Raw genomic sequence first — 144179 nt, forward strand, 5'->3', positions numbered from 1 at the left:
CTAAGCACGGGAAATAGGACAAAACCACATTCAATTGCTTAATTTTAAATATGAATTTGTACCACTGACAATTTTATATGACCAGACAATGTACTGTCTTTTTAACAAGCGACAGTCTTTCTTTAAACTAATACCAATTAGCATTCCTGATCTGCTCACCAGTTACCAACCTCTCACTCACATCCCTTGTAGATTTCATGATCAAAGCAGAAAATTCTCCCTATTGTAGGAATAACCCTCTCCCTGTTGTCATAGCCCCTACTCTTTGCTATAACCTTTTTGAATGGCATCTCTCTTTACTCAAGTCTGATTTGATTTGTATTTGCATTTGATTTGATTTGATTTGAATTTGGCAGTGAGAAACACAGTGAATCATGTAGTTGTTTATTGCATTCCAAATGGTTTTGAGGTACTAACCCTGCACAGTCTTTCCGCTCCTGGGTTCCTGAAATGAACCTGTGATTTTACCCCGTGACCTGCTTAGGCTAGGGCAGGCACAGCTTCCCTAGCCACGCTTTAACTTCTTGGGCCTCAGTGGAAAAAAAGACTTTAAAGGAATGTTGGACCCTGTTTTAGTTCTAACAGCTGCAGCTGGTGATTTATTGGACTTTTCCAATCAATAACACTAAATTTTGGTATGAATTTGTTACTTTGGCTCCTGGTTCTGCTGCTGTCTGACAGTTCTGTGTGTGCTGTTATGGCCAGATGTGAGTGCATATGAGATATCTGGAGTGTCCATGATGTTCTAGGCCACGCATTTGATTTCTTTCTTCCCGTCTAGGGCTTCAGTTATGTTGATTTGCTTTCTTTGGATTCCTTCCCTGAAAACCATGCACAGTGTTTGCTGATGTGTATATGGTGGTATATATTATTCATAGGGATCTGTAGTGGCTTCTAGAAGATTTCCCAGTGTGCAAAGAGATGCTCTCTTTGGTGTCTGAGTCATTTCTACTTTTTCTTTTTAAGCCCAGTCCTGTGTACTAAGTGTTCAAAGCAAAAGCTTAGGTCATAATATGAAAGTGCCAACCAATTTTTAAATGTAGTTTTTAAAAATTGTCTTTCATTTCAATTATTTTTTAACAAAGGAAAATTCTATCAATGCCATAATCTGTGTCATAATAATCTATCTGAGCCACAGAAGAGAAGGCAGTAGAGATTCTCTGTAGAGGTTTGAAACTCTGCCTATATCTGTCCTCAGATACCTTCTATGGCTCCCGAGATGCAACCATGTATAGGATTACTGATCTGGATTGTCACTTATTTATTGATAGAAACGTTGAGACTCATGCAAATTTCTTGTCTTTGACCATGAAGATGGTTGGAGCATGGACATTGTTTTGTCCATGACCATGAAGCTGGGGTTCTTAGTCTCAGATCCTCCTCATAAGACCTACTCCCTTTCCTCCAGAAAGCAACTCCCTTTGCCCATCTCATTTTCTTTGCTTGTACCCAGTCCTTCACCAGAAAACCACTGCACTTTCCAGGTGCATCTTTTTTGTGAGGGCCTCTAATCCTACTGGCTTTTGGACCAAAATATTCTGGAAGGAAGAGATGAAAAAGAGAAGGAAAAAAAATCAATCAGTTTTTTTTTTAAAGGTACTGAAAGCAGTGGAAATTCAACTGCATGACTCACAGAAATGCAGCTCACAGAAATGTGTGTTTTCTATCTGCTGACTGGCAATACACATTCTTTATTTTAGGGTCAGACCTCAGTCAGTTTTAAAATTTTATTTGCTTTTAAAAAAATCATATTTCAAGCTTATCTGCATCTTACTGAAAAATACCAGAGCATCAATGTGCAAGAATTTAAATGCAAAGTTAAGTTCCAATCTACATCATTAGTAATATACCCCCACAGGCTACCATTACTAGGTAACAAAACATGCATCACTGCCAGGACCTTATGAAGTAAAGACGAGGAACAGACTTTTGTAGACCAGCAGATTAAAGAAATCTATCAGATTGATGTAGTGTTGGGTCCAAGAGAGACTTGAAGCCCTAAATATTTAAACTTACTTAAATCTACCAATTGTATAAGACAGCCACACTCAAATTCACTTTTGCTTCCAAAATGCAATTGCAGTAAAAACATACTATTCACCAGACTATCCATGAGCTCCCCAGAACTTCCCCTTTCCTGTTTGGTTAGTTTGGGATCACGTGAGCAGTTTTGGTCCAGGAGTCCTAAGAGAAAATAGCAAGTGTCACTTCCAATCTAAGGAAATACAGAGCAAGGTAGCACTTCCACATCCTTTTTTCAATAAGTGCTGTGGAAGATGAAAATCAGAAAGGTAAAGTGACTTTCTTTATCTTATAGCTACTTAATACCCACAAAATACAGAAAAGAGGCTAATTTTGCTTCACGGTTACAGTCATTATTCTGTTGACTCTGAGACAAACTGAAGTGGAGGAAGGCCTAGGATAGAGGAAATCTGCCTTATCACAGTGACGAGAAAGCAGAGAGAGAGGAGGCGCATCCTTCCTCCCAGGTCTCCCTCCTGTGTCCTGCCTCGCCTAATGAGGCCCCACCTCCAACAGCAAGTCAGCAATAGCATCTCTGTGGCCCAATTCGGCTACAAAAGCTCCTCATAAGTGCACAAGACCTTTAGCTGACATTCTTGATCTGAACTACAAGAGGCACCAATTATAAACATGCTATCATTATTAATGTTCACGTTGGTTCCCTGGTTAATGAAATATTTGCCAGATTCCTCTACTTTAAAATTACTTCTTTGCTTCCTATACATTTTCAGTGCTTTGAAAGGAAGTCACTGTGTAGAGCCCGCATTTAAGGATTCAGACAAGATGGGAGTAAACACAGAAATTACTTGGAAATCTACATAGATTAGTCTATTCTTCCTTGATTATTTATGCATTAAATCATCAATTTATATCAGTATGGACTCATTGTTATTTTATATATGGGGCTATGATCTAATACCATTTCTTTTTCTTTTTTTCTCAAATTTTTCTAATTGGCTGTTAACTCTTTAATTGGCTCCTATATCCTTTGACATATCTCATCACTGTAAGCTGCTGTAAGCTGTTAGTTAGTTTGTTTGAATTCTTCTTTACATTTCTTAAACGAAGGATGTAATTTATTAAGAACTTAATGGACAAAAAGAATAGAAGCCTGTCTAGGCCAGCAGCAACACAGGACTCTTAAGATTCAGAAACAAAAAGAGGTTGTATGCTATGCTAGACACAAGTATGTTTGTGGGCTTTGTCAAGCTCTATTAGAGTTCTTCACGTTTTGACATTTTAAAATATTCCAGAGCTGAGCATGGTACAGCATGCCTGTATCTTAGCATTAGGGAGGCTGAGGCAGAAAGACTGCTAAGTTTGAGGCGAGCCTAGGCTACTTAGGGAATTCAAGGCCAGCCTTCACTACATAGAGAGATCTTGCCTAAAAAGAAACTATGTTGCAGTATTTTTGATCCTAGACTCAGCATTCCTCTAACAAACTCCAGTTCCTTTTTATGGAGGATGGTATTGGAAGCCAAGCTCTGGTAAGTAAGGTCAGTGTGCTTTTACTGAGGTGTCACTGCTTCTAGGTTCTCTCAACTTAATGAGCATATAAATATATGTGTGTACTTAATTCTTGTCTATACATATCTACATTTATACATGTAATACGTCCTCAGTTTGTTTGTTTTGAAAAATAGCTTTTTTTTGTTTAATTTACTCATTTTCAAACTTTTAAAAATATATTTCTGTTAAGGGCCATAAAATATTCTCTAGGCATGGCATTAGAGTTCATGCAAATTTTATATACATGTTTATATATTATACAATTCAAAATGTTTTATGATTTGATTTATTCTTAACTCCATGGAGTATTTTGTCCATTTAGAAACTTTCAAATCCTTACAGATGTTACAGTCACATAGTTTATAATTGCTTTATAAATTAACTGTATTATAATCAGAGAACAAACTCAATTACTGCAGTCCTTAGAACTTGAGGAATATTTTCTCAATGGCACTGCTTCTCATCAATTTTTTCAAATGCTTCATTTGCATTTTAAAAACAGGACATATTCTGTGGTTGTTTGATGCAGTATTTCACATGCTCCCACTAATCTTGTTTTCTAAAGACATTACTGAAACCTTTTAAATCTTTACTGCTTAACCTTTGGTTAAAAGATATAACCAATAGCGTTACACTGACTTCTTTGTGATTGTGGATTTTTGTCTCTTTGACTGTGCCAGGTTCAGCCTTATATGTAGAACCTCTGCTATTAAGCAGACTGCAATTTGTGCATAGTTATACATTCTTGATGAATTAAAACAGAATTTTGTAAAATGTCTCCATTTATCATTTGTAGTGGTTTTTTGCCTTAAAATATCCCTTATCCAATATGAATATAGTATTCATCTTGTAGTGTTTGAATGGTATATTGTTTATTTTTATCATTTTGAACATATTTTGTGTCAGGCCTCATTGGGCTTTTCTTCACTCCTAATCTTATATCCTCTTTCTTTTAATCATGTTAATTATCTACTAATATTTAATATATTTGTTAAAGTATTTGGCTTTAAATATATCATCTTACTGAAGGCTATTTGTCCCATCGGTTCTACACTGCCGTTTCTCTTCTTTCTTAACTTCTTTCAAATTAAGTGAAAATTTTCAAAAATTTCATCATCCCCCCTTTTACTTGAAAATTATACACTTTTAAACAATTATTTTGTTAGATACCCAAGAGTAGTGCTCTGCAAACTGAAGGTCATAAGGCAAATACAATCCATCATCTATATTTTTTTTAATTTACTTATTTTTTTGGTACTGAGACTTGACCTCAGGACCTCATTCTTGTCAGGTAGGCACTGTGATTCTGAGCTATATCCCTGACCCCATCACTTATTTTTATATGATCTGAAGAAGAATGTGTTTCATAATGGATGAAATGCAAATTAAACTCAAATAATTCAAATATCATTGTAAGTAAAGTTTTCTTAACTGTTTCCAATACTTAATCTGTATGAACCAAGTATTTCCCAAAACCATAAACAAAAAATTTATATGATGATGGTATTATGCAAATCCTAATCTCAGATGTTTTGTGACCTTTTTGCTCTCATTGATCACCTTTATAATACATAGATTAGTTTAAATCTACAAAATTAATACATACTACTAAAATTTCATTTCTGTGTTAGTACTTCATGAGACTAACAATGAAAATCTGATTTCCATGCTCATAAGTTTGAAGATGGTTGAATGAATGCACTGAACAATGGATACCAAAGGAAAAGACATTGATTCCACTTTCTAGTGTACTAAAAAGCCCATGAGGCTTAGCAAGCACAAGGTTGTGAGTTTGATCCCTAGTACCAAAAAATAAAAATTCTATGAGCACTGCATCACGAACCTTCTTAGGTTTTAATCCAAAGTAGTAATGCATAAAAATGTCAAGATAGTAATTTTTTAAATACCTTGAAAAAGATAATTTGGATATATGCAGGAATCCTTAAAGCAGAGGTTTAAGTGATAAGTTGGGAGTTGGATACATTTTCCCTTTATATTGTGTTAGGTATTCTCTTATCAGAATTAAAAATTGGAATACTTTATATGAAATGTTATTCCCTTCCTGGGTATTTTCCCAGAAAAAAAATGAAAAGGTCATCTCACAGTGATATATGTGCACCTGTGTTTATAGCAGCGCAATTTGTAGTAGCTAAATCACGGATACAACCAAGATGCCCATCAACTGCAGAATGGATGAAAAAGATGTGGTATTTTTATACAATGAAATATTGCTAAACTATAAAAAAAGGATGATTGTGAGGCTTTTATAGGTAAGTGGAGGCAACTTGAGACTATCCTCACAAGTGAAATAAATCAAACTCACATTTGTAAATGTCATATTGTCTCTCTAGTGTAAAAAATTAATAATAATAAAAAACTGAAAGAGTAATAAGATCCAAAGTGTACAATACAAATTGTAATAAGAAAAGGAAAGAAAGTGCTTGAGAGGAAAGAACAATTTGTAGGTATACACATATAACTGTATGTATGTTTAAGTGTGCAAGATAGATAACCATGCTACTAATTCTGTTAGCTCATCAGAAACAAGAGTTTGTGCTATCACTGGTTGCTCATTTTTTATCTTTGACTTTGTAACTTGAAAGACTACTTCTAAGACAACAACATGTAATATATTAACTGCTGATTATTTTTTACTATTTTTTGAAATTCTGTATCATTTCTACCCTTTTTTCTGTTTTGCTTTTAAAAAAATTAAACAATAAGAAATTCATATTTTTAACTTCTCTTAGAAAACTGGCAGGAGCACATCAGCTTCCCTTACTTGGCAATGCTAGTTGGGAGCTTAACAGAAGTTATCATCTGTCTTGGTTTCTAAGGCTACAGTGACAAAACATCATATAATGAATAGCATAAGTAACTGAAATTTATTCTCATCTTACAGGCTAAAAGCCCAAGATCAATGTGTTGACAGGGTTGATTAGTTCTGTTGGGCATGAGGGAAGGAGAATCTGTTTCACGACTCCTTCCTTTCCTCTGGTGAGTTGCTGGCTATGGCTTGTTGACAAATGACCCTAATTTCTGCTTTATTAAGCCCTTAGTGTTATTCCTGTGTCTGTACCTAAATTTCTCCCCTTTTTAAGGAATATCAGTCATATTGAATTGGGAATCTACTTTACTCCAATAGAAACTCATGCTACTTGCTTAAATTAGCAGCAGCTTTATGTCCATATAAGTTTACATTTTTTTATTTTAAAGAGGATAAAACAGAATAAAACCAATCAAAACCAACCAGTGTAAAAGGCACAGGATTTCAAAACATTACAAAATCAGCAATAGTTACCACAATGCCTTTTGATGTCTCAAAAATAGCTGCAGATAACTTTGGACATAGTAAAAATCAAACAGGACAGAATAGAATAGAAACAACAAAAACAAGACAATGAACACAATAAAGAACTTAAAAACAAGCCAATAGTAAATCCAAAATTGCTACTGTAACATCTTGCCATCTTTGAAATAGCCGCTCCTGCCATCAGATTTAACATATTCAAACAAAACAAAAGAGAGTAAAACCCAGCCCAACAAAACAACAGAAATGATATAGGATTTCAAAACAAGAATCGACAATGGTTACAACCCTCAGAAAGAGATGGTCCCTAGATGTCACACTGTACGGCTATCCTCTGAACCTATGATCAGACCACTGGCCCTAGATCTGCAATGTTAGAGAAACACCAGAGCACCACAGGCATCCAATTGCATTTCAGCCCTATAGCCACCATCACAACCTATGTTTCTCCAGATAAGCTGGCCACTTATGGTCGGTGGGGTGACTGGTACTTCTTGTTTGCCAGCCCTCAAGCCAGAAGGGCCTGGGGTCTGGCTATTCCCAGTCCGATGGCAGCTGGCACATGATGCTGGTTCCCAAACAGGACTTGTTCACTGATGTGGCCTTTTTCTCTTTCCCCTCAGTCCTTAGATGGCATTGACTCACCAAGGTTACATTTTTGAGTACTAGGAAGCTAAAGACCCACAGAAGAATAGGAAGGGGAAATTGAATTCATAACACATCCTTTACAAGGAGCTTCTAGCTGATCAATGGAATGTTGTATGCATGACACCTTGGGTTTAATCCCCAGGAGCAAACAAAACTAAAAACAGATGAAAAAAGAACATGCATTTCCTTGTTCCCTATATTTGCCACTAAAGTCACATCGTTTCTGTTTTTTACCTGGCCAATTGAGACATTTAAATTCATGGCTATTGTCCTAAACTCCATGTATTTAACATCCTGTACATCTGACAGGTGAACCTAAATAGTGTAGACTCACTGGATCATGGAATGTTGGAATTTGAAAGACCTCAGAAATTAACTATTGTTGTCTTCTTCCCTTACTGTAGAGATGCAAACCTAAAGAATATTCCAAAATTATTTCCACACTGATGATCAAAATTCTTACTATTTTCCTGCAATTTTTAGTTTCATTGCATTGAATTTATTTGAAAAGGGACACAAGTTTGACAGGTATCTCCTTTCTGAGCCACTGTACAAGAAGTAAATCCCTTTTCTCTCAGCTTATCTCAGGGTCTTGGCATTGTGGGATTTTGTTCATACTTCAAGGCCTAAGTATTATTTTTGTTTATTAGAATATTTGCTTGTTTATTAGAATAGGCTTGTTCCTCAGAAAACAAAGAACTCTTCCAAGTAAATAGGGCCACTGTGTACAAATTAGAGTTGAAGAAAAAATGCTTTCAAGTGGTTCAGCTGTCTCCTAGGCCACTTAACATACAGCATATGTAAACATGAGTTCCGATCTACAAACAGTATTTCTAAATTTATAGCTTCTAAACAGCCATTAATTTTGCTACCATCTGGGTAACAAGAGGCAAGCTGATAAATCTTTCATCTGCAATGAAGCATGTTTTCCCATATGCACATTTATTTTCAGAATCTATGTACATTTCAGCCAGAGTGCAACTGATCTCTCACAAAAACTATGCTGGTGCATGAGAAGAAATCAGTAGGTTCCTGTGCCCATTTGCTCCTGATCACTAATGATACGTGACATTTTCAGAGAAAAAGCCAAGAGGTCTTAATTCTGTATAGCATCTCATGTAACAAATTATAAATGTGATACATAATCAAGTTTGGCCTTTAAGCTGACAACGATTGACATACAAGTCAGTGAATACTGATCAGACTTTAATCAAATGCTGTTATAAAACTCCTCACCTGCCCTCAGAATATTTTCATTTTCTTCCTGAACTACAGTGGATTGAATGGTTCTTCATTAGCATCCAATAGTAGCCTAAATCAGCTCCTCATCTTTGATGCTCGTTTAGATCTCTTACACAGTAAGTAGTAAATTACATAGTTTTCTGCCCAACAATTTCATCACTATTATCTGCATAGCATAATGTGAATGTCATTTCAAACATTTGGTAAAACAAATATAATAAGAACCAGATTACACCTGCCTAAAGACAGAAGGATTCATATAATCATTACTATACTAAACCCCTCTAGATATTTGGATATTTCATGTTAGGAGACTCTCATTTTTATTAAGAATAAATTTAAAATGTCTTGCAAAGCAAATGTTGTCGCTTTCCACACTTTCATGTACTTTATTTCACGTTTCAAAATGAATAATGGCTAAGATATATTAAGGCTATTAATACTTTTTTAGGAAAAACTGATGTTCCAGAAAACTAGTGATTTGTCCAGGGAATGAAAGCTGTCAGTGCAGGTCGCGACTCAGATGCAGATTTTCTGCCCTTTTGTGCTGGTTTTTTTTTTTTTTTTTTTTTTTTTTTTAATGCTACACTGTGTTGCTTTTTCCATTTTGTGATGGGGTTTTGCTTTACCTCTTTTTGCAAGTCCCACTCAAGGGCGTTCTGAAAACACTGCCGAGCACTAAACACTGTTGTTGGTATTTCCTGTCCTATCATTTTTTAAAATGTTATTTAAAGAAAGACTAAACAAAACAGAAAACCACTAGAAATAATACATACTTTCAAAGAAAAAAATAAACAGTAAGAAATCACCAGTTGATGATCACAGATTGTTCTTACACATAGTTATTCAAGATACTAAAGTGGAGCATATAAAGTAGGGATACAAACAGTGAGACTGCAACCAGTTCTGTTCGACTATCCAACAAAAACTTAGAAATATGACTATCAATCCTATACATACATACATGCAGTTATCCATATCTTCAATTATGCTGAGATTGAATGAACCCAAACAGGCTAATATCACTCTGAACAAAGAATAATACTATTGCTGGGTTTCACATTATGACACTCCATCTGTCCTATCATTTTAAGACAACTAGTCACATGCTGAGATTTCCCCTGCGATCATGTAGATGATTTCCTGGGACACTACTTCCAAGTGTCACTGGCCCTTGGAGATTTGTGTGCTCTGTCCTATGTCAAGGGGACAAAGAGGTTTTAGTGTTGAGTTCCTATGAAGGAGGAAGCTGCCTTCTCTTTATCAGAAAATAACTTACACTCATAAGTTATCTTGCTCATGTCTGTACCTTTCCTTGGAAAACAAATTAAACTCTTCCTTTCCTCAGCAAAACAAATTAAACTCTTACAGGAACATCTTTAAGTAAACTGTACTTGTGTTGGCTTCCTTGTATTTGCATGGAAATAAAAGACAGTATTTGTAAACTGTACTTGTGTAGGCTTCCTTGTATTTGCATAGAAATAAAAGACAGTATTTTTGTTATAAAAATAACTTCTTAATAACAGCTCAATATGAACTAATTGTTTTCATAGCTTTGCAAATGCTAGCGGGAATTATTATATAAAGTGCACTTAGGCGGCAGGCTTGGGTATACTTGGAGGTGGGGTTCATCCCCCAGGAAACTTCCAGTTTCTATATTTCCAGGTAAATGATCTGATATTCCTTTCTCAATAAGCGTGATAATGGCGTAAATCCTCTCCACAAGCAACTGATCGGGTTGCATTTAATAATAGCATCAAGAGTCATTGTGCTTTTCAGAGCATGACTGTGCCAGACGTCGGACTAAGTGCTTTCTATGCCATCATGTACACACTCTGAAGCCAGCAAAGCCACCTGATGGCTGGTGCCCCATCTTACTCCATGTTTAACTGTGTTTGAGTTACTTACTCATGTTGTGCTTCAGCTTCTACATCCGTAAAATGAAAACTGTGATAGTGCCTACGTTAGTTGTTCTGAGGGTAAAATGACATGTTAAATTTATGTGTGAAGAATGACAAATGGAACAGAATAAAAGACAGTTACTGTTACAGTTGCTGTTACAATGAAGTGGAAAAAGAAGATGGTGAACTCTAACCACCTGAGAGTTAAGAAACATATTTGCTCCAACTAGTTTTCTTCTAAATCTCAACTTCAGAAAACTGAAGGATTGGGCAAAATTTCTGCAGCTTCCTCAGAATCATACTGCCCGTCAATGGCTAAGCCTAGAGAACTGTTGTTTCTGTGCCTGACTCCTTAACAGATGGGATGAGCCAATTCGCTGGCTCATTTTTATTGATAGTTTAAGATCTATTCATTTTTGAGATTTTACATAATGATTTTGACATTTTTAAACATGGTTGGTAACTAATACAACTGAATCACTTGACCATTGTCATAAGATGTGAACCTTTATCCAACAGCTTCTTTGCATACAAGTCAGTCTTATGGAAAAGTCAGGAAAAAGCCTCAGCTAGTTTTTAGGAAACTCTGGCCATTTCCCTGGGTATATTCAGTTTGCTACTCATCCATCAATTAATTCCTCCATTCATTCATCTTTCTCCCTTCTATGTGTCAGGTGTTTTGCTGGGTAACACAATAAATAATGCCCAAGCCTTGCCCTCAGGAAGTGGACCAGCTATGCAGGCAAATTATTGTATCTGCTTTACTAGGTAGGTGCAGTCCACAGTCACTGGACTGTGCTAAGGAAATAGTGATTTTGGAAAGGAAGTCACAGAAGCCTTCTTAGAAAAGACATCCAAGCCAAATCTTTTAAAAACCAAATTTTAAGTAATTAAATATATGATTATTTCTTGTGACTCTGGGGACAGAGCTATACTCGGTTGATGGGCTAACTTCTCTGTAAACTGAAGGCAGGCCTGACATAACTGGAGAAAACTGATAGACTGAGAATGTTCCTCAGTACTCGCCTGTATGCACAGGGCTTCTCTGTTGATAGACTATAAGTGCATGTTTGTAAACTGACCTATTTAATATGTGACGTGTCTACAGCAGACCATTTTTCCTTTGGAGAGGGAATAAGATACTTCACTCTTCTGGAATGACAATAAAGAAGCACTCTCATTTATGTAGTGCAGCTCAGGGCTCAGGATGAATAAGAGTGAACTCAGATGGAACTCTTCAAGGCACTAAAACAGAATGAAGGAAATAAAATATGAGCAGAACTCAGGGATGTGAGTCAAATACACGTTTCTTCTTACAAGAAATTGCTTTGCTATTATTTTAAATGATTTTTGAGTGGAAATACCATAAAAACCATTTAACATGCTATAAAAATAATTGTGCTCTTATCAGTTACATAGTTTAAGTTTCCTCAAAGCAAAGGGCTTGGGGTAGAAATATGGGTAGGATAAAGTGAATGACAGGGTTAGAGGGGACACAGGTGCATCCTGGCTATACCATATATTGCATAGATAGGTGGGCCAGAGCTGGCTCCATTTCCCATCTGCTTGCTTAGACCCCCACAAGGAATATAATCTTTATGTACCACAAACATGTACTAATAAAAAATGGTTTTTAAAATAGGGCTGAACTTTTCACATTTTCAGAATAAGAGTCATCTGCTTCTGTGACTGGATAAATGTACGTCTGAAGCCCAAAGGCAAAGCAGTGGGTTAGACCGAGGGAGGGGTCTTAGCTCCAGGTTCAGAGTTTAGGATTAATCTTGCAGATGCCTCAAGATCCTTGACATTCAATAATGTAAGTGAATTTTTACGCTGAATATTCATAACCTTGATTAGTGTTTGCATTGTAATAGGTGGTGAGTGAACTTCATAACTGTAACCGTTACGAAGAAGTTCTGCTAGTAATGTTACAAGTTTTAAATGCTGTTTGTGTGGTGCACTTACTAGCGCCATCTCGTGGATGGCGGAGACATTTTCAGACTGCTATCCCTGCTGAAATATTTGAGGCTTAACATCAAACAGCCACAGGGAATAAAATAAAAAATAGATAATAGGAAGTAGGGAGATAGATCTTTCTCAAAGGGTAAGTGTATCGAGAGAAGGAGGAAATAGAGGGAAGTAGGGATTTGAAATGAAAAAAGGAATTAAGATGTGTTACGTACATGTATCAACTCCCCACAAGGGAGGTAAACATTATGTACTACAAACACAAACTAATAAATTAAAAACAAAAACAACAAAAAATAATGGCTGTGGGTGTAAGCAATAGAGTGATAAGGTCAGAGGTGAGCTTCAGAAAGGCAGCTTAGTGCTATCCAAGGAGGGGCCACGGCAGGACATCTGTACACTGGACATGATGTTGGTCCAGCCCTGACTGATACATGCTCCTCAATCAGACGCCCCTGAATCAGATGCTGAAGCAGTGATGTGCAGGGACAGAAGCTGCAGTAAGGATTTTGTGATGGAATCTGGAGCCTGAGATGACTGGTGAGATGTAGAATGTGGCTCCCCAGTTTGGTGAGTCCTGTATCCCACACCTTGCCTGCAGCGGTCACATTGACTTGTTGGAAGTGTAAAACAGCCCACAGGAGAACTTTTTGCCTGACTATGTCTGTTTTCTTAGTGGAAAAGGAATCAAGAGAAGGAGGAGTGGCAGGAAAGGAGAGCAACCTGTGGTCTTGGGCTGGGGAGAAAAGGGAGGGAATCTGAGAAGTGAGAGTATCGCCAGTGGTTCTGAAGCTCCGTGCAGACCGGAAGCTATGCATCAACGTGGATGTGTGTTCAGCAGAGCTCCAGGACAAAGCCGGGAAAGAGTGAGTTTTACACAAGGCCTTCAAGGGCAGGACATGTCCCTATCACCACCATCATGTTATCCTCTGATAATCAATCGCTTACTTCAGTCCAGCCCCTTAATAGGTCTATGTCACTAACCAGTCTGCTCCAGCTGCCTGCCAGGCAGTCTTTAACCACTTCAAACCTCAGAGGAGATGAGGACAGACTCCAGCTAACATACAGTGTGTACAGATTCAGTACAGGAATTCACACAAAATGCTGAACAGAGAACCTAGCACATCGTTTGTGCTAATTTAATAGTTGCTATAGCTGTTTCCCAGAAAGAGTACCCTCAAAACATTCCATACATGACTTCTAAAGAACAAAGAGATTCTGAATCTTTCCAGAACGTAACATTTCCTCTGTCACTTGAGCCTCTGGGGCTAGGATGGAGCTCAGGTGATGGTTCTACCACTTTCTTCCTCTTTTTAGTGCTCAATTTGGATGATTACCAGTAGAATATTCTCATTCTGAATATTTAGAAACGCTACATTAAATCTTAGCTACTTTTATTCAGTATTCAGATATTTTTGAAGTGAGACTATCTACAAAATCAAAAAAATAAATAAAGTAAAATCCAATTGTAGCTAATTTTCTAGTTAATTAACAAACTTCTTTAGGCTCTTCATAAAGGAAGAGAACAAGCCACCACTCCATTTTGTCCTGCAAGTGCCTGTAGGGATGATGAGAGGGCATCACTGTAATTAATGCTGGGTTTAAAAATACCAGCATGGGAGTAAGCTAGCATCTTCAAATAGAGATGAGTCAGGGCCTGGGAGACGTTAAGGTGTTCAGATGAATGTGATTTATTAAGTGAGCAGAAGGAAAACATTAGGAAAGGCAATAAATGAGTCAGCAAGGCTGCACATTGACATGAAAAATGCAAGCCACATTCCTGAGCACTCTGTTGGATACAGAGCATCGAAGCTTTGAACTAACTGTGTTTAGGGCTATCAAAAAAAAAAAAAAGAAAAGAAAAAGAAAGAAAACCAAAGTTATGATGTTTCTCAAGCATGAATTTTAGGGTGTCCTTTGGCTTTTCAGTTTTCCGATTCCCTGCAGTTTCCACTGGCTATTCTTTGGGAAAACCTGGGGTACCTTAATTCACTGGATCTCTCCTTGCTTATGCTTACGGCATCCTGGAGAAATAAGAATTGAAGAATCTTCTGAGTGTCATGGAGCTGGGACCACTCCCCAAGCAGAGAACTAAATTATTGTTTTGTTCTTTTTCTAAGATCAGCTTTAAGAGCAATCAAAACAAGTTTCAGAAGGGAAAAAAACTCCCACTGGAAAGGTACAAGCTAAAGAATTTAAGACAAAGAATGTGAGGGAACATGTGGAAATAAATTCTAGGAAAGCCCCAATTCTCAGGTTTGAAGAACATGCTTTTTCTGCTGGTTCATGGGCTAGTGATTCGTGGAACAAGACACAAAGAGAGATACAAAGCCTGGGATCTGACCTAGCAAACTCGCTTCTCTCATGCTGCAGCCTTGTCTACAGGAGTGGGAACAGGATAGGAGCTCTCAATTGAGGACAGAGAAAATGAGAACCACATCAACAGAGAGGCTTTGGTCTAGCATTGTTCAATCTTTTATCCATTGTTCCCTCTTCAGTGAGTATTGCTATCTTAACTACCCCTCCTCATAATTTCACAGATATATAATAGGCTGCCTACATAGCTGGCCTTTTTAAGGGGGATAGAGGGCCACTAAGCACTGTAATTTGTAAGACATTTGCCCTCAAGAACAAAATTTTATCCCCTGGTACTTACTATGACTTGCTTAGCACATCAGTCTTAGGTACTCACTATGCACCTGGCCCTGACCTGCATTACTTCATGGAATGCCTTATTCCCATTTGCTGCGTGAGTCTTAGAAGTGTTGAGGAGGTGGTTTCCAGACAAAGAAGGACTGAACTCACCCTTCAGTCTCGTCTTTACCTTTATGCTCCTGCTTGAATCAGTATCCCTAGCTGCCCTACCATATTTTACTGACTCTCATTCTGGGATGTCAGTCCGTCTTGACTGGGACACAAAATAAGGCATCTTGCTGGTGCCAAGAGACCCCTTCAAGCACCTTTTAGTAGCATAAGAGAAGGAGAAAAGTGGATGTGAAAGACAGATCCAAAAATGTAGCTGCTGGTCACTGAGCACTTAGTTTTAGAGAGATTCTGTATCCTACCCTGGAGAAAATGAAGGCAAGTGAGGCAAAAGAGGTCACATTGGGACAGTCACATAGGAGGGGTGCAAGTCCCCAAGGCTCTCAGCCCTGACATCAAGGGAACGGCATGGTCAGCAGAAAGTACAGGGAGGTGGCAGCTGGAGCACCATGGATGGCCCTGTGAAGCAGAAGACGCATGAAACACGGCTTGTCTCAGGAATTGTTCCTGCATCCAGACAGAAAGATCAACGAAAAGATGCTGGACATAGTTAAAATGGAAAGGTACCCACATGGTACTGAATTAATGTGGATAGTGTAGATCTCAGACACTGATGATACTATTAGTAGTAGTAGAGCTCTGGAGATCAAACCCAGGAGCATGCAAATACTCTACCACTTAATTATGTTCCCAGCCCTGATATTATTATTATCACAATTACTTTAATTTCCAAGGACAATCTAGTTTCAGCTAAAATTAGGATTCTCTAAACTAAACCAAACTTTTCTCCTTCTCAAAACATAGAACATACTCCCATCTGTAAAACAGACTATTTTGGTGATCCTTATGGTAGAAGGGTGAAGACACAGGAAACATTTGAAGGAATGTCTATTCCTCATAAATGTTTTGACCACAATTAACAAAGCCAGAGATATACACGTTCATGATGTTGTTTTTACTGGCTTATGCACATTTTGAAAAATCTATGGATAGACAATGGCTGCCACTTAGTCTAATCCCACCAAAATATCAGCTCCAGGGTGTCTAAAATTCTCTTGACTTTGATTTCACGGTCGCAGAGTAGCTGCTGCAGCTCATCATCATGCTTATACTTCAGCAGAACAAAAGAAAAGTACTTGCAGGCCGACTTCCACTTCTCTCTAGTTGACTACAATTGGGTCGTAGGCTGTCCATGGCAGTGAAAAGGAGTATTAAGATTGCTGACTGACCGTGGCGTCTGGCACAAAAAGTGGGAGGACAGTCCTTGTATCTAAAGCCCTTCTTGTTCACTCAGGTGTGCTTTTCCCAACTGAACCCTAAGAGAGAACAGTCACTGATATTTTAGGTCAACGGGTCTCAACTAAAAGCAGTTTTACACTCCAGCTTTACCCTGGGAGGCAATTGGCAGTGATTTTTGACTCTCATGACTGCAGAGCTGAATATTGACAACTAAAGGGAAGAAGTCAGGGATGCCAACAGTCATCTTGGAATGCCCTGATAGCCCCACACCGCAAAGCGTTCTCTGACCCAAAATAGCAATTGTTCTAAAGTTAAGCCCTGTTCTGGGCATTATGGCAACCTCCAAGTGTTTACCTCACTCTAGAGTCCTGCATTACAAGCATACAATGTGACACCATTCCTCCTTAAGGACTTCCCTAGTCCCCATGACTCACATACATTTCATCAAAGTAAGAGAACCACTGCGCGTCCTTAAATCCTAATGCCAAGAACCCTCTTTGGTACCATTCCTAATGGTGTACCCATACTCTGCCTGCACAGTTCAACTCACTGGAACTCACTCCATTTTTTTTTCTTATTCTCCTCCTTACTTCCTGTCTTTCTCTTTCAATTAAATTGCAACTTACATAAATTAAGTCACACTGTTCTTTGATGTACAATGCAATGACCTATATCACAGGTGCATGAGCCTCTCCACCCATGACCCATCATGGCATTGCACTCCTGTTACTGCCTGGGGCTCCTTGCCAGTCCCCATCACATTTGAGACATCCTGAGTTCTCACGGGGTATGTATATACCATCATACCCATTATCCTGCCAACTCCTTTTTGAACTTTTTCCCAATCTGGGGCTAACATGCATACTGTTGAGCATTGTCTGTTATCATCTGTACTCAATATTCAGTCATATCCCTGGGAGGAAAATACCTAGGTAATATTTTTTCCAAATCTCACTCCCAATACCAATGTTGCAACTGCTTCACATCCTCGTTAACACTTGGTGCTGCCTTTTTCGTTTTAATTATTCTAAGGCATGCGTCATACGGCCTCGTTAAGAAATTAATTTGTTTTTCCTAATAATTGGAGATATTGAGTGCCTTTTGATATGCTGACTTACCATCTGACCTTCTTTTAAGTGAGATACTTGAAGGCTTTTGCTCTGTGTTTGATTGGTGTAATGGTTGACACACTCGATCAAATTGAAAAGTCTTGAAGCTTAGCTAAGTAACTCAGAAGTTCTATATCCTATGGTATAGAGCACATGCCCCTACCACTCTGGGATGGTGTTCACTGTGTCAGTTTGAGCAGTTTGGAAGTTTAACTAAGTGACTCAACAGGAGACCAGGGCCCTCACTTTGTAAATACCCTGAGCCTGGGTAAGAGGAGGGCAAGGAGACAGTGTGACTGTTGCACCTACCTGAGGGCAGGTAGCCTGCGTACATGGGGAGGAAAAGATGCTGTTTCTTGCCCACTTTTGCTCTTGTTGCTTGTGCTGTCTTCCGCTACCGCGAGCTATTGCCCTGTGCCAAGCCACCCTGCTTTGGAGCCAGATGATTATGAACTGAAATCTCCACACACTGTGAGCTAAGTAAATCTTTACTCTTTTAATGTCAGGCATTGGGCATTTTGTCTCACCAATGAGAGAAAAATAACCAAGACAATTTGATTATTTGTACTTTTCTTACTAATCCTTAGGAATACTTTATATATTCTTCAAAATTAGCATTCCCTTAGAAATTTTAAAATTGTAAATTGCCAATCTTTCTTGCTAATTTTATTCCCATTGAAAGTTAGAAACTGTTTATGAATGCAAACTGTCATGTGCAGAAGTAGAATATGACCTCTCATTACCAAATTCCAAGCTCTCACATTGGATTGTGAAGAAGTTTGCCCTTTTGAAGGACTTTGAGTGCATATGGCTCATATTAAGCTTTTGACATAATAAAAGACACTCAGTGTGCTTTATAAGCATCACTTCTTTGTGAGGCTATAGTTTTGATTTTGACAGATAAAAAAACTTGGGACAGGGCATAGGTCAGCAGCACAGTAGCTGCCTGGCAAGTGCAAGGTGGTAAATTCAATCCCCAACACCAAAAAGTAACAAAAAACGAAAGTAAGTAATTTTATAATTACTTCTTCTGGACCAAGAAATCAAGTTACCTATTTTAATATAACTGATTTTTAAGTGACCCATGATGATAATAGCCACTGGTCACCTTCTCTGTACCAAGCACTTGGATAGGCACATTGCATACTTTACTCCCACTTAATTTGCACAAAAGTCCTGCAAGGTAAAGAGGAAACAGATCCATAGGGAAGTTAAAAATGTACTCAGTCTCACAAGCTAATAAAGATAAAGACTGGATTTGAAACTCAGTCTAATTTATAAACCGATAGCCCCAAGGACAAGATTATCATTTTATATGTGATGAAGTTTGTAAATTAACTGTAGCTAAGAGAAAAAAATTTTTTAAATCCCCATCCTGTTGCTGTGTGACCTCTAAACTTCACTTTCTGACACAGTAACCTGGAGTCTGTGGGCTGTGATGTGCATTTGGTACTTTTATGAGTTTCCAAATTAATTCCAAGGGTGACCTGTTTGCAAATGCTTATTTAAGGAGTTCCTACTAGCAACTGCACTAAGATTGCTCAAAAAACAAAATGAAGCAACAAAGACTTGGCCACTTGACCAGGGAGAAGCTCTGTATGGATTTGCATGCCGGTCCCTCCTTCTCCAGCAAACCCTATATACTGATTTTCCTATACCTATGAAGTGTGATCAAAATACATAGTGAATGTTTAATTTTTTACAAAAATTGTTTAGTAAAAGACACATGGCCATTAATCCCTCTCCAGAATACTCCCCCTGACTTCAACATGCTTATCCCATTATTCTTGATATTCTTTGCAGTAGCCTTGAAAGTCTTCTTTTGTGACAGTCTTTACAAGGTATGATAAAAATCCAGTGAATGCTGCTGTCTAATGCCATCCAGTGAAAAGGTAAACTCATAAAAACATCACTGGGCATCTTTACTCTCCTTATTCGCTGCATCTGACTCTTGACTTATGACGCTTCCCCAGGGTCACTTACCATGAAAAGTAAGTGCCTTGAATTGATTCAGGGAATCAAGGCAGCCACCACAGTGCAGCTGAAGACATGAAGGAGGGGTCCAGTGCTGCCTCAGAAACTGGCCATAAGGAAGGGTAGGTGTACCTGAAAAGAGGGGAAGTATTTTGAGGGAAGTATTTTAAGGCAATGTGTTCTTTACTATAAAAATTTTTAACTCAAACATTCACTATATTTTTATTACATCTATTCGTGCATGTGTTCAAATTTAACTTATAAAACAGGCATCATAGATTAACTGCAATAAATATCAATACGGTAGAATAATTCTAACAATATACTATAATGAAATTGCCAGCCTCACTCTTCTTCTTCTCTGAGGTCATTATTAAGTAATGTAAATGTTACCTGGATAAGAATACTCCAGTACTGCAACACTATATCTAGGAACTCAGTTACTATGTGACTCAGCAGAAGGCACTGCGTATGCAGAGTGGACACACTGGACAGAAGGATAATTCATTTTCTGGTTGGGATAGAGAAGGATGGCTCAAGACTTACACGGAACTGTAGGCAATTCAAAACTTATGAAACTTTTTATTTCTAGAATTTCCCAATATATATTCACAGAACTGCAGCTGATCGCAGGTGATTTAAACCATGGGAAATAAAACAACAGATAGAGGAGGGGGAGATTCTGTAGTGCATTTAATAAGAGATATCTTAGGGTTAAACGTATTAGGGATATTTCATACTTCATGTTTCACTGGTGGAAATGAAATGTGTGAAGAGTTAGGTGACATTCAGCATGACATTCAGAGATACGGATACCGTAAGGAGCCAGAGGCAGGGAATGATTACAGAAAGAAACCAGCCACATGTGGAACAGAAGGCCCTGCCAGAGTGCATCTTCTCAGCTGCATTTCTGGTTTCCTTGTGTTCTCCTTCTAACATTAACAAAGTAATTATGAGCGAGAAAGCCAAACAAACAAGAAAGTAAGAACATAATCAGAGTCAGAGCATCATGTAGTCGTACGAGTTGCATGCAGAAGAAAACATGACTGAACACTGAGAAGGACGTGGGTGGAAGTTGGTGCTGGGAGCACATGGGGACAGTGTCACTGCTAATAAAAGGGCCATCCTCAGACCATGCGGGGAGAGTATTTTGGGCAGGGCCTGCCGTCATGTAATGTCCAGAGTAGGCGACACCTCTGTTCGTGGAGACACCTTGTCTTGTCTCCTGCTATCCTTGAAGGGAGGAAGCCCTCTTGGGAAATGAAGGCACTAAGCCTGATGATGATGTCACCCATGTCTCAGATTGAAGGTCAAGTTTATCAAGAGGGAACAAACAAGAGAGGAAACCAAGATTCTGAAAACTATAAAGGGATGTATAGGTGCCAATTATTATTTTTTTCCAGCTGGCTATGTTCTTTTCACTGTGATCCTTTAGGTTCCTTTAGACCATGAAATATTAAAACATGAATGACTTGTAGATATTATCTGTTTTGTTCACTTGCTCAATACACATTTTCGGTATGTCTATTCTGTGTTGGACTTCGATCTCAGCTCAGTCTCATAGGAGAGTATAGCAAGTTCCAAATGGAAGACAGTGGGACATCTGCTCTGATAGAGGTATATATAGATGCTGCAGAAACACAGAAGGCTATTATACTCAGATTCAAATCTCTAGGTAACAGTCAATGAGAGTAACCAGCTTAGTGAGAGTTTAAGCTAGGGAAGAGTTATACAGCCTGAGAAAGGTGACATTCCAGGATGGAAGGACATAGTCTGAGAACTATCTTAAATAAAGGGTGCATGAAAGCAAAGTATCCAAAAGGTTAATCTCGGCAGATTTACAAAATAGAATTAGTTGAAGATACTGTGTCTCAAGCAAATGACTCTGAGTTTGATCATGGAAACGAGCAGGTATATTAATGTGGAAAGAATAAGGATACATTGGTTTTCATAAGAAGTATTCAGCATGCAACATAGACTGCCAGGAACCAACTTGGAAAGAAAGAGTAACTCAGGCAAAAAAAACTCCACATCTCCACAATGGTTAATCATGTTGGTAGGTCTGGAGAAGAACAAGGTCGTGGGCTATTCACTGAAGAGAAAGACTGGACTGATTTGTGTCCTGAGTCTATCAGAGGAAAGATTTTTTCCCTTAAGCACACTTCTGGACTTATACTTTTTTCTTTCTCTTCCTTCATGAGAGACGTAGAATGACATTTAATTTGTGAATTTTTTATTTTAAAAAAGATTAAGATAAAAGAGGGCATAACAACACCGGTCAGAACAGAACAATTTAAGCAACGTAATGTTTCACCACAAGACAATCCGACATTATGTAGCTACCATACTGTCTTTTTCCTTGAAATATTTGAGTATACCTTGATATATTATAGTGTCAAACATAAAAACACAGTGTAAAATCATTCAAGAGAATGAAAGTATTACAGGGTATTCAGAACCAACTAACAGAAAACAAACGATGGTTACTATATTATCTCCTTGTCTATAAAAATTTTTGTTTATACTATTACATATAATAAAATCTAATAAGATACAACATGATAAAACCGATGGAGACAGAAGAACAAAAGCTTTATGGGACTTCAAAACAAGGTGATATTAAATCATCACTAGCTATTATAATGTCTTGTTTTCTTCAAAATAGCTGTTTATACCATCACAGACAATAAAATCAAACAACCCAGAATAAAACCATTCCACTTAATGAATGAAAATATTATAAGGCTTCAAAGCAATATAATGGGGAATCACAATTACCATATACTTTTATATATTCTTACCATTTCTTAGACTAGAAAAACTATTCAGTATTTATATATGTGAGTTTGATTTATTTTGCTTATGAATATGGTCTAGAGTATGTTTATTTATAAATATCTCAATGTGATCATTCTTTATAGATGAGTAGTATTCCATGTATAAAAATACCACAACTTTTTTTATCCATTCCTCAGTTGATGGACACTTAGGTTGTATCCAAGATCTGGCTGTTACAAATTGTGCTGCTTTTCATTTCTATTAATAATTGCTTTATATAACTGGGTAATTCATAAATTTGAGAAGTATAACTGAGCATGCTCAGTTCACCTCAGGTCAGCTGTTCCTCTTGAGAATGATTCTATTCTCCTTTGCTTCACCATGTCCTAAATCCTACCTGGACAGGGAATCCGTGTGAGATTTCTTCCTACTTCTATGACCAAGTAGGTGACCCTAACAAATGAGGCTCATGATTGCAAGTCCAGTTGTCCCACAGATACAAGACCATGTCCTCTACTGACCCTCTTCCTGGAGGAAAGGCTAACGTTGCGGTGCCATCTGTTACTATTATTTCTCGGTTCACTAGCAAAAGAATACTAGTAAATGACAAACTAGTAAGTGCTAGTAAATGGTGGTAAATGTTGGAGTAGCCCAACACTGGCTGTGGGTGAGGGAGGTGCTTAGGGTGATACGAGATCTAAATAGTGCTCCCAGTTATTGCTTGGCTTCTTCCCACTCCTGGGTTCATGTGAGGAAAGCTGGAGATGTGTTGTTCTAGATTGAAAATATAGGAGAAAGAAGGAATTGGGGAAAGACAATGGCAATTTTAGGTTTTGTCACAATGTTTGTGAACCAACCTTGAAGCTATCTATGCCCCTTCTAGTTTCTCCTTTCTTATGTTAGAAATACCTCTACTGAGAGGCCCCGTCCTTTGTCTGGAGGAGGAGGGGTCCCGGGTTCCTGGGGCACCTCGGCCCGTACCCAGCAGCGCCTGGCCTTCGGTGAGCGGAGGAGGAGCTGCGCGGATCCGGAGCACCTGCAGAGGCCCCGTCCTTTGTCTGGAGGAGGAAGGGTCCCGGGTTCCGGGGGCACCTCGGCCCGTACCCAGCAGCGCCTGGCCGTCGGTGAGCGGAGGAGGAGCTGCGCGGACCCGGAGCCGCCTGCAGAGGCCCCGTCCTTTGTCTGGAGGAGGAGGGGTCCCGGGTTCCTGGGGCACCTCGGCCCGTACCCAGCCGCGCCTGGCCTTCGGTGAGCGGAGGAGGAGCTGCGCGGACCCGGAGCCGCCTGCAGAGGCCCCGTCCTTTGTCTGGAGGAGGAGGGGTCCCGGGTTCCTGGGGCACCTCAGCCCGTACCCAGCCGCGCCTGGCCGTCGGTGTGCGGAGGAGGAGCTGCGCGGACCCGGAGCCGCCTGCAGAGGCCCCTTCCTTTGTCTGGAGGAGGAGGGGTCCCGGGTTCCTGAGGCACCTCGGCCTGAGCCCAGCCGCGCATAGCCATCTGCGTGCAGAGGAGGAGCGGGGTAGATCCGGAGTGCCCGCAGGAGGCCCTTCCTTTGTCTGGAGGTTTGTGGATATCTCTGCAAGCAGGGAGGGATCACAGGCTCCTGAGGCACTGCGGTCTGTGGTGAGTACCCTAACCCGGCTGCGATCCAAGAGCTGTGGATCTACCAAGGGGCAGGTGGGTGCACAGTGTCCCTGAGGCCCAGCTTGTCTGGAACCGCGGAGTTCTGATCAAGCAGAGAAGGGCCATTGGTTCTGCAGGCCCAATGGCCTGGGGTAGAGGGGTGCCAGAGTCTCAGTAGCTGCAAACATAGAAGGGGATTTTCAACAGATCCTGAGGAGGCTTTCAAATAACACTTGAAACACAGAAATATAGGAAAATGACAAAACGAAAGACCAAATTACAACCTCAAACCTCCAGCCCAACTCAGGAAACCCTAGGAGAAGTGTATTTAGAAGAAAATATATCCCATCCTCCTCATATATTAGACACAATAGCTACTGAAGTTGACAAGCAACTCCAGGAAGCTTTAAAGAAATTCAAACTCGAAATAATTTCTCAGATAAAAGAAGAAATGATAAAAGAAATGAAAGAGATTCTAAATATATCTAAAGAAAACACAGATAAAAAATTGGAGGAATTAAACAAAAAGATAGAATCCCTAGACGAGCAATATAAGAAACAAACAGAATACATAATGCAGATGCACAGAGATATACAGGAAATAAAAAACTCCACTGAAAGTTGTAAAAACCGCCTTAATGAAAGTGAAGACAGAATTTCAGACCTTGAAGACAGGATTGCAGCAAGTGAACAGGAAAGGAAAGATCTTTTAAAAATAACAAGGAATCAGGAAATAACAATTCAACAACTGCAAGATGATGCAAAGAAGAATAACATAAGAATGATAGGGATTAATGAAAAAGAAGGAGACAACATAAAGGATATCAAGAGGATATTTAGAGAAGCAATAGCTGAAAACTTCCCAAGCATGAGATCAGAAACTGACATCAGGATCAGTGAAGCATATAGAACTCCAAATAGTCATAACCAAAATAAAACTACACCCAGACATATAATAATCACCATCCCAGAAATCCAACACAAGAATAGATTATTAAAAGCTGTCAGAGAGAAAAGACAGATCACTTATAAAGGAAAACCTATCAGAATCACAGCAGACTTCTCAGCACAAACAATAAAGTCAAGAAGAGCATGGAGTGAAGTATTCCAGATCCTAAAGCAAAATGATTTCCAACCTAGACTGATATATCCTGCAACACTATCATTTAAAATAGATGGTGAAATACGAAACTTCCATGACAAAGAACAGCTGAAGAACTTCATGAACACCAAACCAACCCTGCAAAAAATATTGAAAGACAGTTTAGATACACAAAGGAAAAAACCACTAAGCAAAGCAAATAATTAAACAGAACAGAAAGATAAAGATGCAACAGCAGAGAGATAAGAATCCTACAATTAAACAACATTTAACAGTAATAACCATTAATGTAAATGGTCTCAATGCACCAATCAAAAGAAACAGACTAGCAGAATGGATCAAGAAACAAAATCCAACCATATGCTGTTTACAGGAAACCCATCTAACCCAGAAGGATACTCACAGACTGAAAGTCAAAGGATGGAAAACAATTCTTCATGCAGCAGGAATCCAAAAAAAGGCAGGAGTAGCCATTCTGTTTGCAGACAACGTGAACTTTAAACCAACAATGACCATAAAGGACAAAGAAGGTCACTACATACTCGTAAGGGGAAAACTCCAAGAGGAAGAGATAACTATCTTAAATATATACGCACCAAACTCCAGAGCGCCCAGTTATATAAAACAATTATTAACAGAAATGAAAACTCAAATTATCAGTAACACAATTGTAACGGGAGACCTTAATACGCCATTGACACCAAGGGACAGATCGACCAGACAGAAAATGAGTAAAGAAATAACAGAACTGAATCATACCTGTGAACAAATGGGTTTGATAGACATATACAGAATGTTCCACCCAACAACATCAGAATACACATTCTTCTCAGCAGTACATGGATCATTTTCTAAAATAGACCATATATTAGCTCATAAAACATATTTAAACAAGTGCAAAAGAGCTGAAATCATCCCTTGCATGTTATCGGATCACAGCGCTCTGAAATTAGAAATTAATGATAAAAGATACCGCAAAAATCCCACAAACACATGGAAACTGAATAACACACTCTTGAGTAATCAGTGGGTCACAGAAGAAATTAAAGAAGAAATCAAACAATACCTAAAAGAAAATGAAAATGCAGATACAACTTACCGGAATCTGTGGGATACAATGAAAGCCGTTCTGAGAGGAAAATTTATTGCACTGAGTTCCCACATCAGGAAAACAGAACGAATACAAATAAATTACTTGATGCTACACCTCAAACAGCTAGAAAAGGAAGAGCAAGTCAAGCCCAAAGCCAAAAGAAGAGAGGAAATTATAAAAATCAGAGCAGAAATCAATGCAATAGAGACTAAGAAAACAATCCAAAGGATCAACAAATCAAAGAGTTGGTTCTTTGAAAGAATAAATAAAATCGATAAGCCCCTAGCCAACCTTATTAAAAAAAGGGAAGAAAAAGCTCAAATTCATGCAATAAGAAATGAAAAAGGAGAAGTCACTACAGACCCAATAGAAATACAGAAGATCATCAACACCTATTTTGAAAACCTCTACTCTCAAAAGTTTGATAACACAGAAGAAATAGACAGTTTCTTAGAAGCATATGAAGTGCCAAAGCTAGATCAAGAGGATGTAAAACTGTTGAATAACCCAATCTCGGTTACTGAAATTGAAAATGTAATTAAGTCCTTACCCACCAAGAAGAGCCCAGGCCCAGATGGATTCACTGCAGAATTCTACAAGAAATACAAAGAAGACCTAATGCCGACACTCCTCAAACTATTCAATGAAATTGAAAGGGAAGCAATCCTGCCTAAGTCATTCCTGGAAGCAAATATCACTCTAGTACCAAAACCTGAGAAAGACCCAACTAAAAAAGAGAACTATAGACCGATCTCCCTAATGAACACAGATGCAAAAATCCTCAATAAAATATTGGCAAATAGGATCCAGCAAATCATCAAGAAGATTATACACCATGACCAAGTGGGATTCATCCCAGGAATGCAAGGATGGTTCAACATACGCAAATCAATAAATGTAATTCACCATATCAATAAAGCCAAAAATAAGAATCACATGATCATTTCTATAGATGCAGAAAAAGCCTTCGATAAGGTCCAACATTTATTCATGATAAAAACTCTACAGAAAATTGGAATAGATGGTCTTTACCTCAATATAATAAAGGCCATTTATGACAAACCAACAGCCAGCATCATACTAAATGGCCAAAAATTGAAAGCCTTTACTTTAAAATCAGGCACAAGACAAGGATGTCCTTTATCACCACTCCTATTTAATATAGTACTGGAAGTACTAGCCAGAGCAATTAGGCAAGAAAGAGAAATAAAAGGGGTAAAGATAGGAAAAGAAGAAGTTAAGTTGTCATTGTTTGCAGATGACATGATACTCTACATAGAAGACCCCCTAAGCTCCATTGAAAGACTCTTAGATACAATAAATAAATTCAGTAATGTGGCTGGATACAAAATCAATACTCAGAAATCAATAGCATTCCTATACACAAACAACAAAACCACAGAGAGGGAAATAAGGGAAACTGGTCTATTCACATTAGCAAGCAAAAAAATGAAATATTTAGGAATTACTCTTACAAAAGAAGTGAAAGACTTATACAGTGAAAACTATATTACACTGAAAAAGGAAATTGAAGATGATCTCAGAAAATGGAAAGACATCCCTTGCTCATGGATAGGAAGAACAAACATTGTGAAGATGGCCATTCTCCCAAAACTCTTATACAGATTCAATGCAATCCCAATAGAAATACCATCAACATACCTTATAGATCTAGAGAAATCACTCCTAAATTTCATCTGGAACCAGAAGAGACCTAGAATCGCAAAAGCAATTCTAAGCAGCAAAGACAAAGCAGGAGGCATCACAATCCCTGACTTGAAATTATACTACAAAGCAACAGTAGTAAAATCAACATGGTATTGGAATCAAAACAGAGCTGAAGATCAATGGAATAGATTAGAAGATACAACCACAACTACAAACACACTCAACCACCTTATCTTCGATAAAGGAGCCAAGCAGGTTCACTGGAAGAACGACAGTCTCTTTAATAAATGGTGCTGGAAAAACTGGCTCTCCATTTGCCGAAAACTAAAGCTAGACCCATGTCTATCACCATGTACTAAATTAAAATCTAAATGGGTCAAAGATCTGAATATTAAAACAGAAACGCTAAATCTATTGGAAGACAAATTGGGTAGAAACCTTGGAGGCATAGGAGTAGGTAGAGAATTCATGAATAGGACTCAAACTGCACGGGAAATACTTCCCAGAATCAATAACTGGGACCTCTTCTTATTAAAAAGTTTTTGCATGTCAAAAGAAATCTCCAGCATAGTGAAAAGAAAACCCACAAACTGGGAAAAGATTTTAGTGAACTCTCTCTCAGACAAGGGCCTCTTGTCTAAAACATATAAAGAATTAAAAAAACTCAGACCTTCAAAATTCAAAGATCCAATCCAAAAATGGGCATCTGAGATGAATACGCAATTCTCAGATGAAGAAATGCAAATGGCAAATAAATACATGAAAAAATGCTCATCATCATTGGCCATTAGAGAAATGCAAATTAAAACCACACTGAGATACCATCTCACTCCTGAAAGAATGGCCAGGATCAAGAAAACCAACAACAACAAATGCTGGAGAGGCTGTGGGGAAAAAGGAACTCTCCTGCACTGTTGGTGGGAGTGTAGACTGGTACAGCCTTTGTGGAGATCTGTCTGGAGGTTTCTCAAAAAGTTGGGATTGGAAATCCCATTTATTCCAGCTATTCCACTTCTAGGCATATTCCCAGAAGAACTGAAAGCATCATACCACAGGGATATATGTGCACCTATGTTTATAGCAGCACAATTTGTAATCGCCAGATCTTGGAAACAACCCAAGTGTCCATCAACTGAGGAATGGATAAAAAAGTTGTGGTATTTCTATACAATGGAGTATTATTCAGCTATAAAGAAGGATTGCATTGAGATATTTATCAATAAATGGGCGCAGCTTGAGACCATACTCATAAGTGAAATAAATCAATCTCGCATGTATGAATACCGAATAGTTTCCCTAATGTAAGTAATGATTCAAATATATAAAAATATGTGATAATCATGATTCCCCATTATGTGGCCTTGAAGCCTTATAAAATTTTCACTTATTAATTAGAAAGGCTTTACTCTGGGCTTTTTGATATGGAAATATTTGAAGCTATAGTATATGAAGTTTTATCCAAATATTTTAAGGAAAAAGACAGACACTATGGTAACTACTATTCTTTAAAAAAAATTATTTAGCTATTTCTTATGTTTATTTTAATTAAGGGAAAAACTTAAAAAATTAGGATATATAGTAGTAACTCTTTTTGATCTCCTATTAACTTGTTTTGAAGTCCTGTAATACTCCCAAGATCTTGTTTTGACTGATTAGACTCTGTTCCATTCTGTGCGACAGTAGCAAGTTTGAAGGTATAGGCAACTAATTTGAAGGCAATAAGATTCACAAAGATGCCCATTCTGGTTTGACTATTGTCTCCTTTGGAAGTCCTGCAATGTTCACAATGCCTAAGTTTTATTGGTCTTGTTCTCCACTGTTTTGTCCAACTTTATAATATCTAATGAGATAGACAATTCCTTTTAAGGAAACAAGAGACAATGTTGATAACCATTGTTGATGACCTTGTACTCTGTTCTACATCATGTGCTATGTCTATCCTTGGTTTGGACTTACAGCTTTGTTTTGCCATATTTGACTTTATTATCTCCCCCCCAAGAGAGTAATGAGAACTGAGGAGTAATAAAAGCCAAAATGTGTAAATTTTGTTATAAAAAAGAGAGGGAGGGAAAAAAAAAAAGAGCTCTAACGGATATAACAACAAGTGTGTTTAGGGATGTTAAATAGCTGACTATATTAATGTTTTTGGATCATTGAACACAGCTGTTTGCAGTCTCTCCGTTTGAATGTCTACTTTGTATTCTTTGATACTGTGATTTGAGCAACTATTTCCAAGATGATATTATGTAATCTATTAACAGGTGATTTCTTACTGTTATGTTTATTTTTTTTTTGTAGTTCTGTATTATGTGTAACCTTACACTGCTTTGTCTTGTTTTGTGTTTTTCTCTTTTTCCTCTTAAATAAAAAAAAAAAAAAAAAAAAAAGAAATACCTCTACTCTGGGCACTCATTGTTCGGTTACCTGCAGGTCTATTTCACCTTTGAGCTTCCCAAGGATATGATCCGTTTGTTTAAACCTCTTCACCCACATGGCTAGGTCTTTCCTGAGCACCAAAAGTCAGTCAATCATGTTCATTGAATGATGAATGAATTCAATTGACTCAACCTCATAGTATGTTAATTCTGACACATTCCTGCACCCTGGAGCAGCTGACACTGTAAGGGTCAGACAGGTGAGGAAAATGCTTATGAGATGAGATGTTCCTCCTCCGATGACAAGCTTCCTTGCTAGTCCCTCCTCCCTTTCAACCACACTCTACCTCCCTTCCCAGTGTCCCTGTGCTTCACAATTTTGAAATCAGACTCTATAGAGTTTACTGTAAACCTTGCCACCATTTCCAACTCATATTGCCATGGAAGTGCAGCTCAGAGTTTCACTCCAGCCTCTGTCAGCAGCCCTGGGAGCTGCCAGTGGGCTAAAATCTGTGCTAAGAGAGCCACCCCACAACGAGATGCTGATCAGTTAAGCACGGCTGGTGGAGGCTGACACTGAAAAATGATGTGTGTTCCTGACAGCAGAGAGGGCATCATCAGCTAACTGTTCCTATCTTCCAGGGCAAAATAAACGCAGCAACAGATTCTGAGTGACAGTGGGGAGATATCCAGACAACTGTTGTACAGAGAAGCCTGTTTAGAGTGGCCCTGACAGGCGTGGCTCAAATCACTGGAAGATATTTCCAAGATAAGGAGATTACATTTTCCTTTTTTTGAAATACAACAGACTTATAGAAAGTACATAAAACCCAGTTCAATAGTCACAAATGAAATGCCTTTGTAAATATCTCCCAGGCCAATATTACCTGCCCTGCCCCCCCCATAAAAACATTGTCTACTCTCTGCCAATACACATGTATATTCCCCTAGTCACAGTCAGTAGGATACTTTTCATATTAATCACTTTGTGACATTCTTTATAGTTTTAATGCCTCTCTATGGATCTCCAAACAATATGGTTTAGTTTGCTTATCTCAGAACTTGAGATGAACACATTTCTACTATGTTTGTTCTTTTCCAATGTGTATCTTTCATTTAATATAATATTTGTGGAGTTCATTCACAGAGATGTGTATAGCTGTGTTTCTCCTTTGATTGCTATAATGTCCCATTATATAACTGTGATGCTTTATCTATTCTCTATCCATAGGTTCAGGTGGTTTGTGTTTTCTGTTAGAATCATTCTTATTCCTGTGCTCTGGGATACTGATGTTAGAATGTCTCTAGTGTATTTGTTTCTGGATCATTAGGGATGAGCATCTTCAGATTTTATAGAAACACCAAACTTTTCCAAAGCAGATGTGTCTGTTCACAGTCACACCATTAGTGAAACTTTGAAGACACCCAAATACTAACCTCAGGAACTCAAGATAACCCCATTGTGCTCAAACAAGGAGCATGGGAGATTACCTCACACCCAGGTATGGTATTTTGTCTTACTTTTAGATTTTAATGTTTTCCCTTCACAGGATGGAAGAGCCTCACATATTACTTGTTAGTGAATATTATATCACTCATCTAACTTGAAAAAGCAGAAGGGCAATTTAGTATCTATCATGTAGATACTTTTCTTTCTAAAGTCATGATACAGAAGTACATTTGTCACAAAATAATAAATAGAAAATGGAATGACTGAAATAATACCTTGGTTTCTTTCCTGAAGTTGGCTGATTTGCTCCTTGAAACTCTGCTAAGAAAATGAGGGTTCTATACCATATTCTATTCAGGGTCTGAACTGAACATTTGTACTATCCTAGTTATAATACAGTAAGATTAGCAAGAAATACATGCTGAGAAATCCAGCATTATGCTTGTTTAAGAAAAGCGACAGTACAGCTTTGTTCTGATCCTTTTTACAAAGCATGATCAGAACCAAAGATCTTACAGGTTAGAAGAGTGTTAGAGAATTATGATATTATCATTTGTCCCAGTAAGGGAACCAAGTAGTACTTACCTACTAATTGTCTTTCCTTTACTCTGTAGCCGCAAGTTTTACCATAGGCTTTGTATGCAATAAATGAGCCATAAAAATTAGATGGCTAGAAACATAGTTTGTTAAAAACCCTACTCTTTGACACTTAATCCCATCCTCTTACTTCTCCTATTAAAAAATATGTTGCAGGTCTGAAGAAATTTTGCAATTCATTTTTGTAAAGAAATATTAGTCCTAGGGCTAATTTTGATTCTTCTAAACCCCAGTTATTAAATTTGGCTAAGCAAAAATGTACAAGTTTGGAAGTTTCCCTCACCTTTCCCCAGTCTCTTATCATGAGCACTTTCCTGTGTGCTTCCTGACTGATGTGTTTAGATGTTAGTGGTCCCACCGGGCCCCTAAGGATGCAGAATACCTTTCTAAGCACAAGCCCAGATTGGAGGAGGCATCATAACACAAGTTTAACCAGCTCTAATGCAGACTTCAATAACACTGAGGGAACTATTCACTAAGCAGGCAATTGATCTTCTTAACAACTCTCTGACAAAAGGGACATGATATCACAGTGCTGTGAGCATGTAAATTAAATCACAGGTAATATCTTGTGGGTTGATAAGTGCTGCAGATAATCAGATAATTGACTGGGCATGAACTGGTAATGAGATATTATGGCTAATTAGAGGAAAGCGAATGAATTGAATTCAGATAAAAAGCTGCATGTAAAAGTCATTGTGCAGATAAGGGAAGGTAATTGGAGAGTTAGAAAATTGGAAGTGGGGGTTGGAAGTTATGTGTTCTAGGTAATAAATCATCTGCTTATTCAGTGAGCCAGGCTCAAATGTTGAAGGTTGTGGGAACCTCGCTGGGGTAGTTTGTAATCTAAAATCTTTTGTCTAGGAGGTGAGAAGAGGAAGAAGACAAAAAACCATATCTCAAAATGTCCCCTTGTTTGGTATTCAGTGACCCATATATATGAGTGCATAATGTAGTTGGATTTTCTTTGGGAGCCATTGGAAAGTAGATGTTGAACAGGAATTTCAGAACTTATGCCCCAGGGGGACTCATTTGATTCAAAGGGACATACTGTGAATTTCATGTGTTCTGTAGAATAGAGTGGGCCCCTCAAACTATGATTGGCCTTACCTACAGACAACTTGAGTTATGACCAGAATATTAGGTCACAATTATGACCAAAATCTTGACTTACAACCTGAATGCTGGCCACTTGTGTGTTTATAAACAAAGATCCTTGATGCCTGTGTAATCATATGTAAGCACCAGCCTGAGTCCAGATGTGTGTGCTTGTGCTCATGATTTTGGTCAGTGTTTTATATAACTGCTAACATTACTGAAGTCAAAATGCCCCCCAAAATTTAGAGAGTAATCTAAGGAAGGAAAAGTAAGAAAAGAAAGTAATCACAGTCAAAAAGAATAAGGAAATTGTGGTGAAAGATGAGAGCAGCATTTATGTAACTGATCTCACTAATACTTCCAGCACGTAGAAATTCACCATCTCAACCATATTACAGAAAAAAGGTTTGTATAAGAAAGCAAGTGCTGCTAAAGGTGTTATTCAAATTAGTAAATCATGATCAACAGTGTTACACGAGGTAAAAAGCTATTATTTGTATAGCTAAATGAAAACCAGATGACAGGTTATAACCTATCTAATCCATCATTTGTGAAAAAGTAACAACTATAAACACAGATCTCATAAAGGATAATCTATTGACAAGTGATGATGGTGAAACATTTCATTAAAGGGGTGGTTTCACAATTTTAAAGTGAGAACTTGGGTTTATAGTATAACGAGGCATAGTGAAGCAGCCAGTGCTGATAAAAAGGCTACTGAAAATTACATACCGCACTTTGAAATGATGGCACAGAGGAATAGCTTTTGCTCTCACCCAGTTTTCAACTGTGATGAAACAGGCCTTTTCTGGAAGAAAGTACATTGCTCAGGAAGACAAGAAAATGCCAGGTCACAAGCCTATGAAGATACGATGACTTCATTGATCTGTGCCAATGTGAGTGGTGACTTCAAGATAAAGCCTCTCTTGGTTTCTCACTCTGAGTGTTCAGAAAACTTAAAGCCATGAAGAATAAGTTAGGGGTCATGCAGAGATCTTACAAAAAAGCCTGAGCAACAAGAGTACATTTTCTTGAGCAGGTCAGGGAGGATTTCTTTCCTATTGTTAAGAATTATCTAGAGGACAAAGGTTTACCACTGAAGGGTTTCACTGTGGACTGTGTTTCTGCTCACCTATGACTTTTGGAAGAAGAATCAGCGGAAGAATTACCCTGGCTCTCAGTTGAGTTCCTCCCACCTAATACAACTCCTCTACTGAAGCCTATGGGATCAGTAGGTTACAGATAACTTTAAAAATCTGTACACCAATGAACTGTTCCTGAAGTGCTTCCAGATGGTGTCAAATACAGATTTAACCCTTAAAGCATTCTGCAAGAAACATTACAGTAACCTTTCTTGTGGGGGGTTAATTGAGAAATCCTGGGTCAATGTCTCTCTAGGGACCGTATGATCTGCCTGGAGGAAAGTGTAGCATAAAATTATAAAGAGGGAGACTTTGAGGAGCCTGAGCCTTCAATGGACCCTATGGTTGATGACACTGTCAGTACAGCACAGTATCTAGGCTTGCAGGTAGTTAGTGGTGATGCTGAGAAACTGGTGGAGGACCACGCAAAGGAATTGTCTGCAGAGTAACTTTGGCAACTTCTGACTGAGCAACAGAGATGGCAGCTGAGGAGCTTTCTGAAGAGGAGTAGGGGTATCAACAATCAGTGCAGCAAAGGTCTTCTTCTGAAATAAAGGAAATCCTGAAAAAAAATGAATAAGGTTATGAACATTTGTAGAGAAGACCTTCCCAGATGGAGGAAAAGTCACTCATCACATTCACTTGCCTAATGACAATGCCACATCATACATAGTGTTAACGAAAAGGCAGAAGCAGACAACCTTAGACCAGTTTTTATTTCTGAAAATGTTGAAACCCAGTGAGATAAAAGCAGGTTCTAGCGGGTTACCAATTCTTCCAAGGATAAAAAGGAAACCAGAGAGACAGATTCCTGATGTTCTGATGGAAGGGGACTCTCCTACCAAACAATAACTGGCTTCCATTTCATCCTCCTTTCCTGCAAGCCAAAGATGTCAACTTGGACAATATGTACAGGATGAAGTTACTGTTTCTGGTAAAGAAGGTACATTTTATAACTTTTTGGAAAATATATTAGGAAAATTACTGGTGTTTCTGGTAAATAATGTACATTATGCAATCCTTTTTAATATGAAAAGGATAACGAAGGCATGTTTTGGGAGGTTCAAAAGGCATTATAGGTATTCCCATTGTTTCCTATGGGAAAAAATAGTCTTGACTTACAAACAACTTGAGTTACAACCAGCACTCACAAATGAATTAAATCTGTAAGTCAAGGGTCCACTATATATGTATTATAGAATATATTTCTTATTTCAAAGATCAGGAAGGCAACATCCCATTATATCCCTTCTATCACTATCAAAATGTTACAGGTAACTGAGTTACATAAAAATATTATAGGCAGTGAGACAGGGCCAGGTCCATGAAGGAGCCAGTGCAGAAGCCCAGGTACCTTGCAACTGTGGAGAGACAGACACCTCCTGCTGTGGGCCAGGCCTCAAGATAAAATACCAAATAAATGCACCCACATTCTAAGGACTGATATTCCAAATAGGTCTCTATTACCTTGAGAACGTCAGAAGTCATTTCCCAAGGGAGGAGTCACTGCTCATTCAGCATGCTCTCTTGCTATGTAAGTTACTTTCCTATTTGTCTCCAATTTAACTTATTTTACCTGAGCAAGTCATCTTACAGGTTAACCTTAGTTCTGTCCCCCGTAAGCCCACCCTGCAAGTTCCCAGATTTTCCCCAACTTGGACTCATCTCACCTTGTGGTTTTACTCTATAAAAGTCCCTAGAAAAGACAGTCTTTGGCAATCTGCTTCTGTCTCTGTCTGTCTGTCTGTCTGTCTGTCTGTCTCTCTCTCTCTCTCTCTCTCTCACTCTCTCTTTCTCTCTCTCTCTCTCAGACAGAAACTTTCTCTCAATAAATATATTCTGCTCTTAACCTCCATTGTTCCTAAAATTCATTCTTTAGTTTTAGAGATCACAAACTCATTTTGCACATATGTAAGTTGGGAATTTTACTCTCCTATATCAAAAATACACATTTTCCTACTAAAATCCCTCTCTTTATATACTAATAAATCAAAAAAGAAGGAAACAATGAAGACAGTGGCAATGAGGACCCCTGAATATCTGAGTTTCCCTCCCTTTCCCAATGGCCCTTTCTTTGTCCCTTCCTTGTCCTTCTGTCTGTTTTGAACTATAGATTCACCTAAAAATCCCGTGTACATCATAATTTACAATATCTAATCCTAGTAAAGTGATCAAAGTCCTTACTGCATTGAGTTACATTTTACCTTGTTAAACAGCATATTCATGTTGCTTCCCTACATAGTGACTCACGTCCCTGGATTGAATTTGTGTCCTTCAATCCACTTTCTTTTTGTTTAGTTAGATATCTGTATCACCATAAAGCAGAGCATAGGTTTATTACCTGCATTGCAATTTACATTACATATCTGACGTTATAATTCTTATTTCTTCTTCTTTTTTATTCAACACTTTCTAGGGGTTTTTTTTTCAGTTTGTTTTTTAAGTCCTGCACTTATATAAAGCTAGTTCATTATTCCTGTCTCTATGTTTGGTTTATCCTATGACCTCTTATTTGCTAAGCTGCAGAAATATCTGGTATATTCTTAAGAAGTTTAGGAATGTATGATGTCTTCCTCTCGGTCTATCATCACCTCGTATTTTTGCTGTGATGTCCCTTGATGAGCAAAAGTCTTTAAATCTGTCATGCTGACCACCATTGCTCTTATTATGGCCTTTATTCTATGATTCTGTTTAAGAGCAGTTACAAAGATACAACCTTTCCTTCCGTTAACTTTCTGACTTTACCTTTTGCACTCACATTTTCCATCCTTTTGAACGTATTTTTTGTATAGTTAAAGTTAGGGGTAAAACTTGTTTTCTTTACCAAACTGTGAATCATTTCCCAACATTATTTGCTAAATAATTCTCCCAGCCTGCACGGGTTCTTGGATTTCTCTCTAGGTGATTCTGTTGCTATCAGTGTGTTGTTATTCCTGTCTCTGTAACCCTCATATTGCAATGTGTCTTGATAATTGGAAAGAAAATTCTTCCCGCTGCTTTCTTTTTCAGAAAGATCTTGTCTATTTGTGATGTTTCATTTCTCATTTCAAAGTTCGGCATCAATTTATCAAGTTCCATCTGCTTGAAATAGGATAACAGAACAGGTAGAAAGGTAATAAAGGAAATTATAATTTTAGGATTGTACTTTTAAGAAAAACTGCAGTTTCAGGGCACAAAGTTACCTGAGTTCTCTATAAAATTTTCTCTGCCATGAAACTCACTTTAAAACAAACAAACAAACACTTCCCAAACCTTTAAAATGGGCTGGTGATTTTCACCAGTAAAGAGAGCCTGCGCTTTTCCCCTATAGATAGAAAAAATACAATGAAATTCTATTTTATTTCTTACTACAGGAAAAAAATACTTGGCACGAACCCTTCTTAAAATACTCCATCTCACCCTAAACACACTTGTCCTGTTGTTATTGTGACTTTGCAAAAACAGTTCTGGAAGTCCTTTGTCTTGGTTATTTTTCTTGTTACTGAGACAGAATACCTGACATCCAAGATTAAGGAAGAAAGGATTTATCTAGCTTAAAATTCGTAGTGGTTTCAATTCATAGTTGGCTGACTCTAAGGCACGGTGGCATGGCAGAGGGGCAAACATTCATTTCTGTGGAAGACAGCAAAAGCAACAAGACATGACCTGGGGGACAAGCCTCTTTACCTCCCTTACATTGTGTGCTGGCTGGCTCCTTTCCCAGGGTGGGTGTAGGATTCATACCCTTAATGTTTTTACAAGGTAGGTTAAAGAACAGTGAATGTATCTGCTGAGTATCATCCAACAGAAAATCAAGTTCACAAAAAACATTACTATTTATACGCCTCAACTTTATTCACTGAATCCGGCACCACACAAATTCTGGCTCCTTCCCCAAAGTCAAAATAACAATGAAAGATAAACACTTTGAATCAATTCAGGACATCAAGGCAAACATAATGGTGCAACTAAAGACACTCAGAACTGCTTCAGAAAGTGGCAGGAATCCCAGGCTAGATGTATTTGAAGTGAGAGAGAGAGTATCCTGGAAAGAATTAATGGCCACGTGCTTTTACTGAAATGAATACAATAAAAAGCTCCACATATATTTTTCTATCATATCCTGAACATATCCGAGATCACCTACCTTAAGGACTTTCCCAAGACCATATGAAAACCCCTAGCCCCTGATCATAATGCACTTCTCTCTTGAGGACCTGCGTTCTATTCTGAATGTGCACTTCTTTAACTTTGCTTAATGCACACTTCTATGCCTTGCACTGACACTTCCTGCAACTTTTTTGTGATGTGAATCAGCAAATCTATGATCTATGCTTTGAAAGTAGACGAAGTGAGTCCTGAATCTCCTCTTTGTGGGGCCTCTACGGACTCCCAACTAATTATACAGTACCTGCTAACATTTCACTTGAAATTGTACTGAGTTCACAGGTCCTCTTGGAAGGAACTGAAGACTTTACGGTGTGTTTCTCATTCATCAAGGTGACATATGCTCCCACTTAAGATTTTAAGTACACCTCAAGAAAGTTCTATATTTTTCTCAGAAAGACTTTGTATATTCTCTACTAATTACTAGGAATGTTGACATTAAAGCTATGGTAATGCCTCATTTTCTGTTATATTTTCTAATTGGTGACTATTGATTTAGCTGAATGTTATTGATTTATCTGTGTTGATGTTTTTATTTGGAAACTATGGTCAACTCTTTCATTAGTTATCAGGATTTACTCTGTTGATCCAGATAGGATTACTTTGTGGATGAAGAAATCATCTATACATAGTGATATTTTGAGTATTTTTCCTTTTCTTATAGCTGGCCTCTTTCCACATCCTTATTTGCTCCTCATTTTGGAATAGTGCTCTAACTGACTCATGAATTTGGAAAAACTAGGTGTATGTCACTCAGTCCTTTCTGTGTAGCCCCTTTGAGAACCAATCTTCCCCTAAGAAGCAGAACTTCTAACTTTTCAGCTTTCAGTTATAGACGGAGGTCAGCCTGGTACTCTATAATCTATGTAATTCAGAGATAAGTTATCATCAAATGTTGGACTGGCTGTTATAAGCCCATTCTTCCATATTAGCTTCATCAGTGATAAGGCTATCTTTTTATTACCATCTATCTTTTTCTTAATTTGTTTGGAATTCATGTGACACAAAGATGGCATTATCTATTATATCTTTAACAACAACGCACCTCTGATCATTACAATTCTGCTTGATTTGAATTTCTATCTCCAGAATTCATAATTTAAATTTAATTGTCAATACAGTATTACTAAGAGATAGAGCCCTTAAGAAGTGATCAGGCCATAAGGACACCTCCCATAAGAACGGCATTGAGGATATTATAAAAGAAGTTTCATACAGTGCCCTTTTTGCCCTTCTTCCAGTCCCTGTCTTCTCCTGCTTTAGCGTGTCACCTTGGGATCCAATCTCTTTCTATGTTTCAGCAGACTCTTAATTGTTTTAGTGTTAGTGCTGGAATTCATCCACGGGTCTTTTGTTTCTTCCCGAGTTGAACTTGAGTAAGGGACACACTGGTTATGTTGATTTTTAATAAGATCTAGAGCCTAAAATTCCTTCTGAAGATTCTGACTGTTAGCTAGATGTGGCAGCACATGCCTGTAACCCCAGTAATCTGAAAGGCAGAGGCAGTAGGATTACAGTTTGAGCTCAGCATAGGAAATGATCAATTTAGCAAGACTCACTCTATCTCAGAATTAAAAAAAAAATGAAAAAAGACTGTGTATATAGCTCAGGGTGAAGGCTCTACATATGATTCTTAGTACAGAAATAAAAGATGGTAAGTGTTGATGATGGGGAGGGTATGAGGATCAAGTCCCAATTGCATGTACAAAGCTGGTGTATGGTAGGTTTTCACTAAGCACTGATTCTGTTCAAAGATATTTTAGATGATAGGTAAAATCATGCCTTTATTTTTAGCTTTTATCTTCATACTTTGGTGAAAATAATAACGTTGCTTCAGATGGCCTGAAAACTCAGAATAATGGCATTTTTAATAATCTAATCAATTGGGAGGGCTCCCAAACACAGTTACTGCCACACATGAATGCAAGTTTGAGAGAGATTTCTAATGAACTTTACATCTTCTTTCTGATTCTCAGCTACCCTCGCTCTAGGAGCCACATCCAGGCCACATATCATCATGCTAGGACTATAAGGTTTCAACAGCTATGAGAGCTGTTATTTCCATGTGTCCAACTTCCACCTCAGAAGAGCTCATAGTGTTTTACAAGAGTCCACAGAGTAGACATCAACTATTTCAGTCCAAGTGGGTAAAAAACACTGGAGAAGAAATTTAAAATTGTTTCTACTTCATATTACCTTTAGGTAATATGAGGAAAGGAAAAGAGGTAGAGGGAGTGAAGGACAAAAGAATAGGAAAGGGAAGGACATGGCAAAATTTCCTAGCCAATTTTTCCTCCTCCTCTGCTGACTCTCTCCCATGAATTTCCTCTCTTCCCTCACCTGCACACTGGCACTGCACCCTTTTCTTTTTTCTTCAAATGATCACTGATGAACACTTTGCAATTCACTTTTCTGCTCTGTGAAGTCTTAGTCTATAACTTCAGTGGCATTTCTGGACCCTCTCCATCCTGCTTCTACCTCCTTCTATTGCTTCACCGAAAGCCGGGGACCTGGTTGAGGAATTTGGGTATGTCTACCAAATATCCCCTTTTCTCCTTGCATCGGGGAACATCTCTCTTCCCACACATCTATCCGTCCTGTCTCCCTCCATTACATTTCTAGCTTCTTCAGTATCACCTCCTTTTCTTAAACCTTCTGTTGCTATTTTGACTAGTTTATCCTCTTTCTCTTCATATTTCTCTCAGTTAATCAATATTTTGTTTGTTGATCACTTAGTGGATGCCAAGCGCTGAGCATATCATGAATCACCTCATTTAATAGTCAAAACATTCCAGTGAAACACAAAGCATCAATGCCCTGTTTTATAGAAGATTCTTTTAAGGCTGAGAGAAGTCAAGTAACATGTCCAAGGTTACATAGCCTATAATCCAGGAGTCTCAATAGACCTTTCTGTTTGGCCTTGAAACATGGGCATGTTTGACTATGCAACAAAGAAAACAAATGCATCACTTCCTCAGAGGCATTGTTTTATTCCTCTTCCCTTTTCACTGCTAGCACATCTGTCCAGCAGATGTGTTTCTATGCTCTGCTTCCTCAACATCCAAACCTGCCTTAAGTCATTGTATTCTCACTTCTGCTTGTTGCCATTCTACACATTCAAGAGTGACCGCTCCAGTCAGAAGAGGTTTAGGGCCTGACAGGGCTGCACCCGGTGACCTTCTTTCAATCCAGGGACCCTTGCTGCCGGAGGAGGTGGGTTCCTGCACACCATGCAAGCCCTGGGAGAGTTTGAGGGATCCTTGCTTCCAGTGGTCAGGGACCCATCTGACTTGCAGCAACTCTGGACCATGCTCTGCAGGTTTTGGGCCTGCCTGAGCTGTGCCAAGGAACCTTCTTTCAATTCTGGGAGCTTCACTGCCAGAGGAGGGACCTGTGCTGCTAGAGGAGGTTTAGGGCCTGCCTGGGCCATGCTAGGTGACCTTCTTTCAATCCAGGGAGCTGCACTTGCAGAGGAATCTCAGGAGCCCAGGACATAGGAGACGATTTCCAACACACTCAGGGGAAGCTTTGGAACAACACTCAAAACATGGAAATATAGGAAAATGACAAAATGAATGACCAAAATGCAATCTCAAACATCCAGCCCATTCCAAGAAAGTCTAGGAGCCATGTACATAGAAGAAAATATATGCCATATACCTGAAATACCTGAAATAACAGTAACTTAAATAAAGAAGCAACTCTGGGAAGCATTAAAGGAATACAAACTAGAAATAATTTCCCAGGTAAAAGAAGAAACGATAAAAGTAATGAAGGGATGCTGAACATATCTAAAGAAGACACAGTTAAAACATTAAAGGAACAAAACAAAAAGATACAGTCCTTAGATGAACAATATAAGAAACAAACAGAATACATAAAGCAGATTCAAAGGGATCAAAAATTCTATTGAAAGTTATCAAAACCACCTCAACAAAAGTGAAGATAGAATTTCAGACCTCAAAGACAAGATTGCAGCTCGTGAACAGGAAAGGAAAGATCTCTTAAAAATAACAAGGAATCAGGAAATAACAATTCAACAGCTGCAAGATAATGCACAAGAAAACAACATAAGATTGATAGGGATAAATGAGAAAGAAGGGGACAACACAAATGATATCAAGAGATTATTTACAGATGTAATATTTGAAAAGTTCCTAAACATGAGAATGGAAACTGATATATGGATTAGTGAAGCATATAGAACTTCAAATAGCCATAACCAAAATAAAACTACACCCAGACATATAATAATCATCATGCCAGAAATTCAACATAAAAATACAATATTAAAAGTTGTGAGAGAGAAAAGACAGACCACCTGTAAAGGAAAACCTATTAGAATCACAGCAGACTTATCAACATAAACAATGAAGTCAAGAAGAACATGGAGCAAAGTATTTCAGATCTTAAAGGAAAATGATTTCCAACCTAGACTGATATAACCTGAAAAACTGTCTTTCTAAATGGATGGAGAAATAAGATACTTCCATGACAAACAACAGCTGAAGAACTTCATGATCACCAAACAAACCCTGCAAAGAATACTGAAAAACAGTCTAGATACACATAGAGAAAATCCACTAAGCCATGAAGACAATTAAAAAGAATGAAAAGGTAAATATGCAAAAGCATAAAGATAATATGTCAATAATAAATGAATATACAACAGTTACAACCATTAATGTAAATGGTCTCAATTGACCAATTAAAAGAAACAGACTGGCAGAATGGATCAAGAAATACCATCCAACCATTTACTATCAATAAGAAACCCGTCTAACCTAAAAGGAAATTCATAGACTGAAAGTAAAAGGATGGGAAAAAATATTTTAGGCAACTGGAACCCAACAAAAAGTGGGAGTAGCTATTCTGTTTGCAGACAATGTGAGCTTCAAACCAAGAATCATCCTAAGAGATAAAGTAGTTCACTACATACTAGTTGGGAGAAAACTTCAAGAAGAAGAGATAACAATCTTAAATATCTATGCACCAAATTCCAGAACACCCAGTTATACAAAGCAAGTATTAACAGAAATGAAAAATCAAATAGACAATAACACAATTAGAACAGGAGAACTTAACACACCATTGACACCAAGGAACAGATCGACCAGACAGAAGATCAGCAAAGAAATAACAGAAGTGAGTCACACCTGTGAACAAATGGACTTGACAGATGTATACAGAGTGTTCCATCCAACAACATCAGAATGCACATTCTTCTCAGCAGTACATAGGACATTCTCTAAAATAGACCATATACTAGCTCACAGAACATATTTAAATAAATGCAAAAAAAATTGAAATTATCCCATGCATGTCATCAGATTACAGTGCCATGAAATTAGAAATTAATGATAAAAGAAACTGCAAAAATCCCACAAACAAATGGAAATTGGATAACATACTCTTGAGCAATCAGTGGGTCACAGGGGAAATTAAAGAAGAAATTAAACAATACATAGAAGAAAATGAAAATATAAATACAACTTACCAGAATCTGTTGGATCCAATGAAAGCAGTGCTTAGAGGAAAATTTATTGCACTGAGTTCCCACATCAGGAAAACAATGAAAACAAATGAACAATCTGATGCTACACCTCAAACACCTAGAAAAAAAAAGAGCAAGTCAAGCCAAAAGCCAAAAGAAGGGAGGAAATTATAAAGATATGAGCATAAATTAATGCAATAGAAACTAAGAAAACAATCCAAAGAATCAATGGATCAAAGAGTTGGTTCTTTGAAAGAATAAATAAAATTGATAAGCCCATTGCCAACCTTATTTTAAAAAGGAAAGGAAAAGCTCAAATTCATGCAATAAGAAATGAAAAAGGCAAAATCACTGCAGACTTTTTGTGGAAATACAGAAGATCATCCACACCTATTTCAAAAACTACTCTCATAGGTTTGATAACACAGAAGAAATGGACAGATTCCTAGAAACATATGAATTACCAAAGCTGGGTAAAGAAGATGTAAAACTGATGAATAACCCAATTTCTATTAATGAAATTGAAAATGTAATTAAGTTCTTACCTACAAAGAATAGCCCAGGCCCAGATGGATTCACCACGAAATTCTACAAGAAATACAAAGAAGACTTAATGCTGACGCTCCTCAAACTTTTCAATGAAATTGAAAGGGAAGCAATTCTTCCTAAGTCATTCCTGGAAGCAAATATTACTGTAATATCAAAACCTGAGAAAGACTAAAAACTAAAAAGAGAATTACAGGCCAATCTCCCTAATGAACACAGATGCAAAAATCCTCAATAAAATATTGGCAAACAGGATGCAGTAAGTCATCAAGAAGATTATACACCATAACCAAGTGGATTCATCCAAGGCATGCAGGGATGGTTCAACATATATAAATCAATAAATGTAATCCATCATATCAAGAAAGCCAAAAGTAAGAATAACATCATGATTTCTATAGAAGCAGAAAAAACTTTTGATAAGGTCCAAAACTCATTCATGATAAGAACCTTACAGAAAATTGGAAGAGATGGTCTTTACCCTAATATGATAAAGGCCATCTATGACAAACCAACAGCCAGCATCATATTAAATAGCTAACAACTGAAGGCTTTTACCTTAAAATCAGGCACAAGACAAATATGTCCCTTATCACCGCTCCTATTCAACATAGTACTGGAAATACTAGCCAGAGCAATTAGACAAGAGAGAGAAATAAAACTGGTAAAAATATGAAAAGAGGAACTTAAATTATCATTATTTGCAGATGACATGATACTGTACATAGCAGACCACCAAAACTCCACTGAAAGACTTTTAGATATAATAAATTTAGCAATGCAGCTACATACAAAATCAATACTCAAAAATCAATAGTAATTCTATACACTAACAAAATTACTGTGAGAGAAATACGAGAAGCCACACCCTTCACACTAGCATCCAAAAAATGAAATACTTAGGAATTAATCTTACAAAAGAAGTAAAAGATCCATACAGGGAATATTATAATGTCCTGAAAAAAGAAATTGAAGACGATCTCAGAAAATGGAAAGACATCCCTTATTCATGCATAGGAAGAATAAATATTGTAAAAATGGCCATTATTCCAAAACTGTTATACAGATTCAGTGCAATCCCAATAAAAATATCATCAGTATACTTCACAGATCTAGAGAAATACTCCTAAAATTCATCTGGAACCAGAAGAGACCTAAAATAGCAAAGGCAATTCTAAGCAGCAAAGGTAAGGCAGGAGGCATCACAATCCCCGACTTGAAGTTATATTATAAAGCAACTGTAATAAAATCAACATGGTGCTGAAATAAAAACAGATATGAAGATCAATGGAATAGACTAGAAGATACAACCACAACTACCCACACACTCAACCACCTTATCTTTGGGGACAAACATGTTCACTGAAAGAACAACAGTCTCTTTTTTAAATGGTGCTGGAAAAACTGGCTCTTCATACACCAAAAACTAAAACTAGACCTATGCCTATCACCATATACTAAAGTAAAATCTAAATGGATCAAAGATCTGAATATTAAAACAGAAACACTAAATCTGTTGGAAGACAAAGTAGGAAAAAATCTTGAAGACATAGGGGTAGGTAGAGAATTCATGAAAGGGAATCACACCACACAGGATCTACTTCCCAGAATCAGTAACTTGTATCACATTTTATTAAAAAGTTTTTGCATGTCAAAAGAAATCTCCAGCATAGAGAAAAGAAAACCCACAAACTGGGAAAAAAATCTTAGTGAACTATCCCTCAGACAGAGGACTTTGTCTAAAACATAAAAAGAATAAAAAAATCAACCTCCAAAATTCAAAGACCCAATCCTAAAATGGGCATCTGAGATGAATACACAGTTCTCAGATGAAGAAATGCAAATAGCAAATAAATACATGAAAAAATGCTCACCATCACTAGTCATTAAGAAATGCAAATTAAAACAACACTGAGATTCCATCTCACTCCAGAAAGAATGGCCAGGATCAAGAAAACTAACAATAACAAATTCTGGAGAGGTTGTTGGGAAAAATGAACTCTCCTGCACTGTTGATGGGAGGGTAGAATGGTGCAACCACTGTGGAGGTAAGGCTAGAGATTCTTCAAAAAGCTGGGATTGGAAGTCCCATTCAACCCAGCTATTCCACTTCTAGGCATATTCCCAGAATAGCTGAAACATCATACCACAGTGATATATGTGCCCATGTTTATAGCAGCACAATTATAATAGCCAGATCTTGGAAACAACCTAAGTGTCCATCAGCTGAGGAATGGATAAAAAAATGTTGTGGTGTTTTTGTTCAGTGGAGCACTACTCAGCTATAAAGAATGATCACATTGAGATATTTATAAATAAATGGGCGCAGCTTGAGACCATACTCATAAGTGAAATAAATCAAACTCACATGTATAAATACCATATAGTCTCCCTAAAGTAACAAATGGTAAGAGCACATAAGAGTTTATGGCAATCATGATTCCCCATTACATTGCTTTGAAGCCTTATAATGATTGCATTCATTATTTGGAATGGGTTTGTCCTTATTTGTTTGATTTTATTATCTGTTATGTTATGAACAGCTATTTTGAAGAAAACAAGTCATTATAATAGCCAGTGCTGAATTAATATCATCTTACTCTGAAGTCCTACCATGCTTTTGTTCTTCTGTTTCCATCAGTTCTATCATGTTGTATCTTTTTGGATTCTATTATATGTGATAGTATAAACAATTTTCTATGGAAAATGAGATAATAGAGTAGCCATTGTTCATTTTCTGTAATTTGGTTCTGGATGCCCTGTAATACTTTCATTCTCTTGAACAGTTTTATACTATTTTGTTATGTTTGATACTATTGTATATGAAGTTATGCTACACTATTTCAAAGAAAGCGACATTATGGTAGTTACTGTTGATTACGGTTTGTCTTGTGGTGAAATACTGTGTTGCTTACATTGGTCTGTTCTAATCTGCTTTGTTATGTCCTCTTTTGTCTTAATCTCTTTAAAATAAAAAATAAAACAAAAATAGTGACCACTCCAACTTCACTCTAACACCAATGGCCACCTTCTCTCTAAACAAATGGCCTTTGTGTTTCTTCTCCTTGATGCCTTTTAACATTGATGTTTTTGATGATCCTGTCTTTGACATTTCAGCTGCCCGCCAACATAGTTTATTTAACAGCCTTGCACAGCCATTGGAATGGGTGGGTGCTGCCACCATCTTAAGCAGTTGGCTGAAACACTAATGTGTGGCCCCAAGGCCATGGCCATACATTTTCATTTCTTTAAGGGTAAAGAGGCTATCTTCAGAGATCTCCAAAGATCCTTGGAAGGATCTTTTATAGATTTAAAGTGACTTTTCAGCAAACTTTTCCTTAGTATTTATATTACATTGTATAATATTTTTATTACATAAAACAAATATTTGAATTGCATGATGCTTACATTTCTTGTAAAGGATTTGGTACTGTACATAATGCATCTTGATTCTTTTTTAAATTCTCTTTTCCTCTTTCCCTCCCCCTCCATCCATCTTATAGTTCTTTTTTTGTTTTTTTATTGGTACCAGGGATCGAACTCATGACTGCCTGCTTGCAAGGCAGGCGCTTATGCCGCTGAGCTAAATCCCCAGTCCCTCTTAGTTCTTTTTTTTAATATCATTTCTGCAATAAATGTTTATATTCCGTATGTAGCTTTACTTTTTATGTGACACATAATCATTTGCAGTGAACTACTTGTATAATTCTTAAATATTAAACACTTTGATAACTAGATAATATTGACATTTGCAGCAAAATATAAGTAACTCTGATAATACTACAAGTATCTTAGGACTTGAGGGAATAAAGTGGGTGTAAAGGGGAGTTGTTCTCAATTTTATGTAATGGTTCAGTAGAAAGATGAATCTCCTAGGGATACTTTGTGTACAGTTTTGTCTATGAGACTCCTCTAATTACTCTCACAGGAATATATGTGTCACTCCACATTTATTTGATTGGTAGATTTCATAGCACATAAAAGGAAAGAAGTAGTTCAAACAAATTAATTACAGATTTTTGTTCCTTTGCCACATGGCCCGGAGAAAGTGGAGTCTCTGGTTGATTAGAAGTGTGATGCATGTGGTTTAACACACTCAGGAGAATGAGTTGGCAGATTTAAAAATGGAGAATACACATTTATAGAGAACTCTATAGCATCCAAAGTGCATTCACACACATTGTCTTCCACACATTTATCTTCTCCCAAATCATTGGGTACAATGAGCATTCTGATCCCAGTTTACAGAACAAGAAATAAAGAAATAAAAGTTCTGACAATTGATACTATTTCAACAAATTTTCCTTAGCAGTAAATGTAGGCTGAAGGCTCAGGGCTTTGCACCCCTACCATAAATGCATACACAGACACGCAGATACACAGACACACAGACACACACACCCATGAGTAGTCATGTGTTTATAATACGATCCTGCTCTTCCATCTATCAGTGGCTGAAGCAATTGTGACACAAGCTAAACCATTCGGCTCTTCTTTTTCCCCTTTTTGGAACTGAACTCAAGATACAAAACAAGTAGGAAAAGATTTCTGAGTAATGTAAGGAGACTCTGGAAAGAAAGTCTACAAATTTGGACCACAGAAACTTTAACTTTATTCCTCCCTTCCTAGACACATTTGGTGTTTTCTTAGACTTCCTAAGCTACTGCCTCAGAATACTTCCACCAATTTAGAGGGAGCTTCTGATACTCACAACCTAGCAATCTAAACTGTGAGGGAAACCCCAGCAATTAATAAATACTGTCTCTTTTTTTTTGTCGTTTTCATTTTTATTGGTACCGGGCATCGAACTCACAACTGCCTGCTTGCAAGGCAGGTGCTTATGCCACTGAGCTAAATCCCCAGCCCCTAAATACTGTCTCTTAACATAGCCTCTAATATTCCCCATGCAGTCATGGTAGAGTGACTGGTTAATGAAATAAATGATCAATCAATTTGTATAAATTACTATCATAAGTTTAAATATGTATAATGTAATGATCTGTTTTCTTGTTAAGTTTGAGAGCTGTTAAGTAGCAGCTATTAGAAAATACCTAAGCTTTTTTAATTATGTGTGTGATAGTTTGGGTAGTTTTCTACTATTCAGAAAACTGGTGATTAATTGTGGAATGTGGAAAAAATTAATGGTCATTTTTATTTTCATCAATCATAAGATATTGTTTACTCATTACAGAAAAATTGGCATTGCCTAACAGGTGCCAAGCATTATGCTGGAGGGTCTTGCTTATATTTTATTTGCTCCTAACCAAAATTTGTAAGATAAATATTATTCCTGCTTTAAGATGATAAACTGGGTACATATGTGGCTATTCAAACCATTAAACTAAACAGAGGTTTATAGTGTGAATTAACCATGAAACTATATAGAATAGGGGGTACCATAAAGTCACACATAATATCTATAATCATGTGGAACAAAACTATTCTAAATAGAAAAAGAAAGTTTATTTTGGATAATCTATTCAGATTTATCGGTGTAGCTAACATAAATAAGAAAAAGATTCTAAACACTTATGTCATATTTGCCAAAAATGAGTAGGAGTGGGAGATCATTTGGGTCATACCTGCTACTCAGACAGGCAGGAAGTAAGATGGCGCCATGGGATATAAAACCTCGCATATATCTTTGATGTGAAAATTATTATCTGCATTGTTCAAGGAAGTACACTTTTTATTGTCCCTTAGTCCACAGCTTTGTGTCAAAAGGAAAGTCTTTCATAAAAATTTGAGCAAATATTGTTTCATCTGTTTACCTTCATGTGGAGATAAACAGAGGTATTGTAACCCTCTCCCCCAGCTACTAACTTGACATTTGGGAGTCATTCTTTTGTCATTTTTAATTTCATAGGTGACATATATTTACTTGAAAAGCATGGACTTGTAGCTAACAAAAATAACTAAACAAATCTCTCCTAGTTAATGTTCAATACTTTTTCAGTATCTACAAACACAAATTTACAAATTATAAAAATGAGATCATTCTGCTTCATTTCATGTAACATGATGTTACAAGTATTTTTTCTTGATGCAAAACAATTCTGTACGAATCCTCCATGTTCCTGCACATTCTGCAAAGAGGCATTCCTGTCTTGGTCCCAGGCCATCTTTTTACCAATATCTGTATAATAAGCCTTGGAGAACAGACATGATCTTGCCCTTAACCACAAGATGTAGGGTATTCAATGATGCTTACATGGTTCAGTTCTGACTTGCGTTGTTCTATTACAGTGTCCTCTTTCATCTCAATCTCCTCACCTTTTTTTTTTTTTTTTTTTTGTCTTTTTCGTTTTTATCGGTACCAGGGATTGAACTCACGACTGCCTACTTGCAAGGCAGGCGCTTATGCCGCTGAGCTAAATCCCAGCCCCATCCCCCTTTTTTTAAAATTAATCTACTTTTTCTCATTTTTTTAATTAAGGGAAAACAATTAAAAAATAGCAGGATATATTATAGTAACTTTTTTGTTTTCCTATTAACCTGATTTGAACCCCAGTATTGCTCTCCCCATCTTGCTCTGTCTGATTATACTATATTCTATTTTGTTTGATAGTATCAAGTTTGAGGGTATAGGCAACCACTTTGAAGGCAATAAGATATACTATGATGCCCATTATGGTTTGACTATTATCTTTTTTTGAAGTCCTGTAAGTTCTCCAGTGTAGGTTTTATTGGTCTTGTTCTATACTGTTTTGATAAATTCTGTTATACCTGATGATATAGGCAACTCAATTTAAAAATAGCAAGAGGCACAATGGTAACCACTTTTGATCACCTGGTATTCTATTTTTGCATCATGTGCTATGCCCACCCTTCTGTTCTGACTCTGTTTTGCTTAGTCACGTTTGGTTTTATTCTCTTTTAAAAAAGTAATAAGAACTGTGGGAGTAATAAAACCCAAAAAGTGTAATTGTTATTGTAAAAAAGAGAGGAAAGGAAAGTGGACTAAGGGATATAACCGCAAGGTATGTTTGAGTGTGTAGGATGGAAAACCATATTACTGAGCTTTTGTTGGATCATTGAACAGAACTGTCTCCAATATCACTGTATGAATGGCCACTTTATATGCTTTAATTTTATAATTTGGGCAAATGTTTCTAAGAAGACAATATGTAACCTATCAACTAGTGATTTCTTACTGTATATTTTTTCTTGAAATTCTATATTACTTGTAAATTCTGTATTACCCTTTTACTGCTTTGTTTTTTTATGTCCTTTCTTTTTTCTCTTTAAATTAAAAAGAGTAGGTGTATTAATTACCTGCCCTATTACTGAAACAAAATACCAGCACACACAATTTATAAGTTGAGAAGTTTATTTTGATTCTCAACTTCAATCCATACTTACCAGACTATAAGGCAGAAACAGCATGGTGGAGGGACCTGACTGAGGAAAACTGCTTACTTCATGCTTTCCAGAAACAAGAGAAAGAGTAGGAGGCACTGGATACAAGAATACAACTTTCAGGTCTCACCCTATGACCCACATCTTCTGATGGGCTCCACCTCTGCACACCATGACAGCAATGACATCCTCAGTGGATTAGTCCTAACAATATAGAGCTCCCATGATGCAGTCACTTCTCAAGAGCTCCACCTCTGAGCATGAGACAACTGAGGAACACTTCAGATATAAACCATAGCAGCAAATTTCTTTCCAGCACTGGAAGAGAGATTGCATTCCTCTCTTGGTTGTTATTTATATATTTAGAAAGTGTGTTTTCTAAAAGCTCAGAGCTCCCTTCCTATTGTGTAAACCACTGTTGATGTTAGGACAAGTGTCACCTGGCCCTTTTGTTCACCCTGTGGGAAATGGGGCTTGGGAAACTGGTGTTCTGGCTGCTGCGATTGATGTAAAATTGTTATTGTCCCTGACCTGAATTTATATCTTCTTCTGGCATCCATTCAACTGTGCCAGACTTGATACTTAAAAATGCAGTAAAACCTGGGACTATTCTTTCTTTCCTTTTTTTTATTTTAAGGAGAATAAAACTAAGCAAAATAAAACAGAATAAAGTCAGTCAAAATAAAACAATGTGAGACAGGATTTCAAAACAAGGTAATAGGAAACCAATGATGGCTATCGTTATGCTTCTTGTTGTCTTCAAAATAGCTGCCCATACCTTCAGACATGTAAAATCAAACAGAACCAATAAAAACAGAACAATAAATACAACATAGGACTTCAAAACAAGATGATAGTAAATTCAAAATGCTACCCTGATATATCTTGTTGTGTTTAAATAGCTGCCCATGCCATCAGATATAATACAATCAAACAAAATAAAACAGAATAAAACCAAACCAAACAAAACAATGAAAATGATACAAGACCTTAAAACAAGTTACTAAGGAATTAGTTACTAAGGTATGGCTACCACCTGGAGATCCCCCATATATGCTACACAGCACATTGTTATTCTCTGAATAGATGATCAGATTATTGGCTTTAGGCCTGCAAAGTCAATAAAACACTAAATACTACAAGCATTAATTTGTATTCTACTTCAATACATATCATCTCAACCTGTATTTCTCTGGATTAGCCACTCACTTATGGAGTAATGGAGGACCTTTGTCTCTTCTTATCTCCCAGCCCATGTGCCAGAAGGGGGCTGGTGCCTTGGCTCTCCTCCCTGTGGCCCACACATGGTGCCGACTTACAGGGGAATGGCTGGCTTCTTGTTCTCCTCCCTGCAACCTGTGAATGGTGCCATCTCGCAGGAAGTGGCTGGCTCCCAGTTCTCCTCTGAGAAGCCCATACATAGTGCTGATTCACAATGGGTGGATGGCTTCTTGTTCTCCACCCCATAACCTGCACATGGCACTGATCAATCTAGGACTCTTCCTAACAATTATTTCACGAAACCATTGCTTAATATTACCATTTTTGATAGCTGCATTTTAACAGGTGCACTATGAGCTCTTTATTCAATTATTTATTTTTGGAATTTTAAAGTTTCCATTTAAATGTCTTAACCTCAAATATAATATTTGTATATAATGTAGTTAACCCTTTTCTGCTTACATGTGACTGATAGCCAAAAATTCAGAAAAAATTTACTTTTGATGATGACAGATACTACAGATTTTCTGGACATTTGGGCAAAATTTTTAGATTTTCTGGACATTTGGACATAAACTTCTACTAACTTCTCATCTCTCATAAACTATGATGGAAATACATGGGAGGGCCACAAGTAAGCTGAGGATGTTGAGTTTCTAGATGCTGATGAGATTTTTAGCCAGAGGAAGAAATTTCTCCACCCACTGTGGCAGAGGTATTACCAACTCCAGCCCCTGTGGTGTAGGCACCTCCCAGTATGCCTGGGGAAACTAATCCTCCATTGATCATGCAGGATCATACTGATGCATCTCAGGACCTATTTTCACTACCTGCTTTTTGTCTCCAGGCCCATAACCAGGCTTAAATCATAGAAGCCTCCTAAGAGTCAAGTATATAGTGTGACTCGTGAAGAGGTCCCTATTCTCCCAAAGAGCTTCTTGAGTTTTCTAACTCTTATAAGCAGAGACCTAATGAGTGAGCTTGGGAATGGATTTTATGAGTGTGAGATAATGGCAGAAAAAATATACATCTGGATCAGACTGAGTTTGTTGGCATAGGCCCATTAAGCAGAGGTTCTGAATTTAATGTTGCAGCCTGTGTAGTAAAGAAAGGTGTTAATAGTTTATGTGACTGGTTGGCTCAAAATATGGCCCATTGTGAGTGACTTAGAGATGCCTGATACTCCACGGCTTACTGTTGATGAGGGAATCCAGAGGCTTAAGGAAATGGGAATACTGGAGTGGATCTCTCAATTTAAACCTAATTCTCCATATTGGGATGATCCAGAAAATGTGCCCTTCACCAACACTCTGAGAAACAGATTTGTGAGGGGAGCACCAGCATCCCTGAAGAGCCCTGTTATTGCCCTTGTCTGTATGCCAGAATTATGGTAGGGACTGTGGCTACTCAATTAGGACATTTAAAAGCAGTGGGCTTGATTCAATTCCAGAGTGGCAGAGGCCAAGTGGTAGCACTCAATTGCCAAAGGCAGGGTCCTTATACTTACTTTAATGGACAGCAGATGTGAAACAATGGCGAGAGTGATCTGACACGTGCAGACCTGGAGCACTGACTGCTTAGCCATGGTGTTTCCAAAAGTGAAATAGACAGGAAACCTGCAAAATTTTTACATTTACAGGGCAAATGAACAGAAGCCTACTTCCTTTCAGGGTAACAGGGAATCCTGACTCCTCAACCAGTTTCTGTATTTGAGCCAGTTTACAGACCCAGAACCTCTTAAATGAAGGGGAGGCCAGGTCCCCTTGGGTAAGGATCTTGATTACCACAAATTTCTACAGTCAATCTTTCTCTCATCCTTCCTCAAAGGGGCCTGAGACCTTTCGCCTGAGTAACTGTACACCAGGGTAATGACCATGATAAGATATTTCAGGGACTGCTGGACACTGGTTCTGAACTAACGTTGATTCCAGGGAATTCAAAACATCATTGTGGCCAGTCAGGATAGGGTCCTATTGAGGTCAGGTGATCAATAAGTTTTAGCAAAGATCTGACTCACAGTAGATCCACAAGGTCCACAAAATTCATCCTGTAGTCATGATATAGATGTGCTTAGTACTTGGCAGAATCCTCACATTGTTTCTCTAATCTGTTGTGTGAGGGTTATTATGGATGACAAGGTCAAATGGAAGCCAGTAGAGTTTCCTTTGTCTGGTAAAACAGTAAACCAAAAGCAATATCACATTCCTGGAGGGATTCCAATTATTTCCACCATCAAGGACTTAAATGATGCAGGGGTAGTGATTCCCACTACAGCTTTTAATTCTCATGTTTGATCTGTGCAAAAGACAGAGGGGTCTTGGAAAATAACAGTAGATTTCCACAAACTGAATCAGGTGGTGACTCCAATTGCAGCTGCAGTGCCAGAAGAGATTTCCTTGCTTGAGTTGATTAACACATCTCCTCTGGTCCTTGGTACGCAGCTCTTGATTTGGCAAATGCCTTCTTTTCCATACCTATCCCTAAGGACCATCAGAAACAATTTGCTTTCAGCTGGCAATGCCATCAATATATATTCACTGACTTTCCTCAGTGTTATATTAATTCACCAGCCCTGTGCCACAATGTAGCTCATAGGGATCTTGATTGCCTTTCTCTACCACAATGTATCACATAAGTCTATTGCATTGTTGATGTTATGCTGATTGGGCCTAGTGAGCATGATGTAGCCACCACTCTGAATTTGTTGGTACAGCATTTGAGAGCCAGAGGATGGGAAATAAATCCAACAAAAATTCAAGATCCTTCTACCTCAGTGAAGTTTCTAGGAGTTCAGTGCTGTGGAGCATGAAGAGATATTTCTTCTAAGACAAAAGATAAGTTTTTGCCTGTGGCTTTCCCCTACAACCAAAAACAAGACACATTGCCTAGTAGAGCTAGTTGAGTTTTGGAGGCAGGACTTATTGCTGGTTCTTTGGAGGAGCTCCAGTCTTTGCCCTCAGCTTACATATCAACTCTTGGGTTCTGGCACTGACTGTTTGCCTTGTTCCTAGGACTCTTCAGCCCTCGTTTTAGACTCTTCAGCCTTCCATCATAGATTCTTCAATGTTCTGTTGCAGACTCATCAGCCTCCTGTTACAGACTTTCATGGGACACTACAGTAAGCTCCAGCCTGCGGGCTGGATCCTTCAGCCTTCAGCATGCAGACACCCTCTGCATGCTCCCTCATCTGACTTTGTGGTTGACTATTATAAGTCATTATAGGCCAACTTTGTAATTTCTTATACATTTGTATATCTTGTGTTCTATCTGTTTCCCTAGTAAACCTTGACTGATACACCAGGGGAAGATAGATCCTCCAAGAGCAGCTTGTGGGATGTGCCCAGATGAGTTGCCAGTCACTTTTGGATTTGCTATGAAAGTAAAAGGAGGCAAAAGTTCAGCCCAGAAGCATAATTATATGATTCAAAAATAAGCTCATCTTAGTATCCCCTCTCTGTCATAGGGCTCCCACCTGCTCTCAAGCTCACACATACACTGAAGAGATCTAGATGATTTATCTGGCAAATACATGAGATGTGAGGGAAAAACTAGTGGGCATGTTTGGATAAAAATGTATTAAAGTAAAAGATTGTACTGCCATAGTATTCCCCCACAATTCTAACACATTAATCCCCCATTCTTGTCAATCTCTGAAGCAGTTAGTGAAGCCCTCTTTTGTGAGTATCTCTGGTTGTCCTGTCAATGTCACTGCCTCAGTATCCTGAATTGATTCAAAATATTTGCCTGTCATGGCTATTTTGACTTTGCAGAAAAAGTGGTTCTCATGGAACCAGATCCCATGGATAAGGTGGATGAAAACATACAATTTTTTAATGAATTAAGTTATCAGTGTATGTTAGATACACAAAATGATCACATTTCATCATAGGAAATTTTACCTGTACATGATATATTTTAATTGTTTTTTCTCATTCCTGACACTTCCTTCAAACCCTATTTTCCAGAAAAATTTCACATACACATAAGTGAGGCATATAGAACTCCAATTATCCATAGCCAAAACTTACACCAAGGCATATCATAATCAAAATTCTAGAAATTCAGGGAAAAGGAGATTACTAAGAGTTATTAGACAAAAAGAAACAAATCAACTAAAAAGGACAGCCCTTCTGAATCACAGCAGACTTCTTATAGAAATCCTGAAGTCAATGAGAGCTTGGATTGAAGACTTTCAATTTCTGAAAGGAAGCAACCTCCAACTCAGAATGACATACCCTGTAAAACTATATTTCAAAATCAATAGATAAATAAGACATTTTGTGGCAGTCAATGTCTTTAAGAGCTTGCCTCTGCATTTAGTGGTAACCAGCAGCATTCAGAATATTTTAATCACAATTGATAAAGACAATCATGAAAGAGGAACTCCAAAACTACTTCACAATGTAGCCAGAACAATGAAATAAATGTGTTGGAAGCAAAGGGGACTGAGGGGGATGTGTGGCAATGTGTCCTTTACTATAATAAAATTTTAAAGTTTATTCATCATGTTTTGATCAATGATAATCATTTAATTTAGAACTTTCCATCATTTATCCCATCACCAAAATGGATGACACCAAAACAAAGGAGTTTGAATGACTGTCTCCTGAGCTACAGGACACTCTCTTACTGGCTTTGGCTCAGTAGTTTTGTATTCTGCAGCTCTGATACAAGCATGAGATAACAAGATAGAAAGTTCTAGACCTCATCTGCATCCAAAGGCCTGAAAAACTGATGTTTAAGGGTGTCCCAGTATGAGGAAGGCAAGAAGGAGATGAGATGTTGCAGCCCTTACAACTCTCCCCATTTAGTCTTGCTGTGGGAGGGTCACAGGTATTCTGAGATTCAGATCAGCTGCAACCATCACAGTGGCTTATATGGATGATGTAAAATTCCCAGGGCCCCATGGTAGAACAACTCCCCATTCCTTTCCATCCTCCCTTGATCTTTACAACCTCTTCCCACACACTGATACCAACTGGACGCAAGTCTCACATGCCAGCAACTGTTTCTGAAAAAATGTGAATTTAGAATTCCCTTTCCTGTCTCAGACCGCTGAAGAAAGGTGCATTACCTGTTCAGGTGTACTTTTTGTCTTAAGTGTTAGTAACCACAACAGACTCAGAATCCAGCATCGTGGGCAGGATTCCAGGTGCTTCTCAACTTATGATAGAATTCCATACTGAAAAACTCATTACAAGTCAAATACAAATTCTGTTTAATCAAACATCCTATACAACTTAGCATGGTTAGTGACAGAGTGAACTGCAGAGTGTTGATTGTTTTTTTTTTTTTTTCATGATCATAAGTCTTCCCAGGATCTGTGGCCATTGCACAATGTCATGAGAAAGAACAGACTACATATCACTAGGCTGGGCAAAAATCCAAATTCAAAATTTGAAATAGAGTTTCTACTGAATGTCCACACTTTTACACCCTTGTAAAAATAGTAGGTCATAGGAAAACAGAGCATGCCCAAATAAATAACCTTATGAGAAATCTTAAAATACTTGAGAAAAAAAAGACCAGGCCCAAAGCACAATTAAGGAGGAATAACATAAACACATGAGAATTCAATAAAAATTATGATTATAAAGTGCAAAAAATTAATCAATAGAAAACCTGGCTCTTTGAAATAATAAATAAAATAGGTAATCCCTCAGCCAGATTTACCAAGAAAATAAGACTCATGTCACTTCAATTGAAAATGAAGCAGTGGAAAATCATGATAATCAAAATCCAGAAAACAGTAACTATTTGAAAAGTTGCATTCTAACAGATTAGCAAATTTTGAAGAAAACAAATTTCTAGGCTCATACAAATTAACAAAACTAATGCAAGGAGACATAAATATGCTTAATAACCTAATAATAAGCAATGAAACTGACACATCTAAAACTAATTAAAAAGTACATGACCTGATTTATTCACTGTAGAATTCTGTGAAACATTCAAGAATGCTAGATCATCAATATTTCTTAAATTCTTCAGGGAAACTGAAATGGATGGAGTGCCTTCAAATTCATTTATGGAAGTCAGTGTCACCTTAATTCCAAAGCTGAGTGAAAGACCCAACATAAAAAAAAAAAAAACTACAGGCCAATATTCTTGATGAACATTGACACAAAAATTCTCAAAAAGATATTTGCAAATAGAATGCAGCACATCATCAAAAAGGTTATATACATCATGACCCAGTAGGTTTAATCCCAGAGTTGAAAGGATAGGTCAACATTAGTAAATCAATAAGTATATTGCACACATAAACAGAAGCAAGGTCAAAAACCATGTGATCATATCAATAAATACAGAAAAGGCTTTATCATCCAATACCACTTCATGATAAAAACTCTGAAGAAAACACATACAGAAGGATTATACCTGAATCTGATAAAAGCTATTTATGACAAATCAATAGACAGCATCATAATAAATGGGGAAAAACTAAAAGCACTACCCTTAAAATCAAGAACAAGTCAAAAATGCCACTATCACCACTTCTTTTTTCTATTTATTTAAAGAGAAAAACAAAACTAAATGAAGCAAGAAAGTAAAAGGCTAGAAGCAACACAGAATTTCAAGAGAAAAAAACATACAGTAAGAGTTCACCAGTTAATAGATCACACATTGTCATCTTACAAACAGCTGTCCAGATTACAAAATTAAAGCATACAAAGTAGAGATTAATACAGTGAGATTGCAGTCAGTTCTGTTCAATGATCCAAGAAAAACGCAGCAATATGGTTCTCTATCCTACACATTTAAATAAACTTGCAGTTATATCCTTTAGATCACTTTCCTTCCTCTCTTTTTTACATTAACAATCACGCATTTTAGTTTCCATTACTTCCACAGATTTTTAACTTTTTCTTTGAAGAGGAAAAGAAAAAAGATTGAAAAAAAGGCCAAAAAACAAAAAACAAAACAAGATGGACCAAAGAAAAACCCAATGTGACAAAGCAAAACAGAGTCATTTAGATCAGGAGGTCTATCACCATTTCTATTCAATCTGAAATATTAGCCAAAATAATCAAGAAGGGAAAGAAATAAAAGAGATACACATAGGAAAGGAGAAACTCAATATTAAAGGCAAAACAATATTATTGTTTGCAGATGATTACATAAAAAATTCAAAGAACTCCACCAAAAATCTCTTAGAAGTATGCTTAGCAAGATACTCAATCAACATACAAAAATCATTAGCATTTGTGTGCACCAATAATGAAGTTGATGAGAAGAAAATTATGAAAACAATACCATTCATAGTGACTTCAAGGAGTGAAATACCTAATAATTAATCCATCCATAAAAGTGAAGGACCACTATGAAGAAATGTTAGGACTCTAAAAATGGATATTTAGGAGGACATCAGAAAATGGAAAAATGTCCCTTGCTCCTGGATGGGCAGAACCAATATTGTCAAAATAGCCACACTACCAAAACTGTTACACAGATGCATTGCAGTCCAAATTACAAAATACCAGTGGCATACTTAACAGAGCTAGAGAAAACGACCCTAAAATTTATACGGAACCAGAAGAGATCCAGAATAGAAAAAAGTGATTTTGGGCAATAAGATCAAAGCAGGAGGCCTTACAATACCAAACTTTAAGATATACTATAAAGCAACAGGGATTAAAACATCTTGGTGTTGGAACAAAAACACATACATGGATCAATGGGACACAGTAGAAGATACAGAAACATCCCTAGACATGTTTAGCTATTTGATTTTTGACAAAGGGATCAAACATCCGTTGGAGTAAAGAGCAAAAAGTGTCACTAGGAAAACTGGTTATTGTTGTAGTCAGGGGTTATACACAGAGAACAATTGGATCAAGACATGGAGTTTATAATATTTTTATAATGGACACCAGGAGTTAACACAGGAAAATGCAGGAAATCTATCCACAACACCAAAGACATAGATTATTTAGTCAAGAGCCTAAACTCCACAGCACATGTCCCACATGAGTCCAGATAAAAACCCAGAGCTCAGGACAATGCCTCCCACGAGTCCAACTGGAGGCCCAGAGCCCTCAAGAAGAACTCATGCCAGTCTCTTTTACAGATCCATGCTGGGAAGATCCAAGGGTCAGTGGTGGAAGCCAGAAAGTCTATGCCAGCAGGATGAAGGAGCTGTGCAAATGGGATGAGGGTTCTACGCTGGAGCTGAGAAGTCACATTCACAACCAAGACCAGGGCTATCCTGAAAAGCACCACAGCCGTCCTCAGCAACACGGAGGCCCCAAGCTCCTCCGACAACAAGCACAGTCAGGTATGTGCCAGGAAACAGCATGACGAGTTCATCCTGGAGACCAAGCAGCACATGTCTTCCCCTCCGGAGCCAGGAAGCAATGCTCAACGTGAGGACCAAAGCTTCTCCAGGAGAACCAATGGCTCAAACAGCAACTCATAGGAGAACCCACAATGTCTCCACACATTGCATTAATGCCTCAACCCTCCCTTCTTCTCCACCCATTTATCCTGGCATCTTTCCTCAGGTGGAGCATCTTCACTCAATGCCATGCTGATGTAATCCAGCTGGCATTAAGTTGACCACCAGTTCTTAATCCATAACAGCTATCTGTAAAATATTGAAACTGGCCCCATATCTCTCTCATTGTGGACTAAATTAAAATAAAAATGGATCAAAGATCTAACATTAAAAGAGAAACATTAAACATGAAGATAAAATATATAAGACACTCAAAAACATAAGTGTAGGAAAATATTTTCTAAATAGAACTGTGGAGGACCGCATGGACATCTGAACGATGAGCAATGGTCTCCATTTTGTCTAAACCTGGCCCTATTTCTTTGTGTTGATCTCTGCAAAGCTGGCTAAGTTTTATCCTCACAGTTGGCTTTAAGCAATGCAAAGGAGTCTGACTGAAGTGCTGATGTGTAGTCATTAAAATAATACAACAGGTCAGGGAAGCCCTGCCTATAGCTCTCAAGTATATGTGAGCTAAGCAGAGTAAAGTCACACTGTTGCCTGAGAATGAGCCTCAAAAAAGAGGCTGTGACATTATTCTTATTATTATTTCTGCATGTCTCTTCCTCGGCATATTGCGCAGGTGATTTCAGGCCTGCTACTTAGCCCAACTCACAGCACTCACATATGCCCTGCCATTCTCACAATCACTCACTTCTGAGTCACTCTCCTCTTCATGAGTTGACACAGAAACTCAGTTGCACAAGAAATAACACCGAGAATCAGTAAATGGGATTGTATCAGACAGAATAATCTGTACACCAAAAGAATCAATTAGTAAAGTGAAGAGATAAATTACATAATGGGAAAAATATTTTTTCAACAACTCTTTAGACAGAAGACTAATATCTAGAATATTCAAGGAACTCAAAAATTTAGACCACCAAAAATTAAAGCCCCAGTCAAGAAACAGTCAGGTGAAATGAACAGACACTATGCAGAGAGAGAAATCCAAATGGTCAATAAATGTGAAAAAAAAGTTCAACATCTCTAGTCATTAGAGAAATGTGAATTAAAACAATACCAAAAATTCATCCTATTCCAGAAATAATGACAATCATAAAGAAATAAAAATTAAAATGCTCCACCTACCTTTGTTGGAAAATGCATGCTTTTACATTATTGGTGAGAGTGTAAACTAGTACATCCATTATGGAAATCATAATGGAGATTTCTCAAAGAACCAAAATTAGAAATTCCATATTACCCAGCTATTCCATTTCTAGACATCTTCCTCAAAGAGTTTAAGACATTATACTGCAGTGATACCTGCATGCCAATATTTATAGCAGCACAATTTATGATAGCTAAGTCCTGGAAACAGGAATCAAACAGATGATTGAATAAGGAAAATGTAGTATCTATTTACAATGGAATTCTACTCAGGACAGATTTGAAACATTTGTAAGGAAATGATGCACCTAGAAAAGATATTGAATAAAGTAAATCAAATGCAGAGTTTAAATACCATCTGGTGTATCTCATCTGAATAAGGCAAAGTACAAACTAAGAAAAAAATAAGGAAAGATATAATGAGTTAAGGATGTAAATCTCTTTCAGATGGGAAGGGATTCAGCAGACCAAGGGCAAAAGGTGACAGGGAAAAAATGGGCAAATGAACACAGTGAAGGTGTGCCAGGTACAATGTCCTAATAACCTCAACAGATATGGACATAAGTATGAACTAAGATTAACAAGTATGAACCAAGATTAACAATGTCTTTAAGAAATTAAAGAGAGAAAGAGAAATTAAAGGAGGAGGGATGGAGGGGGAGGAGAAGACAGCACAAGCAGAAAGAGCAAAGAGGGGGGAGCAAGAGAGCAAGCGTCTTTCCCTCCCTTATATTGTACATAGACTACCAAACCCAGTATGGGTGTAACACTCATCTCATAATCCTAGCATTGGGCTATGAGTCAATCGCAAATTCTAGAAGCCTGCCCCCATGACTACATGAGGTTTTGGGTGGATATCTAGACACAAACCATATACCTTCCAAGGATAAAACCATGATCCCTAGATCTAAGTCATGAGGCCAAATACAGGAGAATTACTATCAGAATATAGCCTTGTGAATCAGCAAGCAAACCCCATCTGGGAGCCAGTGCCATGCAAGGGCTGCCACCAGACCAGGAACAGACAGATCCCAGCCTTTCCCTGTGAGTCAGCAACATTCACAGACTGGGGATAGAGAGAACAAAGATGCATCACCAAGCAGACTCCACCTGGGAATCAGCACTATGCACGGGCCACCACCAGATCAAGAATAGGCAGACCTCAGCCCCTTTTGGTGCACAGGCTGGCAAACAAGAAGTTCCAATCCCCTCACCACCGGCATAAGTGACAAGCTTATCTGGAGAATCACAGGCTATGATGATAGCTATGGAGGTGAAATGCAATTGGATTCCTGTGGTGCTTTGGTGTTTCACTAACATTGCAGGTCTAGGGCTATTGGTCTGATCATAGGTTCAGAGGATAGCAGTACACAGTGTGACATCTAGGGAGCATCTCCTTCTGAGGGTTGCAGCCATTGTTGATTCCCTATGGTCTTTGTTGAAAGTCCTATACCATTTCCATTGTTTTGGGGATGGGTTTTATTCTCTTTTGTTTTGTTTGATTATGTCAAGTCTAATGGCAGGAGCAACTATTTCAAAGATAGTAAGGTGCATTATGGTAGCAATTTTGAATGTACTGTAGGCTTGTTCTGAAGTCCTTTACTGCATTCATTGTTTTGCTTTTATTGTTTCTATTCTATTCTGTTCTATTTGATTTTCACTATACCTGAAGTTATCTGCAGCTATCTTAAAGACATCAAATGGCATTATGTTAACTATTGTTGATTTTGTAATGTTTTAAAGTTCTGTGTCTTTTATACTGGCTTGTTTCAATTGGTCTTATTCTGTTTTATCCTCTTTAAAACAAAACTATCAGCCTTGGGACTTGGAAATATTCCCAAGTGATAATGCTCTGTGACATCATAGCACTGGCATATTAGCCAGTCATTTTAATCTGATTTTAAAGACCGTTGTACTACTTTGCATTCAGAGCCTATGTTCCAAGCATCATATTGATCTTGCTCTCTCCACCCCATCTCAGTGCTCTGAAACTGGAAGATTAATTGAATTGCTCAGATGAATGGTGTTATATACACCAGCTCATTTTCTGGTGGTTAGTATGACCTTTTGTAAAAAGTGTTGGCTCAGCATTTGAAAATGTGTTTCTCAACATTACACAATGAAATGCATACCATAAAGCAGAGCTTTGCAGTGATTTTCTTTTATGCTGACAAATCAAATAGCACGTGGTGCTCATTTGCTCCAGAGTCAGAAAAAGAAATAAGTGATATCTGAGAATATCACAATCGACTTGTAAAAGCAAATAGTCATGACTATAAAGTTCAATTTAACCAATACTCAAATTTTTTTGGAAGGCATTTTTAATCTTGCTACAGAATTTCAAAGGGAACCAGTTTCATTAAACAACTAAACAGTTAAACCTTGGAGTATTATAAATGATTACAGGCAGATGAAAAGTATTGTAAAAATCCATCTGAGATTTTAATCAATGGAAATAAAGATTTGCAATTTTTTTAGGTTGTATTGCTTTCTAATTATTTTTAATTGGTTATTTTCTAGTGTAGGTATTCATTATATAAGTATATTATGCATACATATTACTTTATGTTTATATTATAGATAATCTAAAAGAAGAATGTAATTTATTTCAAGAAATAATCATTGTTAATATCTCACCTTAGAACCAGAGTAATCATATTTATAAACCAGTTTCAACATTTATTGATTTTGTGTCCTGGGGAATTCACTTAAACTTTATTTGATCCAATTTTCCCATCTGAATAATCAGGATTCAAAGCAGCACCTTCCTTACAATGTTTTAGGTAGAACAAATTAGGTAATATGTTTGGAATCCTAAATCAGGTCCTTGTATCTGATAAGTCAATCAAACATTAGCTATTTGATATATCTTATATAATTAAATGATGTTTTATTACATGCACTAATTTATAATCAAGTTTTTATTGACTAGCATTTGTAACATTTTTTTTTGAGTTGGCAGTACCTGAACATCTTCTCCAAGGTCACAGAAGACTATGTGCAGACCAGTGAGTTCTGACTGGAATTTGTCTGGAGGCCAGTGTTCACATGAACTAGGTGGACTTTTATCCATTGATGGGTACTGGCTTCCTTATTTCTCATTCTTCCTCCTCCCTTTCCTCTTCCTCCTCCTCTTCTTTTTCTTCTCCTTCTCTTCTTCCTCTTCTTCCTGTTCTTCCTCCTCCTGCCTCTCTTCCTCCTGCTCCTCCTCCTTCTCCTTCTTTTAATTCCTCTAAGAACTTGGTGTGCTCAGGTCTTCAGAAAGTATGAAACACATTTACAAATAATGTGGAAAGGAAAAGAAAGAAGATGTAGTCCCCTCTCCACAGACTGTTGGTGGCAGCACATTTGACTGCTGCACCTTGGTGACGTGGATGACTGTGTATTAAGTACATAGGTGTGTGGTTTACACATGTGAATCCTGAATTGGATAGTAATTAAATGTACTTCATTTGAAGCAAAAAAATAACTACACATCAATAGTTGTACCTCAAAAAATAGTTGCACATTTCTTCCTTGTTTATGATGCCTGTGTACATAAGGATATTTGGTAAATTTATCAAGTCAGAGGCTAAACAGAGTCATGTTTCAGACCCCTTCCTGCCCTACCCCATCATTATTGTTTTACAGGGGCTCTCTTTCATTTGTTCAGACTCCATGCTGTAACTTCAGCTGTCAGTATCCACAGCCTCACTCACAGTGACACAGTGCCCTCTTGAAAGAGGGCCGAGAGATTTTCACCTCATTATCTTCCATTACACCACTGGATGCTGCCCAGGGAAGACAACCTCTTTCTTTGTTTCTACAAACTAGCCCTCCTGACATTCACATACTTAGGACCTCTGAAAAACTGTCAGCTTGTCTGAGGAGGATGCTTGTGTCTTTCTAGAGTCAGCAGACACTTATGTAACCAAGTAAATCAACTCAAGAAATCAACAAAATATGAGAATTTTTTCTGCCATATTCCTAGCAGGGAGCTTAGCGAGCCAACTGCAGAATCATAGCCTCTCACACTCAGGCTGTGAGAGAAGAGCTGGTTCTCCTTCACAGAGGAGCTGAAAGAAACCAGGTCACAGGTCACATAGATAGAAAGAAGCAGAATAGGTGATCCAGATTACCCTGGGGTCATGCACAGAGCTCTGATGCTACTACAGCCCCTCATACTCATAGTTGTCTGCAAGATCATCCCAGAAAATGTAGATGCACAGAATAGGGCACAGTGCTGGTTCACTTTTTCTCTTGAGGTCCTTAGTGTTTACTGCTTATACCAGCTAATGGACTTGGAGTGCAAATGAAGAAGGTGACTGTGTTAGTTGTCCACTTTGTTGGCTCATCACTGGTATATTAGTTCTCAGTTTAAGACCCTTGTACATTAGCTGGTGAGGAAACCTTCTGGAAAATGTAATGGTGAAACTTTCTGCCTGCCCCTAGTTGGATTTAAATGCCATCTGTTAATATCAGTCTGTACTTAATTCAACTTTTTGCATTTTAATAAGTAATATAAATCAGTAGAAATAAAATTCTAAATGTCTGATATCAATGGTAAGAGTTATTCATTTTTTAAATTGCATCACAACTGCGAAAATGGAAGGTATTAGCATGTTTATTTTATATTTTATTTTGAATATATTTTATTTTGAAGTATATGTACAAAATAGAAGATAATATGCTGGCGGTATTTTTCTATGGCTAAAAGACAAGCTCTGTTGCTTTCTCATTACTGGGATATGACACAATTAAATGAGAACTTTACTTTGGCTTACGGTTTCAAGGAGTTCAGTTCATGGTTGGCTAGCTCCGAGGTAAAAACATCATGGCATAGGAGAAAAATGATTAGTTCATGGCCAGCCACGAAGTACAGCAAGAAAATAGTGCCAAATAAAGGACCAAATATAACCTACCCAGACACACACAGAAGTGTGCTTTATTAGTCACAGCAACTACTCCCAAGTTAATCAAGGTAAACTCTCACATTTCACTTCTTGTCAACTTGAATCTGAACACGGCTCTTTAAGCCTTACTTAATCTTAACAAATAGAAGATCATAACTATGCCTAATATGATACAACCTGTTCCATACAATCAAAACACAATAATTCTTTCCTCCAAAGTCTCTTATGATGTTGCCAAAAAATCCAAGTCAAAGTCTCTTTTGAAACTCTAGGCAAACTTTTAGCTTTGAATCTCTGTAGAAATAAAAAGTAACTTATGTAATCCCAAGATACAGTGGCACAGAGTAAACATCCAACTGAAAAAGGAATAATAGGAGACAGAGAAGAATAGAACCAAAACAAGATCTAAATCCAGTAGGTTAAACATATTTGTCTTTCCATGTCCTGTAACTCAGCATGGTCTTAAGATGTGAGTTCCAGGTGATTTGTACTAGCTTTAGTTTAGATTGTTCTTTTTCTAACATCTTGAATTGCATAATTATATTACTTATTTGGACTTACTCTGTTTTTCTGATGTGGATTCACAAGTATAAACTCCCCCATTAAGACTGCATTTACTGTGTCCCAACATTCTGTACTATTGTTATTGTACTATTGTTGTACTATTGTTATTGTTTGAGTCTGTGTGCTGTTCTTTCTTGATTTCTTCTGCAACCCATTGATTATTTAAGACATTATCATTTAGTTCTCATAATTTATTTAATTTCTTTGACTTCTTTTCCCATTTACTTCTAGTTTCTTTGCACTATGATCTAATAATATGCATGATGTGATTTTGATTCTTTTGCATTTGCATAAATTTGCTTTATTGGCTAGCATGTGGTCTTTTAGGGGGAAAGCCCCAGGTGCTGCTGAGAATAATATGTATTCTATGGTTGTGGTTGAAATACTCTGTAGATATTAGCCGAGCGTGGTGGTTCACGCCTGTAATCCCAGCACTCGGGAGGCTGAGGCAGGAGGATCATTGCAAGTCCAAGACCAGCCTGGGCTACAAAGTGAGCTCAAGGCCAGCCTGAACTGCATAGCGAGACCCTGTCTCAAAGACAAAAAAAAAAAAAAAAAAAAAGAAAGAAAGAAATACTCTGTAGATACCTATCAAGTCCATTTGTTTGAGGTTTTGCTTCAATTCTGATTTTTTGTTGATTTTTTTTGTTTGATTGATCTATATATTGGTAATGGCGGGGTACTAAGTTCCTCCACTATAACTACATTGATGTTCATCTAATCTTTTATGTCCAATAGTGCTTGTTTTGAAGTTGGGTACACCACTGTTTGGTGCATGTAGGATTATAATTATTTCCTTTTTCTGTTGAAATGTTCCATTAACTTATATGCAGTGGCTTTCTCTGCCTCTTCTAGTTAGTTTTGCTTGAAGTCTATGCTGGCCTAACATAGGATAACATTTCTGCTAATTTTCAGGCACCATGCAAGAAATGCTGCTTTCCATCATTTTTTAATCTAAGAATTTCTTTTTAGATGAAATGCATTTTTTTCTATACAAAATACTGTTAAATTTTGTTTTGAGAACATCTATTAATCTGTCCTCTTTTGACAGGGAAGTTAGAACTATTCACATTAAGTTTTACTACTAAAAGTTTTTGACTGACTCTTTTTTTTTTTTTTTTTTAACCAGGGATCGAACTCACAACCGCCTGCTTTCAAGGCAGGTGCTTTTGCCACTGAGCTAAATCCCCAGCCACTTTTGACTTACTCTTGTTTCACTATGGTTTATTCTCTTCCCTTCTGCTTAGTAGCTCAACTTATCTGGTACATTCATTCCATTAAGCTTTTTGTCATTGTTGATCTTACTTTCTTTTTCTTTCTAGGATATCATTTATTATTTTGTGGAGTGGCGGTTTGATGGTCATGAATTTCTTAAGGTGATGTTTGTTATGGAAATAGTTTATTTCTCCATCAATTTTGAAAAATATTTTTACAGTAAATATTAGTCTGGGTTGGAAACTATTTTCTTTATGACTTTGAACATTCTGTGTACTCCTGGTCTTTAAGGTTTATGCTGACAAGTCTTCTATAACACTTTGTAGGTGATTTGTTGCTTTTTTCTAACAGCTTTTACGATCCTATTTTTGTTGGACTTCTGGTATTTGACCATGATATGTTGAGGAGAAGTTCTTTTCTGATTGTGATTATTTGGAGTTTCATATACCTTTCATGTGAATATAAAAATTCTTTTCCCATGCTTGGAAAACTTTTCTGTTTCTTTTCTGTAAAAAAATTTTTGTATGCCATTTATACTGTCTTCTGATATTTCAATTAATCTTAGATTAGTCTTCATTGAATTATATAACAGATTCTGGACCCATTTTTTATCTGTTTCTTCATTGTTTTAAAGATTTCTTGGAGTACATGGTCACCAAAATTAGCCCAGTCTTCTAGTTCTGACATTCTGTCCTCATGCTGGTCACTCCTGCTGCCCATTCTCTCAATAGAATTGTTTTTATTCCAGGGATTTCTGTTTAGTATCTTTTCATTGACTGTAGTCCTTTATCAAATTGGTCATTCATGTTTTGTAAGGTTTTGTTTAGCTCAGCTATATTTCTATAAGTGTCATCAGTAAGCTCACTGGTCATTTTCCTTATTAGGTCTTTATCTGTTTAGTTGTATCAACTTTTAGCTCCCTGAGCACCTTATTAATCTGTTTCTGTTACCTTTTTGTCATTTTATACAGTCTGTTTGCCTTTTGATTTCCTCCTCACTGATGACTCTGGGTCAACTTTGAGTGAGTTGGGCATTATTGGAAGCATTTTATTCCATTGTTTTCTGTTTTCTCATTTTTCCTGTGTGTACATTATATTTTTAGCTCATTTTTCCTTTCCACTGATGCACTGTGGATGTGGTTACCTGTAGACTTTCAACTTTTTCCTAAGATTCAATAACTGCTTGATTTGGGGAGGGGATAATACAGTATAATTGGACTAGCACGTGGTTCTCACAATATTATTGATGCTGCAAAGACAAATTAGATATTGGAATACAATAAAAACCAAATAATAGCAATTCCCATGCCACGGCATCAGCAGTGATGAAATCAACAATAGTAGAATCAGGGATAAAGTAGATATTTGTATACTATAAGAACCAATAAAGTTACCACTCTATCAACCTTAACAATAGAAAAGAGACGTGCAATAAAAACATAGACACAAAGATAAGCCAAATATGGACATAAAGCAATATCCACTAAAAATAGCAACTATACCATCATTAATATTAAAGAATTAATTAATAATAGTATAGAACCAAATATATCTCAGCCAAGCATAATAGTAATACTAAAGATAGAGGATTGCAGAAGAAAAAAGTAAAAACATAAAATTTGAAAAATAAAAGAAAAATGAAATGGAAAAGTCAAAAATGAAATAAAGAATACTACTGAGCAAAAAAATAGAATTAAATAAAAGTAATAGAAAACAACAAACAAGAAAAACAGAGAGCAAAACAAAAAAATAAAAAAGAATGAAAACCCCTTAAGTCCCCCAGAAACAACGAAGAATATGAGAAGTTAACCCAAAAAAACTTCCCCCATGCTTTAAATAAGTGGTTTCTTTTCAGGGTCTAGAGCATTGAAACCCATCAGATACAGAGGAGCGACAGTGAGTCACTAAGACCTATTTATTTTTTATTTATTTATTTTTTTATTTAAAGAAAAGGAAACGAAAAAAGAAAAAAAATACATGGAGATAAAAAAAAAGGGTAGAAATAATACTAAATTACAGACAAACAAAAGGTAAGAAATTGCCGGTTGATAAGTTACAAATTGTCGTCTTCGAAATGGCTGTTCAGGTTATAGAATTAAAGTATTTAGAATGACATTCAAAAAAGTGACCCTACAAACCATTCTGCTCTATGGTCGAACAAAAGCTCCGTAATATGATTATCAGTCCCACCTATTTGTTTTACATCTCTAAGAGGGTAAGGTTAACCATATCAAAACAGAACAGAACATTTAAAAAAAAAATAAAAAATAAAAAACAATTTAAAGAAATACAGATTTCAAAGCAAGTCCACTGGAGATCTACCTTATCTAACTGTCTCTAGCTTCTTACAAATAGTTGTCCCTAACTTCACCCACTTTATATACTTATTGCATATTATAGAACTAATCAAATCATTACAGGATGATGGAGTCTTTTTAGGTCCTCAAGTTCTAAATTAGGGAAGACAATAGCAACTACCATCGCATCTCTCATTCTCTTTGAGATAGCCGTCCCCATCTCTGCATATGCTGAAGTTGAGCTGAAGAAACCAGTCCAATGTCATTCTAATCAGCAAGCAATAGATTGCTAGAATTTATATTATAATGCTATAAAATAAGCCTCGGGTTTTTCAGGTCTCTTCCTCAGAGTACTTGTTCCTATCCTCTCTGTATTATAGGGAAAACCACGTCATAACAAGACAGCGAAACAATTTCCTAGAAAAACATGCAATGGATAAGACTTATAAAACTATAATATAAATGATCTTCCGTAGCTACTATGTTTTCTCTTGTTATTTTCAATAGATTTGTCCACAACACTGGCTTATTATAGTTAAACATACTTACACCTATTTTTATAAAAACTTATCTTTGACTGCATTGTAGTATTTGAGAGCTGTTACTGATTCATACCAGTCACTAAGACCTATTTGTTTCTCCATTGACTTTCTTGCATGAATGTGGAATCCTACTTCATCTTTCTTGCTGGGTTGTCAGTCAATGGCATCAGCTCTAAGGCTGTATTTGGTCTAACCACTCCCAGGTCCTATGTTCCTCTTGTGCTCCAGGTCATGATTTCCTCCACCTAGCTATATGGCCTGGGGGTTCCTGAGGTGCTCCTGCTGCTCCACCAATCCCTCTGTTCATAGACAGTGCACTCCAGGCTATGACCACTGCAGTGTATCCTTGTCCTCACTGAGGAGTAGGGAAAGCACACAGACCACTGCACTCAGTGTTGGGGCAGTGAGGCAGAGGGGTAAAGCAGTCTAGTAGGCAAAAAGTCTGCACTTTCATGCCAAACCCTCTCTGAAAGCTGCAGGCACCCAACGTTGATTCTCATCTCAGAAGGCAGGTCCCTCAAATCCTTCCTGGCCTGGCCTTAAATTTCTCAGGGGGTCTATCTAGACTGTAACTTCTACATGACTGTCTATGGCTGTCCTCCACCCAGTCACTGTGGTCAGGTGACCCCAGAAACTCTAAAGCATAACTGTTCTGTGATTATTGTGTATCTTTATTGTAAACAGTTAAGCCCTTTCCAGAATAGCTCCTGATTTGAACACTCTCAAATACAAGAGGCATCATATTGGATTTCCTTCTGCAGTTTTCATCTGCTAGGCAGAAGAATTGCATCCAGAGAAAAACCCACACTTTTTGCAGTTTATAATTGCCATGGGCTTTTGGGGGTTGGCACTACCAGTCCAGTATGTGTTTCTTTCTTGTGCTGTAGACCATGTCCTTACTTTACTTGTGCTTTCAAGAACAAGTCCTTCTCAATGGGAGCAGGAGTTAGCTTCTAAACTACTTAATCCTTTACCCCGCATTGTGTTCCATTTCTGCAGCTTCTCTATAGTCTCTAGTTTTCCTGTCAGTCCCTTCCCAATTTCCAGAAATCTACATGTTTCCTTTACCAAATTGTTTGTGAAATGTCTTGATTCTGGGTCCTCAAAAGACTGTATTTGCCACCAGTCTTTATTCCACCATGTTTAATCATCTTGAGCTGCTGCTTTCTAGAGAACAATCATAAGAGCTAACTTTGATCACACACCCAAGGCTGCAGGCAGAGCCATGAAACTCTATCTAGAGAATGAAAAAGAGTAGAAGTTAATGAAGGCAGAGGGAACTATCAGCAAGCAGAATGATAACAGAAAAACCACCTGTGAGATACCAGGAAAGAGGAGAAAGGGAGGCTACAATCTGCAGTGGTACCTTACAGAGATTTAGGAACATGGGTTGGCCTTAGAAAGGCTGATCAACTTTGCCTACAGGCTGTCACCAGTGACTCTAGAGGGAAATTTCATCAGAGAAGCAGAAATTAGATATATACCTTCAGAAGTTGAAAAGTTGAGGTGACAAGAATAGGTGCAATTGGCATATACTATTTTCCAAAGTTTGGCCAAACTCCTTAGAATTATGTGGTTTATATCCATTCTCAGTTTCAGTGGACACTTTTGATTAGTCCCTGTATGAAGACATTTTCAGCCTCCTTCATCCCACTGTTCAGGGCTGTTATCAGAAAGACAAGAGGAAGTAATTCAGCTATCATCCTGTTTCTAAATGTTTATCAAGAAGAGAAAATCAACTAGCTTTCTGAATTTATTGCAAGTGCAGCTGCATATGAGGATAGTTGTGAGTTCAAGACCAGCCTGGGCTATAAAGTGAGCTCAAGGCCAGCCTGAAATGCTTAGTGAGACCCTGCCTCAGAAAGACAAAAAAAAGTGCAGCTACATAGACCCCATCCATAGACGAGCTTGGCCAGAATCTGTGGTTGGCAAGGGAGAGATGGAAGGCTCAGCCTTCAGTGCAGAGTCCTCCAGATTTACATGGAGGTGGAGAAACTTTGAGACCCGTATCATGATTACTGGTATCCTGGTAATCATTCTTCTAAGGCATAGAGCTTCTCCTCTGACTTTGGCTAGAATGGTCTCTCTTAGACTTGCAGAAATTTGTTTGGAGCTGCATGGAGACTGACTCTGCCATCAACCTTTCTCCTCACCCTCTCATATCCACCACTGTTAGTACTGAACTGCCAATTTGCTAGCTCTCCTACAAGCCCCCTATACACACACAAAGACACAGGCTGGACAACTTAGCAAGTTTCAAAAGTCTGGAAAAGAGACCTGGGGACACAGCTCAGTGGTAGAATGCACCACGGCTGTTTCTCTGAGAACTGCCACTAAAACCTGGAGGTTGGCTGTATTCAGTGCAATCAGATGGAGAAGGAGCTTTGAACTGAGGCACCGTGCTATCTGCCCTCCCAGGGGAGTACAAATCACTCATGTCTTCCACTCTTTTAACATCCTCTTCCAAAAACACTTAGTTCCTTCTGAATCTGTTCCAGTTGCTCTCTCTTATTTCTTCCTGCAACTTTGAGGAATTCCACAAGGATCTGTAGTTGAGTCACATGTGATTCTGCTTCTGATTGCTTCTTCTCCTGCAGTGAGGTTGTCATTGGCCAAGGTGAGGCTGTCTTGATCAGCTCCCAGGAAATCTTGAAATATTTTCTACCTGTGGCCATTGGTGCTACTCACTGAGTGGTCTGATTTGAATCTCTTTTCCCCAAATGTTTGTTTCTGTTTGAGAATGAGTTCATTCACCAAAGAATTAGGATAGAGATGGTCATGTTGTCCACAACATAGTTACACTTGGGACATCTATTGTTTTTTTTTTATATTTTAAAGAGTAAGAAAAAAACAGGACATAACAAAGAAGATCAGAACAGAACAATGTAAGCAACACAATATTTCACCAGAAGACAACCCACAATTAACAGTAACTACCATGATGTCTCTTTCTTTGAAATAGCTGAGTATAACTTCATATACAATAGTATCAAACATAACAAAATAGTATAAAAACATTCAAGAGAGTGAGAGTATTACAGGGCTTGCAGTACCAAATAACAGAAAACAAACAATGGCTACTATATTATCTCATTTTCCATAGGAAATTTGTTTATACTTTCACACGTAATACAATCCAATAAGGTACAACAAGATACAGCCAATGGAAACAGAAGGGCAATAGCATGATAGGATTTCAGAGTAAGATGATATTATATCAGTACTGACTATTACAATGGCTTGTTTCCCTCAAATTAGCTGTTCATATCATCACAGGTAAAAATCAAAAAACCAGGACAACTGTGATCACGTGAGCCTTCAAAACAATGTAATGGGGAATCATGATTACCCTAAACTCATATTTACTATTATTATTTTTTATACAAGGAAGACTATATGGTATTTATACATGTGAGTTTGATTTATTTCACTTATGAGTATGGTTTCAAGTTGTGCCCATTTATTTATAAATAACTCAAGGTGATCCTTCTTTATAGCTGAGTAGTACTCCATTGTATCAAAATACCACAGCCTTTTTATCCATTCCTCAGTTGATGGACATTTAGGTTGTTTCCAAGATCTGGCTATTACAAATTGTGCTGCTATAAACATAGGTGCACATATATCAGTGTGGTATGATGTTTTCAGTTCTTCTGGGAATATGCCTAGAAGTGGAATGGCGGGGTCAAGTGGGGCTTCCAATTCCAGCTTTTGAGAAATCACTTGATTGACCTCCATAATGGTCGCACCAGTCTGCACTCCCGCCAAAAGTGCAGGAGAGTTCCTTTTTCCCCACACCCTCTCCAGCATTTGTTGTTGATAGTTCTCTTGATCGTGGCCATTCTTTCTGGAGTGAGATAATCTCAGTGTTATTTTAATTTGTATTTCTCTAATGACTAATGATGATGAACATTTTTTCATGTATTTATTTGCCATTTGTATTTCTTTATCTGAGAACTGTGTATTCATCTCAGATACCCATTTTTGGCATGGGTCCTTGAGTTTTGGGGATCTGACTTTTTAATTCTTTATATGTTTTAGACAGAAGTCCTTTGTCTGAGGGACAGTTCACTAAGATTTTTTCCCAGTTTATGGGTTTTCTTTTCACTATGCTGGAGAATTCTTTAACATGCAGAAACTTTTAAGTAAGATGTGATACCAGTTATTGATTCAGGGAAGTAGTTCCCATGCGTTTTGATTCCTATTCATGAATTCTCTACCTAAACCTATGTCTTCAAGATGTTTACATCCTTTGTCCAACAGATTTAGTGTTTTTGTTTTAATATTCAGATCTTTGGGCTGGGGATTTAGCTCAGCGGCATAAGCACCTACCTTGCAAGCAGACAGTCGTGAGTTCGATTCCCGGTAACGATAAAAAAAAAAATTCAGATCTATGATCCATTAAGATTTTAGTTTATTGTATGGTGATAGGCATGGGTCTAGTTTTAATTTTTGGCATATCGACAGCCAGTTTTACCAGCACCATTTATTAAAAAGACTGTTGTTCTTTCAGTGAACATGTTTGTCCCCAAAGATAAGGTGATTGAGTGTGTTGGTAGCTGTGGTCGTATCTTCTAGTCTATTCCATTGATCTTCAGATCTATTTTTATTCCAATACCATGTTGATTTTATTACAGTGGCTTTGTAGTATAACTTCAAGTCAGGGATTGTGATGCCTCCTTCCTTGTCTTTGCTATTTAGAATTGCCTTTGTTATTCTAGGTATCTTCTGGTTCCAGATGAATTTTAAGAATGATTACTCTAGGTCTATGAGGCATACGGATGATATTTTCTTTGAATCTGTATAGCAATTTTGGGAGAATGGTCATTTTCACAATATGTATTCTCCCTATTCATGAACAAGGAATGTCTTTCCACTTTCTGAGATTTTCTTCAATTTCTTTTTTCAGGGTATTTTATATAGTATTATATATTTTTCCTGTACAGATCTTTTGCTTCTTTCCTGAGATTAATTCCTAAATATTTCATTTTTTTGGATGCTAGTGTGAAGGGTGTGGCTTCTCTTATTTCTCTCTCAGTAATTTTGTTGTTAGTGTGTAGAAATACTATTGATTTTTGAGCACTGATTTTGTATCCAGCTATATTGCTGAATTTATTTATTATATCTATGAGTCTTTCAATGGAGTTTTGGGGTTTTCTATGTAGAGTAGCATGTCATCTCAAATAATGATAATTTAACTTCTCTTTTCCTGTCTTTACCCCTTTTATTTCTCTCTCTTGTCTAATTGCTCTGGCTAGTTTTTCCAGTACTGTGTTGAATAGGAGCGGTGATAAGGGACATCCTTGTCTTGTGCCTGATTTTAAGGTAAAGGCTTTCAGTTTTTAGCCATTTAATATGATGCTGGCTATTGGTTTGTCATAGATGCCCTTTATCATATTGAGGTAAATACAATCTAATTGCAATTTTCTGTAAAATTCTTATAATGAATGAGTGTTGGACCTTATCAAAAGCTTTTTCTGCATCTATAGGAATGACCATGTGATTCTTACTTTTGACTTTATTGATATGATGGATTACATTTATTGATTTATGTATGTTGAACCATCCCTGCATGCCTTGGATGAATCCCACTTGGTCATAGTATATAATCTTCTTGATGATTTGCTACATCCTATTTGCCAATATTTTATTGAAGATTTTTGCATCTGTGTTCATTAGGGAGATTGGCCTGTGGTTCTTTTTTTTAGTTGGGTCTTTCTCAGGTGTGGTACTAGAGTTATATTTGTTTCCAGGAATGATTTAAGAAGAATTACTTCCCTTTCGATTTCATTGAAGAGTCTAAGGAGTGTCGGCATTAAGTCTTCTTTGTATTTCTTGTAAAATTCTACAGTTACAAGTCTGGGCCTGGGCTCTTCTTTATAGGTAAGGACTTAATTACATTTTCAATTTGATTAATATAAATTGGGTTATTCAGCAGTTTTACATCTTCTTGACCAAGCTTTGGTACTTCATATTTCAATTTTATTTATTCTTTCAAAGAACCAACTCCTTGATTCATTGATTCTTTGGATTATTTTCTTAGTCTCTGTTGCATTGATTTCTGCTCTGATTTTTATAATTTCCTCTCTTCCTTTGGCTTTGGACTTGACTTGCTCTTCTTTTTCTATGTGTTTGAGAGGTAGTATCAGGTTGTTCAATTGTTTTCATTGTTTTCCTGATATGGGAACTCAGTGCAGTAAAATTTGCTCTAAGCACTGCTTTCATTGCATCCAACAGATTTGGTAAGCTGTATTTGTATTTTCATTTGCTTGTAGGTATTGTTTAATTTCTTCTTAATTTACTCTGTGATCCACTGATTGCTCAAGACTGTGTTATCCAATTTCCATTTGTTTGTGGGATTTTTGTAGTTTCTTTTATCATTAATTTGTAGTTTCATGGCACTATAACATGCATGGGATAATTTCAATTCTTTTGCATTTATTTAAATATGTTCTGTGAGCTAGTATATAGTCTATTTTAGAGAATGTGCCATGTTATGCTGAGAAGAATGTATATTCTGACATTGCTGGATGGAACACTCTGTATATCTCTATCAAGTCCATTTGTTCACAAGTGTGATTCAGTTCTGTTATTTCTTTGCTGATTTTCTGTCTGCTAGACCTGTCCCTTGGTGTCAATAGTGTGTTAAGGTCTCCTATTTAAATTGTGTTATTGTTAATATGATTTTTCATTTCTATTAATACTTGCTTTGTATAATTGAGTGTTCTGGAATTTGGTGCATATATATTTAAGATTGTTATCTCTTCCTCTTGAAGTTTTCCCCCTAACAAGTATGTAGTGACCTTCTTTATCTCTTAGGATCATTCTTGGTTTGAAGTTCACATTATCTGCAAACAGTATAGCTACCCTGCTTTTTTTGGGGGCGGGGAGGTGTTCTGTTGCATGTAGTATTGTTTTCCATCCTTTGATTTTCAGTTTATGAGTTTCCTTTGAGTTAGATGGGTTTCTTATAGACAGCATATTGTTGGATATTGTTTCTTGATCCATTCTTCCAGTCTGTGTCTTTTAATTGGTCAGTTGAGACTTTTTGCATTAATGGTTGTAACTGTTATATATTGGTTTATTGTTGACATATTATATTTTTGCTGTTGCATCTTTATCTTTCCATACTGTTCAGTTGCCTTGTTCATTGGTTTTTTCCTATGTGCATCTAAACTGTCTTTCAATATTCTTTGCAAGGTTGGCTTAGTGATCATGAAGTTCTTTCTGTTCTTGGTCATGGAAGTATTTTATTTTTCCTTCCATTTTGAAGGACAATTTTGCAGGGTACATCACTCTGGGTTGGAAATCATTTTCCTTTAGGATCTGAAATACTTCATTCCATACTCTTCTTGACTTTATTGTTTGTGTTGAGAAGTCTGCTGTGATTCTGATAGGGTTTCCTTTATAGGTGATCTGTCTTTTCTCTCTGACAGCTTTTAATATTCTATTCTTATGAGAATAGAATATTCTGAGATGGTGATCATTATATGTTTTGGTTATGGCTATTTGGAGTTCTATATGCTTCACTAATGCTAATGTCAGTTTCAGTTTTCATGTTTGGGAAATTTTCAGCTATTACTTCTGTCAATAGCCTCTTGATCATTTGTGTTGTCCCTTTCTTTTTCGTTTATCCCTATCAATCTTATGTTGTTTTTCTTTGAGTCATCTTGCAGCTGTTGGATTGTTATTTCCTGATTCCTTGTTATTTTTAAGAGATCTTTCCTTTCCTGTTCACTAGCTGCAATCTTATCTTTGAGATCTGAAATTCTACCTTCACTTTCATTAGGCGGTTTTGACAACTTTCAATGGAATTTTTGATTTCCTGTATATCTCTTTGAATCTGCTTTATGTATTCCATTTGTTTCTTATATTGTTCATCCAGGGATTCTATTTTTTTCTTTCGTTCCTCTGACTTTTTTACTGTGTCTTCTTTAGATGTGTTCGGCATCTCTGTCATTACTTTTGTCATTTCTTCTTTTACGTGGGAGATTATTTCTCATTTGAATTCCTTTAAAGCTTCCTGAAGTTGCTTCTTTATTTCAGTTACTATTATTTCAGGTATTTCAGGTGTATGCCATGTATTTTTTCTATGTATATGGCTCCTAGGGTTTCTTGCTATGGGCTGGATGTTTGAGATTGCATTTTGGTCTTTTGTTTTGTCATTTGCAAATATTTCCGTGTTTCAAATGTTGTTCCAAAGCTTCCCCTGCGTGTGTCGCAAATTGTCTCCTATGTCCTGGGCTCCTGAGACTCTTCTGGTAGCATAGCTCCCCCCTTGGGCAGCAAGGCCCCCGGATTAAAAGAACGTTGCCAAGCACATCTCAGGTAGGCCTAAAACCTCCTCAAGCCACATAGCTCCCCCCTCCAGCAGCAAAGCACCCTGAAATGAAAGAAGGCCACCAGATGTGGTGCAAGCAAGCCCAAATCCCGCTAAGCCCAATCTAGTGTGGCTGCAGGCCGAGCGGGCCCCCAAACACTTAGAGCAAAGATCTCAAACTCTCCGGGGGATCAGATGTTGTGCAGCCATCTACCTCTTTGGGTGGCTGAAAGAAGGTCACCACTATGGCCTAGGTAGACCTAAAACCTCTTCTGCAGGGCTGCTCCCTCTTCCAGGAGGCAGCAGTAGTGCCAGTGCTCTCCGGGCCAAGAGAAGGTCGCTGGCAAGGCCTGAGCAGGTTCCCGTGGCTCGGCTCAGCTGCCTCCTCTAGGACATCTATTATTTTCCTCCAAACTCTGATGAATATTCTGGTAACAAGACCTGTGGCCACATTTTGTCATGTATGCGTCTTCAGTCATATCAAAGCAAATCCTTGCTTTTGTCCAGCTTAGGAGTTTCTGAGCCCCTTGCAGAGGGTGCGAGCAGAAGGTGCTTCCTGCTGCTGAGGCCGAGGTTGGAGCTGCTCCCTCCTATGCCAGATGCAACTGAGCTGAGAGAGGCCCACGGACACCTTCTGCTGCCACTGCCAGACACTGTGATCTCACCATGGCCTTCACCAGCACAGGCCGCCCTGGGCCCCAAAGCTCCAGTGCATCCTTTGAGGACTCAGGCTGGGAGGTGGGATTTCAACTTTAGTGGGTAGGTTTTCCTTGAAACCTCATTCTGAATCAATTCTCTCTGTCTCTCTGTCTGTCTGTCTCTGTCTGTCTGTCTTGCATGCACTCTCTCTCTGTCTCTCTCTCACCTACCTCCATTTTTTCTTCCCTCTATCTTGCTTGTCTCTGAACAGGACACACTGTTCAAGATTGACCACTCTCTAGCTTCTTAGACTCTGGATATTATTCAAGAGCCTCTACTAGATCCTTGTTGGTCTCAGCCTTCTGTATTCTTCCACTAACAGCTGGGGGCCAAGCTGCTCCATGATAGTTTAGGAAAGATTTACCCTGGCAGTGAAAATCCTCTAATCAGTGATGTTCACAGGACACTGTGAGTTCATGAACTAAAGGCCTTGGGTGGTGGGTAGTTTTGTTAAAACAAGGAGCAACTTGCAGGTTTGTTGATGTAGAAGTGGACTGAACTTTCATAGCCCCTTCTTCACTTCTCCACTGGATGTTCTCTGTCAGCCTCTAAAGTCTTCAACCTGACACTTCCCTCTCCCATCCACATGCCACTGGCCAACTCTCACTGTCCTCCTCCTCTGTTTCAACCTTGACTCAAGGTTAAGAAATGGTTAACTCATGTTAGCATTTTTTTTTCAGTGTTAGAGATTGAACCCACGCTATGTAGGTACTGGACCACTAAGCTCTATCCCTTGCTCTATATGCCATTTTCAGATGGGGTCTTACAGATTTCTTTCTTTTTCTTTTTCTTTTTTTTTTTTAACAGTCTCTTGTTAAGTTGCTAGGTTGCCCAGTGTGAGCTAGAATTTGTGATCCTCCTGCCTCAGCTTCCCACAGTGCTGGGATTCGAGGCATGTGTCACCATGATTGGCTAACAATATTTTCAAGTCTAGAAATTATTTATATGCATACCATTTAAGAACATTTCATTAATTCATTAATTTAAAAATAATTCAATGTTTTTAAAGTTGAGTATAAAGTTAGAGATTGTTCATCATTGACAGCAGAAAGGCAAAATTAATACAGAATGATAAAATTTCCTCTGTTGTGTTCTCTTTCCTACCCCTTCTCTGATTCTTTTGTTGTATGTACTTGTCATGTATAGTGATTACAGTTACCTTGGGAAATTGATTATATATGTATCACATCTTGATCATTTTTACTCCCCCTGATTTTGTTGTTTCATTGCTTTAGTACTGAGGATGGAACAAATTGTGCCCTTCTCAACGAAACTTGGAAAACTACAGAAACCACCTAATGAATTGTTCTCAAATTTTTTGGAGTAAAAATATATGAATAAGAGTGGTCACTTATTTTGATATTATTTACTTAGTTTAAATTTTCTAAAAGATTTTATTTTTATATTTTATGGTGCTAGTAATTGAACCCAGGTCCTCATACACCTAGGCAAGTGCTCTAGAGAGAGTAAGTTTAGACTGACCCTATTAAGACATTAGCCATCAACCACATGTGGTTAAGCAGCTGAAATGTGTCCAGTTTGCACTGAGATGTGCTGGGGGTAAAATCCACTCCACCAAACAAAGACCTATCAAGAGCCGAGTGAAAAAGTTCTCATGAATAATTTATATTGACTATAAAGAGATAATAGTTTGGATATGTGAGTTACATAAAAAGTATTGTTAAAACTATTTTCACCAGAAAAGAAATGGTCCAATATTCAAGTTTATCCTTACTTTCTATGCAGTTACTGGCCAGACACGTTCTGCTACCATTGTTACACGATGCTCTTACTCAGTACTCTACACACACACACACACACATTAATATTGATAACCAGACTCGGAGAAATGAACAAGATCAATACATTATCCCAGCTTATCACAGAATTGTTGACTGGTTTTGGAAAAGAAAAAAGAAACACTGGGAATTTATGAATAGATAGATTGCTGAATAGGATTTCAGAGGAAATTCCTGCAGTGAGCCATCTAGGAGAAATCTCGGGAAGTGGGTCCAGAAAATGTGAGTTATTTGTAGGTCATATAATAGTTTCCTAGAGTGCTATCACAAATTAACACAAAGTGGGTGGCTTAAATGATAAAAATTCTTTAATTCACAGTTCAGGACAGCAGAAATCTGACACTGAGATGTCAAGTGGATGCTCTGAGGACTTTGGGGAAGAATCAATCCTTTTTCTTCTAGCTTCTAGTGGCTCCCAGAAATCCTGCGCTTGCATTTCACTAACCTCTGTACTCATCATCACATGATCTTCTGCCCTGTGTGTAACCTCATCTTCAAATTTTTGTCTCTTTAACAAGACCAACCATATTGAATTTAGAGACCATAACAATCCATTGTGGCATCATTTTAACTCGATTACGTCTACAAAGACTTTATTTTAAGCAAAGTCACATTCACAGTTTCCTGAAATTAGGGCATAAGTGTGTCGCTTGAGGTAGACAACACAGACTATACACAGGCTATGCAGCCAGCTAATACCAAGGCTGGCACAGAGTCCTGACTCAATCTGCAGAAACAAAAATGAAGCATCACTGACAAGATGACTTTTAAAATATTAATCCATTCTCCCTGATCCTTTCAAGAGAAATCATTGCACTTCTACTTCAATGCTTGATGTAATAAACATTTATGCAATTGAGCACTTGCAAATTATTTATATTGTATTTAGAGAACTAGACATGGTGCCTTTCCTGTAAAGAAGTTTTACAGTGACTTACTACTCACAGTCCAAAGAATAGTTCAAACATGACAGTTTAGCCCACTTTCCACTGGGTACACCATGGTTAATGACTTTCATTCCACTCTCCTTCCCTGCCCTTACCACCATGATTTCCAGAGCTCCTTTCCCATTCTCAGGTTTCTCGCTGCAAATCAGAAGCATAAATAGGGCTCTGAGCACCACATAAGCTCTATCTGGAAGAGAAAATAACAGGCACTGTGATAAAGGAAGCCATGATCCCTTTGAATTTCTCAGACTTGAAACTTTAGAGGACAAATTAACTCTTCTCTAGCTAAATGTGCTAGCTTTACTCAAGTGTGGTTTATGCCACCCCACCCTCAGTTTTTCCATAATTTTTATTAATCTTACTAAAACTCTCAGAATCTCTTCCTGGAGTGATGAAGGTAGGAAGAAAGGAGGAAAAAAGGAAAACAAACCCATTTTTCCACACAAAAAAAGTTATAGGCATCAGGAAATAATGAACTAAAGTGATAGCATTTATTTAAACTTTTGCTATCTGAGAGAATGTCTAAAACCCCTAAGACTCTGCTCTGAACTTCACAGAGGGGGGTGGTAAGAAAAGATGTTCTGATTTAATTCCCACATCATAATGAAAGCCATTGTCCTGTGTGTGTCATTATTTTTCCATTATCTTAATGCATCACTTAATGAAGATTTTCAGAGCCCATTTATGCAGCTCAAGTAGCTGAGCAAATCCTATCCTCCACCCTGTGGATGCAGAAGCAGTTTCACTGAAGTTATGATTCTTTTTTCTCACATCAAAATCTCAGGCCCAGCCATTGACTGGGATACATCTTCCACCCTATAGAGGCAGGGCCACTTCCACAATATCCAGGTGGATTTCTCTGCCACATTACCTTTCATTTATGAGACTGCCACAAGAGAAACCCATTCAGAAGGAACTCACTGTGTTGATGAAGGCTGATTAATAATTCTGGATAACAAGGACATTTGGGATGCTAGACAGCTCATGCATGACACAGAGCACAGAGCACTCACTCTCTCTGTGAAAGAAAATATTTCTAAAGAATAGGGATTCTCAGACATTATCTTCTGCCTGAAAATAATAATTGCAGAATGGCCAACTTTGATTTTTCTCTCTTCCATACTCTGTCCCTGATTTATGGGTGCAAAAAGAGCAACAGTTATGTATAGCTTCCACAGAAAAGAAATCAGACAGAAGAACATCTCCTCTAAGTAGGTATATGGAAGGAAAGATAGAACTAGTCACATGGGTCATGATGGGGAACAATACACCAAGGTGCCTGGTGCATGACTGTAAAAATGAGGAAGAGAGGGCTTAGATCCTAAGAGAGTAAAAGAGTCCTGAGTACCGAGGTTGGCAGAGAAGAAAAGAAGAGAAGTTTAAAGAATTATAGATTTGGTCCTTGGGGCCTCATGAATGGTTGAGAGAAGTTTGAACAGGAAGTAAACTCTCTACATGGCTTGCAGGTCTTCAAATGTAATACTTTTCTGACCTTGGCATATGGTCCTAGATTTATGAACTAAATATCTAGATAAGCACTCTGTGTCCATCTACCATCCTTGCACAAGGGCTGGTTTGAATGAGACTTTATAATTACTGGCTTTAAGAGGATGAAGTCACACTAGAGTTAATCTGTTCTTATTTCCCGTTTAATTCAGGACTCTTCCACCTACCCCTTAACCTAGACTCTGTTTAATGGGCTCTGATCACATAGACCTCAGGTTCAACATATTGCCTGAGTCAGAAAGGGTGATTTTTGGCATTCTCAATGGCTGAGTTCTTGCTCCCCAAGTCTCAGGTCCCTTATCTGGAAAAGACTGTCAGTGAGGGGACAAAGTAATGCAATGAATGTGGATAGTTGCAGAAAAGCAATGCAGATTCTAATTATGATGCATGTAACTTTGTGGCTCAGTGCCCTGGACTGAGTCTGCACTGAACATGCACCCACTTGTGTCAGGAAAGTCCAGTGTGGACACATACACAAAGTAAGCAATCTGATGGGATTTTAAAGTAACTTCTGGTGACACACTAACAGCCAACTATGGTTAAGATATGTAGGGAGTGTTTTTGAAAGACTGCCTATACCAAGTGGACAGAAATTCTTGGAAAGCCAATACCATTCTGATCATATCCACTTTATATATGGTGTTTTGTGACAGTTATAGTAAATACCCTTCCATTCAAGTGACATCTGTGGACTGGGGTATAGTTCAGCGACATTAGCTCCTGCTTGGCAAGTGCAAGGTCATGAGTCTAATTCCTGGTAAGAAAAAAAGTGTGACATCTAAATAAGAATAAATGAGCGTGATCTACCACTTAGATCTTCATAAATGAGTGACCTCTTCCAGAACAGCCTTATTATTCTAATGTGTAAAACTTTTACTTAAAGTATTAGATTCCATCCATTCAGAAAACCTTTTATCTTAACAGTCAGAAGATTTTCCAACAGAAAATCCACACATTTTAATGACTACATGCATCTTGCCTGAGGAATAATAAATAAAAGAATGACAGGTGTTCTTGGTCTTGGGCATTTTTGGCTAACAGAAGAGCTATCAAATTGTGACTTTGGCCATGAAAATATCAGTGCTATTATGCACTGGTTTACCTAGTGAAAAATGGTACTTTTCAAGTGAGGGAGGGTGTACTGAACCGACCCTTTTCTCCAGCATCAGGCTCACTGCAGTTCATATTGAGTGCTTTTTTGTTTCAAGATGGTTTCAATTGTTGGATCAAGCCACACAAGCCACTGTGCAAACTAAAATGTGTTGCCTTTGTAATCTGAAAACTTCTTAAATAGAAAACTACATCTCACATGCAAAATTAATGAAAAAATATTCGTGAATGGAAATTGTTACCGGGTCTAAAACACATAAAGTATAACCCACAGTATGCATTAAAAAGGAAGAATTCGAAGAAATTTCATAATACTATTTAGAATGTTGATTTTTTGTTGGGTGTCATAGTGAAGAAAACAATTTGAGGAACAAAACAGACTGACTTGATAGCCCAGCTGCTATAGTTATCTTGTCTATAAAATTAACATATAACAGATTTCTTTGTTCTTCCTTCAACAATTTTGGTTGCCTTTAATTCCATAGCATATTTATAGCTTTATGTGTTTGTACTCTATTTTCTTTAAAACAGTGCTACTGGCCATGGTATCAATTTATCTTTATCTTAAACTTGGTTGCTTGTCTATTGATGAAAGGAATTAAGAAGACAGGCTGGAGTTTCTCGCTACTGTAGTTAATAATTTGCTAATGCATTTAAATTGATAGCAGATTCAAAACCCTAATCCTTTTTATCATGAAGAGTTACTGGAAACACACTAGGGTCCTCAGGGGAAGGATTTTGTTCCTAGAGGGATATAGGATGAAGACCTGCCCTACCTCACTTTGGGAAAACTCAAAACCTGGAGGTGACACCACCTCCATAGCTAGACAATTGAGTGTCTACAGCAAACTCAATAAGCCCAAGATGTTCCTTTTGAACTTCTTATTAACTGACATATAGTAGCCCTGATTCCTTAAATTCCTTTGAGTCTGCTTTTAGGTAATCTATTCCTTGTTCCTGCAAACATCCCCTGATAGTCTCTCTCTCATTGTTCAGTCCTTGCTCTGAGCCTTCTTGCCCTTGTCCTGCTGAAATCTCTGTCATGCATATTGCCAGAAACATGATTTTTAAAAAGTGCACCTTTTCTCCAACCCCTTGATGCATTGCTCCCTTGCATCCTAACTGTGCCTCTTTCTTGGGAGGCACAAAGTTTGCCTCTTACCTCTGCAGGAAATAGCTGGGAGCTTCTGGGCCTCCAATTCCAGAAACAACTTCTATGGAGTTAGGCAGATTTTTCAGTTGACTGAACCCTGGGAAGTAGTGGCAAAAAGAAACACTACCAAAGGCTACTGCCAAGTGCTATTCTTGGGCTTTTCAGAGAAATGGCAGAAGAAGCCACAAAGCTCCATCCTGCTGCCTTTGTTTTGATGGATAGTGCTCCAGAGGGCCCCACTCAGACACTGGCCCAAGTTCCATGAAGGACTGAGCTATACACAATTGCTGAGTTGTCACCTGAGAGTCACTACAGTTCAAATGTCCCCACCCTTCTTTACTCTTATCCAGTGCTATCTGCCTAGAGGAGGATGAATTTGTTTCTTTATTTTATTTGTTTATCGCTGTAAAAGGAAGATAACTTTCTTTTTAAATTTTTTTTATTTTAAAGAGAATAAAACAAAACAAAACAAAACAAAACAAAACAGGACAAAGCAAATCAGAACAGAAAAATGCAAGCAACACAGAACTTCAAAACAAAACAGGGAAGTCCATCAGAGGCGTGGAACTCTCCTCTTCACCTGGGGGCCAGACCCAGGCTCCCTGTTGGTCCAGAAAGACCAGCCGAGGCAGGGAACCCGCCCTAGGCCAGCAAACTGTTTTCTTTGCCTGGGGCCCAGGAACCAGCTGCCTGTGGGTCCCGAAAGTCCAGTGGAGGCATGGAACGCTCTTCTTCCTCTGGCAGCCAGGATTTGGATTCCTGTTGGTGGAGTAAGTCCAGCAGAGGCAGGGAACCACACCACAGGCCAGCAAACAGTTTTCTTCACCTGGGGCCAAGGATCCGGTTTCCTGTCAAAATCAGTGAGGAAGGAGGGAGCAGGGAATTCTGTCCCAGCCTGGCTGACCTCTCTACCTCACCTGGAACAAAACTTGAAGCTCAAAAATATAGGAAAATGACAAAACAAAAGACCAAAATGCAGTCTCAAACATCCAGACCATCCCAAGAAAGCCTAGGAGCCATGTGCATAGAAGAAAATATATACCACATTACTGAAATACCTGAAATAATAGTAACTAAAATAAAGAAGCAACTCTGGGAAGCCTTAAAGGAAATCAAACTAGAAATAATCTCTCAGGTAAAAGAAGAAATGATAAAAGAAATGAAGGAGATGCTGAACATATCTAAAGAAGACACAGTTAAAAAACTTGAGGAGATAAAAGAAAAGATAGAATCCTGGATGAACAATATAAGAAACAAACAATATATAAAGCAGAGGCAAAGAGATATTCAGGAAATCAAAAACTCCATCGAAAGTTGTAAAAACTGCCTCAATGAATGTGGAGATAGAATTTCAGACCTTGAAAACAAGATTGCAGCCAGTGAACAGGAAAGGAAAGATCTTTTAAAAATAACAAGAAATCAGGAAATAACAATTCAACACCTGCAAGATGACGCAAAAAGGAACAACATAGGTTAATGGGGATAAATGAAAAAGAAGGGAACAAATAAAGGATGTCAAGAGGATATTCAGAGAAGTAATCACTGAAAATTTCCCAAATATGAGACTGGAAACCGATATCAAGATCAGTGAAGGATATAGAATTCCAAATAGCCATAACCAAAATAAAACTACACCCAGACACATAGTAATGGCCATCCTAGAAATTGAACAAAAGAATAGAATATTAAAAGCTGTCAGAGAGAAAAGACAGATCACCTATAAAGGAAAATCTATCAGAATCACAGCAGATTTCTCAGCACAAACAATAAAGTCAAGAAGAGCATTGGAGTGAAGTATTTCAGATCCTAAAGGAAAATGATTTCCAACCTAGGCAGATGTATCCTGCAGAACTGTCCTTCAAAGTGGATGGAGAAATAAGATACTTCCATGACAAAGAACAGCTGAAAAGCTACACGATCACCAAGCCAACCCTGCAAAGAATACTGAAAGACAGCCTAGATGCATTTAGGACAAAACCACTAAACAAAGCACACAATTAAACAGGATGGAAAGACAAAGATGCAACAGCAGAAAGATAACATGTCAACAATAAACCAATACATAACAGTTATACTCATTAATGTAAATGGTCTCAATGCACCAATTAAAAGAAACAGATTGGCGGAATGGATCAAGAAACAAAATCCAACCATATGTTGTCTACAAGAAACCCATCTAACCCAAAAGGATGCCCACAGACTGAAAGTCAAAGGATGGAAAACAATACTTCATGCCACAGGAACCAAAAAAAAAAAAAAAAAAAAAAAGTGGGGGTGGCTATTCTGTTTGCAGACAATGTTAACTTCAAGCCAATAATGATCAGAAAGGATAAAGAAGGTCACTACATACTGGTTAGGGGAAAACTCCAAGAGGAAGAGATAACTATCTTAAATATATATGCACCAAATTCCAGAGCACCCAGTTATATAAAACAAGTACTAACAGAAATGAAAAACCAAGTTAACAGTGACACAATTCTAGCAGGAGATCTTGACACACCATTGACACCAATGGACAGATCAACCAGACAGAAAATCAGCAAAGAAATAAAAGAACTGAATCGTACCTGCGAACAAACGGACTTAATAGACATATACAGAGTATTCCACCCAACAACAACAGAATACACATTCTTCTCAGCAGTACATGGGTGATTTTCTAAAATAGACGATATATTAATTCATGAAACAAATCTAAATAAATGCAAAAGGGTTGAAATCATCCCTTGCATGCTCTCAGACCATGGAGCTATGAAATTAAAAATTAATGATACAAGATACTACAGAATTCCCACAAATGCATGGAAATTGAATAACACACTTGAGCAATCAGTGGGTCACAGAGGAAATCAAAAAAGAAATTAAACACTACCTACAATAAAATGAAAACACAAATACATCTTACCGGAATCCGTGGAATGCAATGAAAGCTGTCCTCAGAAGAAAATTTATAGCACTGAGTTCACACATCAGGAAAACAGAATGAATACAAATAAATAACCTGATGTTACACCTCAAACATCTAGAAAAAGAAGAGCAAGTCAAGCCCAAAGCCAAAAGAAGAGAAGAAATTATAAAAATCAGAGCAGAAATCAATGCAATAGAGACTAAAAAAATCCAAAAAATCAATGAGTCAAAGAGTTGGTTCTTTGAAAGAATAAATAAAATTGATAAGCCTCTAGTCAACTTTATTTTAAAAAGGGAAGAACAAGCTCAAATTCATGCAATAAGGAATGAAAGAGGAGAAATCGCTACAGACACTATAGAAACACAGAAAATCATCAACACCTATTTCGAAAACCTCTACTCTCAAAGGTTTGATAACACAGAGGAAATGGACAGATTCCTAGAAGCATACAAAGTACCAAAGGTAGGTCAGAAAGATGTAAAACTACTGAATAAACCAATTTCTATTAATGAAATTGAAAACGTAATTAAATCCTTACCTACAAAAAGAGCCCAGGCCCAGATGGATTCACTGCAGAATTCTACAAGAAATACAAAGAAGACCTAATGCCAACACTCCTCAAACTCTTCAGTGAAACTGAAAGGGAAGCAATCCTTCCTAAGTCATTCCTGGAAGCAAATATTACTCTAGTACTAAAACCTGAGAAAGACCAAACTAAAATAGAGAACTACAGACCAATCTCCCTAATGAACACAGATGCAAAAATCCTCAATAAAATATTGGTAATTAGGATGCAGCAAATCATCAAAAAGATCATACACCATGACCAAGTGGGATTCATCCCAGGCATGCAGGGATGGTTCAATATACGTAAATCAATAAATGTAATACACCATATCAATAGAGCCAAAAGTAAGAACTACATGATCATTTCTATAGATGCAGAAAAAGCTTTTGATAAGGTCCAACATTCATTCATGATAAGAACCCTGCAGAAAATTCGAATCGATGGTCTTTACCTCAACATAATAAAGGCCATCTATGACAAACCAACAACCAATATCATACTAAAGGGCCAAAAATGAAGGCCTTTACTTTAAAATCAGGCACAAGACAAGGATGTCCCTTATCACCGCTCCTATTTAATATAGTACTGGAAATACTAGCCAGAGCAATTAGACAAGAGAGAGAAATAAAAGGAATAAAGATAGGAAAAGAAGGAGTTAAGCTATCATTATTTGCAGATGACATGATACTCTATATAGAAGATCCCCAAAACTCCATTGAAAGACTGCTAGATATAATAAATAAATTTAGTAATGTAGCTGGCTACAAAATCAATACTCAAAAATCAATACCATTCCTATACACTAACAGCAAAGTCACAGAAAGAGAAATAAGAGAAACCACACCCTTCACACTAGCAACCAAAAAGTGAAATATTTAGGAATTACTCTCATGAAAGAAGTGAAAGACCTGTACAGGGAATATTATATTACACTGAAAATGAAATTGAAGATGATCTCAGAAAATGGAAAGGCATCCCTTGCTCATGGATAGGAAGAATAAATATAGTGAAAATGGCCATTCTCCCAAAACTTGTATACAGATTCAGTGCAATCCCAATAAAAATATCATCAACATACCTCATAGAACTCAAGAAATCACTCCTAAAATTCATCTGGAGTGAGAAGAGACCTAGAATAGCAACGACAGTTCTAAGCAGTAAAGGCAAGGCAGGAGGCATCAAAATCCCTGACTTGAAATTATACTACAAAGCCACTATAGTAAAATCAACATGGTACTGGAACCAAAACAGAGCTGAAGATCAGTGGAATCGTTTAGAAGATACAACTGCAACTGCAAACACAATCACCTTATCTTCAATAAAGTGGCCAAACATGTTCACTGGGAGAACGACAATCTCTTTAATAAATGGTGCTGGAAAAACTGGCTCTCCATATGTCAAAAACTAAAACTAGACCCATGCCTATCACCATGTGCTAAAATAAAATCTAAATGGATCAAAGATCTAAATATTAAAACAGAAACACTAAATCTATTGGAAGACAAATTGGGTAAAAACCTTGAACATATAGGAGTAGGTAGAGAATTCATGAACAGGACTCAAATTGCATGGGAAATACTTCCCAGAATCAATAACTGGGATCATCTCTTATGAAAAAGTTTCTGCACGTCAAAAGAAGTCTCCAGCGTGGTGAGAAGAAAACCCACAAACTGGGAAAAAATCTTAGTGAACTGCCCCTCAGACAAAGGACTTCTGTCTAAAACATATAAAGAATTAAAAAAAATCAGACCCCCAAAATTCAAAGTCCCAATCCAAAAATGGGCATCTGAGATGAATAAACAATTCTCAGATGAGAAATGGCAAGTAAATATATGAAAAAATGTTCATCATTGGTCATTAGAGGAATGCAAATCAAAACCACACTGAGATTTCATCTCACTCCTGAAAGAATGGCCAGGATCAAGAAAACCAACAACAACAAATGCTGGAGAGGCTGTGGGAAAAAGGAACTCTCCTGCACTGTTGGTGGGAGTGTAGACTAGTGCAACCACTGTGGAGGTCAGTCTGGAGATTTCTCAGAAAACTAGAACTGGAAGCCCCATATGACCCAGCTACACCACTTCTAGGCATATTCCCAGAAGAACTGAAAGCATCATACCACAGTGATATATGTGCACCCATGTTTATAGTAGCACAATTTGTAATTGCCAGATCTTGGAAACAACCTAAGTGTCATTCGACTGAAGAATGGATAAAAAGGTTGTGGTATTTTTATACAATGGAGTACTACTCAGCTATAAAGAATGAACACGTTGAGACATTTATAAATAAATGGACGCAGCTTGAGACCATACTCATAAGTGAAATAAATCAAACTCACATGTATAAATACCGAATAGTTTCCCTAGTGTAAGAATTGATAAGAATACATAGAAGTATGTGGTAATCATGATTCCCAATCATATTGGTTTGAAGCCATATAATGTTTTCACTCATTAACCGCAATGGTTTTCACCTGGGTTGTTCGATTTAAGAATCTATGATAGCACGAATAGCTATTTTGAAGAAAGCAACACAACATAAAAACTAGTGCTGATTTAATATCGTCTTGTTTTAAAGTCCCATCAAGCTGTAGTACATCTGTTTCCACTGGTTTTAACATGTTGTATCTTACTATATTTCACTATATGCTATAGTATAAACAAAACTCTTTATATAGGCAGAGAGATAATATAGAAACCATTGTTTTCTATTAGCAGGTTCTAAATACCCTGTAATTCTTGCATTCTCTTGAAAGGCTTCACACTGTCTAGATATGCTTGATATTATAGCACGCGAAGTTACACTCAAATAATTTAAGGAAGGAGGCACTATGGTGACTACTATTATGTTAGATTATCTGGTGGTGAAACACAACGATGCTTGAATTGCTCGGTTCTGCCCTGCATTGTTCTATTACAATATCCTCTCTTATCTCAATCTTCCCCCTATTTTTAAATTAATCTATTTTCTCTCATTTTTTTAATTAAGGGAAAACTAAATTAAAGAATAATGGGACATATTATAGTAACTTTTTTATTGTCCTATTAATCTGACTTGAACCCCAGTATTGCTCTCCCCATCTTGTTCTGTCTGATTATTATATATCTATTTTGTTTGATAGTATCAAGTTTGAGGGTATAAGCAATCACTTTGAAGGCAATAAGATATACTATGATGCCCAATATGGATTGACTATTATCCTTTTTTTGAAGTCCTGTAAGGTCCTCAGTGTAGGTTTTATTGGTTTTGTTCTGTACTGTTTTGATCTATTCTATTATACCTGATGATATAGACAACTCAATTTAAAAATAGCAAGAGGCACAATGGTAACCACTTTTGATCACCTGGTATTCTATTTTGCATCACGTGCTATGCCCACCCTTCTGTTCTAACTGACTCTGTTTTGCTTAGTCACATTTGTTTTTATTCTCTTCAAAATGTAATAAGAACCATGAGAGTAATAAAACCCTAGAAGTCTAATTGTTACTATAAAAAAGAGAGGAAAGTAAGGTGGACTAAGGGATATAACCGCAGGTATGTTTGAGTGTGTAGGATGGAAAACCATATAACTGAGCTTTTGTTGGATCATTGAATGGAACTGTCTCCAATTTCACTGTATGAATGTTCACTTTATATGATTTAATTTAGTGATATGGACAACTGTTTCTGGGAAGATAATATGTAACCTATTAACTGGTGATTTCGTACTGTATATATTTTTTTCTAGAAATACTGTATTATTTGTACCCTTTTACTGCATTGTTTTCTTTATGTCCTTTTTTTTTTTTTCTTCTCTCTTTAAAAAAAAAGACAACAGGGTACCAACAGTGTTTACCATAATATCTCTTGTTTTCTTGAAAATAGTTGAGTGCACATAATAAATATCAAGCATAACAAAATAGTGTAAAACCAACCAAGAGAATGAAAGCATTATAGGACTTTACAACTAGATAATAAGAATGAACAATGGTAATTATAATATGTCATTGTCTTTTTTTAAAAAAAGTTGCCCATACTATCACACATAATAAAATCAAATAAAACACAACAGATAAAACCAATCAAGACAAAAGAATAAAAGCATAATAGGACTTCAGAACGAAATGATAGAAAATCAGCAATGGCTACCATAATTTCTCATTTTCTTCAAAATATGAGTTCATACTATCACACATAATAAAATCAAATAAAGAAAAGCAGATTGTTTTGTTTGATTTTAAAACCAATTTTGATTGGTTTTAAATGTTTAAATTGTAAAACCAGTTAAACAAATCAATGAAAGCATTGTAAGACTTCAAAACAAGATAATAGGAAACCAGTAATGATTACCATAGTACATCCTATTATGCTCAAAATTGCTGCTCATACCATCACACAAAGTAAAATCTAACAACAAAAAAAGACAGAACAAGAAAGATAACTTTCTTACTCAAAGAGATAAAAGTGAAAACCCAAATCCAGAGTTGGTCTGGCTAAAGAAACCAAGATTCCATTATAGCCTTCCTATGCTACCTGAGTAATGATGTTTCAGTCTTCAGTGATAATCAAGTTGTAACAATTCAGGAAAAATCACTGACTGATTACTTTTGGCAATAAGTGAAACTTTTCTAACACTGGGCTGCACAGTCTATGGCTTATTCATGAATCTTGTCAATCACAAGATTTCTGAAAAGTTGATATGGTTTGCAGTCCTTTAATGAATTATAGTTTTGCCAGTTCTTTGTGCTTAAATGTACTTACACAGCACAAAACAAAGAAACCTAACAAAGAAGAGTCAAGTTTATCACATCCTATTTTTTTTCATTAAGCTGTCTAATAATGTTTACAGATATCGTGACAGTTCAACTTGACCTGAGCAAAAACCACCTAGCAGATTAGCAAAGCTCTGGTTGTGTCTTTGGGTGTTTGACACGTGGACCCCAAATTGTGGGGTAAGATCTACCCTGGATGGGGATGGCACAAACTAATAGGCTTGTAGTCTGGGAAAAATAAAAAGAGAAAGGAAGAATTCTTTTCTTTTTCTTCAGAAGAGCTCTGCTCTTCATCATTGTCTTTAGACTTTTGTTTCCGGTTCCTTCAGGCTTCCAGTGCAGACTCCAGCCTTCCAATGCAGCACTTCTGCCTTCTAATAGACATTCTGGGGCTGCAGGAAGCTCCATTCCTTTGGCCTTCAGCTTGATCCTCCAGCTCTCCAGCACACAGACAGCCACTAGCATTCTTCTACCTCTGACCTGGCACATGACCATTAGAATTCTTCTGCATCTATTTTTATAAGCCTATATGGTGAATACTTTATATAACCATGTATACACTTCATATTAAACCTGCTCCTTTAGTGAAACCCTAATATACTATCACTAATCTCAAAACCCTAACCAAGTGTGCACAGAGTTGTGCCCAAGAGCAATCATTAACGATGGTAATGTGGTTTTATTCCCACACTACAATTATACAAGACATTGTGCTCATGCTTGCTGCATAAATGGTACTTTGCTACCCTGTGCAATAGATACTCAGTACCTGTAAGGCTTTGGACAAGTTGCTCAATTCCTCCAAACTCAAGTGACCAGATTCAGGACTCGAACATGGATATGTCGGACTGTTTTCAGCACCATTTGTGATACCTAAATAACACTTAGGAAACGCTATGTTTTCCTACCTACTCTTACACTTCTTGCTGATAGACTTCATTGTTATTCCGGTGAGTTGATGGATGTGTGAGCAAACACACATCCATTAACATCCAACAAGTTCATGGAAGCTGGAAGCCCTCGAAGGATACGAGCAGTCACACATCAAAGCCTCTGCCCAGCAGTGCTTTGCAGCTTCTAACTCTGGGCTCTCTGCTTCTGCGGTACAAAACAGACTGGAATTATACTTGCTAGTACAAGAAGGAAGTATCTGTGTATGTGTGTTTTGTGATATTATAGAAATATAAATGAGAAGAAAGGGAGAGTCACTACTTTCTGAACACATAATTCTTTATGGTCAACCCACTACTGGAGAGAACTGTGCTCTAAGGTCTAATCTATAGCTCTGAAGTCAATAAAGTTACACAAATTATGCTTATATCTGATATCAATCCTCACAGCTGGATATAAATTACAGAACTGAATTGCAGTTAATGAGACACTTAAAATCCAGGTCAGAGACCTTCCTAGAAAGGAAAATTGGATACAAGAATTAAAAAATCAATAGTTCATACTTCTCATGTCAAGGCACTTGAGATCTAATACACATTGTTGAATTGCTTCAGTCTGCTTTGGAACTGGCTTTTAAAGCTAGACAAAGAACATGAGAGAATCTTCAAAATAATCTTGTGGAAAAAAAAATAAAAATTAAAAATGGCCAGAGATTTAACTCAGGAGCACAAGCACCTGCCTAGAAGGCACAAGATCGGGAGTTCAATCCCCAGTACAAAAAAAAAAAAAAATCTTGTGACCAAACTTAACTTTCCAGGCTTGAACTATATTTATGAAATGTGTGTATGTGTGGGTTAATGTGTGTGTGCACTACATGCATGAGTGTATTTATGAAGCTGAAATAGACACTCCAGTTTATTAATGCCAAAAGGATTTTGAAATAAATTTAAATTTCTTTCATATGTTGCCATAAAAAAAACCATGTAAACATCCTGAAGATCTAAGCAATTATTTTTTAAAAATTTAAAGAATTTATGGAACCACAGCTTAGTAATTCAATAATTTCACTAGGAATTTCTTTTTTATTAGTATATATTTATGGCATATAATAACTATAGTCACCTTGGGGAATGGGTACATATACATACCACATCTCAATCATTTTTACATCCTTTCCACTGCTCCTGTCTCTTCCATCTCCATGTTCCATTCCATCTCTGCAAAGTCTACCTCCCTCTTTCCTATCATCTATCTTTTATTTTGTTCTTTAAATTATTTATATAAAGAACCACACAGTATTAAACACTCTGTGTCTGATTTATTTCACTCAGCATTGTTGTCTCAAATATCATCCTTTTTCCTACAAATGACTCATCCTTTTTATGGCTTAATTATATATACATATATATATATATATATATATATATATATAATATGTATATGATTTTATATGTATATGATTTCCAGGGGCTTTAGGCTGCTTCCAATATTTAGCCATTATAAATTGGGCTGCTATAAACATGGATGTGCATGTATCACTATATTATGATGTCTTTAACTCTTTCACAATGATACTTAGAAATCGTATGCTAGGGCAAATGGAATTCTAGTTTTAGTTTTTTGAGGAATCTCGTGATGCTTTCTATAGTGGTTGTACTAGTTTACATTCCCAACAAAAATGTAGAAGTGTTCCTATTTCTTTACAACCTCACCAGCATTTGTTGCTTTTGAGTCCTTGATGACAGCCATTCATTCTGAAGTAAGATGGAATTTCAGTGTTGTTTGAATTTTCGTGTCTTTAACAGCCAAAGGTACTGAACATTTTTTCATGTAACTATTGGCTAATTGTACTTCTTCTGAGAAGTGTCTATTCATTTCAGTTGCTTTTCACTGAATCTTTTATTTTGGGGATAAATTTTCTGAGTTCTTTATACAGTGTCTACCAAAATGTATAAGTGCTTCAGAATTTCACAGTATTAATAAATGTCTGGGAGTTAATGTCAACTAATTTGAATACTTCTTTTCTTTATAGAGGTCAAACGTAACTTGTATTAATTTCATGTCCTGCTAAATTTAGTATTAAAATATTTATACAAGTTTCCTGATGCATAAATATTTTTGTCCAATTATGATAGATACTAGTCATCTATCAGAGAAGCAGGTGAAAAGTTTCCAAATTCTGAAGGTTGCCTCATTATTCTGTTGGTTATTTCTTTTGCTGTGCAGCTTTTTAATTTGATGTAATTCCATTTGTTCATTCTTGGTGTTATTTTTTTAAAAGATTGGGGTTCTATTCAGAAATTCCTTTTAATTTCTTCCCTGATTTCTTCTGTGAGCCACTGATTATTCGATAATATATTTTTTAATCTCTACGTTTGTGTCATTTTTTGTTGTTACTTGGATTTTGTTATTACTGTGGATTTTTTGTTGTTACTTTTTAATTTCATTCTACCCTAATCCAATAATGTGCAAAAATTTTAAATCTTTTATATGTATTTATGCATGCTTCATGGCCTAACATATGGTATATATTGGGAAAGATCCTGTGTGCTGCTGAGAAAAATGTGTATTCTGCTGTTGGATGAAACATTCAGTAAGTATGTTAAGTTCATTTGTTTAATGGTGTGGTGTAAGTCTGACTTTTTTGTTAATCTTTTTGTTAATTATTTTTTGGTTTGGCTGGCCTGTTTCTTTGGAACAGTGGGGTATTGCAATCCTCTGCTATGGTTGTACTGATGTCTGCCTGTCCTTTTCGCTCTAATAGTTTTTGTTTTATAAACTTCAATACGTCAAAATATATTGGATATATATTTGCAAATATTGTCTCTTCTGGTTAATTTGTTCCCTTAACCAATATATAGTGTGCATCTATGTCTCTTCTGATCAGTTTTAGGTTGAAGTCTTCTGTATCTGTAAATAAGATAGATATTTCTGCTGCTCTTGGGCTTTGGTTATATGCAGTATCACTTTTCATCCTTTTATTTTCTATGTGCTTCTTTATGGATGATATATAAATCTTTCAGGAAACACATAATTGAGCTTTGTTTTCTTGACCCAATCTACCATTGACAAGGAATTTCTATCCCTTCTGCATTTGAACACCACAAGCTAAGAATTTATTGTACACTTTCTAGGTTGTCAGCATTACAATAATGGATAAACCATGCTGAAAATAGGTATGTGTGCCCAAAACCTCAAAATTTAAAAAATACTGTTTTATTTTGCCTTTTCTTCCATTTGAATCTCACTAACATGAATTCATTTTATTTAATTTAAAATAAAAGATGTGAATATGCCATTTACTAAGCAAGAGAGTAATCTTTTTTAAATCACTAGTAACTATAAAGAGCACACATATTTCATTATGAGAGATTGGCCATAAACTCATTTTCTAGCTCATCCATTAGTGAGAAATATTAGCTGCACATATTAGTGGCTGTGTTTAACAAATGATTCATACTTTACAACTAATGTTTTCTTCTCATAAGCACTTTAGGAATGATCATTTTGTTTGTGCTGAAAGCTGTTGATCATTGAACTTCTACATGTTTCAGACAGCACGACCTGGCTGAGCTAACACACTAACTACATGTTGCCTATGTTTGAAGGGCTCCAGGTTTTTTTGCTATGCAGACAATGAAACTATGGAAAATTTCCTCTGCTCTATACTGTCAAAAGTAGAGTGGAAAAGACTCAGCTATTGTGGGCTGAGCTAGAACTCCCCAAAATCATATACCGAAGCCCTGACCTCTAGAATCTCACTGCCTGAAAGTATTTCTAGAGAAGAGCTCTTCTAAAAAGTGGTTAATTAAAATGAAGTTGTTAAGGTAGTCTCTGTTCCAGTCTAACAGATATCTTTATAACATGAGGAAAATTGGGCACAAAAGGGGTCACCAAAATTTGTCTGCCCGAAAGAACAAATGTGGGGACATGGTGAGAAAGTGGCCATCTGAAGGCCAAGGAAAGAGATTTTAGAGGAAATCAAACTTGCCAACACCTTCATCTTGACTTCAGTTTTCAGAAGAATTAGAGAACACATTTCTGTTAAGGTAGCCAGCCTGTAACATTTTATGGTCATAGCAGAAAAACATCAAGTTATTTTTTGATTGGCACAGGAAGATCTAGAGTTAAGGTGGTGATTTTCAAAACCCAACGAGATTTGAAGGTCAGGATCACTTGTAACTCCACCCAAGTGAAAGAGAAGCATTTTCCATACCTGATTTCACCAGGAATTTCCCTTACTAATTAACTGGTTAGGTTACCCATATGATTATGGTAACTTCTCATGCCTTTAATTAGGATGGGAATCAATGATCACTAGAATTTATTGAAAGGCTATTACGTGTCCAGCTCTGTAGCACACGCTGTTAGATTATCTGACCACCATCATACAATTATTTTAGGTAGATGATATTATTGATCCATCTTTACAGAAAAAGATCTATCATGTCCAGTGCTGCATAACGAGAAAGCAATGCATAGGTAGCTCATTTCTGAAGCTGGTGCTCTTAACTTCTAATCTATAATCACTGGATGTATCAGTGATGTTAAAATCTAACACCTGAAAATAAAGTGAATGAACTTTTATTTGAAACAAAGATGATGGTTTTACGTGGCAGGTACTCCAGGAATTCATCTTCTATGACTTTCATTTATTTTAAAAAGGTTACCTTCTAGATGACTATAGAGAAGAAAGCAAGTTTGTCTAAATATAGCTCATGAGTGCCGCAGAAAATGCCCCCCAGGCAGTCTGTTAGTTACCCAGGTAATAATAGTTCCTATTACAGGTTCTGAATACTTCTGTCTCCTAGAAATGACTTGTCACTGTGATGCATATCTGGTCACTATGATGCATATTATAAGAATGAATCAGAGACCACCCAGTACTCTACCTCTGCACTTCCTCTTTGCAATTCCATAAAAACCTCCCTCCCTGAGCTTTCTAGGCCTGATTTTGAGGCCTAACTGAGGAATAACTGATTTTTGGTCAGGGCCCATCTGACATTAAATGAATCTGCCTCTGAGTCTTGGGTGTCTGTTAGGTGTTTCTGCTTGCTGTTGCAATGAGGACCCAGGTGGACCAGGATTTCTCTTTTTGACCTGGAGTAAGAGTTTGAGCATCCTGAAAACACCATGTCAGGTGGAAAATCAGTTTTCTCTTGCATGCTGACAAGACTGGCTGCCTAGAGATTCCCATTGGGAAATTTACTTTGTGTTCCATTGATAAGGGTTATCCAAAATTACTGAGAAGCACTAAAAATAAATAAATAAATAAATAAATAAATAAATAAATAAATAAATAAGAGCACTTAGCCCCTCACCCAGAGACTGCTTGAATCAGTAATTCTTGGAGGACAGGATGTTAGAATCGCTGTATTTTAAAAGCTTCCAAGTTAGTTTTAACACAAAGAGAAACCCCACCACCACCACCCGTGATTGTGAGATCTAAGGAAAGAAGAGAACCGGGTGGTTATGTGAAGGAATGACCACTCAGTGGAACAAATGTCAGTTCCATCCTCTTTTGTACATACAGTACTATATGGTTAACAAGCGAGAGGGATTCAATAGGTACTGCTGATTTACAGGTATGTCAGCTCAAAAAAGAAGGAGGATCTTCATCTGTTGGACTGACAGAAGGTCTTACTTAGAGCAGCAAAATAACCAACATGTCCTGGTTTTAAAATGGGAGGTACCAGGCAAATCATAACAGTTAACCAATTTACGGGGAAATTTTCTGTAGCATCTGTGCCTCCTACCTAGAGCACTTAAAGCAAATTGGGGATCCTCAAACTTCTCACAGGCAGTCAGAGTAAACAAGAAGCTATCCATTTTCCCAGTCAACTCTTCATTTGACCTTGAGCATCTATCTAGATGAGTGATGTCTAGAACAATTGAGAGAAGCTACATATATACATCAGTACCAACTGCAACAGATAACAAGCTCAGGAGAATATCCACCATCCAAGCTTAATATTAAATTTGACTGGTTTTATATCTTCTCTGCAAATTCCACTGTCGAATTGTAAATATGTCAGACAAGACATTCACATTTGATTTTGTTGTGTTTTGGCAATGAGTTTCTATTGTGGGCATCCAATCTTCTTTTGATTATGTGTGTGAGGACATACTGTCAAGTACCATTTTCAGGCAGATTAGCTATTTTCCCCCATGGACAAGAATTTCAAAAGATAATTTGATGAACTATAAATGACTCTTTTGTAACAATTGAAGAAATTTGAATAGAAATAGATGATTAGATTCCGTGAATTTTGTTAGATGTGATGGTGGTATGGTTAGCTAGGGACACATCCTTAGATTTTAGAGGTACATACTGAAATTTTTAGGGATGATATAACATCTGTAATTTACCTTATAATAATTAATAAAAATGGCAATTTAAAGGCAAAAATATTCAAAGTGATAGCAATTAGGATTTTGTACATGGAAGAAAAATTTCTCCCACCCCTGTGTGGTAAAATATATTGATTAATGTCCTAAAGATGACCTCAATCAGGGAGAAATGATTAATGTCCGGCTTGTTTGCTGTCAGAGAAAATGTGTGATTCTTAATTTTCCATTTCATTTATTGAAGAAATGACTTATCTGTTAAAAACTTTTGCAGTCTTTTGAGGCTTGAATGTCTCTAAGGGCTGGTGTACTTCAGGGGATATGTTTAAATAAGTGCAGGCTTTGGAACTAGAGAACAGACAGGACTACAAAACTATTGCTTAACTGATGGGACAGAAACTCATGAAGACTCAGGCTTCTCTTCTTTGAAATGGAGTTAATGTACCCTGAAAAGCTGAAGGAACAGAGAACACATGAAATGCCACAGATACAGACTTGGCCTGTACACATAAAATAATAAATGGAATGGCCTCTAATGGAAGTTAATTTGATTTTTTTCAATGTAAAACAAACAGACCTCCAAAATGAGCTGACTACCAAGTTTGTCTCTTCTATGACTTAGGGACAGATGTACTGAGTATTGACACACTAGATTAATGGTTACTGAAACCCACAGTTTTTCTGGGAACTGTATCACAGAAAGTCTGTGATACTTACCTTATAAAAATATTTTAAAGGAAAATCAATAAAGCATATTTATACTTTTAATTAGTTCAAACTGTATTTGTATGCAAAGAAAATAAACTTGATAGAAGTTGGACTTAAGTACACTCATTTCCTTAAGCCCAAATATAATGAATCCATTTATCAAATAGATAGTGTGGGTCAGGCATCACTAGATGCTATTAATTTTCATCTTCAGCATAACCTAATGAAGTAGGTATTATTGTCTAATTATGCCTCATTTAACAGAACTAACAAATATCAGAAAGCTGTGGTCTCATGCCTGAAGGCAATAGCTGGAAAGGTAACCAAGTCAGTGCATGACAAGAAGCACTTTGACCTTGCTATTATACTAAATCTTCCCTGATCTGCCACAGTCACAGAGATCCAGGTCTCCCTGTCCTATGTATCAATGTGAGAATAATGATAGGACCAAGCCCATTGAGCTAATGAGCTAATACATTATTCCACACAAAGAATTCTGAAGAGCTTTCCGGCATTTGGTCAATGTTCTGTGACATCAGGTGAGTTTATTTAGCAAGTAAATCCTGGCCAGCTGCCTTGCTATCAGGTAAACTAAACTGGTGGTGCACCTAGTGTCATTAACAAGAAATGACTGGAAAAATTATTTCCCTCCACTTCTGATACTGTTTCATGAGGTTACGCCTGGTCTGTCCCTGGGGTTCTGGTGCCAAAGGGAATCTTTCATCCCCAGCATGCCCTTTTGTTGGTTTTGTCATGGACATAGCTCTGTTAACCATGACTGAATGAAATGCTATATCTTTCTAATTTTTTTTTCTTTTGTGGTACCAGGGATCAAACTCATGACTTTGTGCTTGCCAGGCAGGCACTTTCTAATTGCACCTTTTAAATGTCACCTGTGCACTATTAGGTTGTCACATCCATAAAACTGGGCAGGACAGGCATTGCAAACTGTTGCAATGGTGCCTTGTGATTCAGACAACAAGCTTCATCACAATGAAGAGGAAATTTCTGAGGATGAAAGTGTCTTGACAGCCAAAAACATTCTCAAGGATAAGCAATCACTGAATTGTCATGTTGTATGTGCATGAGCCTCATCCCCTTCCACATATCCTCTAGCTGTACTATGGTGGATGTACTTCAATAGCCTTAGTATTTGCATGTTTTAAAAAATGTTTTTATATTTGTGCACAACAGAAGGATTTTAGGCTACACTGGAATATAATACATGAGGACAGTTTTACACTGCATTGTCATACAAAATAAAGGGTGTTATTCAAATAAAGGAAAAGACTGATTCTCAAAGTAAAAAGGAGAATTTCTTCCAACCACAGACATAAGCTGAACAAATAGTTCATTTAGCCAATGCTCATTAATCCATTCAAGAAAAATCCTTGTTTCTTGTGTGACCTCAGGCTATGAGCAAGGCAATGGGTAAGATTCAATTTTCTACTGTGAATCTTCCACTCCAGTGAGTGACAACGTCTATCAGTGACTGTATTTGCCCTTGGCCACCACTTCACTGTCCAGGACCTGCCTTCAGCCTTGGGTAGATGAAACTAGGGTGTAACACTGATCATGCTGGGCTGTTAATTCTATCTCTTAGAGCTGGTGAGATGTTTTAGATCATCCTGACAGTAAAGATGAGACTGTTACCCCACTTACATACCCACTCCAGACACTTTGCCGTGATCCTAGCCAGGTTCGTTTTGCTGGAAATGTTCTGAGAAGTTTCAAGATAGGGCACTCACAGGAATCTTCCTTATGTCTCATTTATATTCTTTTCTTTTTTTTTTTTCTTTTCTCCTCTCACTCTAGAGAAATGAATTATGCAGCCCACAAGAATACATAAAGAATATACAATTAAAGAACAAAAATTAAATCTAAGATATTCCCAACTCATATTCGTGTTTATTCCCCCTCCCCACTGGTTACTAATGCCTATTGATATCAACTTGAAGAAGAGGATAGAAATATTAGTTTCTGTTGATAATAGAAATAAACCGCATTTACTCATTTTGCATTTCAGTCAAGTAATAAGCATGCACTGTGCACCTGTTATGTGACTTACAATGTGTCCTATGTAGGACACATATGAGAGATACCATGTTGTCCTGTTCTGTTAATCAAGTGCCCATCCTGCAACCTCAGGCTCAGCGTAAGCTAGCACTTAATCAGAACAAAGTTCCCGCCCCCAGCACTCATATGGGCTATTTTTCCTAACCCAAGTCAATTCCATTTGCCTGTGCCTCCCTCCACTTTTTGATGAATCCCTAATCTAAACCTGAGTGTTTCATCACAGCTGTATTGACCTGGTTGTTTTGCTTTAGGAGATGATGTATGACAATTGCATTGGTAATCTGTCAAAATGTAAAATAATTGCTATCTGTTACTAAGGCTTGTGCAAACCTTTATCTTTTTTCTCATCCCCATCCCATCATCAGGGGGAGAGCATATCTTTTTATTTTTTTGTATTCTCTAAACTATTTTTGAATTATTGTCTTTTATATAGTTGCATTTCCTTTTACATCTACTACAATGGAATTAGTCTCTATAGGCAATATTCCTTACAGAAAGTTAGTATAAAGTAGGTAAATGATATTAACTATAATTTATGTATGCTCCTGGGCACTGAGAGCATGACCCTGAAACAAGGAGATCTTAATAGAGAATAAATACCAAACTCTTTTAAAACATAATGAGAGATCCTGAAAATAAATAGGACTGAACTTGGCTCAATCTTGCCTGGTTTAATGGCATACAAACTCTGTTAGCAATTGTGGCTGGAAAACTCAGAAATAGCATCTGTGGTACAGAAATACTGCACAGTTCACTCACTGAAGCCAAAGAGCAGTTCACAGCCCTGTGCATGAGGTGGAAAGTTCCTCTATTCCTCATCTGAAGAGTTCAGTTTGAGAATTCAAGACCCAGAGGCAATTTGACAAGAGAAAATCAAAAACTATCTTCATCATTTTGTCAATCCAAAGGGTCCTTGAAGATACCCAGGAATTTCCAGTGGTCAGGGGTACAGAATACCTGGAGAGGAAGGGAGGGAGATTATTTTCTCTAAGTTCCTTCTTTTCTCCAAGCCTTCAGTGAAGGCTATTGCCTGGTTTAACTGAAGAGTCAAATTGTGAGGCAAAATAGGACATGATTTTCCACGATTCTGTTCCAGCTGTGCCTCTCTAGGTCCTCTATCCTTTCTAGAAAATCTCTCATTGTCAGCTACTTCCATTAAAATAAACCTCATCTCAGTAATAGACTTAACCCTGCCCATTTTTTGAAGGTCAGTCTCAGACTTAAGTGAAAACTTTTAGGGTAGATAACCCCAAGGTTTAGGGGAAGTACCAAGGTTACCTATTTATTCCCTCTGAGCTACAGTTAAGGGGATGTGGTGGGGAGAAAGGGCTGAAGAGCAGATGTCTCCTTGTGATGGCCAGGGATTAGGTGCTCACTGCTATTGCATCTCTGCCATTAGAGCACATTTCCTAGACCCCACACGAAGGCCTCAATTCCCAGTGTCTCGCCCAGGTTCTGGTAGTCTCTTATATTGTGTGACCTTATATTCTGGTGACCAACAATTGACAGCTTCACACATACTTTCCTTTGATGTCAAGGGTGGGGCTCAAGTGAGTCTCCAGGGACCAATCATATCCATACCGTGGGAAATAAGATTTCAAGGGGTACCCTCTGCCCCTCTACTGGGCAGCCCATCAACTCATTACCCATCCCCTGAGGGAATTTCTTCCCTACCCACTGCAACAGTAGTGCAAGAGGAGGTCAGAGGATAGTTTACCCCTCTCGTAACCTGCCACCATCTTGCCCACTGATCTCCTTGGAGTTTCTATTTAGAGGAAAGCAAATAGCCCAGAAGTGAGAGGTGTTACCCATCTCCAACAACCCTGGGAAGGACTGTGCCCTCTGCCGAAAAGTCACTGCAGTAAGCCTTGCAGGGACATCCACAGTTGGCTTTTTTTTTTTTTTTTTTTTTTTTTTTTTTTTTTTTTTTTGCTTTTTTGCTTCTTTGTCTTTGTCTTAGTCATTGTCTTCTTCTTCTTCTTCTTCTTCTTCTTCTTCTTCTTCTTCTTCTTCTTCTTCTTCTTCTTCTCCTCCTCCTCCTCCTCCTCCTCCTCCTCCTCCTCCTCCTCCTCCTCCTCCTTCTTCTTCTTCATTACAATTCATATTCAATAAAATTCATGATTTTAAAGTGTATAATTAAGTGAATTGTAGTGTAATTAGATAGTGGTGATATTTGCACCAGAACATTTTTATCACCCACTTCCTAGTCCTCCTAGTCATTAGCAATCACTAATCAGGTTTCTGCCTCAATGAATATTTGCCTTTTTAGCCATTTCCTGTCAATGAATTGAAAAATATGTGGCATTTTGTATCTGGCTTCTTTTACTTAAGTGGTATTTCCAAAGTTCGTCCATGTTGTGTCACGTAGAGTACTTCATTCCTTTTTCCTTTCCATGCTCTACTTTCTTTCCCATTTATCAGCTGATGCATGTTTGAATTGCCTGGCTGTTTTTCAAATTTAAATTGTGGTACACTTTTTGAGACTTTTATTTTAGAAGAGAGGAAAAGCTCAATATGCTCACATGACTATATTATTGAGTAAGATACAGTTGAGGTTCTTTTGCAGTAGGCAGATAAAAGAATCAAGTAGGCAGATACAAGGAGATCAGATTCTCTCTCCCCACTGAGCCTGTATAAGATACCAGTACCTTTAATGAGACAGTTGAGACAAAAGAAAAAATCTGTATAAGTAGTCAGAGTCAAGATGGAGTCACTTATATCAATTCTAAAAACAGCAACCAAAGGCAAGAGGATGTAATGAAAGTGTTCTTGTACATAATTGCCTAATAGAGTCACAAAGGACTCTATTAGAAGTACTGTGACCTTATACAAAAAGTACATCTCCAAGGACATCTGTATAGGAATAATCTGCTTAACTGCAGAAGGATATCAACCATGGTATTAAGCATTGAATGATCATTATTTCACAGTATCTTATGTATGCCTCCTCATTTTTACCTCTAAAAACTCTCCCTTGCTTGAGTCTCTTTGAGTCCAGTGTTGATTGACAATGACATGTGTATTTCCATTTGTGTGGCTTTGCTGTTCCTAAATAAAATTTCATTTTGCCCTGACTATAACCTCTCTGTGTTTCTCTTGGTTAACAGGCCCAAGACAGATTACGGACAGCACAAAGTATCTTGTGCTAACATCTCTGGAATGAATGTTACGGGCTAAGGCAGACCTCAAAGAAAACAAAACAAAACATTGTGTTTTGTAGTATTGAGTGGCTCCATGTTATAAATACTCCCATCAAGAGCAATTTCAAACTACCAACAGGAAAACACTACATTTAGGAAGAGATGGCTCTGAGATTGGCACAAGAAACTCCGAGAGTCATCACTGACTGGATCCCAGGTTTCTAAACATGCATGAAGCAGCAACCCCCTGGGACCTCTGAGAAACAGCTAGGGACTCTCTGAGGGAGCTTGTTTCCATTAATCAGGCACCTGGCACTGTACCTACCATGTAGAGCCTTCTCTGGACAGTACCCCCAAGTACATGTCATCTTTCTGAATTAACAAAAAGCCAGATTATGTTTAGCTACCTACTCATAGCTACCCTAATACTGCCCTATCATGCAGGGCAATATACAATGCCTCTCCTTTTTCTGATTTCCCTGCCAATAGAGGAATGAGAACAAGTGTTTTGTCACAGCTTTGTACTTTGTTACAGCCCAGATGAGAATCTTTTTTGAGAAGAGATAGGAAGAACAATGATAGATCCATGATAAGCAAAACAACACTGTGTAATTCATATCCTTATGATACTAGTTCATTTACAGTAATTGTATGCTGAAACATAGTTTTTAAATATTAAATTGGAATATATTAATAATTTTTGCACCTTTTTATTTTTTAAATTTTATTTTACATTTTAAATTGCACATTCACTTCCATTCCATTATGTTGGACAAAAGATACTATTGTACTGAATCAACTTTTAAAAAAAGAAGGTACTGTTTATTAAGATTCACTATGTGGCCAACAACAGATAAAGCTATTTGTATACATAATTTCATTTATTCCATACAACAGCCTCTTGATAGAATTTGTTACTCTGTGTTATAAAGGAGAAAACAGAATATCAGAGAAGTTAAATAATTTATCAAGGTTCACAGGGAGTCTCAATTCAAATTATTTTTTTACTCAAAACACTATGCTATGATTCTTCCTTTCAAAGAAAAGTAAGAATTTCTCAGTCTCTAGTAAACATGTAACATAATGTAACATAATGTGGAAGTGAATTTGTAGTGCTTTCCTTGTATAACTTTATATTTCAATACCATTTCAAATTTAGAGAAAAACTGTGCAAATAATATAAGGAATTACCATACACTTTACCCAAATTCACTGACTATGTATAGAATAGGGATAGACCGTTAAATAGTTTTTTTAATCCTTAAATCATTTGGGAATAAATTGGAGGTATCGGGTCCATTTACCCTTTTAAATACTTTTATGTGTCTGTTTCCTAAGATGTTCTCTTATTTAACCACAATCCAATGATCAAAATCAGGGAATTGAACTGTGACATAATAGCACTATCAAATGATGGTCCATATTTAGGCATCACCATTTGTCCCAAAAACAAGATTTTAAGATATTTCCCCGCTTGTTTCTGCGTTCAGGCCAGGATCATGCAGCATATTTAGTTGTCACATCCTCTTAATCTTTATCCTCTAACAGCCCCTCAGCATAACATGCCACTTGATTTTAACACTATTAAACCTTCACTAACATGTTGCTCAATGCAGTTTGTTTGAAATCCCTCATGATGAGGTTCAGGTTTTGTATATCAGTAGCAATACCACAGAAGTGCTCTTTGTCTCACCCAGGGAGTATTTGCTTCTTTTAAAACTCGCTTACAGGCCTTTAGCAAAAGAAAAAACTCCACAGACAGGAGTGAGAAACAAGTCATTCAAAAACATTTGTGGACTTAAAATTGACCCAAATAATCACTGTGTACAGGTTTACACAGGTTTACACAAAACAAGTGTAAACCTTACAGATTGAAATACATACAGGATATGTATAATAATCATAATAACAATTACTATTATTTAATTTGCATATTTTTGTTCCTATATTAAAAAAAAGTCTCTTTAACTCATTCTAGCAATCAGAAGGATTAGAAATACAGTTGGTAACAGGAAAAGAGTAGATACATAGGACATATAATTGCTAAAGATTGCTTCAGTTCAGTTCCCTTGGAGTGGAACACTGTTGTTCTTTCTCTTCCCTTTCACCTCAGTGCACATGGTAAGTGTTTCAGTTAGAGTCATCAAATGGCTACTGGCAGATCCCCCAGGATGCTGCAGGATGATGAAGTTTGTTTAGAGTTAGCAGTAAACCCTCACAATCTCGTTTCACTCAAATGATGTTATTATTGCAAAACATAACACCAGCAACCTAAACCGTCTCTGGCAGCCTCATATTTCTCTTATTTAAGAAACAGTTGTCAGAAGGATTTCTGTGAGCCAAGGAACTGACAAATTATGGGGACATTACATTTTTAATCAGTCACTTGCCTAAAGTCATGAGAGATAATATGTCATTTATAGCTACCCAGACATAATGCCGCTCTTTTTTCATTACAAGACGTCTAGTAATTTTTTAGTGGTTTTTCTTCTTCTTCTCTGAGGGGAAAAACTGTCTAAAAATATGCTTTAAAGATAGAGACCCCATTAGGCAGTGGAAAAAAAGGAGAAACAAACCATGAAACGCATAAGATAGCATGGTGTGGCTATATTAATACCACTCAAAATAAGTTGCAAGAAAAGAATTATTAATAGTGATGAGGCAGGTTTCATAGAGACAGAAGAGTCAACTCATCAGGATATGCAACAATACAAAATGCACATGATCTTTAAAATCAATGCAAAATATATAGGTGAATTCAAAATTCACAGAGAAAAATGACAGCATTAAGCCAATAAATAGATATAGTTGGAGATTTTTAATACCTGCTGTCAACAATTGATAGGAAAAATATGCCTAAAAGACCACTAAGGACATAAAAATTTGACTATCAATAAATTTGTTGAACACTAGTAACATGACATTCACTTTTCAAGAACACAAGAACACTTTTCAAGAACATTCACCAAGAAAGACCATATGCTAGGCTATAAAATGTCTCAAATTTTGAAATATGAAATGTTTAAAAGTATATTTCTGAGTCACAAAATTATTAAATAGAAATCAACAACAAGATATCTAGAAAATCTCCAAATGCTTGAAAACTAAACAACACATCTACTCAATGCACAGGTCAAAGAAGAAATCACAGCAATAAGAAAATATCTTGCAGTGGTGAATGATCTTTAAAGTCACACATATCATCCCCAACATTGCAAAGCAAACAAAAAAATACATGTCAAAAATTAAAAGATTCTGCACTGATTTAAAAGAAATTAATTAATTTCAGGTTTTGAAATTTTCCTTCTTTTTGAATATGTTTTGAATGTTTCTATATTATAAACCTATGACTTAACTCAAAAATATTAAGAAGAAGCAAAAAAGATAAGTACAATAATATTGAAGAAATAGAAAGTAAATACAATAAATGATACAGAAATCTAACAAGGACAATAAATAGCTCTTTGAATAAAATAGTACATTGATAAACTGTTATCCAGACTGATTTTGTCACTAAGATGTTGATCACAGAATTCAAAGCAGTACAAGTGATTGAGAACATACTACTTATTACAGTAACTTGACCTCACGCAATGGGAGAGCTGGTTAAACAATCTGTAAGCATTTGCTCTAGGGCCCAAAATCTGCAAGGTCATCAATCCAAGACAAATAAATGGAAGAGTCCAAGATTAAACTTGAACGTTCAAAAGAGGATCAGCCGGAACACAGGGCCACAAATTGGAGACTGTATAGGTTTTCACTGCCTCTAAGCACGCAGTTTCAACACCATAAATGGTGTGCTAATTCAAATATCTTGTGCCTCAGAGCTGCAAAGTGCCTAACCAGGAATGGAAAGAACTGAAGGAGGAACTGCATAGAAGCTGAAGGAGCTGCTGCCTCCACCTACAAGAGAAGCCGACAAAGAAACACAAAGGGCAGGAGCTCAGCAGTGCCAGGCTGCTGCTGGCTACCTCTTCATTGCTTTGCTTTGCAAATCTCACTTAAATTGCTCTTGAGCCAACCTGGACCCAGAACCAGACAAAAAAGGACATTCTGGAAAATATAATCTGGTTTAGCAGGTAGACACAATATCTAGGCACAATGAATGAGGAAACAAAGATAGAAAATACGAAGTATGAATATGAGGAATGCCACTATAGATTTTTATTTTAAAAAATTGTTTATTGCTTACCATGAGCACTTCCTAGTTGTGTGTGCTCCCAGAACAGTTTTACATTGAAAAACAGAAAGATATCAAAGTGTCTACCCTATTCATTGTCTTTCTGAGTTAAATGAATCAGCATATTAAAGCAAAACCTTATGCAATAGATCAGCTAAAGTAACAAGATACACTTTGCTGGAGGATTCTTCAAAGTAGCAGAGGATAGGTTTCAGGGAGGATCATTATCTCACTGATAAGATCAAGGAAACGAACAATGAAAGCTAAACCATTACTACACATTAAAGATCAATAGAGATGGAAATAACATTTCTGAAATGAAAACTTTTGCCCACAGTGCTTTCAATCAGCATTACATACAACCTTTAGACCCATTTTGCCTAAAATGAGCATGCTTTGCACATGCTCTATCTCCTTTGTTCCCTTACAGTACAGTTTCTTTGCTCAGTATGGTCAGCAACACATATGTAACATTCTTCCCCGTTTAGTGCTTTTGACAGGTAGAGATCTTGAGAAAGTGATCCACAAAAATAGGGTCCTTACTTTCTCTGACTACACAGAGAACAGAGGCAGCAAACAGCAGAACTCTCCCTATAATATTCATTATCTGTCATGCACACAGCATGTGCTTCAGGCTGTAATGAGATGGACAAATCTTTGATCAAGGTCCTTATTCAAACCTCACATTTGCCTCTATCTCTCCCTCCAATAAGAGCCAATTAATTCACACAAAGAACTAGAGGCGCTTTCAACAGTCTTTGATTTTCTCAAAAAGATATCTGAAGGAATCAGCCACAGTATGGATTTGTAGCGATCTGATCTCAGATACAGGCAAGTCTGGCTGGAAGAGATTTGGATGTAGGGAGAGACTTCAGACTCTGTTGAATCCCTGATTTCTCCTTTTAGAATTTCCTCCCTCTACTTCTTTCACTGTTCAGTGAGAGTCAATGGAAGGCCAACTGTCTCATAGGCAGTTGGGTTAATGCCAGCCCTGCCTGGGTCCTTGTTATCATTAGCTCCCAGGCTTACGCCTTTTCTTTTGCCCATCATTTCCAACAGAGCCATTGTTCCAGGCCTCAAACAGAACTGAAATGCTAGTTGCCTAATGGTGTTCACTGTCAAATTTCATGTCTGCTGGCAGAATTTATGACACAGTAGTTTTCAAATAGAAAGTGCTAAAGACATATCCCAAGGAATATAATGCTGTGCAGTCACAGTGACATAAAGCCACCACCCAAAAGCTAGGGTTGATTATGGCTCAGAAGAGTCTGGGAAAGTTCTAGAAAGGGGAGGGGGTCACATGAGATATGCAGTTGTTCAGACAGTGGACTGAAGAAGCCACCAGAATGATATAATGAGCCTTCTCTTCTACAAGAGAATCTTAAAGCCTAGCAGCTTGATTTTCTATTACAGCTTTCTTCAATTCAATCTACATTTTGTCAGTCTTCATGTCATCCCACTAATTGGTTTCAGTATCCACTTTTGCCAATTGCTACCACTCTACTATTTAAAGAAAAAATTTTTCACTAAAAGAAAATTAAAAACGTAAATGTATTGTATCTCAAATTGCTTCTTTGTTTTCTGGGGAGATGGGTACTAGAAAGACAAGAAAATAATTGATCAGCGAAATTCAAAGACATCGCATTGGAATTAAAGTTTTGCAGCTTGCTGAAGACCTCTATCAAACCAGGAGTATCTAAGTATCCCAAGTTAATTCTTGCTCAGCTACTGCATACTGAGCATTTATCATGAGCCAGCCTGTGTTTTAGATGCTTCAAAGTCTAAACAACCCATTTGAGTGTCTATGAAAGCAGCCCTCAATTTACCAATGATAAGAACAACAATTCTTTGCACAAAAAACTCAGTGACCTTTTCTGGTGACCTTTTCCCTAAAATTGTAGCAAAGTCATGTGAACCATCATTTCCTGACTTTATTTCAATAAATGCTGGTAGCTACTACTTTACCTTCTCCCCTATTTTGAAAATGTTTGTAACTCAGGGAAAAGTGTAAGGAACAAAGGAAAACTGTTCTGCTTTATTAATAGCATTATAAGAAAAACTATAGGTTTGGAAACAGAATTCTTAGATTCATTTAGGAGGTTTCAGAGACCAAGTCTTCAGAGAAATCCTCCAATTTTATGCTATCTACCAGCACTGGCAGGGTCATTGTATGTAAATTAGGGCAGTCAAAGCGTCATAAAACAAGAAAGAGATTCCAAATGTCATGTCTACTAGTTGTCAGTCTATAAAGTCCAGGACCCCTAGTTTAAAGTGATTCTTCTGGGCCACCAGGAGGAGCTATTCAGAGGGGACTGGGCTCAGACCGAAAAGCTCAAGTAAGTACCACAACCCAAATGTTACTTGTCCAGTATCCCTCACTGCATAAAAGGAAAGGGCTCTGTAGTCTTAAAAACAATTGGAAACCCTAGCCTGTGATCCACTCAACACGGTGGAGAGCAATGCTACTGCTGTGTTCTTTATGGGACCCAAATAACTTGAAATCGCAAACATGAATAATGGAATTGGATTTTGGTTATGGTCAACACTGTTATTTGTGTTTTCTTCTTCTGTTTGGAGCCTCTTCTTTGCCTTCAATATCCTGTACTGAGGGCATGTGCTTGGTGATTAGAGGATGTTCTTTTCTTTCTGTGATTTCTCACACTTTCCCTTTAGCCTCACATGCTCAAGGAAGCCAAGCCAGCATCACACAGCCCTCGATACTCAAGCTCATGTTCCCTTGTGGGTCTGCATAATGTAAGCCAAGTTCAACTTACTGAAAAATAGGTCTTCCCAAAGTTAAGTAACACACTGATTTTTATTGCTGCCATAAGCCAGGATTCAGTGGATGGGCCTGTTGGCCTTTATTCTTGCTTGAACTCTTCCTTATTTCATGAAATAGCAAAAAAAGGTTTCAGGGACAGGTTAAGAAGAATATGTAGCTAATGGACACTGAAAATGTTTGCAGTGATGGATGAAGCTGTATCAATCAGCTGTATCAGGTTACAGAAGCAGATATGACACAAGATACACAAATATATAGTAAATTACAAGACAGGCTTACAATGCCCAGTGACAAAGTCAGATGAGGGAGCGTGCAGAGGGTGTCTGCATGATGGAGGCTGAAAGGCCCAGCCTACGAGCTGGAGCTTACCACAGTGTCCCATGAAAGATGGTATCAGGAGGCTAATGGATCTGCAATGGGCCACTGAAGAATCTATGATGGAAGGCCAAACAGTCTACAATGCAAGGCTGAAGCTGAACGCTCTGTGCTAGAAGCCAGGAGACAACATTCAAGCTGAAGGTGAAGACTGGAGCTCTTCCAGAGAACCAGCAATCAGTTCCTCCTCATTTTCCTTTTATTGTATGCAGATTACCCCTTGGGCGGGTGTAGCACTCACACCATCTGTGTACCCTCCTCTTGCACAAATTGAGAATGTTACAAACTACAGACAGTGGTCCCCTGCTGAATCACTCAGTTAAACTTGTGACCTTCTCAAATTGACACAATGAACAATATCCTAGAAGGCTAAAAGCTTGTCCTCTACCCCAGGATGTAGAGCTGCTGGGTCACTTAGTTAAGTTTCTAGACTTTTCAAGTTGACAAAATGTATAAACCATAACAAAAGCCATTGTGGAGAAATCCTGCAAAACCACCACTTCAGGATGAACTTCAGGGTGGAATGATGCCTGGAGCCTGGAAGTGAAGCAGTCCAACCCTCTGGCAGAATGATAGGTCTACATAAAATTATAAATAATGTTGCCATTTGTTAGATATTTGGCATGAGCCAAGGACTCTGTAAAAAGCATCTCTTATCCTCAAAACAACCTTCTAGTAGTCCCATACTATAAATAAGAAACTGGGGCTCTGGGAAGTTTTGTACTATATCCAAGGTGCTGACCTAGTAAGTCATATACTCCCAATCCAGGATGCTGCACAGCTAAGTGACAGGGAACTCACTGCCTCTCAGGCCACACAGCTGTGTACTGGAATAAGTGCCACCTGTGTACAGAATAATAAGAAGCATTGTATTTTAAATGAAATCATTACCTACTACTGTCATCCTTAGGGCCTGTGTCTGCCTCCTGGAGTCACACAAAGTTAGGTAAGTTAACTTAAAGCAATCTTTCAAGTACCTGGACTGGGAAATCCTACTCCTCTCCTTAAGACCAAGCATCCTGGATTGGGAGTATATGCTTAAGTAAGCGGGTTCTGCAGTCAGTCTGCCAGGGTTCCAGACCTTACTCCTGTGGGACCTGGGGTGAATATTTCAAAATTTGTTATCCTTACTGTCATCTGTCAAATTAATAACACGTGCTTATTTGGATTTATCAGAATTATATTCAGTAATTTGTAGGAAGCACTGGTGTAAGGTCTAGTGACTTATAAACAGCAGGAATTTAATAAATGACATTTATAATCATTGTTCATGATATAACTTATGACCACTTCTTCAGTGGACCGTTTCATATTAACACAGGGGTTTCTTAAAATGTGATGTGGGAACAGCATGGAAGACCCATGGACAAGCATGAGCAGTTTGTGAGAGAATAACATCACCACATTTATTCTGAATGAGATACTTGCAGTACTGTTACAGAAGTATTAGTTTTCAGTGTAACTGATATAGGGAAATGAAACTCCCGACCAACTAGGTCTGGTATGAGCTTGTGTTCTCTAAAATCGAAGAATGAATTTTAGGAACAGCAGAGGTTAAGAGTAGAATATATTTATTGAAAGAAAACTTCTGAGAGACAGGAGTCCCAGCAGGTTGCCAAGGACTCTGTCTGTTCCAGGGACTTTATTATAGAATAAAACCATGGGTTCAAGTTGTGCAGGGAGGGGGGAAGGGGAGACAGGACTGGGAACTCACAAGGCAGACAGGCATAAGATGGGACATACTACAGTTAGCCAATCAAATCAATAGTTCAGGTAAAATTGATTACATTAGGGACAAATGGGAAAGCAAGTCACATCGGAAGTGGGCATTCTTAGAGTTATAACCTTTCTCCTAGGGGGATGGGATAGTGACTCCAGGGTAGTAGGGAACTAATTAGAATATCAGTCTTTAAGATTTGTTTGATCTTTGTCCTGAGGCCTGGCCCACAGCAGGAGGTGTCTATCTCCCCCACAATTGTAAAGTATCTGCACTGGCTCCTTTGAGGACCTAGCCCTGTCTCACTGCCTATATTTCTAACAATATTTCTAACAAACTCAGCTGTCTGCAACATAACCAACCACATCTTACTTACCAGTATAGTAAATTCTAAGATAATTAAACCCCCTGATCTTTTCAATTCTGTCCTCCACAATCTTTGTATTTGAAATCATATATATATATATATATATATATTTTTTTTTTTTTGAAATTATATATATCTTAGTGAGGATCAACTAACATTTGTGGACTAGACAGATGGAAAGATATACTAAGGCATTTTCATGAATCTTATAACCAGCCAGGATTAGGATGGATATCAGTATTGAAACCTGAAGAAGGAAATTTAACATTTATCATTTTATTTAACTTCACCCCATCCTAGAGTCTTCATCATTTCTTTCTCTTAATCTTTATAACCAGCATATGCTGATGAAACCAAGGTCCAGGAGTCACACAGTGCTATAGGGTGGGGCTCAGTTCCAAATCCAGTTGGGATATGCCACACACACTTCTCTTTCCTGCTCTGTGTTAGTGCATATTATAGTTCTAAATGTAAAATTACCTGTTTACCTTAATAATAATGATGATAATAATAATAATGAGCACTTAACAAATAGTATGAGTTGAATCCTCTTCTAAGTGCCATTGCTATTTGTGTGTATCAATTCACCCAATTCTTGCAGCAACACTGAGAGATGAGGAAATCAAGCAAAGGAAAAACTAAGTGCCCTGCTCAGTTTACATGGTAAATAAGTAGAACCGAAATTTGAAGTGATGTAGCCCAGCTCAGAGTCTATATATTTCATAACTGATAGAATTGTGGGGCAGTGGCTGAAAAGAAGTATGAAATATAAGAAGTATGAAATATAAATGACTTTTATTTTAAGAATGCGGGGAGAGACCCCCGAGTCCCTGGGGTGCGGCATCTCCCCCCAGGCTAGGCCGATAGCTCCGTGGAACATGTGGAGTAGGGGCATACATGTAGCTTAGGTTTGGGGTGGAGCTTGAGGGGGCATTAGGGATGCACAGGTATTGGTACGAGTTTGGTGCCAGGGGCAGATTCCTAGGGATGGGGAAGATAGAGTCACAGGTAAATTCCTAGAGGTGGGGAAGATGGATCTCCTTGGTTTTGCCTCTAAGGCTTCACCCGCTACAGTGTCCTGTCTGGGCCAAAACTCTTTCAATAACCACATCCTACATCCCTATATACAAATCTAGAGTCCAGAAATACTTGTTTTGAGTAAGCACCTTCCATGCTTAAGTTTTATTGGTCTTGTTCTCTACTGTTTTGTTCAACTTTATAATACCGAATGAGATAGACAATTCTTTTTAAGGAAACAAGAGACATTATGGTAACCATTGTTGATAACCTTGTACTCTTTTACATCATGTGCTATGTCTATCCTTGGTTTTGACATACTGCTTTGTTTTGCCATATTTGACTTTATTCTCTCCCCCTCAAAAAAGTAATAAGAACTAAGGAGTAATAAAACCCAAAATGTGTAAATTTTGTTGTAAAAGAGAGAAGAAAAAAAAAGTGCTGTAAAAGATACAACAGCAAGTGTGTTTTGGGGTGTTAAATAGCTGACTATATTAATGTTTTTGGTTGGATCATTGACCACAACTGTTTGCAGTCTCACTGTTTGAATGTCCACTTTGTATGCTTTGATACTGTGACTTGAGCAACTATCTCTAAGATGATAATATGTAATCTATTAACTGGTGATTTCTTACTGTTTTTTGTTTTTTGTTTTGTTTTGTTTTTTTTGTAGTTCTGTATTACTTGTACCCTTACACCGCTTTGTTTTGTTTTGTTTTTTCTCTTTTTCCTTTTAAATAAAATTTAAAAAAAAAAGAGTAAGCACCTTCCAAAATTGTTTTGTCTTCCCTTTTCCAGTTGTGCATCTTTTACTTGTAGCCTTATCTCCATTTTTCTATCATAAATTTTTTTTCTATCACAAATTCTTTTCAAATTACATATGGGAAAATTGATGGGACAGTCATCTAGTTTACAGAATAATCATGTTGATGTTGATGTGTGTTAAACACATTTATTATACAAATGAAGATGCTGATCCTGGTTTGTTTTCTCAATTCCCAGTTCAAAGATCTCTAAAAGGAGAAAATCTCAAAGAAAACATGTTCTGCAGTTAAGATGGGTGAAACTGTAGTTTGTATTGATTTTGGTAATTCAGTCAGTTAAGAACATCTCTAATTACCTGGCCTCAGGAGTTATTTTGAATGAACTAGATGATGATCTTTCTGTCCTGGAACCTATTTTCAACTCATTTCTACTGATAACAGGAGGATCAATAGATAAATGTACTTCTAAATAATAAATAATGCTTGTTTAGATAACAGTATCTATTACTTAGATAATAGCATCTAATAATAAATAATGCTTTTTTGGATAATAGTATCTACTATTTTAAGAAAAATAAAACATTTTCATCACTCATATCATCAACAGTAGTAGTATTATCAACGAAGGGCAACTTGTCTGCTTAAGACTATTTCACAACATGATTTGATTGCTTTAACTACTAGAGTGAAGTGTGCTACTGGAACCAAGTGGGCAAGGTCCTCCTTCAATTATCTGGCTAAAATGTCAACAGTGCCAAGGTTTAGAGACCCTAATAACAAAAATACAAAAGAATACAAACAACAGTGTGAAAAAGTTACTGATTTTACAGTAAAGAAAAAATTCGTAATGATAGATTGATGATATACCCACCATAATATCAATTCTTTGAAATTAATTACAGTGAGGGGCTGGAGGTTTAGCTCAGCGGCATAAGTTCCTGCCTTGCAAGCAGGCAGTTGTGAGTTCGATCCCCGGTACCGTTAAAAAAGGAAAAAGACAAAATAATAATAATAATAATAATAATTACAGGGGATCATGATTTAGTTAAACACAACACTGAAGCAGAGTTATAACTATACAATGGAAACTTTCCCAGTTCTTTTTTTTTTCTATACAAGGTGTTACACAATGGTGAAGTTCTGTGGCTCACAAATTCGTGGGTGACATGTAGCAGGTTGCCTTGGCACTAATAAAACAACTATGGAAGATTTACTTTTAAACCTAAAAATGAGGGCAAGTTCCAGTGGAAGTGTCATCTACTACTAACAAGTTTGTGGTTTGGAGCAAATAATTTAATCCTCATGCCTTGTGCTGAAAATAATAGAAAAATGTTTGATATGCTAAGATAAATATATTAAATATAACATACTGACCCTTATTAAGTAAAAAGTGCTATTCTATAAAAGATTTTATCAGATCCATTATTATAAGTGAAAATAGACACCTTACACAGCCATAGGAATTTGCCCAATAATATGTTTAAATGCTTAATAACAAGCCCTAAAATAGTTCTGCTCCAGTCTATTCAATCCAAGACCTAGTCATTGTTTCCTAATCAAACACAATTATGTGAATTAGATGCTGTTAATAAAATCTTGAAATTAGATAATGGTTCTGGCACCTGGAGCTCTCTATTACCAAACAGAACAGCAGCTCTTTGAGAAGTACAAATGGCTCAGGGAATTCTGAAATGAGAACAAGAGTAATAGAAACTTACTAAGAAAAGTGTAAAAACAATCTTTCAATTAAGCAAAACCAAACAAAAGGAAAAAAGTGTTTAGGTCAAAATTTTAGGGAAAGAATAGTCTTCCCTAATGTTTTGTGACATTAGACAGCTTTGTCATGTTTCAAAAGGACAGGAACATAATTTTACTAAAACTAAGGTTGTATTGAACAAAGGCATGGCACTAGAAGAACAAATAATTTTTAAAATAAACGATATCTGAATGACTCAGACAGTTTCTTTGAACAAATTTGATTTCCCTTTCTATACCCCTCTGTCAAGCCAGGTAGAAATACACTACATATAAAGATTTTAGGAGCAGAGGACCCTTTATTTTGCAAAGGAAGACAATTGCATGCATTGTATTTTTAAAATTCTATTTTGAGGAATTGCATGTAATGAAGGACCAAGGCTAATTTTTCATACCAAATGCAATGAAATTCCATGTCAAACGCAATGAAATAATGCCAGATTTATCTTCTCCAAAAGCATATCTGATTCACTCACTTCTTTCCCTGCATGCAAACTCCAAAGCTATCAGTAACTCCTTAAAGAGTTTCTAGACCTCCCCTCATTTGCTTTTACATCTGCTCTTCTACAAAATGTCAAATATGTTATAATTATATAACATGAAGCAGCTAAATAGTTGATGGGGTAGATGGGAGCTGCCAAGGGGTATAACACCAAGAGAGCTATAACACTACAAACTGAGAACCACTGGAAAAGCCCAGAGCCAATAACACCAGAGGAGTTACTCAGCCAACTCAGAATTTTCAGTTGAATGTATCAAAAGAAGTCTTATCTATTGGTGACAATATAATAGTATGATTATAACATTTTATATATTCTATTTACTTTTGTTACAAAACACACACAATATATTGTTACAATTTTGGTTTTAAATAATTAATTTTCTTCCAATAGCTTATTCTTCCTCTTTTTTTTTTTTTTTTTTTTTTTTTTTTGAGATGGGAATTGAAGATAGAACCTTGAGCATGCTAGGCTAATGCTCTATTGCTGAGCTACATCATCAACTCCTAAAAGGTTCTTAAAATAAAAATAAAATAGTCTTTTAAATTTACACACCCATACATAAACCTAGAATCTGACCCCAAGCTGTGATTTCTGAAGCAACTACTTACCTTACTTACTTTACCTTACTTAATTGCTGAGGCAACTACTTACATTACTTAGTCACTCATGCTCTACTTGTGGTGGCTGTCTCCTGAGACAACTTTGGAAATAGTACGCAAAATTGTGAAGGGTTTGGAGTGACTTCTCCTGCTGGACCATACACAACTTCACAGTTTAACTATGCATATTTTAGTGACTGCAAAGGAAGCAGTGAAGGAAATCTTACTGTGTAGTGTTTGTGCTAATCCTTGGCCAAATGCTTCTTCTCCACATCCTTGTCCTTCCAAATGTAGTTGAACAGGGAAAAGAATTGAATTGCCCTGCAAGAGCAATGACTCACAGACACCATGACTTTGGGGGCCTAGCTCTTGGGACTTACTGCTGATGCCAGCATTTTCATCCCGCCCTATGTCCGGCACCCTAAACCTGGCCAAAGGTAAACACAGGTGAAAGAAGCGGTGAGGTACTCCAAAGGCAGTGCAGTGGGGCTCTGTCTCCACCTCTCCAACAATTTCACCCTGAGACAGGATTCCATTCCCTTAAACACCTACCTGTCCATTGTGTGCCTTCCTGGGAAACTCAGAAAAATCACAGATCAGAACTCTTGGGAAGGTAACGCTGTACTTCTTCCTCATCTTTCTTTCTCTTCTCCTCTTCCCCTTCCCTTATTTTCCTTCCTTCCTTCCTTCCTTCCTTCCTTCCTTCCTTCCTTCCTTCCTTCTTTCTTCTCTCTTAATGAGCATACATTGATCACTGTGGTCAGCTGACTAAGAAGGCTATAGAATAAGACAGGTGTGAAGGAAGGCTGGACACTGGGTACAGAAGAAAAATGAAATCTGTAACTAGGGAAGGCAGACTAAGGTATGAGAACTCCTCAGAAGTGAGCAAGGAGTACAAAAGAGTTAGTTTTCCCTGGTATTTTGTCCTCTTCTTGTCTGTTAAAGGATAGGTGGAAATGCAACCTATCAACAGAGTGCTAGAAAGAAAGTACCCAAAACTGTAGAGACAAGGAATAGGTAGGTGGTTTCCAGGAATCAGTGGGGTTGGGGAAATGGAGAATGATTATTGCCAGGGATAGGGTTTCTTAAGAGGTCCATCAGCATGATCTGCAATTAAGTGGCAATGACTGTAGTATTTGATGATACAGTAAAATTCACCGAATTGTATTTCAAAGGGGTAAGTTTTACAAGTAAATTATATCAAAACAAAAAATAAAATAGCTAAAAAAGCCAATGTTCCCCTGCCTTTCGTTGCATGCAGAGTTTCAGAGAAGTACCTAGAGGCACCCAAGCCACATGTGCTCCTTCCCACCAAGTGGCCACCTGGGCTTGCCAGCTTCCTCAGATTTCCTTCAGTGACCTTCATATGAAGGAGAGGCAAGTGACAATGGGCAGTTGAATGAAATACGTCACCTGGAGTACTCTTACAAAGTGAAGGTGCTTCTGCCTCATTGTATGAAACAACATGGCAACAAGAAAAAATACCAGTTAGGCCCTCAGGGTTGATTTCCAAAACCAGATGGTGATTGTTAATTAGAAAGAAAGGCATGCTGTTGTGATTTGAGAATTAAAGAATAAAAACTCAAGTGTTCATTACTAACCACTCATTCAGAAAAAGCATATTGTGCAGAATGAACATCCCAGGGAGGGTAAGCCAATCACTGCAGGTGTTAATATCCAGGTGTTAATATCATATGATGTCAAGTGAGGCGCTCCTTTACACATGGATGGGTAGCTGTGGCTGAGCCCTGGAACTCTAAGGCTGCCTCTTGCTAGTTCCTAATTACATTTCTATGAGGTGCTGAGTTTTTCCATCTGTGAAATATGGATCCTGATCAGTATAGACTAATTCTGATGATATTTTAATTAGAAAGAGGGATCCTACCTTTTAAAATAAGGCTGCTAGCAATATGGAGAGGGGCATAAATTACTGACAATGAAGGAAAGATTTATTCTAGCTATAGTATTTGTAATTCTATATAAATCTTGCTCTATTCCTAGCTGTTGCTTGAGAAATAGTATTGTCAACCAACTGTAAACCAGAAAACATCTCATCTGAGACATGATATATATCTGGCCTCATGAAAGACCACTAAATGTGCCTACTAAGTATATGTAGGGAAGGGAATTGGAAAAAAAGAAGAATCAAGATATATTATGCACAGGTACAAATTCCCTATGATGAATGTGATCATTATATACATATCAAAAGAGTGCCAATAAAATTAATTTTAGAAGAATAGCTTCTATAGCTTACCAAAGTCATATCTTTTCCTAAATTATTTCTCTGCTCACAATTTTTGCATAGCCATAATAGTGTTTTTTTTTTTTTTTTATGAAAGAGGGCTTACTTCGATTACTCTGTTAGCTGGGTTAATAATCAGAAAACTTGCTTTGAAGGGGTTATTCTCAACCAAGTCAAACAATTCAGAGATCTTTTGGGAGGTGTTGTAGTCAGGGTTTGTGAGGAGAACAATTAGAATCCAGACAGTTTATAATATTATTTCATGATGGTCACCCGAGTTAACACAAGAAAATGCAGAAAATCTATCCACAACATTAAAGACATAGAATATTTAGCCAAGGGCCTGAATCCCACAGCAATGTCCCACATAAGTCCACATAAAGACCTAGAGCTCATGACAATGTCTCCAATGAGTCTAACTGGAGGTCTAGGGCCCACAAGAAGGACTCATGCCAGTCTCTTTTACGGATCCGCGCTGGGAAGGCCCAAAGGTCAGCGTTGGAATTTAGAATAGTCTATGCTTGCGGAGTGAAGGAGCTGTGCTGGTAGGGTGAGGGTTCTACACGAGCCGAGAAGTCACATTCACAACAAAGACCAGGGCTGTCCTGAAAAGCACCACAGCCATCCTCAGTGACATGGTCAGGACTTGAGCTCTTCTGACCATAACCACAGTTGAGTACATGCCAGGAAGCCAGAGTGATGAGTTCATCCTGGAGATCAAGCAGCACAGGTCTTCCCCTCTGGAGTCAGGAAGCAATGCTCGGTGAAGACCAGAACTTCTCCAAGAGAACCAATGGCTCAAACAGCAACACATAGGAGAACCCACAATGCCTCAGTGCCTCAACACCTTGCTTCTCCTTCTCCATGACTCTATTTATGCTGGCAACTTTCCTCAGGTGCACCATCTACGCACAGCACCATGGTGATTTAATTCCACTGACATTAAGTTAACCACCAGTTTTTAATTCATAACAGAAGGCATCAGCATAAACTTCCTAAATCTTGTTTCTGGCCAGCAGCAATAGCTGATCACAGCATGGACAGAGACCCTTCCCTTAGCACTGAGGCTCTGCTCTTCCAATTCTTACTCAAAGTTCAATTCTCTGTCTTCACTATTGTCAATCCTGAATGGAGATTTGTGCTCAAATTGCACAAGTGATTTAAAATGAGGTATCTTTATCATCTTCAATTTATGGGGGAATTAAAGAATTGAAACAACACTTCCCTCTTCTAAAGCAATATCAAATTTAAAACATGGCAGAAATCAGAACCACTGAACACTGGCCCCTAGACATAGTGACTCATCCTCAAGGGATTTCCCAGCCATGGAGAAAGAGAGTTCATTGCTTCTTCCTGGTCTCAGCTGACCAGGGATCCTTTAGAGAGAGACATTTCTTCCCATAGGCTCCAGACAGAAGTCCAGAATTGAGGGGATTACAGCTGTGTTCTGAGCATTGGTGAGGGTGTAGGCTGGAGTAGGAGAGAAGATGAAAAGAGACAGAACAGACAACCCAAAAAATAAGATACAGGAGACCAGCATCTGGCTTACAAACCAGCCCTGCAGAGTTCTCTGGAGCCTTCCTAGGACTCCAGACCATCCCCAACTCCACGCTTAGTGTTTCTGCCCCAGTGGTTTCTAACCTTCTCCATTTACAGACCAGGGTGCCTATCTGATGAATTATAGCCCCCATTTCAGAGCACTGTCAAATTTGCCTTCTATAAATAGAAGGAAGTGTATCACAGCAAGGGAGAAAGAGAACTCAGGGTCTGTGGCAAGGAAAAGTGGGATGCAGTGGGGGAGAAAAGGCCATTACAAACTCTCTGAGAGCCAAGATGATTCATTTGCCTCTTCCAGTTGTTAGTGGTCTACTTTCTGGTTACAGGTGCCATCAGCTCTGTAAAGGACATAAAGGGGCATAACACAGTACAGTCGTTTCCCACTTTTAATTGCAGGATTAGAGGAATGGGTGATAGTCCCCTAAATCAACCTTGCAACCTAAGTTTTCACATTATCATGATTATGTCCACTTTATGTGGAAGTAAACCCACTCCATACCCTAAAAGCCTCCACTTTTCAATGTAGTCTCTTTATCATTTATGAGTAACTTCTGTCTCCTGGGACTTCCCTCCATGATTACTTTACACTTGAACAGGTTTAGATCTCTCTACTGTACAAGTAATGTACTGTCATCTTTCCAAAAACTCATAAATTTTAACCATCAGATTTGATTTTGAGTTAAAAAGAGAAATAAAACCTATAAGATCATGTTTTATTCTATTGCTTGCTGTTTGTGTTTATTTTCTCAGAGACAGCACTATGGACAGCACCTTTTCTCAGAGACAGCACCTTTCCCAGGCATGGTGCCCTCACTCTGGTGGGTCACAGTGGATTGTGAGCTAGGTCACAGCCAAATACCGTTCCTAATTAATCTCTTTCCAATCTCTTTCCAATAAAGGAGAGTTTATCCAAGGATATCATTATGATAAAACTGCCTTTACTCATTTTCATTCAGATATGAGTGGAAGAAAAAGAAATAGGGTATAGATAACACACTCACGTTGGCCGCTGAGCAAGTAGGGAACTTAGAAGTGGCTGCAAAAAAGATACTTTTTGGTAATCTTCGAAATCTAGCTTATTGTCAAGGGGGGCATTAGCACGTGATACTACCTGTCTGCTGACTCGACAGAAAGAGAAAAAGTGGTTTCCACGCCTGGAAACTCAGCTCCCAAATTTACTACCTGTTTTGCTGCCAGAGTCTCTTTAAGTCTCAGTTTACAGTTTTAAAAACCAATCAGCACACATGACCACCTTTACTGGGTGTTCTCCAGAATAAGATGAACTCTGGAAGGGCCTCAGCATAACAAAGATCAGCTCTGCCCATCACCAGCAGGTGGCAGCACCACCTCTCGCCTGTGCAGAGGGCAGAGGTATCTAGAGAGATTTTAGAGATGGATTTCTTTGTGGAACCTTTCGAGGAAGACGCATCTTTAGGTTGGAAAGCTTTGAATATTGTCGAGACATTGATACAAAATTTGATTATTTTGTTGCCCTTGCCTCTGACATTAGAACTTTTTTACAGTGAACTCTATGGAGGGATGGAGATGTTTGTACAGGTTTACACCAGTTTTCATAACACAATTGTAAATAACATCTCCCCTTACAGTCTCCTGTTTTGTAATATAGGATATCTGGTCTCTTCCCCAGTGGGACTCTTGAGAAGCCATTCAATTATAAGTCAGCATCTGGTGGCTGGATCCAGGATTTACTTGGCTTCCTTGATAAGCAAGGAAATGCCAGACTGTGTCAAGGAATAAAACAATATAATTGTCCTATTTTTACTTGGGACCATAATGGCAGTTTACACAATATCTGTGGCACTATTGATATTTGGGCCGAATGTTTTTCTCCCTATTGGGATGTCCCTGTGATTGGCAAGATGTCTGGCATTACCTGCCTGGCTTTGATCCAGGAGATGCCCAGAACATTTCTCATTTGCTCCTTCATTTATGACAACAAGAAATATGTTCAGACATTGTTAAGTATCTTTGTGGAGACAAACTTTCCCCTGTGTAACAGCCACCAGTGTAGTTCTTCTTACAAGTAAGGTTTTGTGTATAAATCTGAATCAATACAGTCTCAGTCATGGGACCTGAAATAACCCCTGAAGTCCATGTTGAGAAAGATGCTTTTGAGTTTGGAAGAATACAGTGCTGATTCTGAGCCCAAAATTTATTGAACTCGAATGTGACTCTTCCATTTACTATGTACCTTGTGAAGGTACTCAATATTTTTGAACTTCATTTTCCTCATCTATAAAATGATTTTTTTAAAAGACAGAACTATGAAGAATAAAAGACATGATGCATAAGCATTTAATATGTCCTTGGCACACAATGAACACTCACTAACAGTATAGCAGTGGGATGGTTGATGTTATTATTATTAGACAAACAATACCATGATGATTTAATGGCTGTTAGGTACTAAAAGATACTGTAGATAAGTTCTTTAGGAACAGTCCCTTTATAGGAAAGGTAATCCCACACTGCTTACAAATATTGGGGACCATCCTGCAGTTCTACTGGGGGCCTGCTTCCCTGGTACAGAACTTGCTTTGATATGCAAGAAGGTAGATGTTTGTCAAATTAAAACATTCTTGAGATCCATAATTCCCAGATACTATATATTCTAATCTTTCCAGTACGCCTTACCTCTCTCAAAAATCTACTTAAGTGTCAAAAATTATTGCATGTTCCATAAGCCCAGGACCAAAGGTGCTGTCCTATTATCATGCTCCAGTTGACAGTGCCTTTGTGAAAGTCTGCTCTCTTCAGTATTGGTTGTAATGCTCTGAACTGTCCCAGACTCCACATGCCAACAAGACATAAAGCCCTGTGATATCCCTGAAATCCAAAGCACTACAACCAATTCTGAGATTCACCTCTATTTCTGGCTAAGCTTACTCACTTTTATTTAACTGCTAATAAACATCAATGCCCTGACCTGTAAGGTAGGATCAAAGAAGACCTGCGTATAGATGACTGTGAATATTAAATAAGCTAATCACAGTATTTATTATGTAGCCTGGACACAGGAAGGATCTTACATATATTTAATGAACAGTCACTTCTCAGGCATGAATATAAAATGAAGCAATGTTTGACCAAATCACCAACACATTGCAATAAGCTCATGTATCCCCTTCTGAGATAGGAAATTAGAGCTGGGAACAACTAACTGGGAAGTTTGTGTTAAAGGTCATAAAAACCATGACTAAGGGTTGAGTGAGATGTCTCCTAAATAGAGAGGACTTACACAGAACATGGGCCCCTAAACATTAGGTGTATAGATAAGCAATGGGAACAAATCAGAAAAGTATTACTTTCAATCCTTCATTTGAACCTGGTGCTGTTTGCCTGACCAATTAAAAGAAATTCTTTTCAATTCTTCATTTGCATGTAGGTACTACCAATCAAAAGACACTACTGCTGATCCTTCCTTAATGTCTGTCAGGAAACCAAGTGAGTTTTTCTATAAAACAGCATATAACTGATACAATGCTGAGTGAATTTTTGATAAGACAAGTGTCCACTGTCTCATTTGCATGAAGGAAAAGCCAACCCGGAAATCCCAAATACTGAAGAACTCTTTTCCTCCTTATCCTCAGGGCCACTGTGAGCCTTTTCACTGGCCTGCTCTCACAGTGCAGAGTGTACCTCTGCTCTACCATTAATACATCTTCTCTGCTTTTTTTGTGTTTGCCTTCTCCAATTTTTTGTTTGGGACACCAAGAACCTAGAAGAAGAAGTCCCATGGAATCCTCCATCTGGTAACAGTTCCGCCCCTTCCCTCTCTAGCCTTCACTTGATCCATATTTTTGGATAGCCTGTGAGGAGTTTTCTGGGAAGCCCGGCTTTCCTAAGCTGAACAAGGGCAGGGAGTGTCAAGATAAGATCCACCACAGTGCCAGCCCTAGTGTGCTCAGGCAATGCGCACTGAAAAGGACTATTTGTGAGAGAAGCTTCAGAGTGGGAGACTATTCTCACTGGTTGGAGGACTCATCTCCCCTGGATATAAAGCAGAGTGAGTATGTGTGTCTCCTACAGGACCAGTGTAGTTGATGAGCAGGGCAGGCGCAATGCTCATCATATTTTCAGGGCTTCATAAATAAGTTTTAATTTCATTTAAGATCAGAATAAAAATATAATCTAATCAACATTATATTTGTCATAAATATATTTTTAATTTTTTGGTGGGGGAGGAAGAGGCCCTTGAGGGAAAAATTTTCTAGGCCCTACTGAGGTCATAATGTGGTCCTACCTAACAGTAACAGTTAACCATTGAATTGATCTTAGGGAGTGTATTAGACAACTTTCTCTTACCTAAAATACCTAAAATAAAAATACCTAAAATACCTAAAATAAGCCAGGCATTTTGTCACCGGCCTATAATCTCAGCACTCTGGGAAGGTAAGGCAGGAGAATCCCAAATCTGAGGCCAGCCTGGACAACTTAGTGAGGTCCTCTCTCAAAATAATAATTTTAAAAAGGCTAAGAACACAGGTTAGTGTAAAGGTGCTATGTTCAATCTTCAGTACTAGAAAGAATGAATAGAGATAAATCAATTATAAAAAGAAAAGTTTTTATTTTGGGTCACAATTTTGGAAGTTCCACCTATGGTTGATTAGCTGCATTGTTTTAGATGAGACAGCACATCATAGAAGCAGAACCTTCCAAAGCCATTTATCTCAGGATCAAGATTTATAAGACAAAAGCAGAAAGAGTGGAGTCCCACTATCATCTTTTAGGGCATACCCGCTACGACTACAAGATCTTGTAGTAGGCCTCACCTCTTAAAGTGTCTATCACTTTTCAGTATCACCAGGTTAGAGAACAAGGATTTAACACACTGGCCTATGAGCAACATTCCAAATCCAAACTATATTGTGAAGGAAATGGGGTTTATTAGGTACTGCTCAGGGTAGAATGTGAGACCCTGACGTCAGACGCTTAAAGTGGAAAAACAATAGGTGAACTTTCTTCATGAGGAGCTGCAATTTATCTATTTGGGGAGGATTCATGTATTCAGCTTATGTAGGGAAGCTGGCGATAAGAAAGAAGAGTATGGCAGAGAATAAAAAAACAGATGAAAAATAGAGAAGCCAGATAGAGACAGATCTAGGCCTGAGGAGGTACAGGAAGGATGGCAGGAGAGTTCCTTGGTGGTAGGAAAGCATTTCAAGAGCAAAAAAGATGGGTATCAATTTTGGAACTCTTTGTGGTGCTACAACATCACCTTTATCTCCCCATCAAATAATCACCAATATATAATATATAATCACCAATATATATATATAATCACCAATGTTGATTTTATTAGTAAATTTTTGTGCCACTGTAATTTAAAGGGAAGAGTTTAAAGAAAAACAGAACTAAGTTCCCAGTTAACACAGACATAAGAATCAGCTCCCTAAAGTGGAATAGGAGGAGGGGTGGAACTTGAGGGATCTAGGACCCATCAGTGATTGCAGTAACCATAGGAAAAGCTTGTGATGGGGATCCCATGACAGTCTTGCCTAAACCACAAGGAGTAGCAAGGTCCCACCTACCATCACAGTCACATGCCACCCTATGCCTATTGCAGCCCCTTTCATGATTGATCATCTGGTTCCTAATTATATTTCTATTTAACAAAAACAGACATCACTCAGCCTGAGTCAACCTTAATGGAGAAATGATCTTCATAGACACACTTTCCCAAAGCAAGAATGGAAACCAGGGAGATGATATCCTGGAACCTGAGTGTGAAGGACAATTTTTTTTAAATCTAGAAACAGAAACAGAATGAGAAACAGAATGCTGATGTGGCCATGAACTGTCAAACAATTTTCTAGCCATGGTTTTCTCCACTTTAAAAATGGAGAAGTTGAGATACATGACAGGTTTAGAATCAACTGACTTAATGAGCAACTGACATCTGGTCATATTTTCACATATATTAATTTCTTTAAATAATTCCCAGTATCTTTTCAGTCAACTACCACCTCCACCATATCAATGATAGGTCAACATTTTTCCACATGTTTAGCAAAATAAATCATAATAAGAAATGATAAGAATAAAATCAATATATCTTGCCATAAATAATAAATATCCATGAAAATAATGGGCAGGTACTGCAGCCTGCCATTTGTATCTCTAATCTACTCTCTCCATAAGAACAAGGATATTGACAGAATCAAGAATGTGGCATAACCTTATACTATATAGAAGCTTCCTCTGAGAATCATTTCAAAAATACACAAAAGAAAATTTTAAAAATCACTTCTCACTGAAGGGCAATCTTATCTAACAAAGTATATACAGATTAGAAACTTCTCAGCTAAATTCGTCAGTGATATGCAGTCACTGAAGAAATACCAATTTTTACTAGCCTGAGAAATATTATCTCAAATTTTCAAATGAAAAAGCTCAACTAGATTTTATTGGTCAAACAAAGACTGAGCTAATAGGTGGACTAGCAGGGATTTGAATTGAGATAGCTTGAGGTAAAGTCAGTATCCACTGCATAGCTTCTAGAGAACTAAGGAAGGACAGTGACAGTCACTGATTGTGTTTGCTGGTGACTGACTTTGGTTCAGAGCTCTGATGTCTCTTAATTCAGATCCTCTAAATACTGTAACTATTTGTGCACAGGCATATGAATTTGCTTATTTTACTATGTATTTACTCAGCTGGAGAAGGCAATCATTTATCACATATTAAGTTTAAAGAGGAAAAAATAAAACAAAATTTCAAAACAAGACATGAGGATAACAATGATTAATACATTGCATATAGTTATCTTTAAATTAATTACTCTAAGTACAAGATTTCAGCATTTAATTTTTGAAACAATATTCTCACAAATCTTTCTTTTCAAGGAACTAAGAGAAATTAGTAATGTAACTGTCTTAATTATCATATTATATGTGTTTTTCTTTACTTTCCTTCTTTATGCTTTCCTCCATCCCAATTTCTCTTTCCTTTCAAAGTTTCTTGCCATTTTACAATATCTATTGTACATTTTGGATCCTAGTTACACTTTCAGGTTCTCACACTAGACAGATAATGTGATGTTTACACATATAAGTCAGATTTGTCTCACTTAAGAGTATAGTCTCTACTTGCCTCCATTATATTTAAAAGTCTGAAGTTTATCCTTCTTTATGGTGTAGTACTCCATTGCATAAAAATAGATCTTTGTTACCCATTCTTTGGTTGACGGGCATTTGTATTGTTTCCAAAATCTAGCTATTACATATTGTGCTCCTATAATCAGAGGTATGCATATATCACTGTGGTAGAATATTTTTAATGCAGGGGCTGGGGATTTAGCTCAGCGGCATAAGCTTGCCTGCCTTGCAAGCAGGCAGTCATGAGTTCGATGCCTGGTACCAATAAAAAGGAAAAAGACCCTAGAAAAGAGAATATTTTTAATGCTTCTGGGAAGATATCCAGCAGGTAAATAGCTGAGTCAAATGGGATCTTCAATCCTACTTTTTAAAGGAATCTCCACAATGATTTCCACTGTGGTTGTACCCGTCTACATTCCCAATAATAGTAGAGAAGGGTTCCATTTTCCTCACACCTAATACAACATTTACTATTGGTTGATTTCTTGATAATATTATTACTTTCTATCTAAGAACATGGGATATCTTTCCATATCCTGTTCAATCTCCTTTTTCAAAGTACTGTAGATTTCAATGTAGAGATCATTTACATCTTTCATTACATTGATTCCTCAATATTTCATTTTTTAGATGCTATTGTGAAAGTGAATTAAATGTATTTCTTGCAGGGAGCATATTTTTGGATCTTTCTTCTTGATCCATTTGGCCAGTCTAGGTCTTCTGATTGGTGAATTGAGACCATTAATGCTGATAGTTATAACTGATATGTATTGACTTATCCTTGTTATGTTATTTTCCTGTTGTTGGCTCCCTCTCTTCCTCCCCCAACTTCTGTTTAACTTTTTGCCTTGCCTGGTGGATTCCTTGTGTTGGGGTTCATGGACTTGTAGTGCTTGATATATCTTTCTAGATTATCCTTCAAAACATTTTTGGTGTGCTGGTTTGTTTATATATGCAGTACACAGTCATTACAAAGTTCCTCAAATGTTCTTTGTCATAAAAGTATCTTGTTTCTCCATCACTGTTGAAAGACAATTTTACAGAGTATATCAATCTTGGTTGAAGGTTATTTTCTTTTAGAACTTGAGATACTTAAGCTCTCTTTGACTCCAGTGTTTGTGCTAAGTCAGCTATGGTTGTTATTGACTTTCCTTTATAACCAATTTGTTTCTTTCTCCTTAAAGCTTTTAAGACTATTTTGTGTTTAATTTCTGAAATCTTGACTATGATATACCTGGATGTAGATTTTCTTTTTCATGGCCAATCTGTATGTCAAATCCTTTTTCTCTATCAGGAAAGAGGGAGGGTTTTTTTACTGTGACATCTGTGAACAGTTTATTTTTGTATCATTTGTGTAGTCCCCTGATTTTTCATTGACTCCAATTAACCTTAAGTTATTCTTCTTTGTCTCACCTAAATGCTTACAAGGCTGCATGCCAGGTGAGTCTGCTGTCAGCCAGAAAGTGCAGGCTCAATGAGATTATCCATTACCCTGCAAAAAAGATACTGCTAGAATGCTGGGCTAGATCTGTTCAAATCAGGACTCTGTCTCTTAACACTGTCTTCCACTGACAATAGAGACGAACCTGGAAGTTATAAAGATCAGAGCTGAAAATGATACACTAGAGACTAAAAATAATACAAAGAATCAATGAATCAAAGAGTTGGTTCTTTGAAAGATTAAACAAAACTGGCAAACTCTTAGCCAGCCTTATCAAAAAATGAAAGAACAGACTCAAATCTTTGCAATTAGGAATGAAAGGGGTGAAATCACAATGGACCTTGCAGAAATCCAGAAAATCATCTATTCCTACTTTGAAAACTTGTATTCTAATAAGGTGGAAAATGCAGAAGAAACAGACAGATTCCTAGAAACATGTGAATTACCAAAGCTGAATCAAGAAGATATAAAAATCCTAAATAACCTAATATTAATTAATAAAATCAAAGATGTAATTAGCAAATTATTAGCAAAGAAAAGTCCAGGCCCTGATGCATTCACCACTGAATTCTACAAGAAATATAGAGAAGACCTAATACCACTACTCCAACTCTTTAATGAAGTTCAAAAGGAAACAATACTCCAAAGTTCATTCCTGGAAGCAAGTATTACACTGATACCAAAACAAGAAAGGGACCCAACTGAGAAGGAGAATCACAGGTCCATTTCCCTAATGAACATTGATGAAATTTTTTTTCAATAAAATACTGACAAACAGACTGCAGCAAATCATCAAGAAAACTGTATACCATGATTAAGTGAGATTCAGCCCAGGGATACAGGGATGATTCAACATATGTAAATCCATAAATGTAATACACCATATTAACAGTGCCAAGGACAAAAAATATATGATTATCTCAATAGATGCAGAAAAACTTTTGAAAAACTCCAGCATCCATTCATGATAAAAAAAAAAACTCACAGAAATAGGTGGTCTTTTTCTCAATCTGATAAAAGCCATATATGACAAACCAACAGCTAACATCATACTAAATGGACAAAAACTGAAATCTTTCACTCTAAAATCAGAAACAAGACAAAGATGTTCACTGTCTCCACTTTTATTCAACATAGTTCTGGAAACTTTAGCTAGATCAATTAGACAACAGAAAGAAATAAAAAAGACTAAAGCTAGGAAAGAAGTTAAACTATCATTGTTTGCAGATGACATGCTAGTCTACTAAGAAGACCCCAAAAACTCCACCAAAAGACTACTGATTTAATAATCAAATTCAGTATCATAGTTGGTTACAAAATCAACACTCAAAAATCAATAGCCTGTACACAAATAACAAACTCACTAAAATAAAAATCAATAGTCTGCACACAAATAACAAACTCACTAAAGTAAAAATCAGTGAAAGAACACCTTTTTTACAATAGATCCAAAAAAAATGACAAACTCACTAAAATAAAAAGCAATAGCCTGCACACAAATAACTCACTAAAATAAAAATTAGGGAAACAATACCTTTTTTACAATAGATCCCAAAAAATGAAATACCTAGGAATCAATCTAACAAAGGATGTAAGAGACCCCCACATTGAAAACTACAGTACTCTGAAAAAGGCGATTGAAAAGGATACTAGAAAATGGAGAGATATTTCATGCTCTTAAGTAGGAAGAACTGAATCTGGGGATCTGGGGCTGTGCAAGGTGAGTTCCAGAACACTGGCACGGACCGGGGAGAGTTTAAGATCATCACTCCCAGTGGTTAAGTGCCCGCCCAGCTTCCAGCCACACGATACTGGACTCTGCAGGTTTTGCGGCCTGGCTGGGCCATACCCAGTGACCTTCTTTCAACTCGGGAGCTGAGACCATGCAAGGTGAGTTCCAGCACACTGGCGTGGGCCACAGAAAGCCTAAGATCATCTTTCTCAGCAGTTAACTGCAAGTCCAGCTTCCAAACGCACTGAACTATGCTCAGGATGTTTTGGGGGCTTGACTAGACGATGCTCAACAACATTCGTCCATCCAGAGAGCTGAGGGCACAGGAGGTGTCTTCGAGTGCATCAGTGTTAGCCCAGGGAGAGTGTTGAACCATCACCCACAGCAGTTAGGAGCCTGCTCAGCTTCCTGGAACACTGGATATGACATGGGAGGTCCTGCAGGCCTGACTGGGCCACACTCAGCAACTTCCATTCAGTCCCAGGAGCCGAGGGCAAAGGAGATGATTTACAACATGCACAAGAGAAGCTTTGGAACATCACTCAAAATAAAGAAATATAGGAAAATGACAAGATGAAAGACCAAAATGCAATCTCAAAATCTAGCCAATCCCAAGAAAGCCTAGGAGCCATGTTACATAGAATAAAATATAAGGTATGGGCTGGGGATTTAGCTCAGCGGCATAAGTGCCTGCCTTGCAGGCAGGCAGTCGTGAGTTCGATCCCTGGTACCGATAAAAAGGAAAAAGCCAATAAATAAATAAATAAATAAATAAATAAAATAAATAAAGAATAAAATATAAGCCATACACCTGAAATGCCTGAAATGATAGCAACTGAAAGAAAGAAGCAACTCTGGAAAGCTATAAAGGAACTCAAATTAGAAATAAACTCCAAGGTAAGAGAAGAAATGATAAAAGAAATGAAAGAAATGCTGAATACATCTAAAGACACAGTTAAAAAATTAGAGGAAAAATGTAAAAACATACAATCCCTGGATGATAAGAAACAAACAGAATACATGAAGCTGATTCAAAGAGATATACAGGAAATCAAAAATTCCATTGAAAGTTGTCAAACCACCTCAATGAAGTGAAGATGAAATTTCAAACCTCAAAGACAAGAAGGTTGCAGCTACAGGACAGGAAAGGAAAGATCTTTTAAAAATAACAAGGAATCAGGAAATAATTCAATAGCTGCAAGACAATGCAAAGAAAAACAACATGAGACTGATAGAGATAAATGAAAAAGAAGGGGACAGCACAAATGATACCAAGAGGCTGTTTACAGAAGTAATAGCTGAAAATTTTCCAAACATGAGAATGGAAACTGACATGTAGATTAGTGAACCATATAGAACTCCAAATAGCCATAACCAAAATAAAACTACACTCAGACATACAATAATCACCATCCCAGAAATCCAACATAAGAATAGAATTTTAAAAGCTGTGAGAGAGAAAAGATATAACTCTAAAGGAAAACCTATCAGAATCATAGCAGACTTATCAATACAAACGATGAAGTCAAGAAGATCATGGAGCAAAGTATTCCAGATGCTAAATGAAAACAACTTCCAACCTAGCCAGATGTACCCTGAAAAACTGTCTTTCAAAATGGATGGAGAAATGCTTAGGAATTAATCTCACAAAAGAAGTAAAATATTTATACAGGGAAAATCATAATACCCTGAAAAAAGAAATCAAAGAGGATCTCAAGATGGAAAGACATCCCTTATTTATGGATAGGAAGAATAAATATTGTGAAAATGGCCATTCTTCCAAAGCTGTTATACAGATTCAATGCAATTCCAATGAAAATACCATCAACATACCTCATAGATCTAGAGAAATCACTCCTAAAATTCATCTGGAACCAGAAGAGACCTAGAATAGCAAAGGCAATTTTAAGCAGCAAAGGCAAGGCAGAAGACATTACAATCCTTGTCTTGAAGTTATACTACAAAGCTACTGTAATAAAATCAAATGGTACTGGAATACAAGCAGATCTGAAGATCAGTGGAACAGATTAGGAGATGCAAACACAACTACAAACAAACTCAACTACCTTATCTTTGATAAAGGGGCCAAACATGTTCACTGGGAGAATGACAGTCTCTTTAATAAATGGTGTTGGAAAAACTGGCTCTCCATCTGCCAAAAACTAAAACTAGACCCATGCCTATCACCATATACTAAATTAAAATCTAAATGGATCAAAAATCTGAATATTAAAACAGAAACACTGAATCTGTTGGAAGACAAATAAAGTAAAACTCTTGAAGACCTAGGGGTAAGTAGAGAATTCATGAACAAAAATCAAACCGCATGGGAAATACTTCCCAGAATCAGTAACTGGGATCACATCTTATTAAAAGGTTTCTGTATGTCAAAAGAAATCTTCAGCATATTGAAAGCAAACCCAAAAACTGGGAAAAATCTTAGTAAACTGTCCCTCAGACAAAGGACTTCTGTCTAAAGCATATAAAGAATTTTAAGAAATCAGACCGCTGAAATTCAAAGACCCAATCCAAAAATGGGCATCTGAGATGAATACACAGTTCTCAGATAAAGAAATACAAATGGCAAATAAATACATGAAAAAAATGTTCGTCATCATTAGTCATTAGAGAAATGCAAATTAAAACCATACTTAGATTCCATCTCACTCCAGAAAGAATGGCCAAGATCTAGAAAACTACCAACAACAAATGCTGGAAAAGTTGTGGGGAAAAAGGAACTCTCCTGTACTGTTGGTGGGAGTGTAGACTGGTGCAACCACTGTGGAGGTCAGTCTGGAGATTCCTCAAAAAGATGGGATTGGAATTCCTATTTGACCCAGTTCTTTTACTTCTGGCATATTCCCGGAAGAACTGAAAACATCATACCACAGTGATATATGTGCACCCATGTTTATAGCAGCACAATTTGTAATAGCCAGATCTTGGAAACAACCTAAGTACCCATGAACTGAAATTTATGGCAGTGGCTTGTCACATTAGAAAAACAGAGTAAGCTAAAAAAAAATAATAATAATAACCTAATATTGAACATTAAACTTCTAGAAAAAGGAGAGCAAGTTAAAATGAAAGTGTATACAGGGAGAAAATTATGAACATTAGAGCAAAAATCAGTGCAATCGAGACTAAAAAAACAGTACAAAGTATTGGTGAATCAAAGAGTCATTTCATAGATTATTTAATAGATTAAATAAAATAGACAAAACCTTGGCCAACTTTATCAAAAACAGGAAAGAAAAGAATCAAATCCATGCAATTAAAAGGAATGAAAAGGGTGAAATCACAACAGATCCTGCAGAAACTCATAAGATCAGCAACAACTTTTTAGAGAACCTGCATTATAAGAAGATGAAAAACTCAGACAAATATAGTCCTAGATACATATAAAGTTTCATAAAGTTGAAATAAGAATACATAAAAATTCTAAATTGTAGGGAGCAGCATATCTCACTGCTGCCACCTTATCTCGCCCTCCTGTTCAAATCCTGTGGGCCTCTGCCACGTCTGCCTACATTTCTCATGATCCTTATTTCTGCCTACATTACTCATAATCCTCTCCTGCTTACATCATAAATCTGGATGTGATGATGACCTATCAGATAACACCCCATGCCCTCTTCCTGCCCCATTGGCCCGCCTCCACCCTATATAAGTTGCAACCATTTTAAGAATAAAGGAGATTTGAATGGAATCCCGCCTTGTCTCCATCTCTCTTTTCTCTTGCCCAGACCCTCATCCCTGTCCTCTCTCCAGGCGAGGACCATGGCCTTGATCCACGGGCCGGATCACTAAATAACCTAGTATCAGTCAATAAAATTGAAGAAGTAATTTAAAGTCTAACAACAAAGAAAATCCCAGGTCCTGATGGTTCACTACAGAATTGGACAAAAAAACACTCAAAGATCTAATGTCAGTATTCAAAACTCTTTAATGAAATTGAAAGGGAAGTAATGTATCCAAACTCATTCCTTGAACCAAGCATTACCTTTATACAAAACCAGAGAAAGGTTCAACAAAAAAATAGAACTGCAGGCCAATCTTACCACATGGGTGCAAAACTCCTCAATAAGATACAGACAAACAAAATGTAGCAAATCATCATTTGAAGACTATACCACATGGCCAAGTAGAATTCATTCCAGGAATGAATGGATGGGTCAACATATACAAACCAATAAATATAACACACCAAATAAACAGAATCAAGAACAAAAACTCATCTCAATAGATGCAGAAAAAGCATTTGACAGAGTCCAACATCCATTCATGATTAAAAAAAAAACTCTACAGAAAACTGAAATAGATACTTTATCTCAATCTGATAAAAGCCATCTGTGACAATCCAACAGCCAAACTCATACTAAATGGTCAAAAACTAAAAGGTTTCACTCTAAAATTAGGAAAAAGATAAAGATGGACACTGTAACCACTCCTATAGTTCTGAAAACATTAGCCAAAGCAACTAGACAAGAGAAAAAAAATAAAAGGAATAAGACTATGAAAGGAAGAAGTTAAATTATTATTATTTGTGAATGGTACAATACTTTACAAGGAAGATCCAAAAAAAACTCCACCAAAAGATTCCTAGAATTAATAATCAAGTTCAGTGACACGGCAGCATACAAAGTCAACACTCAAACATTCACAGTATTATTGGATACAGATAACAAACTCACTGAGATAAAAATTAGGGAAACAACACCTTTCACAACAGAATTAAGAAAAATGAAGAAAAAATGAAATAGGAATCAATCTAACAAAAGAAATAAAAGAACTTTACATAGAAAATTGTGATATTTTGAAAAAGGAGATCAAAGAGGATATCGTAAAATAGAAAGATATCCCTTGTTCTTGGATAGACAGAAGCAATATAGTAAAAATGACTTTCAAAACTCTTGTGCAGATTAAATGCAATTCTCATTAAAATACAAATAGCATAATTCACAGAACTAGAAAACAATTCTAAAATTCATATGGAACCAGAAAAGACCCAGAGGGAAAGAGAGTTGAAGGGAGAGAAGGGAATCAGAAGAAAAAGAAGACCCATGTTATATTACGTACAGATACAGTTCCCTATAATGAACGCAATCATTATGTGTGTCTAAAGGGTACCAATAAAATTAATTTTTAAAAAAATGAAATGGAGGATGGAATGTTAATGAAAAAGGTACATTCAGGTCCTCTAGAAAATCAGCTCTCCTTAGCAGCAATGTGTAGCAAAATCAATTGAATCAACTTTTTCAGGCCTCTAGCAATTAAGCAAAAGCTTTAAAAAACCTGAAAATGTAGAAGAAAATTCATTAAGAATAATGAGTTTTGTGGCGTTTAGTTTCCCTCATCTTTTTCCCCACTTTGTAATGCTGCACAGTAGGTTGTAGCAATAACAGCCCACCAAGGGAAAAGAATGGGGCTGCTTTAGTCTTTTTTTTGCTGATATAACAGCAAATGAGATGGGGTAATTCATAAAGGACAAGACTTAATTTCTGTGGTTCTAAAAGCTGGAAAGTTCAAGATCAAGCTGGTACCATCTTGGTAAGGGATTTCTTGCTACGTCCTCACATGGTGAAAGGCGGAAGGGTAAGAGAGAGTGAAGTCATTCCCACAAACCTTTTTATAGAAGCATGAATCCATTCATAAGGATGGACTGCTCTTGACCTAAACCTGCTCCAAAAGGCCTGACTTCCCAACATTGTTGGGATACAGATTTAATTTTCCAGTACATGCATTTGAGGGACACATTCAGACCATAAGCTGGGATATAATTTTTCAAGGACTTGCTTAAAGAGTTGTCATTATCTGAATTTCCTGATGGTTCTTTGATAATTTCCTTTAAAGGAATCTGTATTTGACTTATCTCAATATTTCACAACTATGAAAAACCTTTTGTCCAGGAGCTATCATTAAAAACAATTACAGGGAGGTGCTTAATTTTGTAGAGGGCAGCAAGTAGTAACCTAGCAAACAATCCATTAACCAATTTTTTTTAAAAAGGCAAGTGTTACTAGACAGAGAGAGGGTGTGGGGGAGAGAGAGAGAGAGAGAAAACTCAAAACACTCAAATTAAGAATGAATAAGAGGCTTTTACTACTTATAGAAATAAAAATGATTATAAAAATTATTTGAATAATTTCATAACAACAAAATATAAAACCTCTATGAAATGGACAAATTCCTAAATTCAAACTACCACAGCTAACTCAAGAGGAAACAGAAAATCTGAATAAACCTATAATGAAAAAAGATTGGATTAGTAACACAAAAACTTCCAGAAAGGAAATAACAGGATCAAATGCTATAATGGTGAAGTCTACTAAACGTTTAAAGAATTAACAATCTTTTATAAATCTTGCAAAAAACTAATATCTAAAAAATAGGTTAAAATAGTTTTCAATTGATCCTCTAAAACTAGTATTACTTTCATGTTAAAATCAGACACACATTATGAACTTCTGACCAATATCTCTTATGCATATAATCACAAAAGCTCTCAAAAAATTAGCAAACAATCTAGCAACATGTAAATAATTATCAACCTTAACTAAGTAGAATTTATTCCAAGAATATAAAACTTATTTAACATACAAATAAC

Source organism: Cavia porcellus, unplaced genomic scaffold, assembly GCF_034190915.1.
Source record: "Cavia porcellus strain 051 isolate PalLab524CR breed Dunkin Hartley unplaced genomic scaffold, mCavPor4.1 scaffold_2, whole genome shotgun sequence".
Lineage (NCBI taxonomy): Eukaryota > Metazoa > Chordata > Mammalia > Rodentia > Caviidae > Cavia > Cavia porcellus.